The following is a 101,000-nucleotide window of genomic DNA, read 5'->3' as shown; positions in this document are numbered from 1 at the left end:
TATCACTCCTGTCAGCAAAGAACAGAAAACTGAGGCTACAATTCACTCAGTCTCACCAAATACTACGGAACCATAAATCTGGGTGCACGGGTGTCACAATGGGTGTCCCCCAGGGGTCAGTATTGGGTCCACTTCTCTTCACCATCTACCTCCTACCCCTAGGTTCAATTCTCCGTCACCATAGGGTCCATTTTCACACTTACGCCGATGACACTCAGATATATATCTCCTCCAACCCCACCGCTGCCATTCCTCCCACTTCCCTCACCACCTGCCTACACGACATCAATACCTGGATGAGCAATAACTTTTTAAAACTCAACGGCAATAAAACTGAGGCTCTTCTCATCGGCTCCAAATCCACCCTCACCAAGTCACAACCCTCTCCCGCCCTTCCCATCATCATCGACGGCTTTCCGGTACCCTTTTCCCCCCACGTCAAGAGCCTCGGCGTCATTTTGGACAGCACACTTTCATTTGCACCTCACATTTACAACATCACCCGGACTGCATTCTTTTACCTCCGCAACATCTCCAGACTCCGTCCAGCACTGTCCCAATCCAGCACAGAAATCCTGGTCCACTCATTCATCACATCCCGTATTGATTACTGCAACGCCCTCCTTACTGGCCTCCCAACCAAACTCACCGACAAACTGCAACTCATACAGAACTCGGCCGCCCGGATCATCACCCGCACCAAGTCATCTGATCACATCACCCCCGTCCTCATCCAACTCCACTGGCTCCCAGTCCAATACCGTATCATTTACAAAAACCTCCTCCTCACCCACAAAGCCCTTCACAACCTAGCCCCCACTTACCTCTGTGACCTATTGCAAGATTACACCCCCTCCCGCACCCTCCGCTCAACCTCTGCTGGACTCCTTTACACTCCCACCTCACACCTTAGCACCATGGGTGCCCGAGCTTTCAGCTGCTCGGCACCCAGACTCTGGAACTCCCTCCCCCCACACATAAAACAAATAGACTCCATCACCACATTCAAAACACAACTCAAAACCCACCTGTTCAAACTTGCCCATTCACTATAACCGGACATCACGCACTACTTCCCACCAGTTTGTTTGTCTACTGTCATATTATTAGGGCCCGAGCGCCTTCAGTGCGAAGGCCCTATTGTATTTGCAGGAATTTTTATTAGGGCCCGAGCACTTGCAGTGCGAAAGGCCCTATTGTATCTGTAGGAATTTTTTTTCTTTCTTTCTTTCTTTCTTTCTTTCTTTATTTTTCTGACGAAAGGAGGGCCTTTTTGCCCCCCTAAACGTCCCCAAAAAGTCACCAAATTTTGCATGCAAGTCAGGCCTGGCGAAAAATTTGATATTTAATGGTTTGCATTAATGGGCGTGGCAAAATGGCTCAACAGCGCCCCCTTGAAAACTTTGTGCCTCAAGCCCCACGATACGGTTTGACATACATGCACGAAAATCGGTGCACACCTGTATCATGGGACAACTTAAACAAAAGTCTCTTGGCGTCATGCCCGAAACCGAACAGGAAGTCGGCCATTTTGAATTAATCGTGTCACTTTGGCGCAATTTATGCCATTCCTTCGGCAGTTAATACGGCCCGAACCGTAACGTGCCCCCAAGTGTGTTATACATCAAAATGTGCGTCTCCCTCCTGCGACCACACGCATTACTTTTCTCTTTCAAAAGCGTTACCGTGGAGACGCTAGACGCCAAAAAGCGCGCCCACCCTTCATCTGGTTGGTTCAGACAGAAAAAACTTTGTGCCTCAAGCCCCATAATACGGTTTGACGTACATGAACGAAAATCGGTACACTCCTGTATCATGTCGCATCTAAAAGAAAAGTCTCTTGGCGCCATGGCCGAAACCGAACAGGAAGTCGGCCATTTTGAACATTCTGAATTAATCGCGTAATTTTGGAGCAATATATGCCATTCCTTCGAGAGTTAATTCAGCCCGAACCGTATCGTGAACCCAAATGTGTTATACATCAAAATATGCGTCTCTATCCTGCGACTACACGCATTACTTTTCTCTTTCAAAAGTGTTACCGTGGCGACGCTAGACGCCAAAAGGCGCACCCCCCCTTCATCTGATTGTTCCATATTTGATAGTTCCCCAAAAGGCACCAAATTTGGCACGCAAGCCAGGCTTGGCAATAAATTTGATATTTCATGGTTTGCATTAATGGGCGTCAACAGCGCCCCCTAGAATACTTTTATCTGCCATAACTTTTGAATGGTTTGACATAGAGAGTTGTGGGTGGTGTCATGGGACTCTGTAATGAGTCCTTAAGCTTCGTTGGCCTTAATTAGCCCCGCCCCTTCTTCTGATTGGTTGTCCCGATTTTCTGCTATAACTTTGGAATGGTTTGACATAGAGAGTCGTGGGTGGTGTCATGGGAATTTGTACTGAGTTCTTAAGCTTCGTTGGCCTTAATTAGCCCCGCCCCTTCTTCTGATTGGTTGTCCCTTTTTTCTGCTATAACTTTTGAATGGTTTGACATAGGAAGTCGTGGGTGGTGTCATTTTTGATATGCTTATGGGGGGTGGTGGCCGTGAGTGCGAGGGCCCGTTCATCGCTGCTCGCAGCTTTAATTATTATTATTTTTCTTCTGACAAAGTGATGGCCTTTTTGCCCCCCTTAACATGCCCAAAAAGTCACCAAATTTTGCACCCAAGTCAGGCCTGGCGAAAAATTTGATATTTAATGGTTTGCATTAATGGGCGTGGCAAAATGGCTCAACAGCGCCCCCTTGAAAACTTTGTGCCTCAAGCCCCACGATACGGTTTGACGTACATGCACGAAAATCGCTACACACCTGTATCATGGGACAACTTAAAGAAAAGTCTCTTGCCGTCATGCCCGAAACCGAACAGGAAGTCGGCCATTTTGAATTAATCGTGTCACTTTGGCGCAATTTATGCCATTCCTTCGGCAGTTAATTCAGCCCGAACCGTAACGTGCACCCAGGTGTATTATACATCAAAATGTGCGTCTCCCTCCTGCGACCACACGCATTACTTTTCTCTTTCAAAAGCGTTACCGTGGCGACGCTAGACGCCAAAAAGCGCGCCCACCCGTCATCTGGTTGGTTCAGACAGAAATAACTTTGCGCCTCAAGCCCCATAATATGGTTTGACGTACATGAACGAAAATTGGTACACTCCTGTATCATGTCGCAACTAAAAGAAAAGTCTCTTGGCGCCATGGCCGAAACCGAACAGGAAGTCGGCCATTTTGAACATTCTGAATTAATTGCGTAATTTTGGAGCAATATATGCCATTCCTTCGACAGTTAATTCAGCCCGAACCGTATTGTGAACCCAGATGTGTTATACATCAAAATGTGCGTCTCTATCCTGCGACTACACGCATTACTTTTCTCTTTCAAAAGTGTTACCGTGGCGACGCTAGAAGCCAACAAGCGCACCCCCCCTTCATCTGATTGGTCCATATTTGATAGTTCCCCAAAAGGCACCAAATTTGGCATGCAAGCCAGGCCTGGCGATAAATTTGATATTTCATGGTTTGCATTAATGGGCGTGGCAAAATGGCTCAACAGCGCCCCCCGGAAAACTTTGTGCCTCAAGCCCCACAATACGGTTTGACGTACATGCACGAAAATCGCTACACACCTGTATCATGGCACAACTTAAAGAAAAGTCTCTTGGAGCCATGGCCGAAACCGAACAGGATGTCGGCCATTTTGAATAAATTGTGTCATTTTGGCGAAATTTATGCCATTCCTTCGGCAGTTAATTCAGCCCGAACCGTAACGTGCACGCAGGTGTGTTATACATCAAAATGTGCGTCTACATCCTGCGACTACACGCATTACTTTTCTCTTTCAAAAGTGTTACCGTGGCGACGCTAGACGCCAAAAGGCGCGCCCCCCCCTTCATGTGATTGGTCCATATTTGATAGTTCTCCGAAAGTCACAAAATTTTGCATGCAAGCCAGAATTGGCGATAAATTTGATATTTCATGGTTTGCATTAATGGGCGTGGCCTAACGGCTCAACAGCGCCCCCTAGAAAACTTTTATCTGCCATAACTTTTGAATGGTTTGACATAGGAAGTTGTGGGTGGTGTCATGGGACTCTGTAATGAGTCCTTAAGCTTCGTTGGCCTTAATTAGCCCCGCCCCTTCTTCTGATTGATTGTCCCGATTTTCTGCTATAACATTGGAATGGTTTGACATAGAGAGTCCTGGGTGGTGTCATCAGATTCTTTATGGAGTCCTTGACCTTCGTTGGCCTTAATTAGCCCCGCCCCTTCTTCTGATTGGTTGTCCCGATTTTCTGCTATAACTTTGGAATGGTTTGATATAGAGAGTCGTGGGTAGTGTCATCAGATTCTTTATGGAGTCCTTGACCTTCATTGGCCAGAATTAGCCCCGCCCCTTCTTCTGATTGGTTGTCCCTTTTTTCTGCTATAAATTTTGAATGGTTTGACATAGGAAGTCATGGGTGGTATCATGGGACCCTGTAATGAGTTCTTAAGCTTCGTTGGCCTTAATTAGCCCCGCCCCTTCTTCTGATTGGTTGTCCCGATTTTCTGCTATAACTTTGGAATGGTTTGACATAGAGAGTCGTGGGTGGTGTCATAAGATTCTGTATGGAGTCCTTGACCTTCATTGGCCTGAATTAGCCCCGCCCCTTCTTCTGATTGGTTGTCCCTATTTCCTGCTATAACTTTTGAATGTTTTGACATAGAGAGTAGTGGGTGGTGTCATCAGATTCTGTATAGAGTCCTTGATCTTCATTGGCCTGAACTAGCCCCGCCCCTTCTTCTGATTGGTTGTCCCTTTTTTCTGCTATAACTTTTGAATGGTTTGACATAGGAAGTCGTGGGTGCTGTCATTTCTGATATGCTTATGGGGGGCGGTGGACGTGAGTGCGAGGGCCCGTTCATCGCTGCTTGCAGCTTTAATTATTATTATTTTTCTTCTGACAAAGTGATGGCCTTTTTGCCCCCCTTAACATGCCCAAAAAGTCACCAAATTTTGCACCCAAGTCAGGCCTGGCGAAAAATTTTATATTTAATGGTTTGCATTAATGGGCGTGGCAAAATGGCTCAACAGCGCCCCCTTGAAAACTTTGTGCCTCAAGCCCCACGATACGGTTTGACGTACATGCACGAAAATCGGTACACACCTGTATCATGGGACAACTTAAAGAAAAGTCTCTTGGCGTCATGCCCGAAACCGAACAGGAAGTCGGCCATTTTGAATTAATCGTGTCACTTTGGCGCAATTTATGCCATTCCTTCGAGAGTTAATTCAGCCCGAACCGTATCGTGAACCCAGATGTGTTATACATCAAAATGTGCGTCTCCATCCTGCGACTACACGCATTACTTTTCTCTTTCAAAAGTGTTACCGTGGCGACGCTAGACGCCAACAAGCGCACCCCCCCTTCATCTGATTGGTCCATATTTGATAGTTCCCCAAAAGGCACCAAACTTGGCATGCAAGCCAGGCCTGGCGATAAATTTGATATTTCATGGTTTGCATTAATGGGCGTGGCAAAATGGCTCAACAGCGCCCCCCGGAAAACTTTGTGCCTCAAGCCCCACAATACGGTTTGACGTACATGCACGAAAATCGCTACACACCTGTATTATGGAAAAACTTAAAGAAAAGTCTCTTGGAGCCATGGCCGAAACCGAACAGGATGTCGGCCATTTTGAATAAATTGTGTCATTTTGGCGAAATTTATGCCATTCCTTCGGCAGTTAATTCAGCCCGAACCGTAACGTGCACCCAGGTGTGTTATACATCAAAATGTGCGTCTCCATCCTGCAACACCACGCATTACTTTTCTCTTTCAAAAGCGTTACCGTGGCGACGCTAGACGCCAACAAGTGCACCCCCCCTTCATCTGATTGGTCCATATTTGATAGTTCTCCAAAAGTCACCAAATTTTGCATGCAAGCCAGACTTGGCGATAAATTTGATATTTCATGGTTTGCATTAATGGGCGTGGCCTAACGGCTCAACAGCGCCCCCTAGAATACTTTTCTCTGCCATAACTTTTGAATGGTTTGACATAGGAAGTTGTGGGTGGTGTCATGGGACTCTGTAATGAGTCCTTAAGCTTCGTTGGCCTGAATTAGCCCCGCTCCTTCTTCTGATTGGTTGTCCCTTTTTTCTGCTATAACTTTTTAATTGTTTGACATAGGAAGTTGTGGGTGGTGTCATGGGACTCTGTAATGAGTCCTTAAGCTTCGTTGGCCTTAATTAGCCCCGCCCCTTTTTCTGATTGGTTGTCCCGATTTTCTGCTATAACTTTGGAATGGTTTGACATAGAGAGTCGTGGGTGGTGTCATCAGATTCTGTATGGAGTCCTTGACCTTCATTGGCCAGAATTAGCCACGCCCCTCCTTCTGATTGGTTGTCCCTATTTTCTGCTATAACTTTTGAATGGTTTGACATAGAGAGTCGTGGGTGGTGTCATTTCTGATACGCTTATGGGGGGCGGTGGCCGTGAGTGCGAGGGCCCGTTCATCGCTGCTTGCAGCTTTAATTTGTCTTGTTGCTTGTATGGATGTTTATTAGGGCCCGAGCACCTTCAGTGCGAAGGCCCTATTGTATCTGTAGGAATTCTTTGCGTTATTATTAGGGCCCGAGCACTTGCAGTGCGAAGGCCCTATTGTATTTGCAGGAATTTTTATTAGGGCCCGAGCACTTGCAGTGCGAAGGCCCTATTGTATTTGCAGGAATTTTTATTATTATTATTTTTTTTTTTTTTCTTCTGACAAAGTGATGGCCTTTTTCTCCCCCTTAACATGCCCAAAAAGTCACCAAATTTTGCACCCAAGTCAGGCCTGGCGAAAAATTTTATATTTAATGGTTTGCATTAATGGGCGTGGCAAAATGGCTCAACAGCGCCCCCTTGAAAACTTTGTGCCTCAAGCCCCACGATACGGTTTGACGTACATGCACGAAAATCGGTACACACCTGTATCATGGGACAACTTAAAGAAAAGTCTCTTGGCGTCATGCCCGAAACCGAACAGGAAGTCGGCCATTTTGAATTAATTGTGTCACTTTGGCGCAATTTATGCCATTCCTTCGAGAGTTAATTCAGCCCGAACCGTATCGTGAACCCAGATGTGTTATACATCAAAATGTGCGTCTCCATCCTGCGACTACACGCATTACTTTTCTCTTTCAAAAGTGTTACCGTGGCGACGCTAGACGCCAACAAGCGCACCCCCCCTTCATCTGATTGGTCCATATTTGATAGTTCTCCAAAAGTCACCAAATTTTGCATGCAAGCCAGACTTGGCGATAAATTTGATATTTCATGGTTTGCATTAATGGGCGTGGCAAAATGGCTCAACAGTGCCCCCTAGAATACTTTTCTCTGCCATAACTTTTGAATGGTTTGACATAGAGAGTTGTGGGTGATGTCATGGGACTCTGTAATGAGTCCTTAAGCTTCGTTGGCCTTAATTAACCCCGCCCCTTCTTCTGATTGGTTGTCCCGATTTTCTGCTATAACTTTGGAATGGTTTGACATAGAGAGTCGTGGGTGGTGCCATCAGATTCTTTATGGAGTCCTTGACCTCCATTGGCCTGAATTAGCCCCGCCCCTTCTTCTGATTGGTTGTCCCTTTTTTCTGCTATAACGTTTTAATGGTTTGACATAGGAAGTCGTGGGTGGTGTCATGGGACTCTGTAATGAGTTCTTAAGCTTCGTTGGACTTCATTAGCCCCGCCCCTTCTTCTGATTGGTTGTCCCGATTTTCTGCTATAACTTTTGAATGGTTTGACATAGAAAGTCGTGGGTGGTGTCATCAGATTCTGTATGGAGTCCTTGACCTTCATTGGCCTGAATTAGCCCCGCCCCTTCTTCTGATTGGTTGTCCCTTTTTTCTGCTATAACTTTTGAATGGTTTGACATAGGAAGTCGTGGGTGGTGTCATTTCTGATATGCTTATGGGGGGCGGTGGCCGTGAGTGCGAGGGCCCGTTCATCGCTGCTTGCAGCTTTAATTATTATTAGGGCCCGAGCACTTGCAGTGCGAAGGCCCTATTGTAATTGCAGGAATTATTCTTCTTCTTCTTCTTATTGTTCTGACAAAAGGAAGGCCTTTTTGCCCCCCTAAACGTGCCCAAAAAGTCACCAAATTTTGCATGCAAGTCAGGCCTGGCGAAAAATTTGATATTTAAGGGTTTGCATTAATGGGCGTGGTAAAATGGCTCAACAGCGCCCCCTTGAAAACTTTGTGCCTCAAGCCCCACAATGCGGTTTGTCGTACATGCACGAAAATCGGTACACACCTGTATCATGTCACAACTTAAAGAAAAGTCTCTGGGCGTCATGTCGAGAAATCGAACAGGAAGTCGGCCATTTTGAATTAATCGTGTCACTTTGGCGCAATTTATGCCATTCCTTCGGCAGTTAATACGGCCCGAACCATAACGTGCCCCCAAGTGTGTTATACATCAAAATGTGCGTCTTCATCCTGCGACAACACGCATTACTTTTCTCTTTCAAAAGCGTTACCGTGGCGACGCTAGACGCCAAAAAGCGCGCCCACCCTTCATCTGGTTGGTTCAGACCGAAAAAACTTTGCGCCTCAAGCCCCAGAATACGGTTAGACGTACATGAACGAAAATCGGTACACACCTGTATCATGTCGCAACTTAAAGAAAAGTCTCTTGGCGCCATGGCCGAAACCGTACAGGAAGTCGGCCATTTTGAACATTCTGAATTAATCACGTAATTTTGGAGCAATATATGCCATTCCTTCGAGAATTAATACGGCCCGAACCGTATCGTGAACCCAGATGTGTTATACATCAAAATGTGCGTCTCCATCCTGCGACTACACGCATTACTTTTCTCTTTCAAAAGTGTTACCGTGGCGACGCTAGACGCCAAAAAGCACGCCCCCCCTTCATCTGATTGGTCCATATTTGATAGTTCCCCAAAAGGCACCAAAATTGGCACGCAAGCCAGGCCTGGAGATAAATTTGATATTTCATGGTTTGCATTAATGGGCGTGGCAAAATGGCTCAACAGCGCCCCCCGGAAAACTTTGTGCCTCAAGCCCCACAATACGGTTTGACGTACATGCACAAAAATCGCTACACACCTGTATCGTGGCACAACTTAAAGAAAAGTCTCTTGGAGCCATGGCCGAAACCGAACAGGAAGTCGGCCATTTTGAAATCTGATTGGTCTATATTTGATAGTTCTCTAAAACTCACCAAATTTTGCATGCAAGACAGACTTGGCGATAAATTTGATATTTCATGGTTTGCATTAATGGGCGTGGCCTAACGGCTCAACAGCGCCCCCTAGAATACTTTTCTCTGCCATAACTTTTGAATGGTTTGACATAGAGAGTAGTGGGTGGTGTCATTTCTGATATGCTTATGGGGGCGGTGGCCGTGAGTGCGAGGGCCCGTTCATCGCTGCTTGCAGCTTTAATTATTTTTATTATTCTTATTATTCCGCACTTTTTTTCGTCCGTTAATACGGCCCGAACCGCAACGTGCACCCATACATGGCATACATCGTTGGATGCGTCTCCATCGTGATTCGATGGGTATTACTTTTCTCAGTAATAGGGGTTACCGTGGCAACGCTAGTTGCCAAAAAGCAAAAAAAAAGGCGAAAATTCCCGCGCTTATTGCTCGGCCGAACTTTATTGTAGAGACATCGTTCAAACTTTGAAACACTCGGCCCGATAGTCTTTAAAGGACCATACAACTACATCATTCTAGTTATTACGGTTTTTGCGATATTTAACTTTCAATTTAAAAAAAAAATCTCTTTTATTTTGGACGTTTGTTGCTAGGCAACGGTTTATCGTACAGACATCATTACAACATTGACAAACCCGGGACGCTTTGTACTGCAACATATTTTAGTCTCGTCAAACTAGCTATTACGGTTTTTGAGATATTCCACGTTGCTCATTTTGACGCTAACGGAATTTTGGACGCTTGTTGCGCGTCAACGCGATATCGTAGAGACTTTGATTCAACGTTAAAATACTCAGCTTGATGTGGACTACAACATACTGAGGTCTCATTACGCTGTCGTTTACAGCTTTTGAGATATTGAAGCCAAATTGTCCCATTCTATCCTATGGGGCTTGTTACTATGGCAACAAAAACCAATGCATTTGTATGGGGGACCATGTGAATAAACAATCTGTTAATGCTGCCCGAACCGGAACGTGCACCCATGCATGGCATACATCGTTGGATGCGTCTCCATCGTGCCTCGATGAGCATTACTTTTCTCAGTCAAAAGTGTTACCGTGGCAACGCTAGACGCCAAAAAGCAAAAAAAAAGGCGAAAATTCAGACGCTTATTGCTCGGTCGAACTTTATCGTAGAGACATCGTTCAAACTTTCAAACACTCGGCCCGATTGGCACTAACGGGCCGTACAAGCTCATTATGCCAATTATTAAAATTTTTGCGATATTGACCTTTCATTTTTCTTTTTTATTTCCATTTGACTTTGGACGCTTGTTGCTAGGCAACAGATTATCGTAGAGACATCGTACAAACGTCCCCTGACTCGGCACGCTGTGGACTTCAACATACTCAAATTTCATGAAGCTGGGATTTAAGGAAATTTTATGTCAAAATCCAGGCCAAATGGCCCCATTCATTCGGATGGGGTTTTGTACCACGGTGAAAAAAAAACCTATCCGTTAACGTAGCCTGAACCGGAACGTGCACTCATGCATGGCGTACATCGTTACATGCGTCTCCATCTTGCCTCGATGGGCATTACTATTCTCAGTCAAAAGCGTTACCGTGGCAACGCTAGATGCCAAAAAGCGCGCCCCATTAATAACTATTGGGAGCACAGGAATGAATGAAATACAAGCGTAAAAACACCTCAAACTGACATAGAACCACCCCGAACACAAACACTACAGCCCCAAACCAAAGCAGCGAGAGGGGACGAATGGGCGGTAGGGCATGCCCATATCAAAATTTCCAGAAATTTTCTAGTTTTTATTATTATTCTTATTATTTTTCTGACGAAAGGAGGGCCTTTTTGCCCCCCTAAACGTGCCCAAAAAGTCACCAAATTTTGCACCCAAGCCAGGCCTGGCGAAAAATTTAATGGTTTGCATTAATGGGCGTGGCAAAATGGCTCAACAGCGCCCCCTTGAAAACTTTGTGCCTCAAGCCCCACGATACGGTTTGACGTACATGCACGAAAATCGGTACACGCCTGTATCATGACGTAACTTAAAGAAAAGTCTCTTGGTGTCATGCCCGAAACCGAACAGGATGTCGGCCATTTTGAATTAATTGTGTCATTTTGGCGAAATTTATGCCATTCCTTCGGCAGTTAATACGGCCCGAACCGTAACGAGCACCCAGGTGTGTTATACATCAAAATGTGCGTCTCCATCCTCCGACACCACGCATTACTTTTCTCTCTCAAAAGCGTTACCGTGGCGACGCTAGACGCCAAAAAGCGCGCCCACCCTTCATCTGATTGGTTCAGACAGAAAAAACTTTGCGCCTCAAGCCCCATAATACGGTTTGACGTACATGAACGAAAGTCGGTACACACCTTTATCATGTTGCAACTTACAGAAAAGTCTCTTGGCACCATGGTCGAAACCGAACAGGAAGTCGGCCATTTTGAACATTCTGAATGAATCACGTAATTTTGGAGCAATATATGCCATTCCTTCGAGAATTAATACGGCCCGAACCGTAACATGAACCCAGATGTGTTATACATCAAAATGTGCGTCTCTATCCTGCGACTACACGCATTACTTTTCTCTTTCAAAAGTGTTACCGTGGCGACGCTAGACGCCAAAAAGCGTGCCACCCTTCATCTGATTGGTCCATATTTGATAGTTCTCCAAAAGTCACCAAATTTGGCATGCAAGCCAGGCCTGGCGATACATTTGATATTTCATGGTTTGCATTAATGGGCGTGGCCTAACGGCTCAACAGCGCCCCCTAGAATACTTTTCTCTGCCATAACTTTTGAATGGTTTCACATAGAGAGTCGTGGGTGGTGTCATGGGACTCTGTAATGAGTCCTTAAGCTTCGTTGGCCTTAATTAGCCCCGCCCCTTCTTCTGATTGGTTGTCCCGATTTTCTGCTATAACTTTTGAATGGTTTGACATAGAGAGTCGTGGGTGGTGTCATCAGATTCTTTATGGAGTCCTTTACCTTCATTGGCCTGAATTAGCCCCGCCCCTTCTTCTGATTGGTTGTCCTTTTTTTATAATAAAATCGCCGCGAGCCGCCAGTCGGTCTCGCGCTGACTCTCGCTTCCTGATTCAAACATCTGCCGGCCCCGCCCCCTGACCAATCAGTTGCGAGTAGGGTGATGACGGCCCCGCCCCCCGACCAATCAGTGGCGAGTATGGTGATGACGGCCCCGCCCCCCGACCAATCAGTGGCGAGTAGGGTGATGACGGCCCCGCCCCCCGACCAATCAGTGGCGAGTATGGTGATGACGGCCCCGCCCCTCGACCAATCAGTGGCGAGTAGGGTGATGACGGCCCCGCCCCCCGACCAATCAGTTCCCTGTAATGTGGTGACCTCAGAAATATTCCCGGCTCAGCCCGGTTACAACCTTGGCAGAATGGTTACAGAAAAAGTAATAATTAAAATAGTAGTGTTTTACTAATATTTATAACTTACAAATATTTAAAAAATTAGGAAAAAAAGGTTCCAGACATTTTATCGCTATGTTGGTCTGTCCTAACCCAGTAGGTCAAATGAAAGGAATAGCTGAGATTTAGCTCAGCCAGATTATTGCGGTCTTTGGTGCCAGAGGTTGGGAGTTCAAGCCTGGCAATATGCCGAAATTTTTGTCATCAATTTTCGTGTTTTTTTTTACATCAAGATGTTCGTCTCTGTCCTGTGACGACGCACATTACTTCTCTCTTTCAAAAGTGTTACCGTGGCGACGCTAGACGCGAAAATGCGCTCGTCCCCTTCATCTGATTGGCCATTTGATAGTTCTCCAAAAGTCACCAAATTTTGCATGCAAGCCAGGCCTGGCGATACATTTGATATTTCATGGTTTGCATTAATGGGCGTGGCCTAACGGCTCAACAGCGCCCCCTAGAATACTTTTCTCTGCCATAACTTTTGAATGGTTTGACATAAAGAGTCGTGGGTGGTGTCATGGGACTCGGTATGGAGTCCTTGACCTTCATTGGCCTGAATTAGCCCCGCCCCTTCTTCTGATTGGTTGTCCCTTTTTTCTGCTATAACTTTTGAATGGTTTGACATAGGAAGTCGTGGGTGGTGTCATTTCTGATACTTATGGGGGGCGGTGGCCGTGAGTGCGAGGGCCCGTTCATTGCTGCTTGCAGCTTTAATTATTAGGGCCCGAGCACTTACAGTGCGAAGGCCCTATTGTATCTGTAGGAATTCTTCGCGTTATTATTATTATTTTTCTGACAAAAGGAAGGCCTTTTTGCCCCCCTAAACGTGCCCAAAAAGTCACCAAATTTTGCATGCAAGTCAGGCCTGGCGAAAAATTTGATATTTAATGGTTTGCATTAATGGGCGTGGCAAAATGGCTCAACAGCGCCCCCTTGAAAACTTTTGGCCTCAAGCCCCACAATGTGGTTTGTCGTACATGCACGAAAATCGGTACACACCTGTATCATGGGACAACTTAAAGAAAAGTCTCTGGGCGTCATGTCGAGAAACCAAACAGGAAGTCGGCCATTTTGATTAATCGTGTCATTTTGACGAAATTTATGCCTTCCTTCGGCAGTTAATACGGCTCGAACCGTAACGTGCACCCAGGTGTGTTATACATCAAAATCTGCGTCTCCATCCTCCGACACCACGCATTACTTTTGTCTTTCAAAAGCGTTACCGTGGCGACGCTAGACGCCAAAAAGCGCGCCCCCCCTTCATCTGATTGGTTCGGACAGAAAAAACTTTGCGTGTCAAGCCCCATAATACGGTTTGACGTACATGAACCAAAATCGGTACACACCAGTATCATGTCGCAACTTAAAGAAAAGTCTCTTGGCGCCATGGCCGAAACCGAACAGGAAGTCGGCCATTTTGAACATTCTGAATTAATCGCGTAATTTTGGAGCAATATATGCCATTCCTTCGAGAATTAATACGGCCCGAACCGTATCGTGAACGCAGATGTGTTATACATCAAAATGTCCGTCTCCATCCTGCGACTACCCGCATTACTTTTCTCTTTCAAAAGTGTTACCGTGGCGACGCTGGATGCCAAAAACCGCGCCCCCCCTTCATCTGATTGGTCCATATTTGATAGTTCCCCAAAAGTCACCAAATTTTGCATGCAAGGCAGGCCTGGCGATACATTTGATATTTCATGGTTTGTATGAATGGGCGTGGCAAAATGGCTCAACAGCGCCCCCCGGAAAACTTTGTGCCTCAAGCCCCACAATACGGTTTGACCTATATGCACGAAAATCGGTACACACCTGTATCATGTCACAACTTAAAGAAAAGTCTCTTGGAGCCATGGTCGAAACCAAACAGGAAGTCAGCCATTTTGAATTAATTGTGTAATTTTGGCGCAATTTATGCCATTCCTTCGGCAATTAATACGGCTCGAACCGTAACGTGCACCCAGGTGTTATACATCAAAATGTGCGTCTACATCCTGCGACACCACGCATTACTTTTCTCTTTCAAAAGTGTTACCGTGGCGACGCTAGACGCCAAAAGGCGCGCCCCCCCTTCATGTGATTGGTCCATATTTGATAGTTCTCCAAAAGTCACCAAATTTGGCATGCAAGCCAGGCCTGGCGATAAATTTGATATTTCATGGTTTGCATTAATGGGCGTGGCCTAACGTCTCAACAGCGCCCCCTAGAATACTTTTATCTGCCATAACTTTTGAATGGTTTGACATAGAGAGTTGTGGGTGGTGTCATGGGACTCGATGTTGAGTCCTTAAGCTTCGTTGGCCTTAATTAGCCCCGCCCCTTCTTCTGATTGGTTGTCCCGATTTTCTGCTATAACTTTGGAATGGTTTAACATAGAGAGTCGTGGGTGGTGTCATCAGATTCTTTATGGAGTCCTTAACCTTCATTGACCTGAATTAGCCCCGCCCCTTCTTCTGATTGGTTGTCCCTTTTTTCTGCTATGACTTTTGAATGGTTTGACATAGGAAGTCGTGGGTGGTGTCATGGGACTCTGTAATGAGTTCTTAAGCTTTGTTGGCCTTAATTAGCCCCACCCCTTCTTCTGATTGGTTGTCCCGATTTTCTGCTATAAATTTTCAATGGTTTGACATAGGAAGTCGTGGGTGGTGTCTTTTCTGATATGCTTATGGGGGGCGGTGGCCGTGAGTGCGAGGGCCCGTTCATCGCTGCTTGCAGCTTTAATTATTATTATTATTTTTCTGACGAAAGGAGGGCCTTTTTGCCCCCCTAAACGTGCCCAAAAAGTCACCAAATTTTGCACGCAAACCAGGCCTGGCGAAAAATTTGATATTTTATGGTTTGCATTAATGTGCGGGGCAAAATGGCTCAACAGCGCCCCCCGGAAAACTTTGTGCCTCAAGCCCCACGATACGGTTTGACCTACATGCACGAAAATCAGTACACACCTGTATCATTGCACAACTTAAAGAAAAGTCTCTTGGAGTCATGCCCGAAACCGAACAGGAAGTCGGCCATTTTGAATTAATCGTGTCACTTTGGCGCAATTTATGCCATTCCTTCGAGAGTTAATTCAGCCCGAACCGTATCGTGAACCCAGGTGTGTTATACATCAAAATGTGCGTCTCCATCCTGCGACTACACGCATTACTTTTCTCTTTCAAAAGTGTTACCGTGGCGACGCTAGAAGCCAAAAAGCGCACCCCCCCTTCATCTGATTGGTCCATATTTGATAGTTCCCCAAAAGGCACCAAATTTGGCATGCAAGCCAGGCCTGGCGATAAATTTGATATTTCATGGTTTGCATTAATGGGCGTGGCAAAATGGCTCAACAGCGCCCCCCGGAAAACTTTGTGCCTCAAGCCCCACAATACGGTTTGACGTACATGCACGAAAATCGCTACACACCTGTATCATGGCACAACTTAAAGAAAAGTCTCTTGGAGCCATGGCCGAAACCGAACAGGATGTCGGCCATTTTGAATAAATTGTGTCATTTTGGCAAAATTTATGCCATTCCTTCGGCAGTTAATTCAGCCCGAACCGTAACGTGCACCCAGGTGTGTTATACATCAAAATGTGCGTCTACATCCTGCGACTACACGCATTACTTTTCTCTTTCAAAAGTGTTACCGTGGCGACGCTAGACGCCAAAAGGTGCGCCCCCCCCTTCATGTGATTGGTCCATATTTGATAGTTCTCCAAAAGTCACAAAATTTTGCATGCAAGCCAGACTTGGCGATAAATTTGATATTTCATGGTTTGCATTAATGGGCGTGGCCTAACGGCTCAACAGCGCCCCCTAGAATACTTTTATCTGCCATAACTTTTGAATGGTTTGACATAGGAAGTTGTGGGTGGTGTCATGGGACTCTGTAATGAGTCCTTAAGCTTCGTTGGCCTTAATTAGCCCCGCCCCTTCTTCTGATTGGTTGTCCCGATTTTCTGCTATAACATTGGAATGGTTTGACATAGAGAGTCCTGGGTGGTGTCATGGGACTCTGTAATGAATCATTGACCTTCATTGGCCAGAATTAGCCCCGCCCCTTCTTCTGATTGGTTGTCCCTTTTTTCTGCTATAACTTTGGAATGGTTTGACATAGGGAGTCGTGGGTGGTGTCATGGGAATCTGTAATGAGTTCTTAAGCTTCGTTGGCCTTAATTAGCCCCGCCCCTTCTTCTGATTGGTTGTCCCGATTTTCTGCTATAACTTTGGAATGGTTTGACATAGGGAGTCGTGGGTGGGGTCATGGGAATCTGTAATGAGTTCTTAAGCTTTGTTGGCCTTAATTAGCCCCGCCCCTTCTTCTGATTGGTTGTTCCGATTTTCTGCTATAACTTTGGAATGGTTTGACATAGAGAGTCGTGGGTGGTGTCATCAGATTCTGTATGGAGTCCTTGACCTTCATTGGCCTGAATTAGCCCCGCCCCTTCTTCTAATTGGTTGTTCCTTTTTTCTGCTATAACTTTTGAATGGTTTGACATAGGAAGTCGTGGGTGGTATCGTTTCTCATATGCTTATGGGGGGTGGTGGCCGTGAGTGCGAGGGCCCGTTCATCGCTGCTTGCAGCTTTAATTAGGGCCCGAGCACTTGCAGTGCGAAGGCCCTATTGTATTTGCAGGAATTTTTATTATTATTAGGGCCCGAGCACCTTCAGTGCGAAGGCCCTATTGTATTTGCAGGAATTTTTATTATTATTATTATTAGGGCCCGAGCGCCTTCAGTGCGAAGGCCCTATTGTATTTGCAGGAATTTTTAGGGCCCGAGCACCTTCAGTGCGAAGGCCCTATTGTATTTGCAGGAATTTTTATTATTATTATTATTATTAGGGCCCGAGCACTTGCAGTGCGAAGGCCCTATTGTATTTGCAGGAATTTTTATTATTATTATTATTATTATTATTATTATTTTCCTGACAAAGTGAAGGCCTTTTTGCCCCCCTTAACATGCCCAAAAAGTCACCAAATTTTGCACCCTAGTCAGGCCTGGCGAAAAATTTGATATTTAAAGGTTTGCATTAATGGGCGTGGCAAAATGGCTCAACAGCGCCCCCTTGAAAACTTTGTGCCTCAAGCCCCACGATACGGTTTGACGTACATGCACGAAAATTGGTACACACCTGTATCATGGGACAACTTAAACAAAAGTCTCTTGGGGTCATGCCCGAAAGCGAACAGGATGTCGGCCATTTTGAATTAGTCGTGTCATTTTGGCGAAATTTATGCCATTCCTTCGAAAGTTAATTCAGCCCGAACCGTAACGTGCCCCCAAGTGTGTTATACATCAAAATGTGCGTCTCCATCCTGCGACAACACGCATTACTTTTCTCTTTCAAAAGCGTTACCGTGTCGGCGCTAGACGCCAAAAAGCGCGCCCACCCTTCATCTGATTGGTTCGACAGAAAAAACTTTGTGCCTCAAGCCCCATAATACGGTTTGACGTACATGAACGAAAATCGGTACACACCTGTATCATGTTGCAACTAAAAGAAAAGTCTCTTGGCGCCATGGCCGAAACCGAACAGGAAGTTGGCCATTTTGAACATTCTGAATTAATTGCGTAATTTTGGAGCAATATATGCCATTCCTTCGAGAGTTAATTCAGCCCGAACCGTATCGTGAACCCAGATGTGTTATACATCAAAATATGTGTCTCTATACTGCGACTACACGCATTACTTTTCTCTTTCGAAAGTGTTACCGTGGCGACGCTAGACGCCAACAAGCGCACCCCCCCTTCATCTGATTGGTCCATATTTGATAGTTCCCCAAAAGGCACCAAATTTGGCATGCAAGCCATGCCTGGCGATAAATTTGATATTTCATGGTTTGCATTAATGGGCGTGGCAAAATGGCTCAACAGCGCCCCCCGGAAAACTTTGTGCCTCAAGCCCCACAATACGGTTTGACGTACATGCACGAAAATCGGTACACACCTGTATCATGGCACAACTTAAAGAAAAGTCTCTTGGAGCCATGGCCGAAACCGAACAGGATGTCGGCCATTTTGAATTAATTGTGTAATTTTGGTGCAATTTATGCCATTCCTTCGGCAGTTAATTCAGCCCGAACCGTAACGTGCACCCAGGTGTGTTATACACCAAAATGTGCGTCTCCATCGTGCGACACCACGCATTACTTTTCTCTTTCAAAAGTGTTACCGTGGCGACGCTAGACGCGAAAAAGCGCACCCACCCTTCATCTGATTGGTCCATATTTGATAGTTCTCCAAAAGTCACCAAAATTTGCATGCAAGCCAGGCCTGGCGATAAATGTGATATTTCATGGTTTGCATTAATGGGCGTGGCCTAACGGCTCAACAGCGCCCCCTAGAATACTTTTCTCTGCCATAACTTTTGAATGGTTTCACATAGAGAGTCGTGGGTGGTGTCATGGGACTCTGTAATGAGTCCTTAAGCTTCGTTGGCCTTAATTAGCCCCGCCCCTTCTTCTGATTGGCTGTCCCGATTTTCTGCTATAACTTTTGAATGGTTTGACATAGAGAGTCGTGGGTGGTGTCATCAGATTGTTTATGGAGTCCTTGACCTTCATTGGCCTGAATTAGCCCCGCCCCTTCTTTATGATTGGTTGTCCTTTTTTTATAATAAAATTGCCGCGAGCCGCCAGTCGCTCTCGCGCTGACTCCCGCTTCCTGATTCAAACGTCTGCCGGCCCCGCCCCCTGACCAATCAGTGGCGAGTAGGGTGATGGCGGCCCCGCCCCCCGACCAATCAGTGGCGAGTAGGGTGATGACGGCCCCGCCCCCCGACCAATCAGTGGCGAGTAGGGTGATGACGGCCCCGCCCCCCGACCAATCAGCTCCCTGTAATGTGGTGACTTCAGAAATATTCCCGGCTCAGCCCGGTTACAACCTTGGCAGAATGGTTACAGAAAAAGTAATAATTTAAATAGTAGGGTTTTACTAATATTTATAACTTACAAACATTTAAAAAATTAGGAAAAAAAAGTTCCAGACATTTTATCGCTATGTTGGTCTGTCCTAAGCCAGTAGGTCAAATAAAAGGAATAGCTGAGACTTAGCTCAGCCAGATTATTGCGGTCTTTGCTGCCAGAGGTCGAGAGTTCAAGCCTGGCTTGATATGCCAAAATTTTTGTCAGCAATTTTTGTGTTTTTTTTACATCAAAATGTTCGTCTCTGTCCTGTGACGGCGCACATTACTTTTCTCTTTCCCCTTCTTCTGATTGGTTGTCCCGATTTTCTGCCATAACTTTTGAATTTGAGTGGAGTTTGCGCGCGCAGCTCCCGCGGGGGGAGGGGCTGATGTTCAGCGCGGCCGCCATCTTGGTCGAGGCGCCGCATTGACTGCCTGAGAACGTCGGACGTGGCCGCCATCTTGGATCGGTATCGCTTTAACTCTAGAGCGTTCACTTCTATTGTGGAAGGAGGTGTCTGCATAAGTAAAATAACTATAACTCACTTGATTTTCAACCAATTTTCACGCGGTTTGTTTTGTTACAAACGGCAGACATGTAGCTATGATACAGGATGCTTGATGTACGTTAAATATGCAAGCTTTCATGCTAAAATACGTTCTGCAGGTAGTCACACTTCAGGTATACACACACACACACACACACATATATATATATATATATATATATATATATATATATATATATATATATATATATATATATATATATATACATATATATATATATATATATATACACACACACACACACACACACACACACACACACACACACACAATATACACAATACAAAGTACAGTATAGCATATTAATGAATGTATAAATATATTTGAATAACAGAGATAACAAGCTTAAAAACAAAAAACATAACGGATGACAGCATACAATTGTCATAATGGAGAAAAAAAAGAAACATTTGGAAGGAGTGTGTGTGTGAGGAATTGTATATTAGTGTTATAAATTGAAATTATATAATAATGCAATCGCTATGATATATAATTTTACAATATAATATAGTCAAAAATATATTAAATGAAGCAACATACAATGCAATAATACAATATGCTATATTACTGGGTACGCTAATATGAAATAACAACATGTAATATAATATGGTATAATAGATTAATATAATATACATTCTGGACCATGAGATACAGCTGTACTGTATGATCGTCGTTCATTTGAGTGATCTGATTTTTTTTTTCATGGTTTGCATTAATGGGCGTGTCCTCACGGCTCAACAGCGCCCCTTAGAATACTTTTTTCTGCCATAACTTTTGAAAGGTTTGACATAGAGAGTCGTGGGTGGTGTCATGGGACTCGGCATTGAGTCCTTGACCATAATTGGTGACAATTAGCCCAGTCCCTTTTTCTGATTGGTTGTCCCTATTTTCTGCTATAACTTTTGAATGTTTTGACATAGAGAGTCGTGGGTGGTGTCATGGGACTCTGTAATGAGTCCTTGATCTTCTTTGCCCTGAATAAGCCCCGCCCCTTCTTCTGACTGGTCGTCCCTTTTTTCTGCTATAACTTTTGAATGGTTTTACATAGGAAGTCGTGGGTGGTGTCATTTCTGATATGCTTATGGGGGGCGGTTGACGTGAGTGCGAGGGCCCGTTCATTGCTGCTTGCAGCTTTAATTATTATTATTATTATTTTCCTGACAAAGTGATGGCCTTTTTGCCCCCCTTAACATGCCCAAAAAGTCACCAAATTTTGCACCCAAGTCAGGCCTGGCGAAAAATTTGATATTTAATGGTTTGCATTAATGGGCGTGGCAAAATGGCTCAACAGCGCCACCTAGAAAACTTTGTGCCTCAAGCCCCACGATACGGTTTGACGTACATGCACGAAAATCGGTACACACCTGTATCATGGCGCAACTGAAAGAAAAGTCTCTTGGCGTCATGCCCGAAACCAAACAGGAAGTCGGCCATTTTGAATTAGTCGTGTCATTTTGGCGAAATTTATGCCATTCCTTCGAAAGTTAATTCAGCCCGAACCGTAACGTGCACCCAGGTGTGTTATACATCAAAATGTGCGTCTCCATCCTGCGACAACACGCATTACTTTTCTCTTTCAAAAGCGTTACCGTGGCGACGCTAGACGCCAAAAAGCGCGCCCACCCTTCATCTGATTGGTTTGACAGAAAAAACTTTGTGCCTCAAGCCCCATAATACGGTGTGACGTACATGAAGGAAAATCGGTACACACCTGTATCATGTCACAACTTAAAGAAAAGTCTCTTGGCGCCATGGCCTAAACCGAACAGGAAGTCGGCCATTTTGAACAATCTGAATTAATCGCGTAATTTTGGAGCAATATATGCCATTCCTTCGAGAGTTAATTCAGCCCGAACCGTATCATGAACCCAGATGTGTTATACATCAAAATGTGCGTCTCCATCCTGCGACTACACGCATTACTTTTCTCTTTCAAAAGTGTTACCGTGGCGACGCTAGACGCCAACAAGCGCACCCCCCCTTCATCTGATTGGTCCATATTTGATAGTTCCCCAAAAGGCACCAAATTTGGCATGCAAGCCAGGCCTGGCGATAAATTTGATATTTCATGGTTTGCATTAATGGGCGTGGCAAAATGGCTCAACAGCGCCCCCCGGAAAACTTTGTGCCTCAAGCCCCACAATACGGTTTGACGTACATGCACGAAAATCGCTACACACCTGTATCATGGCACAACTTAAAGAAAAGTCTCTTGGCGCCATGGCCGAAACCGAACAGGACGTCGGCCATTTTGAATAAATTGTGTCATTTTGGCGAAATTTATGCCATTCCTTCGGCAGTTAATTCAGCCCGAACCGTAACGTGCACCCAGGTGTGTTATACATCAAAATGTGCGTCTCCATCCTGCGACACCACGCATTACTTTTCTCTTTCAAAAGCGTTACCGTGGCGACGCTAGACGCCAAAAGGCGCGCCCCCCCTTCATGTGATTGGTCCATATTTGATAGTTCTCCAAAAGTCACCAAATTTTGCATGCAAGCCAGGCCTGGCGATACATTTGATATTTCATGGTTTGCAATTAATGGGCGTGGCTAACGGTTCAACAGCGCCCCCTAGAATACTTTTCTCTGCCATAACTTTTGAATGGTTTGACATAGAGAGTTGTGGGTGGTGTCATGGGACTCTGTAATGAGTCCTTAAGCTTCGTTGGCCTTAATTAGCCCCGCCCCTTCTTCTGATTGGTTGGCCCGATTTTCTGCTATAACATTGGAATGGTTTGACATAGAGAGTCCTGGGTGGTGTCATCAGATTCTTTATGGAGTCTTTGACCTTCATTGGCCAGAATTAGCCCCGCCTCTTCTTCTGATTGGTTGTCCCTTTTTTCTGCCATAACTTTTGAATGGTTTAACATAGAGAGTCCCGCTTCCTGATTCAAACATCTGCCGGCCCCGCCCCCCGACCAATCAGTGGCGAGTATGGTGATGACGGCCCCGCCCCCCGACCAATCAGTGGCGAGTAGGGTGATGACGGCCCCGCCCCCCGACCAATCAGTTCCCTGTAATGTGGTGACCTCAGAAATATTCCCGGCTCAGCCCGGTTACAACCTTGGCAGAATGGTTACAGAAAAAGTAATAATTAAAATAGTAGGGTTTTACTAATATTTATAACTTACAAATATTAAAAAAATTAGGAAAAAAAAGTTCCAGACATTTTATCGCTATGTTGGTCTGTCCTAACCCAGTAGGTCAAATGAAAGGAATAGCTGAGACTTAGCTCAGCCAGATTATTGCGGTCTTTGGTGCCAGAGGTTGGGAGTTCAAGCCTGGCAATATGCCCGAAACTTTTGTCAGCAATTTTTGTGTTTTTTTTACATCAAAATGTTCGTCTCTGTCCTGTGACGACGCACATTACTTCTCTCTTTCAAAAGTGTTACCGTGGCGACGCTAGACACGAAAAAGCGCTCGTCCCATTCATCTGATTGGTCCATATTTGATAGTTCTCCAAAAGTCACCAAATTTTGCATGCAAGCCAGGCCTGGCGATACATTTGATATTTCATGGTTTGCATTAATGGGCGTGGCCTAACGGCTCAACAGCGCCCCCTAGAATACTTTTCTCTGCCATAACTTTTGAATGGTTTGACATAAAGAGTCGTGGGTGGTGTCATGGGACTCGGTATTGAGTCCTTGACCTTCATTGGCCTGAATTAGCCCCGCCCCTTCTTCTGATTGGTTGTCCCGATTTTCTGCCATAACTTTTGAATGGTTTGACATAGAGAGTCGTGGGTGGTGTCATCAGACTCTGTATGGAGTCCTTGACCTTCATTGGCCTAAATTAGCCCCGCCCCTTCTTCTGATTGGTTGTTCCTTTTTTCTGCTATAACTTTTGAATGGTTTGACATAGAGAGTCGTGGGTGGTGTCATTTCTGATATGCTTATGGGGGGCGGTGGACGTGAGTGCGAGGGCCCGTTCATCGCTGCTTGCAGCTTTAATTATTATTATTATTTTTCTTCTGACAAAGTGATGGCCTTTTTGCCCCCCTTAACATGCCCAAAAAGTCACCAAATTTTGCACCCAAGTCAGGCCTGGCGAAAAATTTGATATTTAATGGTTTGCATTAATGGGCGTGGCAAAATGGCTCAACAGCGCCCCCTTGAAAACTTTGTGCCTCAAGCCCCACGATACGGTTTGACGTACATGCACGAAAATCGCTACACACCTGTATCATGGGACAACTTAAAGAAAAGTCTCTTGCCGTCATGCCCGAAACCGAACAGGAAGTCGGCCATTTTGAATTAATCGTGTCACTTTGGCGCAATTTATGCCATTCCTTCGGCAGTTAATTCAGCCCGAACCGTAACGTGCACCCAGGTGTATTATACATCAAAATGTGCGTCTCCCTCCTGCGACCACACGCATTACTTTTCTCTTTCAAAAGCGTTACCGTGGCGACGCTAGACGCCAAAAAGCGCGCCCACCCGTCATCTGGTTGGTTCAGACAGAAATAACTTTGCGCCTCAAGCCCCATAATATGGTTTGACGTACATGAACGAAAATTGGTACACTCCTGTATCATGTCGCAACTAAAAGAAAAGTCTCTTGGCGCCATGGCCGAAACCGAACAGGAAGTCGGCCATTTTGAACATTCTGAATTAATTGCGTAATTTTGGAGCAATATATGCCATTCCTTCGACAGTTAATTCAGCCCGAACCGTATTGTGAACCCAGATGTGTTATACATCAAAATGTGCGTCTCTATCCTGCGACTACACGCATTACTTTTCTCTTTCAAAAGTGTTACCGTGGCGACGCTAGAAGCCAACAAGCGCACCCCCCCTTCATCTGATTGGTCCATATTTGATAGTTCCCCAAAAGGCACCAAATTTGGCATGCAAGCCAGGCCTGGCGATAAATTTGATATTTCATGGTTTGCATTAATGGGCGTGGCAAAATGGCTCAACAGCGCCCCCCGGAAAACTTTGTGCCTCAAGCCCCACAATACGGTTTGACGTACATGCACGAAAATCGCTACACACCTGTATCATGGCACAACTTAAAGAAAAGTCTCTTGGAGCCATGGCCGAAACCGAACAGGATGTCGGCCATTTTGAATAAATTGTGTCATTTTGGCGAAATTTATGCCATTCCTTCGGCAGTTAATTCAGCCCGAACCGTAACGTGCACGCAGGTGTGTTATACATCAAAATGTGCGTCTACATCCTGCGACTACACGCATTACTTTTCTCTTTCAAAAGTGTTACCGTGGCGACGCTAGACGCCAAAAGGCGCGCCCCCCCCTTCATGTGATTGGTCCATATTTGATAGTTCTCCGAAAGTCACAAAATTTTGCATGCAAGCCAGAATTGGCGATAAATTTGATATTTCATGGTTTGCATTAATGGGCGTGGCCTAACGGCTCAACAGCGCCCCCTAGAAAACTTTTATCTGCCATAACTTTTGAATGGTTTGACATAGGAAGTTGTGGGTGGTGTCATGGGACTCTGTAATGAGTCCTTAAGCTTCGTTGGCCTTAATTAGCCCCGCCCCTTCTTCTGATTGATTGTCCCGATTTTCTGCTATAACATTGGAATGGTTTGACATAGAGAGTCCTGGGTGGTGTCATCAGATTCTTTATGGAGTCCTTGACCTTCGTTGGCCTTAATTAGCCCCGCCCCTTCTTCTGATTGGTTGTCCCGATTTTCTGCTATAACTTTGGAATGGTTTGATATAGAGAGTCGTGGGTAGTGTCATCAGATTCTTTATGGAGTCCTTGACCTTCATTGGCCAGAATTAGCCCCGCCCCTTCTTCTGATTGGTTGTCCCTTTTTTCTGCTATAAATTTTGAATGGTTTGACATAGGAAGTCATGGGTGGTATCATGGGACCCTGTAATGAGTTCTTAAGCTTCGTTGGCCTTAATTAGCCCCGCCCCTTCTTCTGATTGGTTGTCCCGATTTTCTGCTATAACTTTGGAATGGTTTGACATAGAGAGTCGTGGGTGGTGTCATAAGATTCTGTATGGAGTCCTTGACCTTCATTGGCCTGAATTAGCCCCGCCCCTTCTTCTGATTGGTTGTCCCTATTTCCTGCTATAACTTTTGAATGTTTTGACATAGAGAGTAGTGGGTGGTGTCATCAGATTCTGTATAGAGTCCTTGATCTTCATTGGCCTGAACTAGCCCCGCCCCTTCTTCTGATTGGTTGTCCCTTTTTTCTGCTATAACTTTTGAATGGTTTGACATAGGAAGTCGTGGGTGCTGTCATTTCTGATATGCTTATGGGGGGCGGTGGACGTGAGTGCGAGGGCCCGTTCATCGCTGCTTGCAGCTTTAATTATTATTATTATTATTTTCCTGACAAAGTGATGGCCTTTTTGCCCCCCTTAACATGCCCAAAAAGTCACCAAATTTTGCACCCAAGTCAGGCCTGGCGAAAAATTTGATATTTAATGGTTTGCATTATTGGGTGTGGCAAAATGGCTCAACAGCGCCCCCTTGAAAACTTTGTGCCTCAAGCCCCACAATACGGTTTGACGTACATGCACGAAAATCGGTACACACCTGTATCATGGGACAACTTAAAGAAAAGTCTCTTGCCGCCATGCCCGAAACCAAACAGGAAGTCGGCCATTTTGAATTAATCGTGTCATTTTGGCGAAATTTATGCCATTCCTTCGAAAGTTAATTCAGCCCGAACCGTAATGTGCACCCAGGTGTGTTATACATCAAAATGTGCGTCTCCCTCCTGCGACCACACGCATTACTTTTCTCTTTCAAAAGCGTTACCGTGGCGACGCTAGACGCCAAAAAGCGCGCCCACCCTTCATCTGGTTGGTTCAGACAGAAAAAACTTTGCGCCTCAAGCCCCATAATACGGTTTGACGTACATGAACGAAAATTGGTACACTCCTGTATCATGTCGCAACTAAAAGAAAAGTCCCTTGGCGCCATGGCCGAAACCGAACAGGAAGTCGGCCATTTTGAACATTCTGAATTAATTGCGTAATTTTGGAGCAATATATGCCATTCCTTCGAGAGTTAATTCAGCCCGAACCGTATCGTGAACCCAGATGTGTTATACATCAAAATGTGCGTCTCCATCCTGCGACGACACGCATTACTTTTCTCTTTCAAAAGTGTTACCGTGGCGACGCTAGACGCCAACAAGCGCACCCCCCCTTCATCTGATTGGTCCATATTTGATAGTTCCCCAAAAGGCACCAAATTTTGCATGCAAGCCAGGCCTGGCGATAAATTTGATATTTCATGGTTTGCATTAATGGGCGTGGCAAAATGGCTCAACAGCGCCCCCCGGAAAACTTTGTGCCTCAAGCCCCACAATACGGTTTGACGTACATGCACGAAAATCGCTACACACCTGTATCATGGGACAACTTAAAGAAAAGTCTCTTGGCGCCATGGCCGAAACCGAACAGGATGTCGGCCATTTTGAATTAATCGTGTCACTTTGGCGCAATTTATGCCATTCCTTCGGCAGTTAATTCAGCCCAAACCGTAACGTGCACCCAGGTGTGTTATACATCAAAATGTGCGTCTCCCTCCTGCGACCACACGCATTACTTTTCTCTTTCAAAAGCGTTACCGTGGCGACGCTAGACGCCAAAAGGCGCGCCCAACCTTCATCTGATTGGTCAATGTTTGATAGTTCTCCAAAAGTCACCAAATTTTGCATGCAAGCCAGACTTGGCGATACATTTGATATTTCATGGTTTGCATTAATGGGCGTGGCCTAACGGCTCAACAGCGCCCCCTAGAATACTTTTATCTGCCATAACTTTTGAATGGTTTGACATAGGAAGTTGCGGGTGGTGTCATGGGACTCTGTAATGAGTCCTTAAGCTTCGTTGGCCTTAATTAGCCCCGCCCCTTCTTCTGATTGGTTGTCCCGATTTTCTGCTATAACATTTTAATTGTTTGACATAGGAAGTCGTGGGTGGTGTCATCAGATTCTTTATGGAGTCCTTGACCTTCATTGGCCTGAATTAGCCCCGCCCCTTCTTCTGATTGGTTGTCCCTTTTTTCTGCTATAACATTTTAATTGTTTGACATAGGAAGTCGTGGGTGGTGTCATGGGACTCTGTAATGAGTCCTTAAGCTTAGTTGGCCTTAATTAGCCCCGCCCCTTCTTCTGATTGGTTGTCCCGATTTTCTGCTATAACTTTGGAATGGTTTGACATAGGGAGTCGTGGGTGGTGTCCTTTCTGATATGCTTATGGGGGGCGGTGGCCGTGAGTGCGAGGGCCCGTTCATCGCTGCTTGCAGCTTTAATTATTATTATTATTATTAGGGCCCGAGCACTTGCAGTGCGAAGGCCCTATTGTATTTGCAGGAATTTTTATTAGGGCCCGAGCACCTTCAGAGCGAAGGCCCTATTGTATTTGCAGGAATTTTTATTATTATTAGGGCCCGAGCACCTTCAGTGCGAAGGCCCTATTGTATTTGCAGGAATTTTTATTATTATTATTATTTTCCTGACAAAGTAAAGGCCTTTTTGCCCCCCTTAACATTCCCAAAAAGTCACCAAATTTTGCACCCTAGTCAGGCCTGGCGAAAAATTTGATATTTAAAGGTTTGCATTAATGGGCGTGGCAAAATGGCTCAACAGCGCCCCCTTGAAAACTTTGTGCCTCAAGCCCCACGATACGGTTTGACGTACATGCACGAAAATCAGTACACACCTGTATCATGTGACAACTTAAACAAAAGTCTCTTGGGGTCATGCCCGAAACCGAACAGGATGTCGGCCATTTTGAATTAATCGTGTCATTTTAGCGAAATTTATGCCATTCCTTCGGCAGTTAATTCAGCCCGAACCGTAACGTGCACCCAGGTGTGTTATACATAAAAATGTGCGTCTCCATCCTTCGACACCACGCATTACTTTTCTCTTTCAAAAGCGTTACCGTGGCGAGGCTAGACGCCAAAAAGCGCGCCCACCCTTCATCTGGTTGGTTCAGACAGAGAAAACTTTGCGCCTCAAGCCCCATAATACGGTTTGACGTACATGAACGTAAATTGGTACACTCCTGTATCATGTAGCACCTAAAAGAAAAGTCTCTTGGCGCCATGGCAGAAACCGAACAGGAAGTCGGTCATTTTGAACATTCTGAATTAATTGCGTAATTTTGGAGGAATATATGCCATTCCTTTGAGAGTTAATTCAGCCCGAACCGTATCGTGAACCCAGATGTGTTATACATCAAAATGTGCGTCTCCATCCTGCGACTACACGCATTACTTTTCTCTTTCAAAAGTGTTACCGTGGCGACGCTAGACGCCAACAAATGCACCCCCCCCTTCATCTGATTGGTCCATATTTGATAGTTCCCCAAAATGCACCAAATTTGGCATGCAAGCCAGGCCTGGCGATAAATTTGATATTTCATGGTTTGCATTAATGGGCGTGGCAAAATGGCTCAACAGCGCCCCCCGGAAAACTTTGGGCCTCAAGCCCCACAATACGGTTTGACGTACATGCACGAAAATCGCTACACACCTGTATCATGGCACAACTTAAAGAAAAGTCTCTTGGAGCCATGGCCGAAACCGAACAGGATGTCGGCCATTTTGAATAAATTGTGTCATTTTGGCGAAATTTATTCCATTCCTTCGGCAGTTAATTCAGCCCGAACCGTAACGTGCACCCAGGTGTGTTATACATCAAAATGTGCGTCTCCATCCTGCGACTACACGCATTACTTTTCTCTTTCAAAAGTGTTACCGTGGCGACGCTAGACACCAACAAGCGCACCCCCCTTCATCTGATTGGTCCATATTTGATAGTTCCCCAAAAGGCACCAAATTTGGCATGCAAGTCAGGCCTGGCGATAAATTTAATATTTCATGGTTTGCATTAATGGGCGTGGCAAAATGGCTCAACAGCGCCCCCCGGAAAACTTTGTGCCTCAAGCCCCACAATACGGTTTGACGTACATGCACGAAAATCGCTACACACCTGTATCATGGCACAACTTAAAGAAAAGTCTCTTGGAGCCATGGCCGAAACCGAACAGGATGTCGGCCATTTTGAATACATTGTGTCATTTTGGCGAAATTTATGCCATTCCTTCGGCAGTTAATTCAGCCCAAACCGTAACGTGCCCCCAGGTGTGTTATACATCAAAATGTGCGTCTCCATCCTGCGACTACACGCATTACTTTTCTGTTTCAAAAGTGTTACCGTGGCGACGCTAGACACCAACAAGCGCACCCCCCCTTCATCTGATTGGTCCATATTTGATAGTTCCCCAAAAGGCACCAAATTTGGCATGCAAGCCAGGCCTGGCGATAAATTTAATATTTCATGGTTTGCATTAATGGGCGTGGCAAAATGGCTCAACAGCGCCCCCCGGAAAACTTTGTGCCTCAAGCCCCACAATACGGTTTGACGTACATGCACGAAAATCGCTACACACCTGTATCATGGCACAACTTAAAGAAAAGTCTCTTGGAGCCATGGCCGAAACCGAACAGGATGTCGGCCATTTTGAATACATTGTGTCATTTTGGCGAAATTTATGCCATTCCTTCGGCAGTTAATTCAGCCCAAACCGTAACGTGCCCCCAGGTGTGTTATACATCAAAATGTGCGTCTACATCCTGCGACACCACGCATTACTTTTCTCTTTCAAAAGTGTTACCGTGGCGACGCTAGACGCCAAAAGGCGCCCCCCCCCTTCATGTGATTAGTCCATATTTGATAGTTCTCCAAAAGTCACCAAATTTTGCATGCAAGCCAGACTTGGCGATACATTTGATATTTCATGGTTTGCATTAATGGGCGTGGCCTAACGGCTCAACAGCACCCCCTAGAATACTTTTCTCTGCCATAACTTTTGAATGGTTTGACATAGAGAGTTGTGGGTGGTGTCATGGGACTCTGTAATAAGTCCTTAAGCTTCGTTGGCCTTAATTAGCCCCGCCCCTTCTTCTGATTGGTTGTCCCTTTTTTCTGCTATAACTTTTGAATGGTTTGACATAGGAAGTCATGGGTGGTATCATGGGACTCTGTAATGAGTTCTCAAGCTTCGTTGGCCTTAATTAGCCCCGCCCCTTCTTCTGATTGGTTGTCCCGATTTTCTGCTATAACTTTGGAATGGTTTGACATAGAGAGTCCTGGGTGGTGTCATAAGATTCTGTATGGAGTCCTTGACCTTCATTGGCCTGAATTAGCCCCGCCCCTTCTTGTCATTGGTTGTCCCTATTTTCTGCTATAACATTTTAATTGTTTGACATAGGAAGTCGTGGGTGGTGTCATGGGACTCTGTAATGAGTCCTTAACCTTCGTTAGCCTTAATTAGCCCCGCCCCTTCTTCTGATTGGTTGTCCCGATTTTCTGCTATAACTTTGGAATGGTTTGACATAGAGAGTCGTGGGTGGTCTCATCAGATTCTTTATGGAGCCCTTGACCTTCATTGGCTTAAATTAGCCCCGCCCCTTCTTCTGATTGGTTGTCCCTTTTTTCTGCTATAACTTTTGATTGGTTTGACATAGGAAGTCGTGGGTGGTGTCATGGGACTCTGTAATGAGTCCTTAAGCTTCGTTGGCCTTAATTAGCCCCGCCCCTTCTTCTGATTGGTTGTCCCGATTTTCTGCTATAACTTTGGAATGGTTTGACATAGAGAGTCGTGGGTGGTGTCATCAGATTCTGTATGGAGTCCTTGGCCTTCATTGGCCTGAATTAGCCCCGCCCCTTCTTCTGATTGGTTGTCCCTTTTTTCTGCTATAACTTTTCAATGGTTTGACATAGGAAGTCGTGGGTGGTGTCATTTCTGATACTTATGGGGGGCGGTGGCCGTGAGTGCGAGGGCCCGTTCATTGCTGCTTGCAGCTTTAATTATTATTATTATTTTCCTGACAAAGTGAAGGCTTTTTTGCCCCCCTTAACATGCCCAAAAAGTCACCAAATTTTGCACCCTAGTCAGGCCTGGCGAAAAATTTGATATTTAAAGGTTTGCATTAATGGGCGTGGCAAAATGGCTCAACAGCGCCCCCTTGAAAACTTTGTGCCTCAAGCCCCACGATACGGTTTGACGTACATGCACGAAAATCGGTACACACCTGTATCATGGGACAACTTAAACAAAAGTCTCTTGGGGTCATGCCCGAAAGCGAACAGGATGTCGGCCATTTTGAATTAGTCGTGTCATTTTGGTGAAATTTATGCCATTCCTTCGAAAGTTAATTCAGCCCGAACCGTAACGTGCCCCCAAGTGTGTTATACATCAAAATGTGCGTCTCCATCCTGCGACAACACGCATTACTTTTCTCTTTCAAAAGCGTTACCGTGGCGGCGCTAGACGCCAAAAAGCGCGCCCACCCTTCATCTGATTGGTTCGACAGAAAAAACTTTGTGCCTCAAGCCCCATAATACGGTTTGACGTACATGAACGAAAATCGGTACACACCTGTATCATGTTGCAACTAAAAGAAAAGTCTCTTGGCGCCATGGCCGAAACCGAACAGGAAGTCGGCCATTTTGAACATTCTGAATTAATTGCGTAATTTTGGAGCAATATATGCCATTCCTTCGAGAGTTAATTCAGCCCGAACCGTATCGTGAACCCAGATGTGTTATACATCAAAATGTGTGTCTCCATCCTGCGACTACACGCATTACTTTTCTCTTTCGAAAGTGTTACCGTGGCGACGCTAGACGCCAACAAGCGCACCCCCCCTTCATCTGATTGGTCCATATTTGATAGTTCCCCAAAAGGCACCAAATTTGGCATGCAAGCCATGTCTGGCGATAAATTTGATATTTCATGGTTTGCATTAATGGGCGTGGCAAAATGGCTCAACAGCGCCCCCCGGAAAATTTTGTGCCTCAAGCCCCACAATACGGTTTGACGTACATGCACGAAAATCGGTACACACGTGTATCATGGGACAACTTAAAGAAAAGTCTCTTGGCGTCATGCCTGAAACCGAACAGGAAGTCGGCCATTTTGAATTAATCGTGTCACTTTGGCGCAATTTATGCCATTCCTTCGAGAGTTAATTCAGCCCGAACCGTATCGTGAACCCAGGTGTGTTATACATCAAAATGTGCGTCTCCATCCTGCGACTACACGCATTACTTTTCTCTTTCAAAAGTGTTACCGTGGCGACGCTAGACGCCAACAAGCGCACCCCCCCTTCATCTGATTGGTCCATATTTGATAGTTCCCCAAAAGGCACCAAATTTGGCATGCATGCCAGGCCTGGCGATAAATTTGATATTTCATGGTTTGCATTAATGGGCGTGGCAAAATGGCTCAACAGCGCCCCCCGGAAAACTTTGTGCCTCAAGCCCCACGATACGGTTTGACGTACATGCACGAAAATCGCTACACACCTGTATCATGGCACAACTTAAAGAAAAGTCTCTTGGAGCCATGGCCGAAACCGAACAGGATGTCGGCCATTTTGAATAAATTGTGTCATTTTGGCGAAATTTATGCCATTCCTTCGGCAGTTAATTCAGCCCGAACCGTAACGTGCACCCAGGTGTGTTATACATCAAAATGTGCGTCTACATCCTGCGACACCTCGCATTACTTTTCTCTGTCAGAAGTGTTACCGTGGCGACGCTAGACGCCAAAAGGCGCGCCCGCCCTTCATGTGATTGGTCCATATTTGATAGTTCTCCAAAAGTCACCAAATTTTGCACGCAAGCCAGACTTGGCGATAAATTTGATATTTCATGGTTTGCATTAATGGGCGTGGCCTAACGGCTCAACAGCGCCCCCTAGAATACTTTTATCTGCCATAACTTTTGAATGGTTTGACATAGGAAGTTGTGGGTGGTGTCATGGGACTCTGTAATCAGTCCTTAAGCTTCGTTGGCCTTAATTAGCCCCGCCCCTTCTTCTGATTGGTTGTCCCGATTTTCTGCTATAACTTTGGAATGGTTTGACATAGGGAGTCGTGGGTGGGGTCATCAGATTCTTTATGGAGTCCTTGACCTTCATTGGCCTAAATTAGCCCCGCCCCTTCTTCTGATTGGTTGTCCCTTTTTTCTGCTATAACTTTTGAATAGTTTGACATAGGAAGTCTTGGGTGGTGTCATGGGACTCTGTAATGAGTTCTTAAGCTTCGTTGGCCTTAATTAGCCCCGCCCCTTCTTCTGATTGGTTGTCCCGATTTTCTGCTATAACTTTGGAATGGTTTGACATAGAGAGTCGTGGGTGGTGTCATCAGATTCTGTATGGAGTCCTTGACCTTCATTGGCCTGAATTAGCCCCGCCCCTTCTTCTGATTGGTTGTCCCTTTTTTCTGCTATAACTTTTGAATGGTTTGACATAGGAAGTCGTGGGTGGTGTCTTTTCTGATATGCTTATGGGGGGCGGTGGCCGTGAGTGCGAGGGCCCGTTCATCGCTGCTTGCAGCTTTAATTATTATTATTATTTTTCTTCTGACAAAGTGATGGCCTTTTTGCCCCCCTTAACATGCCCAAAAAGTCACCAAATTTTGCACCCAAGTCAGGCCTGGCGAAAAATTTTATATTTAATGGTTTGCATTAATGGGCGTGGCAAAATGGCTCAACAGCGCCCCCTTGAAAACTTTGTGCCTCAAGCCCCACGATACGGTTTGACGTACATGCACGAAAATCGGTACACACCTGTATCATGGGACAACTTAAAGAAAAGTCTCTTGGCGTCATGCCCGAAACCGAACAGGAAGTCGGCCATTTTGAATTAATCGTGTCACTTTGGCGCAATTTATGCCATTCCTTCGAGAGTTAATTCAGCCCGAACCGTATCGTGAACCCAGATGTGTTATACATCAAAATGTGCGTCTCCATCCTGCAACACCACGCATTACTTTTCTCTTTCAAAAGCGTTACCGTGGCGACGCTAGACGCCAACAAGTGCACCCCCCCTTCATCTGATTGGTCCATATTTGATAGTTCTCCAAAAGTCACCAAATTTTGCATGCAAGCCAGACTTGGCGATAAATTTGATATTTCATGGTTTGCATTAATGGGCGTGGCCTAACGGCTCAACAGCGCCCCCTAGAATACTTTTCTCTGCCATAACTTTTGAATGGTTTGACATAGGAAGTTGTGGGTGGTGTCATGGGACTCTGTAATGAGTCCTTAAGCTTCGTTGGCCTGAATTAGCCCCGCTCCTTCTTCTGATTGGTTGTCCCTTTTTTCTGCTATAACTTTTTAATTGTTTGACATAGGAAGTTGTGGGTGGTGTCATGGGACTCTGTAATGAGTCCTTAAGCTTCGTTGGCCTTAATTAGCCCCGCCCCTTTTTCTGATTGGTTGTCCCGATTTTCTGCTATAACTTTGGAATGGTTTGACATAGAGAGTCGTGGGTGGTGTCATCAGATTCTGTATGGAGTCCTTGACCTTCATTGGCCAGAATTAGCCACGCCCCTCCTTCTGATTGGTTGTCCCTATTTTCTGCTATAACTTTTGAATGGTTTGACATAGAGAGTCGTGGGTGGTGTCATTTCTGATACGCTTATGGGGGGCGGTGGCCGTGAGTGCGAGGGCCCGTTCATCGCTGCTTGCAGCTTTAATTAGGGCCCAAGCACCTTCAGTGCGAAGGCCCTATTGTATCTGTAGGAATTCTTTGTATTATTTTTCTGACAAAAGGAAGGCCTTTTTGCCCCCCTAAACGTGCCCAAAAAGTCACCAAATTTTGCATGCAAGTCAGGCCTGGCGAAAAATTTGATATTTAATGGTTTACATTAATGGGCGTGGCAAAATGGCTCAACAGCGCCCCCCGGAAAACTTTGTGCCTCAAGCCCCACAATGCGGTTTGTCGTACATGCACGAAAATCGGTACACACCTGTATCATGGCCCAACTTAAAGAAAAGTCTCTGGGCGTCATGTCGAGAAACCGAACAGGAAGTCGGCCATTTTGAATTAATCGTGTCATTTTGGCGAAATTTATGCCTTCCTTCGGCAGTTAATACGGCCCGAACCGTAACGTGCACCCAGGTGTGTTATACATCAAAATGTGCGTCTCCATCCTCCGACACCACGCATTACTTTTCTCTTTCAAAAGCGTTACCGTGGCGACGCTAGATGCCGAAAGGCGCGCCCACCCTTCATCTGATTGGTTCAGACAGAAAAAACTTTGCGCCTCAAGCCCCTCAATACGGTTTGACGTACATGAACGAAAATCGCTACACACCTGTATCATGTCGCAACTTAAAGAAAAGTCTCTTGGCGCCATGGCCGAAACCGTACAGGAAGTCGGCCATTTTGAACATTCTGAATTAATCGCGTAATTTTGGAGCAATATATGCCATTCCTTCGAGAATTAATACGGCCCGAACCGTATCGTGAACCCAGATGTGTTATACATCAAAATGTCCGTCTCCATCCTGCGACTACACGCATTACTTTTCTCTTTCAAAAGTGTTACCGTGGCGACGCTAGACGCCAACAAGCGCACCCCCCCTTCATCTGATTGGTCCATATTTGATAGTTCCCCAAAAGGCACCAAATTTGGCACGCAAGCCAGGACTGGCGATAAATGTGATATTTCATGGTTTGCATTAATGGGCGTGGCAAAATGGCTCAACAGCGCCCCCCGGAAAACTTTGTGCCTCAAGCCCCACAATACGGTTTGACGTACATGCACCAAAATCGCTATACACCTGTATCATGGCACAGCTTAAAGAAAAGTCTCTTGGAGCCATGGCCGAAACCGAACAGGAAGTCGGCCATTTTGAAATCTGATTGGTCCATATTTGATAGTTCTCCAAAAGTCACCAAATTTTGCATGCAAGACAGACTTGGCGATAAATTTGATATTTCACGGTTTGCATTAATGGGCATGGCCTAACGGCTCAACAGCGCCCCCTAGAATACTTTTCTCTGCCATAACTTTTGAATGGTTTGACATAGGAAGTTGTGGGTGGTGTCATGGGACTCTGTATGGAGTCCTTGACCTTCAATGGCCTGAATTAGCCCCACCCCTTCTTCTGATTGGTTGTCCCTTTTTTCTGCTATAACTTTTGAATGGTTTGACATAGGAAGTCGTGGGTGGTGTCATGGGACTCTGTAATGAGTTCTTAAGCTTCGTTGGCCTTAATTAGCCCCGCCCCTTCTTCTGATTGGTTGTCCCTTTTTTCTGCTATAACTTTTGAATGGTTTGACATAGGAAGTTGTCGGTGATGTCATGGGACTCTGTAATGAGTTCTTAAGTTTCGTTGGCCTTCATTAGCCCCGCCCCTTCTTCTGATTGGTTGTCCCGATTTTCTGCTATAACTTTGGAATGGTTTGACATAGAGAGTCGTGGGTGGTGTCATCAGATTCTGTATGGAGTCCTTGACCTTCATTGGCCTGAATTAGCCCCGCCCCTTCTTCTGATTGGTTGTCCTTTTTTTCTGCTATAACTTTTGAATGGTTTGACATAGGAAGTCGTGGGTGGTGTCATTTCTGATATGCTAATGGGGGGCGGTGGCCCTGAGTGCGAGGGCCCGTTCATCGCTGCTTGCAGCTTTAATTATTATTATTATTTTTCTTCTGACAAAGTGATGGCCTTTTTGGCCCCCTTAACATGCCCAAAAAGTCACCAAATTTTGCACCCAAGTCAGGCCTGGCGAAAAATTTGATATTTCATGGTTTGCATTAATGGGCGTGGCAAAATGGCTCAACAGCGCCCCCTTGAAAACTTTGTGCCTCAAGCCCCACGATACGGTTTGACGTACATGCACGAAAATCGGTACACACCTGTATCATGGGACAACTTAAAGAAAAGTCTCTTGCCGTCATGCCCGAAACCGAACAGGAAGTCGGCCATTTTGAATTAATCGTGTCATTTTGGCGAAATTTATGCCATTCCTTCGGCAGTTAATTCAGCCCGAACCGTAACGTGCACCCAGGTGTATTATACATCAAAATGTGCGTCTCCCTCCTGCGACCACACGCATTACTTTTCTCTTTCAAAAGCGTTACCGTGGCGACGCTAGACGCCAAAAAGCGCGCCCACCCTTCATCTGGTTGGTTCAGACAGAAAAAACTTTGCGCCTCAAGCCCCATAATACGGTTTAATGTACATGAACGAAAATTGGTACACTCCTGTATCATGTCGCAACTAAAAGAAAAGTCTCTTGGCGCCATGGCCGAAACCGAACAGGAAGTCGGCCATTTTGAACATTCTGAATTAATTGCGTAATTTTGGAGCAATATATGCCATTCCTTCGAGAGTTAATTCAGCCCGAACCGTATTGTGAACCCAGATGTGTTATACATTAAAATGTGCGTCTCCATCCTGCGACTACACGCATTACTTTTCTCTTTCAAAAGTGTTACCGTGGCGACGCTAGAAGCCAACAAGCGCACCCCCCCTTCATCTGATTGGTCCATATTTGATAGTTCCCCAAAAGGCACCAAATTTGGCATGCAAGCCAGGCCTGGCAATAAATTTGATATTTCATGGTTTGCATTAATGGGCGTGGCAAAATGGCTCAACAGCGCCCCCCGGAAAACTTTGTGCCTCAAGCCCCACAATACGGTTTGACGTACATGCACGAAAATCGCTACACACCTGTATCATGGCACAACTTAAAGAAAAGTCTCTTGGAGCCATGGCCGAAACCGAACAGGATGTCGGCCATTTTGAATAAATTGTGTCATTTTGGCGAAACTTATGCCATTCCTTTGGCAGTTAATTCAGCCCGAACCGTAACGTGCACCCAGGTGTGTTATACATCAAAATGTGCGTCTACATCCTGCAACACCACGCATTACTTTTCTCTTTCAAAAGTGTTACCGTGGCGACGCTAGACGCCAAAAGGCGCGCCCCCCCTTCATGTGATTGGTCCATATTTGATAGTTCTCCAAAAGTCACAAAATTTTGCATGCAAGCCAGACTTGGCGATAAATTTGATATTTCATGGTTTGCATTAATGGGCGTGGCCTAACGGCTCAACAGCGCCCCCTAGAATACTTTTATCTGCCATAACTTTTGAATGGTTTGACATAGGAAGTTGTGGGTGATGTCATGGGACTCTGTAATGAGTCCTCAAGCTTCGTTGGCCTTAATTAGCCCCGCCCCTTCTTCTGATTGGTTGTCCTTTTTTTAATAATAAAATCGCTGCGAGCCGCCAGTCGCTCTCGCGCTGACTCCCGCTGACTCCCGCTTCCTGATTCAAACGTCTGCAGGCCCCGCCCCCCGACCAATCAGTGGCGAGTAGGGTGATGACGGCCCCGCCCCCCGACCAATCAGTGGCGAGTAGGGTGCTGACGGCCCCGCCCCCGACCAATCGGTGGCGAGTAGGGTGATGACGGCCCCGCCCCCCGACCAATCAGCTGCCTGTAATGTGGTGACGTCAGAAATAGTCCCGTGCTCAGCCTCGGCAGAATGGATGCATAAAAAGTAATAATAAAATAGTAGTGTTATACTAATATTTATATCTTACAAATATTTAAAAAATTAGGAAAAAAAGCTCCTGACATTATATCGCTATGTTGGTCTCTAATAACCCAGTAAGTCAAGGTGAAAGTAATAGTTGATTCTTAGCTCAACCAGAGCATAACGGTCTATGGTGCCGGAGGTCGGGAGTTCGAGACCAGCTGTATGCCAAAGATTTTTTTTTTACATCAAAATTTTCGTCTCTGTCCTGCGACGACGCACATTACTTTTCTCTTTCAAAAGTGTTACCGTGGCGACGCTAGACGCGAAAAAGCGCTCGTCCCCTTCATCTGATTGGTCCATATTTGATAGTTCTCCAAAAGTCACCAAAATTTGCATGCAAGCCAGGCCTGCTGATAAATTTGATATTTAATGGTTTGCATTAATGGGCGTGGCCTAACGGCTCAACAGCGCCCCCTAGAATACTTTTCTCTGCCATAACTTTTGAATGGTTTGACATAAAGAGTCGTGGGTGGTGTCATGGGACTCGGTATTAAGTCCTTGACCTTCATTGGCCTGAATTAGCCCCGCCCCTTCTTCTGATTGGTTGTTCCTTTTTTCTGCTATAACTTTTGAATGGTTTGACATAGAGAGTCGTGGATGGTGTCATTTCTGATATGCTTATGGGGGCGGTGGACGTGAGTGCGAGGGCCCGTTCATCGCTGCTTGCAGCTTTAATTGTATTTTTAATTGTATTTCTTGTGTTTTTATTCTGTAAGGTGACCTTGGGTGTCATGAAAGGCGCCTCCAAATAAAATGAATTATTATTATTAAATAGCCGAAAAGCATTTCTGAATGCACAACGCGTCGAACCTTGAGGCGGATGGGCCACAGCAGCAGAACCACACTGGGTACCACTCCTCTCAGCTAAGAACAGGAAACTGAGGCTACAATTCACTCAGTCTCACCAAATAGCCGAAAAGCATCTCTGAATGCACAACGCGTCGAACCTTGAGGCGGATGGGCCACAGCAGCAGAACCACACTGGGTACCACTCCTCTCAGCTAAGAACAGGAAACTGAGGCTACAATTCACTCAGGCCCACCAAATTTGGACAACAGAAGTTTGGAAAAACGTTGTCTGGTATGATGAGTCTCAATGTCGGTTGCAACATTCGGATGGTATGGTCAGAATTTGGCATCAACAACATGCAGTGTGTTGCGGAAATTATGACGTTGATTTGCCAGAACTGAGCGATGGTGGTATAGTGGTGAGCATAGCTGCCTTCCAAGCAGTTGACCCGGGCTCGATTCCCGGCCATCGCAGCACTACTTTTGTGAGAAATCTGAATTTTCACACTTCAACAGACTGTTTTCCATGGAACCCGTAACTCTTAGGTCTTCCTGTCTTCCTGTCTTAAAGAGCACCCACCGAAGGGGATGTAGCTCAGTGGTAGAGCGCATGCTTTGCATGTATGAGGCCCCGGGTTCAATCCCCGGCATCTTCACTATTTGTGTTAATAAACCCAATGAAGTAAGAAAGGGTAATCAGCAACACTGATTGTTCCATAAAGGATGAATTATGTTCATAGTTAGACAAACTCACAAGATGAATTGAACTTAATGCTTTCTATTGAACATCAATCCCTTCGAAAAGCTTTAATGTTCATGAGGAGTATACATGGGACACACACATATGTATGCATTTACACTCACTGGCCACTTTATTAGGTAAAATACCTGCTCAAACTGCTCTTCGATGGAAATTTTTTAACCAGCCAATCACATGACCGCAAATCAATGCAATTAGGCACGTAGACATGGTCAAGAGAATCTCCTGTAGTTCAAACCAAGCATCAGAATGGGGAAGTACGGTGATTTCAGTGACTTTGAGCGTGGCATGGTTGTTGGTAACGGACGGGCTGGTCTGAGTATTTCAGAACCTGCCGATCTACTTGGATTTTCATGCAAAAACCTCTCTGGGGTTCACAGAGAGTCGTCGGAAAAAGAGAATATATCCAGTGGGCGGTAGTTTCTTGGGGGCAAATGGCTTGTGGATGCCAGAGGTCAGAAGAGAATGGCCAGACTGGATGTAGCGGATAGAAAGGCAACAGTAACTCAAATAACCACTCATTACACCCGAGGTATGCCGAAGAGCATCTCTGAATGCACAACGCGTGGAACCTTGAGGCGGATGGGCCACAACAGCAGAACCACACTGGGTACCACTCCTGTCAGCAAAGAAGAGGAAACTGAGACTACAATTCACTCAGGCTCACCAAATAGCCGAAAAGCATCTCTGAATGCACAACGCGTCGAACCTTGAGGCGGATGGGCCACAGCAGCAGAACCACACTGGTTACCACTCCTGTCAGCAAAGAACAGGAAACTGAGGCTACAATTCACTCAGGCTCACCAAATAGCCGAAAAGCATCTCTGAATGCACAACGCGTCGAACCTTGAGGCGGATGGGCCACAGCAGCAGAACCACACTGGTTACCACTCCTGTCAGCAAAGAACAGGAAACTGAGGCTACAATTCACTCAGGCCCACCAAATTTGGACAACAGAATTTTCGAAAAACGTTGTCTGGTATGATGAGTCTCAATGTCGGTTGCAACATTCGGATGGTATGGTCAGAATTTGGCATCAACAACATGCAGTGTGTTGCGGAAATTATGACGTTGATTTGCCAGAACTGAGCGATGGTGGTATAGTGGTGAGCATAGCTGCCTTCCAAGCAGTTGACCCGGGTTCGATTCCCGGCCATCGCAGCACTACTTTTGTGAGAAATCTGAATTTTCACACTTACTTGTTTCCATGGAACTCGTAACTCTTAGAACTTCCTGTTTTCCTGTCTTAAGAACCACCCACCGAAGGGGATGTAGCTCAGTGGTAGAGTGCATGCTTTGCATGTATGAGGCCCCGGGTTCAATCCCCGGCATCTCCATTATTTGTGTTAATAAACCCAATGAAGTAAGAAAGGGTAATCAGCAACACTGATTGTTCCAAAAAGGATGAAGTATGTTCATAGTTAGACAAGATGAATTGAACTTAATGCTTGCTATTGAACATAAATCCCTTCAAAAAGCTTTAATGTTCATGAGGAGTATACATGGGACACATACATATGTATGCATTTACGCTCACCGGCCACTTTTTTAGGTAAAATAACTGCTCCAACTGCTCTTCGGTGGAAATTTCTAACCAGCCAATCACATGACAGCAAATCAATGCAATTAGGCATATAGACATGGTCAAGACAATCTACTGTAGTTCAAACCAAGCATCAGAACGGGGAAGTACGGTGATTTCAGTGACTTTGAACATGGCATGGTTGTTGGTAACGGACGGGCTGATCTGAGTATTTCAGAACCTGCCGATCTACTGGGATTTTCATGCAAAAACCTCTCTGGGGTTGACAGAGAGTCGTCGGAAAAAGAGAAAATATCCAGTGGGCCGTAGTTTCTTGAGGGCAAATGCCTTGTGGATGCCAGAGGTCAGAAGAGAATGGCCAGACTGGATGTAGCTGATAGAAAGGCAACAGTAACTCAAATAACCACTCGTTACAACCGAGGTATGCCGAAGAGCATCTCTGAATGCACAACGCGTGGAACCTTGAGGCGGATGGGCACCAACAGCAGAACCACACTGGGTACCACTCCTGTCAGCAAAGAAGAGGAAACTGAGGCTACAATTCACTCAGGCTCACCAAATAGCCGAAAAGCATCTCTGAATGCACAACGCGTCGAACCTTGAGGCGGATGGGCCACAGCAGCAGAACCACACTGGTTACCACTCCTGTCAGCAAAGAACAGGAAACTGAGGCTACAATTCACTCAGTCTCACCAAATAGCCGAAAAGCATCTCTGAATGCACAACGCGTCGAACCTTGAGGCGGATGGGCCACAGCAGCAGAACCACACTGGTTACCACTCCTGTCAGCAAAGAACAGGAAACTGAGGCTACAATTCACTCAGTCTCACCAAATAGCCGAAAAGCATCTCTGAATGCACAACGCGTCGAACCTTGAGGCGGATGGGCCACAGCAGCAGAACCACACTGGGTACCACTCCTCTCAGCTAAGAACAGGAAACTGAGGCTACAATTCACTCAGGCCCACCAAATTTGGACAACAGAAGTTTGGAAAAACGTTGTCTGGTATGATGAGTCTCAATGTCGGTTGCAACATTCGGATGGTATGGTCAGAATTTGGCATCAACAACATGCAGTGTGTTGCGGAAATTATGACGTTGATTTGCCAGAACTGAGCGATGGTGGTATAGTGGTGAGCATAGCTGCCTTCCAAGCAGTTGACCCGGGTTCGATTCCCGGCCATCGCAGCACTACTTTTGTGAGAAATCTGAATTTTCACACTTCAACAGACTGTTTTCCATGGCACCCGTAACTGTTAGGTCTTCCTGTCTTCCTGTCTTAAGGAGCACCCACCGAAGGGGATGTAGCTCAGTGGTAGAGCGCATGCTTTGCATGTATGAGGCCCCGGGTTCAATCCCCGGCATCTCCATTATTTGTGTTAATAAACCCAATGAAGTAAGAAAGGGTAATCAGCAACACTGATTGTTCCATAAAGGATTAATTATGTTCATAGTTAGACAAACTCACAAGATGAATTGAACTTAATGCTTGCTATTGAACATCAATCCCTTCGAAAAGCTTTAATGTTCATGAGGAGTATACATGGGACACACACATATGTATGCATTTACACTCACTGGCCACTTTATTAGGTAAAATAACTGCTCAAACTGCTCTTCGATAGAAATTTCTAACCAGCCAATCACATGACCGCAAATCAATGCAATTAGGCACGTAGACATGGTCAAGAGAATCTCCTGTAGTTCAAACCAAGCATCAGAATGGGGAAGTACGGTGATTTCAGTGACTTTGAGCGTGGCATGGTTGTTGGTAACGGACGGGCTGGTCTGAGTATTTCAGAACCTGCCGATCTACTTGGATTTTCATGCAAAAACCTCTCTGGGGTTCACAGAGAGTCGTCGGAAAAAGAGAATATATCCAGTGGGCGGTAGTTTCTTGGGGGCAAATGGCTTGTGGATGCCAGAGGTCAGAAGAGAATGGCCAGACTGGATGTAGCTGATAGAAAGGCAACAGTAACTCAAATAACCACTCATTACACCCGAGGTATGCCGAAGAGCATCTCTGAATGCACAACGCGTGGAACCTTGAGGCGGATGGGCACCAACAGCAGAACCACACTGGGTACCACTCCTGTCAGCAAAGAAGAGGAAACTGAGGCTACAATTCACTCAGGCTCACTGTAGCACGGTGAGTGCCACGGGGGCCCGACCGACAGGATGGAGAGACACAGAGTTTAATGCAGACCCTCTTTATTTACCCACAAACACCACACACAGTGCAGAAGCACCTTCACAGCAGCTCCACAGCCCCTTTCTGCTGTGCAGCTATGCCTTATGAAGGCTGGCAGAGTGGAGAGGCTGATTGGGCCCACCTGTGCCCTAATCAGCCTGAGTGGCTGCAGCTCCTCCACCCTGCCACACACCCCCAACGCCAAACTCGCGCCGGGGTCTGTCCGGCCGAGCCTACTCCCCCCCCCCCGCCCTCTCGGAGCCGGAGAGGAAGCCCGGAACCCCCGGGCCTTCCTGGTCGGGGGGGTCGTCCCCGGCGTCGGCCCGCCCGCCGTGGAAGCTGCTCTCGGGGCCGGGCCCATGGTGGCCTCGGGCCACACGGTGCGTCCAGGACCACCTCCTCCTCCTCCTCCTCCTCCGTGACGCAGACCCGCGTCGGCCGCTGGTCCGCCTCCAGGACCGCCTCCTCCACGGCGCAGCCCTGGTCTGGAGCTGGCGTGTCCAGGACCGCCTCCTCCGTCACGCCGCCCTGCTGGTCAGCCTCCACCTCTGCCGCCGACTCCGCCATCGCATCCGACTCCGCCTCCGACTCTGCCTCCGACTCCGACTCCGACTCCATCCCAGGAGCCGTCGCCTGGCGGCCTGCAGCGACTGCCTCACGGCCGGTCGGCTGCAGCGCCGCCAGCGCTGCCGCAGCGAACCTCAGACGGGGTGCCGGGATGGGTCGCTCCGTTGGCCATGCCGCCTCGGGAGCCGTCGCCTGGCGGCCCGCAGCTTCTGCCTCACGGCCTCTCAGCTGCGGCGCCGCCAGCTCCTCCCGCGCTGCTGCGGCGAACCTCCGGCGTGGCGCAGGGGTGGGTCGGTCCGCGGGCATCAGCGCCGCCACCACAGCGAGCTGATGCCCGCCCTGGTCCCGGCGCAGGGCGGCCAGGTCCGCAATGGCCTGGGCGAGCGCGTCCAGGGCCCGCTCCATGCCTCTCCTCCCATCGGGCCCCACGTTGGGTGCCAGTGTAGCACGGTGAGTGCCACGGGGGCCCGACCGACAGGATGGAGAGACACAGAGTTTAATGCAGACCCTCTTTATTTACCCACAAACTCCACACACAGTGCAGAAGCACCTTCACAGCAGCTCCACAGCCCCTTTCTGCTGTGCAGCTATGCCTTATGAAGGCTGGCAGAGTGGAGAGGCTGATTGGGCCCACCTGTGCCCTAATCAGCCTGAGTGGCTGCAGCTCCTCCACCCTGCCACACTCACCAAATAGCCGAAAAGCATCTCTGAATGCACAACGCGTCGAACCTTGAGGCGGATGGGCCACAGCAGCAGAACCACACTGGTTACCACTCCTGTCAGCAAAGAACAGGAAACTGAGGCTACAATTCACTCAGTCTCACCAAATAGCCGAAAAGCATCTCTGAATGCACAACGCGTCGAACCTTGAGGCAGATGGGCCACAGCAGCAGAACCACACTGGTTACCACTCCTGTCAGCAAAGAACAGGAAACTGAGGCTACAATTCACTCAGTCTCACCAAATAGCCGAAAAGCATCTCTGAATGCACAACGCGTCGAACCTTGAGGCGGATGGGCCACAGCAGCAGAACCACACTGGGTACCACTCCTCTCAGCTAAGAACAGGAAACTGAGGCTACAATTCACTCAGGCCAACCAAATTTGGACAACAGAAGTTTGGAAAAACGTTGTCTGGTATGATGAGTCTCAATGTCGGTTGCAACATTCGGATGGTATGGTCAGAATTTGGCATCAACAACATGCAGTGTGTTGCGGAAATTATGACGTTGATTTGCCAGAACTGAGCGATGGTGGTATAGTGGTGAGCATAGCTGCCTTCCAAGCAGTTGACCCGGGTTCGATTCCCGGCCATCGCAGCACTACTTTTGTGAGAAATCTGAATTTTCACACTTCAACAGACTGTTTTCCATGGCACCCGTAACTGTTAGGTCTTCCTGTCTTCCTGTCTTAAGGAGCACCCACCGAAGGGGATGTAGCTCAGTGGTAGAGCGCATGCTTTGCATGTATGAGGCCCCGGGTTCAATCCCCGGCATCTCCATTATTTGTGTTAATAAACCCAATGAAGTAAGAAAGGGTAATCAGCAACACTGATTGTTCCATAAAGGATTAATTATGTTCATAGTTAGACAAACTCACAAGATGAATTGAACTTAATGCTTGCTATTGAACATCAATCCCTTCGAAAAGCTTTAATGTTCATGAGGAGTATACATGGGACACACACATATGTATGCATTTACACTCACTGGCCACTTTATTAGGTAAAATAACTGCTCAAACTGCTCTTCGATAGAAATTTCTAACCAGCCAATCACATGACCGCAAATCAATGCAATTAGGCACGTAGACATGGTCAAGAGAATCTCCTGTAGTTCAAACCAAGCATCAGAATGGGGAAGTACGGTGATTTCAGTGACTTTGAGCGTGGCATGGTTGTTGGTAACGGACGGGCTGGTCTGAGTATTTCAGAACCTGCCGATCTACTTGGATTTTCATGCAAAAACCTCTCTGGGGTTCACAGAGAGTCGTCGGAAAAAGAGAATATATCCAGTGGGCGGTAGTTTCTTGGGGGCAAATGGCTTGTGGATGCCAGAGGTCAGAAGAGAATGGCCAGACTGGATGTAGCTGATAGAAAGGCAACAGTAACTCAAATAACCACTCATTACACCCGAGGTATGCCGAAGAGCATCTCTGAATGCACAACGCGTGGAACCTTGAGGCGGATGGGCACCAACAGCAGAACCACACTGGGTACCACTCCTGTCAGCAAAGAAGAGGAAACTGAGGCTACAATTCACTCAGGCTCACCAAATAGCCGAAAAGCATCTCTGAATGCACAACGCGTCGAACCTTGAGGCGGATGGGCCACAGCAGCAGAACCACACTGGTTACCACTCCTGTCAGCAAAGAACAGGAAACTGAGGCTACAATTCACTCAGTCTCACCAAATAGCCGAAAAGCATCTCTGAATGCACAACGCGTCGAACCTTGAGGCGGATGGGCCACAGCAGCAGAACCACACTGGGTACCACTCCTCTCAGCTAAAAACAGGAAACTGAGGCTACAATTCACTCAGGCCCACCAAATTTGGACAACAGAAGTTTGGAAAAACGTTGTCTGGTATGATGAGTCTCAATGTCGGTTGCAACATTTGGATGGTATGGTCAGAATTTGGCATCAACAACATGCAGTGTGTTGCGGAAATTATGACGTTGATTTGCCAGAACTGAGCGATGGTGGTATAGTGGTGAGCATAGCTGCCTTCCAAGCAGTTTACCCGGGTTCGATTCCCGGCCATCGCAGCACTCCTTTTGTGAGAAATCTGAATTTTCACACTTCAACAGACTGTTTTCCATGGAACCCGTAACTCTTAGGTCTTCCTGTCTTCCTGTCTTAAGGAGCACCCACCGAAGGGGATGTAGCTCAGTGGTAGAGCGCATGCTTTGCATGTATGAGGCCCCGGGTTCAATCCCCGGCATCTCCATTATTTGTGTTAATAAACCCAATGAAGTAAGAAAGGGTAATCAGCAACACTGATTGTTCCATAAAGGATTAATTATGTTCATAGTTAGACAAACTCACAAGATGAATTGAACTTAATGCTTGCTATTGAACATCAATCCCTTCGAAAAGCTTTAATGTTCATGAGGAGTATACATGGGACACACACATATGTATGCATTTACACTCACTGGCCACTTTATTAGGTAAAATAACTGCTCAAACTGCTCTTCGATAGAAATTTCTAACCAGCCAATCACATGACCGCAAATCAATGCAATTAGGCACGTAGACATGGTCAAGAGAATCTCCTGTAGTTCAAACCAAGCATCAGAATGGGGAAGTACGGTGATTTCAGTGACTTTGAGCGTGGCATGGTTGTTGGTAACGGACGGGCTGGTCTGAGTATTTCAGAACCTGCCGATCTACTTGGATTTTCATGCAAAAACCTCTCTGGGGTTCACAGAGAGTCGTCGGAAAAAGAGAATATATCCAGTGGGCGGTAGTTTCTTGGGGGCAAATGGCTTGTGGATGCCAGAGGTCAGAAGAGAATGGCCAGACTGGATGTAGCTGATAGAAAGGCAACAGTAACTCAAATAACCACTCATTACACCCGAGGTATGCCGAAGAGCATCTCTGAATGCACAACGCGTGGAACCTTGAGGCGGATGGGCACCAACAGCAGAACCACACTGGGTACCACTCCTGTCAGCAAAGAAGAGGAAACTGAGGCTACAATTCACTCAGGCTCACCAAATAGCCGAAAAGCATCTCTGAATGCACAACGCGTCGAACCTTGAGGCGGATGGGCCACAGCAGCAGAACCACACTGGTTACCACTCCTGTCAGCAAAGAACAGGAAACTGAGGCTACAATTCACTCAGGCCCACCAAATTTGGACAACAGAATTTTCGAAAAACGTTGTCTGGTATGATGAGTCTCAATGTCGGTTGCAACATTCGGATGGTATGGTCAGAATTTGGCATCAACAACATGCAGTGTGTTGCGGAAATTATGACGTTGATTTGCCAGAACTGAGCGATGGTGGTATAGTGGTGAGCATAGCTGCCTTCCAAGCAGTTGACCCGGGTTCGATTCCCGGCCATCGCAGCACTACTTTTGTGAGAAATCTGAATTTTCACACTTACTTGTTTCCATGGAACTCGTAACTCTTAGAACTTCCTGTTTTCCTGTCTTAAGAACCACCCAACGAAGGGGATGTAGCTCAGTGGTAGAGCGCATGCTTTGCATGTATGAGGCCCCGGGTTCAATCCCCGGCATCTCCATTATTTGTGTTAATAAACCCAATGAAGTAAGAAAGGGTAATCAGCAACACTGATTGTTCCATAAAGGATGAATTATGTTCATAGTTAGACAAACTCACAAGATGAATTGAACTTAATGCTTTCTATTGAACATCAATCCCTTCGAAAAGCTTTAATGTTCATGAGGAGTATACATGGGACACACACATATGTATGCATTTACACTCACTGGCCACTTTATTAGGTAAAATAACTGCTCAAACTGCTCTTCGATGGAAATTTCTAACCAGCCAATCACATGACCGCAAATCAATGCAATTAGGCACGTAGACATGGTCAAGAGAATCTCCTGTAGTTCAAACCAAGCATCAGAATGGGGAAGTACGGTGATTTCAGTGACTTTGAGCGTGGCATGGTTGTTGGTAACGGACGGGCTGGTCTGAGTATTTCAGAACCTGCCGATCTACTTGGATTTTCATGCAAAAACCTCTCTGGGGTTCACAGAGAGTCGTCGGAAAAAGAGAATATATCCAGTGGGCGGTAGTTTCTTGGGGGCAAATGGCTTGTGGATGCCAGAGGTCAGAAGAGAATGGCCAGACTGGATGTAGCTGATAGAAAGGCAACAGTAACTCAAATAACCACTCATTACACCCGAGGTATGCCGAAGAGCATCTCTGAATGCACAACGCGTGGAACCTTGAGGCGGATGGGCACCAACAGCAGAACCACACTGGGTACCACTCCTGTCAGCAAAGAAGAGGAAACTGAGGCTACAATTCACTCAGGCTCACCAAATAGCCGAAAAGCATCTCTGAATGCACAACGCGTCGAACCTTGAGGCGGATGGGCCACAGCAGCAGAACCACACTGGTTACCACTCCTGTCAGCAAAGAACAGGAAACTGAGGCTACAATTCACTCAGGCCCACCAAATTTGGACAACAGAATTTTCGAAAAACGTTGTCTGGTATGATGAGTCTCAATGTCGGTTGCAACATTCGGATGGTATGGTCAGAATTTGGCATCAACAACATGCAGTGTGTTGCGGAAATTATGACGTTGATTTGCCAGAACTGAGCGATGGTGGTATAGTGGTGAGCATAGCTGCCTTCCAAGCAGTTGACCCGGGTTCGATTCCCGGCCATCGCAGCACTACTTTTGTGAGAAATCTGAATTTTCACACTTACTTGTTTCCATGGAACTCGTAACTCTTAGAACTTCCTGTTTTCCTGTCTTAAGAACCACCCAACGAAGGGGATGTAGCTCAGTGGTAGAGCGCATGCTTTGCATGTATGAGGCCCCGGGTTCAATCCCCGGCATCTCCATTATTTGTGTTAATAAACCCAATGAAGTAAGAAAGGGTAATCAGCAACACTGATTGTTCCAAAAAGGATGAAGTATGTTCATAGTTAGACAAGATGAATTGAACTTAATGCTTGCTATTGAACATAAATCCCTTCAAAAAGCTTTAATGTTCATGAGGAGTATACATGGGACACATACATATGTATGCATTTACGCTCACCGGCCACTTTTTTAGGTAAAATAACTGCTCCAACTGCTCTTCGGTGGAAATTTCTAACCAGCCAATCACATGACAGCAAATCAATGCAATTAGGCATATAGACATGGTCAAGACAATCTACTGTAGTTCAAACCAAGCATCAGAATGGGGAAGTACGGTGATTTCAGTGACTTTGAACATGGCATGGTTGTTGGTAACGGACGGGCTGATCTGAGTATTTCAGAACCTGCCGATCTACTGGGATTTTCATGCAAAAACCTCTCTGGGGTTGACAGAGAGTCGTCGGAAAAAGAGAAAATATCCAGTGGGCCGTAGTTTCTTGAGGGCAAATGCCTTGTGGATGCCAGAGGTCAGAAGAGAATGGCCAGACTGGATGTAGCTGATAGAAAGGCAACAGTAACTCAAATAACCACTCGTTACAACCGAGGTATGCCGAAGAGCATCTCTGAATGCACAACGCGTGGAACCTTGAGGCGGATGGGCACCAACAGCAGAACCACACTGGGTACCACTCCTGTCAGCAAAGAAGAGGAAACTGAGGCTACAATTCACTCAGGCTCACCAAATAGCCGAAAAGCATCTCTGAATGCACAACGCGTGGAACCTTGAGGCGGATGGGCACCAACAGCAGAACCACACTGGTTACCACTCCTGTCAGCAAAGAACAGGAAACTGAGGCTACAATTCACTCAGTCTCACCAAATAGCCGAAAAGCATCTCTGAATGCACAACGCGTCGAACCTTGAGGCGGATGGGCCACAGCAGCAGAACCACACTGGGTACCACTACTCTCAGCTAAGAACAGGAAACTGAGGCTACAATTCACTCAGGCCCACCAAATAGCCGAAAAGCATCTCTGAATGCACAACGCGTCGAACCTTGAGGCGGATGGGCCACAGCAGCAGAACCACACTGGGTACCACTCCTGTCAGCAAAGAACAGGAAACTGAGGCTACAATTCACTCAGTCTCACCAAATAGCCGAAAAGCATCTCTGAATGCACAACGCGTCGAACCTTGAGGCGGATGGGCCACAGCAGCAGAACCACACTGGTTACCACTCCTGTCAGCAAAGAACAGGAAACTGAGGCTACAATTCACTCAGTCTCACCAAATAGCCGAAAAGCATCTCTGAATGCACAACGCGTCGAACCTTGAGGCGGATGGGCCACAGCAGCAGAACCACACTGGTTACCACTCCTGTCAGCAAAGAACAGGAAACTGAGGCTACAATTCACTCAGTCTCACCAAATAGCCGAAAAGCATCTCTGAATGCACAACGCGTCGAACCTTGAGGCGGATGGGCCACAGCAGCAGAACCACACTGGTTACCACTCCTGTCAGCAAAGAACAGGAAACTGAGGCTACAATTCACTCAGGCCCACCAAATTTGGACAACAGAATTTTCGAAAAACGTTGTCTGGTATGATGAGTCTCAATGTCGGTTGCAACATTCGGATGGTATGGTCAGAATTTGGCATCAACAACATGCAGTGTGTTGCGGAAATTATGACGTTGATTTGCCAGAACTGAGCGATGGTGGTATAGTGGTGAGCATAGCTGCCTTCCAAGCAGTTGACCCGGGTTCGATTCCCGGCCATCGCAGCACTACTTTTGTGAGAAATCTGAATTTTCACACTTACTTGTTTCCATGGAACTCGTAACTCTTAGAACTTCCTGTTTTCCTGTCTTAAGAACCACCCAACGAAGGGGATGTAGCTCAGTGGTAGAGCGCATGCTTTGCATGTATGAGGCCCCGGGTTCAATCCCCGGCATCTCCATTATTTGTGTTAATAAACCCAATGAAGTAAGAAAGGGTAATCAGCAACACTGATTGTTCCAAAAAGGATGAAGTATGTTCATAGTTAGACAAGATGAATTGAACTTAATGCTTGCTATTGAACATAAATCCCTTCAAAAAGCTTTAATGTTCATGAGGAGTATACATGGGACACATACATATGTATGCATTTACGCTCACCGGCCACTTTTTTAGGTAAAATAACTGCTCAAACTGCTCTTCGATAGAAATTTCTAACCAGCCAATCACATGACCGCAAATCAATGCAATTAGGCACGTAGACATGGTCAAGAGAATCTCCTGTAGTTCAAACCAAGCATCAGAATGGGGAAGTACGGTGATTTCAGTGACTTTGAGCGTGGCATGGTTGTTGGTAACGGACGGGCTGGTCTGAGTATTTCAGAACCTGCCGATCTACTTGGATTTTCATGCAAAAACCTCTCTGGGGTTCACAGAGAGTCGTCGGAAAAAGAGAATATATCCAGTGGGCGGTAGTTTCTTGGGGGCAAATGGCTTGTGGATGCCAGAGGTCAGAAGAGAATGGCCAGACTGGATGTAGCTGATAGAAAGGCAACAGTAACTCAAATAACCACTCATTACACCCGAGGTATGCCGAAGAGCATCTCTGAATGCACAACGCGTGGAACCTTGAGGCGGATGGGCACCAACAGCAGAACCACACTGGGTACCACTCCTGTCAGCAAAGAAGAGGAAACTGAGGCTACAATTCACTCAGGCTCACCAAATAGCCGAAAAGCATCTCTGAATGCACAACGCGTCGAACCTTGAGGCGGATGGGCCACAGCAGCAGAACCACACTGGTTACCACTCCTGTCAGCAAAGAACAGGAAACTGAGGCTACAATTCACTCAGGCCCACCAAATTTGGACAACAGAATTTTCGAAAAACGTTGTCTGGTATGATGAGTCTCAATGTCGGTTGCAACATTCGGATGGTATGGTCAGAATTTGGCATCAACAACATGCAGTGTGTTGCGGAAATTATGACGTTGATTTGCCAGAACTGAGCGATGGTGGTATAGTGGTGAGCATAGCTGCCTTCCAAGCAGTTGACCCGGGTTCGATTCCCGGCCATCGCAGCACTACTTTTGTGAGAAATCTGAATTTTCACACTTACTTGTTTCCATGGAACTCGTAACTCTTAGAACTTCCTGTTTTCCTGTCTTAAAAACCACCCAACGAAGGGGATGTAGCTCAGTGGTAGAGCGCATGCTTTGCATGTATGAGGCCCCGGGTTCAATCCCCGGCATCTCCATTATTTGTGTTAATAAACCCAATGAAGTAAGAAAGGGTAATCAGCAACACTGATTGTTCCAAAAAGGATGAAGTATGTTCATAGTTAGACAAGATGAATTGAACTTAATGCTTGCTATTGAACATAAATCCCTTCAAAAAGCTTTAATGTTCATGAGGAGTATACATGGGACACATACATATGTATGCATTTACGCTCACCGGCCACTTTTTTAGGTAAAATAACTGCTCCAACTGCTCTTCGGTGGAAATTTCTAACCAGCCAATCACATGACAGCAAATCAATGCAATTAGGCATATAGACATGGTCAAGACAATCTACTGTAGTTCAAACCAAGCATCAGAATGGGGAAGTACGGTGATTTCAGTGACTTTGAACATGGCATGGTTGTTGGTAACGGACGGGCTGATCTGAGTATTTCAGAACCTGCCGATCTACTGGGATTTTCATGCAAAAACCTCTCTGGGGTTGACAGAGAGTCGTCGGAAAAAGAGAAAATATCCAGTGGGCCGTAGTTTCTTGAGGGCAAATGCCTTGTGGATGCCAGAGGTCAGAAGAGAATGGCCAGACTGGATGTAGCTGATAGAAAGGCAACAGTAACTCAAATAACCACTCGTTACAACCGAGGTATGCCGAAGAGCATCTCTGAATGCACAACGCGTGGAACCTTGAGGCGGATGGGCACCAACAGCAGAACCACACTGGGTACCACTCCTGTCAGCAAAGAAGAGGAAACTGAGGCTACAATTCACTCAGGCTCACCAAATAGCCGAAAAGCATCTCTGAATGCACAACGCGTCGAACCTTGAGGCGGATGGGCCACAGCAGCAGAACCACACTGGTTACCACTCCTGTCAGCAAAGAACAGGAAACTGAGGCTACAATTCACTCAGTCTCACCAAATAGCCGAAAAGCATCTCTGAATGCACAACGCGTCGAACCTTGAGGCGGATGGGCCACAGCAGCAGAACCACACTGGTTACCACTCCTGTCAGCAAAGAATAGGAAACTGAGGCTACAATTCACTCAGTCTCACCAAATAGCCGAAAAGCATCTCTGAATGCACAACGCGTCGAACCTTGAGGCGGATGGGCCACAGCAGCAGAACCACACTGGGTACCACTCCTCTCAGCTAATAGTCCATGAGCCAGACCACCAATTGCAATCAAACAGGTGGGCAATTTCTAATATGTTTTGTTGAGTTGCTACACATCCCTAGTTGACAGTTTGGCATGATAGCCCTTGCAGACTGGTAGCTTATTGGTGGTTATCATGCATTTAATATATGGACCCCTATAGTGAAAATACGAGAGCGGCGTATGGTGCTTGTTTGGTATTATGGGACTTGTTGACTACTTGTTGACTACTCAGACTGCCTAAATCAATCTAATATGTTCCTCAGATATTGGAGAACTGAAATAATGGTATTTTAGGTTTCCCAGATGAAATCTGAGGCTGTTCCAGCCTTCTTTTCAGAAAAACTTCATAGGCGGAAATCAAAATTTTAGTTTTCTGTTGTGTTCCTTTCCATAGCAGAGTAATTGAATAATATAAACATTAATTTGTGGACCATATTTGACACCCACCAGGCCCCACCTTTCAGCAGGTACCAGATTTATGCCTGTAGCCCTTATACTTTTTGAGATATACTCATTTTTGTGTATGCATGTTGTTTTAGGCAGAATCTCGCCTGGATTTCAGCTGAATAGGGTAAAAAATATATAATACAGATATCACTATGAAACCTTCCCAGTTTATTACCAACCTCAAAACAAAGAAAAAATGGATTGCACATTTTCTGAGATTTTATGTTTATGTAGGCTATGCAAATGATACTTTATCCATTTCACTATAGGGAATGTGTGAAGTTTCCGCAGTATTCAGAGCATACCACACTTATTTGCACAATGGCTGAAATGGAGGTTCAGTGTTGAGTAGTTGAGTAACAACATGCTGTCATTCGATCAGGTGAGAAAGATTAATTTCATATTTTTTCCATATTGAATGATTCACCCTACTTCAAAGGATAGCCCAGTGTTGATACAAGTATATTAAAAAGAATCCTCATCTGAATATAACCCTGTGCAGCATTCATGATCATATGGGTTAGCTAGCTGAGATGTCGACTGTCAATGAAGTCCTGACCCCAACACTGAACATCATGGAGAGTAGAGTTTGCACGTAAATGCTTGCAGATGCGTGAACAGGTTATCAGATATTTCCCAGGACTGCCCCAGCTCAAGGAAAACTTCTTGGAGATGTTCTGATCCTTTGATAAGCTTCAAAGCTCCAAGCTTCCCACGCCCTGCAAAAGCACTCACAGTATCGCATCCAGTGAATGCATGCATTCCAATGAGAGCATTGCAGACCCCATCTCCCAGCCCCTGACGTAGCTTGTTCCATCCATCCATCCATCGTCCGCCGCTTATCCGTTCCCGGGTCGCGGGGGCAGCAGCCTCAGCAGGGATGCCCAGACTTCCTTCACCCCAGACACTTCCTCCAGCTCTTCCGAGGGGAGTCTGAGGCGTTCCCAGGCCAGCTGAGAGACAGTCTCTCCAGCGTGTCCTGGGTCTTCCCCGGGGTCTCCTCCTGGTGGGACATGACTGGAACACCTCCCTAGGGAGGAGGGACATGACTGGAACACCTCCCTAGGGAGGAGGGACATGCCTGGAACACCTCCCTAGGGAGGTGTCCAGGAGGATCCGGTACAGATGTCCAAGCCACCTCAGCTGACTCCTCTCAATGTGAAGGAGCAGCGGCTCGACTCCGAGCTCCTCCCGGGTGACCGAACTCCTCCCCCTATCTCTAAGGGAGCGTCCATCCACCCTGCGGAGGAAACTCATCTCTAAGGGAGCGTCCAGCCACCCTGCGGAGGAAACTCATCTCTAAGGGAGCGTCCAGCCACCCCGCAGAGGAAACTCATCTCGGCCGCTTGTATCCACGATCTTGTCCTTTCGGTCACTACCCAAAGTTCATGACCATAGGTGAGGGTAGGTGCGTAGATTGACCGGTAAATCGAGAGCTTCGCCTTTCGACTCAGCTCCTTCTTCACCACGACGATCCGGTACATCGACCGCATAACTGCGGACGCTGCACCGATCCGTCTGTCAATCTCCCGCTCCATTGTTCCCTCACTCGGTAACAAGACCCCGAGATACTTGAACTCCTCCACCTGAGGCAGGACTTCTCCACCCACCCGGAGAAGGCACGCCACCCTTTCCCGGTGGAGAACCATGGCCTCGGATTTGGAGGTGCTGATTCTCATCCCTGCCGCGTCGCAACGTCCCGGTCTGTTGAAGCCGCGTCGCAAGGTCCCGGTCTGTTGAAGCCAACAGGACAATGTCATCTGCAAAAAGCAGAGATGAAATCCTGAGGTCCCCAAACCGGATCCCCTCCGGCCCCTGGCTACGCCTAGAAATCCTGTCCATAAAAATTATGAACAGGACCGGTGACAAAGGGCAGCCCTGCCGGAGTCCAACATGCACCGGGAACAAGTCTGATCTACTGCCGGCAATGCCGGCAGTAGATCAGACTTCAGACAATGCCGGCTTCATCTCTGTGGATTCTGGGCCTCTGTAGGTCTGGGTGGCTGATATGAGACTGGCCATTTCCCACCATAGCTCGGAGCTGCTTGAGGAACATGCTGCGGTACTCGGATGTTAGGTAATACCTCTCCACGGCAGCTCGTTTCAGGCTGAAGCCCTTTGCGCCACCTGCTGTCTGGGTATCCTTATTGACCATTTCCTCGATGGTTTGATCAACAGGGATCCGGCCGAAAGGATTCTGCCTACCAAGTTGGACACTGAAGCCACCCTGCATGAACTGGTGGTGCACCTCTGGATGATCAATGGGCAGACATGTCATTGTGGAGTAGTAATATGGGAGGAAACGTGAATAATTCAGCCTGTCATAAGCAAAGCACCATGGGATCATAGTGCGGATTGAGGCTAGGTGCAGCATCCAATCCCCTTCTCTTGAAGCACGGAGCAAGCCTAGCAAGATCTCAACTATGTCGAGGTAAGACATCCAGAAAGCTGCCAATGGTTCACCATTCCTGAGGGAATCAAGATACTCTTGGAACAACTGTAGGATGTGATTGCAGGATGGATCATCCATGAGCTCTGTGAAGGATGCCTGTGACACTTCATCATGAAAAGTGGAGATGCTTCCAAGGGCTTCTTCCAGACATTGAATCTCTGCTCTGTGGTTGTCTTGGATCCATGGGAGGAATCCCTTCCAGGCTAGCCTCATGATCGCCTCATACATGACCTTGTGAAGTCTGACAGCACGGTTGTACTTGCGCCCTTCCATCACTGCAGTGATAGATCCTTCTGCAATCACTCCGGACTCCACACACAAGTCACGCAGGCCAGCATCCTGAAACCTCTTCCCCAGGATTGATAACAGGTTGCAGATGGTATGGAAAGCTCCCATTCTCAGTATAATGTTCTGGAACTTCTCTTGCTTCCAAGTGATTTCTGCTGCCTTGGCGTAGAGTGCTTGGTCAAAGACACAAACAATCTCCTCCAATCCAAGGCTCTCCATGATGTTTAGTGTTTGGGTCAGGACTTCATTGACAGTCGACATCTCAGCTAGCTAACCCATATGATCATGAATGCTGCACAGGGTTATATTCAGATGAGGATTCTTTTTAATATACTTGTATCAACACTGGGCTATCCTTTGAAGTAGGGTAAATCATTCAATATGGAAAAAATATGAAATTAATCTTTCTCACCTGATCGAATGACAGCATGTTGACAGCACAGTTGATTGACAGCAAGTGAATCTCGCTGTGTGCGTGAGCATACTGGAAGCATACTTATAAGCAATATGGATCTATTGTTAGGATCTTCTTCCAAAATTACTCAACACTGAACCTCCATTTCAGCCATTGTGCAAATAAGTGTGGTATGCTCTGAACACTGCGGAAACTTCACACATTCCCTATAGTGAAATGGATAAAGTATCATTTGCATAGCCTACATAAACATAAAATCTCAGAAAATGTGCAATCCATTTTTTCTTTGTTTTGAGGTTGGTAATAAACTGGGAAGGTTTCATAGTGATATCTGTATTATATATTTTTTACCCTATTCAGCTGAAATCCAGGCGAGATTCTGCCTAAAACAACATGCATACACAAAAATGAGTATATCTCAAAAAGTATAAGGGCTACAGGCATAAATCTGGTACCTGCTGAAAGGTGGGGCCTGGTGGGTGTCAAATATGGTCCACAAATTAATGTTTATATTATTCAATTACTCTGCTATGGAAAGGAACACAACAGAAAACTAAAATTTTGATTTCCGCCTATGAAGTTTTTCTGAAAAGAAGGCTGGAACAGCCTCAGATTTCATCTGGGAAACCTAAAATACCATTATTTCAGTTCTCCAATATCTGAGGAACATATTAGATTGATTTAGGCAGTCTGAGTAGTCAACAAGTAGTCAACAAGTCCCATAATACCAAACAAGCACCATACGCCGCTCTCGTATTTTCACTATAGGGGTCCATATATTAAATGCATGATAACCACCAATAAGCTACCAGTCTGCAAGGGCTATCATGCCAAACTGTCAACTAGGGATGTGTAGCAACTCAAAAAAACATATTAAAAATTGCCCACCTGTTTGATTGCAATTGGTCAATTTTGGGCTCTTGGCTCATGGACTATAAGAACAGGAAACTGAGGCTACAATTCACTCAGGCCCACCAAATTTGGACAACAGAAGTTTGGAAAAACGTTGTCTGGTATGATGAGTCTCAATGTCGGTTGCAACATTCGGATGGTATGGTCAGAATTTGGCATCAACAACATGCAGTGTGTTGCGGAAATTATGACGTTGATTTGCCAGAACTGAGCGATGGTGGTATAGTGGTGAGCATAGCTGCCTTCCAAGCAGTTGACCCGGGTTCGATTCCCGGCCATCGCAGCACTACTTTTGTGAGAAATCTGAATTTTCACACTTCAACAGACTGTTTTCCATGGCACCCGTAACTGTTAGGTCTTCCTGTCTTCCTGTCTTAAGGAGCACCCACCGAAGGGGATGTAGCTCAGTGGTAGAGCGCATGCTTTGCATGTATGAGGCCCCGGGTTCAATCCCCGGCATCTCCATTATTTGTGTTAATAAACCCAATGAAGTAAGAAAGGGTAATCAGCAACACTGATTGTTCCATAAAGGATTAATTATGTTCATAGTTAGACAAACTCACAAGATGAATTGAACTTAATGCTTGCTATTGAACATCAATCCCTTCGAAAAGCTTTAATGTTCATGAGGAGTATACATGGGACACACACATATGTATGCATTTACACTCACTGGCCACTTTATTAGGTAAAATAACTGCTCAAACTGCTCTTCGATAGAAATTTCTAACCAGCCAATCACATGACCGCAAATCAATGCAATTAGGCACGTAGACATGGTCTGAGCATAGCTGCCTTCCAAGCAGTTGACCCGGGTTCGATTCCCGGCCATCGCAACGCGTGGAACCTTGAGGCGGATGGGCACCAACAGCAGAACCACACTGGGTACCACTCCTGTCAGCAAAGAAGAGGAAACTGAGGCTACAATTCACTCAGGCTCACCAAATAGCCGAAAAGCATCTCTGAATGCACAACGCGTCGAACCTTGAGGCGGATGGGCCACAGCAGCAGAACCACACTGGTTACCACTCCTGTCAGCAAAGAACAGGAAACTGAGGCTACAATTCACTCAGTCTCACCAAATAGCCGAAAAGCATCTCTGAATGCACAACGCGTCGAACCTTGAGGCGGATGGGCCACAGCAGCAGAACCACACTGGGTACCACTCCTCTCAGCTAAGAACAGGAAACTGAGGCTACAATTCACTCAGGCCCACCAAATTTGGACAACAGAAGTTTGGAAAAACGTTGTCTGGTATGATGAGTCTCAATGTCGGTTGCAACATTCGGATGGTATGGTCAGAATTTGGCATCAACAACATGCAGTGTGTTGCGGAAATTATGACGTTGATTTGCCAGAACTGAGCGATGGTGGTATAGTGGTGAGCATAGCTGCCTTCCAAGCAGTTGACCCGGGTTCGATTCCCGGCCATCGCAGCACTACTTTTGTGAGAAATCTGAATTTTCACACTTCAACAGACTGTTTTCCATGGCACCCGTAACTGTTAGGTCTTCCTGTCTTCCTGTCTTAAGGAGCACCCACCGAAGGGGATGTAGCTCAGTGGTAGAGCGCATGCTTTGCATGTATGAGGCCCCGGGTTCAATCCCCGGCATCTCCATTATTTGTGTTAATAAACCCAATGAAGTAAGAAAGGGTAATCAGCAACACTGATTGTTCCATAAAGGATTAATTATGTTCATAGTTAGACAAACTCACAAGATGAATTGAACTTAATGCTTGCTATTGAACATCAATCCCTTCGAAAAGCTTTAATGTTCATGAGGAGTATACATGGGACACACACATATGTATGCATTTACACTCACTGGCCACTTTATTAGGTAAAATAACTGCTCAAACTGCTCTTCGATAGAAATTTCTAACCAGCCAATCACATGACCGCAAATCAATGCAATTAGGCACGTAGACATGGTCAAGAGAATCTCCTGTAGTTCAAACCAAGCATCAGAATGGGGAAGTACGGTGATTTCAGTGACTTTGAGCGTGGCATGGTTGTTGGTAACGGACGGGCTGGTCTGAGTATTTCAGAACCTGCCGATCTACTTGGATTTTCATGCAAAAACCTCTCTGGGGTTCACAGAGAGTCGTCGGAAAAAGAGAATATATCCAGTGGGCGGTAGTTTCTTGGGGGCAAATGGCTTGTGGATGCCAGAGGTCAGAAGAGAATGGCCAGACTGGATGTAGCTGATAGAAAGGCAACAGTAACTCAAATAACCACTCATTACACCCGAGGTATGCCGAAGAGCATCTCTGAATGCACAACGCGTGGAACCTTGAGGCGGATGGGCACCAACAGCAGAACCACACTGGGTACCACTCCTGTCAGCAAAGAAGAGAAAACTGAGGCTACAATTCACTCAGGCTCACCAAATAGCCGAAAAGCATCTCTGAATGCACAACGCGTCGAACCTTGAGGCGGATGGGCCACAGCAGCAGAACCACACTGGTTACCACTCCTGTCAGCAAAGAACAGGAAACTGAGGCTACAATTCACTCAGGCCCACCAAATTTGGACAACAGAATTTTCGAAAATTGTTGTCTGGTATGATGAGTCTCAATGTCGGTTGCAACATTCGGATGGTATGGTCAGAATTTGGCATCAACAACATGCAGTGTGTTGCGGAAATTATGACGTTGATTTGCCAGAACTGAGCGATGGTGGTATAGTGGTGAGCATAGCTGCCTTCCAAGCAGTTGACCCGGGTTCGATTCCCGGCCATCGCAGCACTACTTTTGTGAGAAATCTGAATTTTCACACTTACTTGTTGCCATGGAACTCGTAACTCTTAGAACTTCCTGTTTTCCTGTCTTAAGAACCACCCAACGAAGGGGATGTAGCTCAGTGGTAGAGCGCATGCTTTGCATGTATGAGGCCCCGGGTTCAATCCCCGGCATCTCCATTATTTGTGTTAATAAACCCAATGAAGTAAGAAAGGGTAATCAGCAACACTGATTGTTCCAAAAAGGATGAAGTAGATAGATAGATAGATAGATAAAGCTTTATTTATGTGTCACCCCCCAGCGTACAATATCATTATACATTAATAAAATTGGCAATAATAAAAAGTTGAGGGCCACTCACTAAGAGTTGTGAGACACAATACATATTCATATCGATAAAAAGTAACATACATTAAAGTATTAAAATCATTTGACTGTTACAAAAATCACAGTCATATTACAATAAAAACTCAATGGCTTAATCAATTAGGTCTACAATAAAAGGAGGAAAAGGGGAAATTAAGGGCCAGTACATATAAAAGCTGCTCTACGCTTTAGGATGAGGTGGCAGGCTTTGGCTGATTCGTTAAAGAGATGTTTAGCTGCTAAAATGTCACATACTTTATTAACATCATCGAGGTCTTGAAAATGTTCCTGATTCTTTGAAAATGAGATAAAAAGGTCCTCGCGAATGTCTTTGTAAAGTTCACAGTGTAGAAGGACATGGGACTCAGATTCGATGGAACCGCTGTTACATAGTGTGCAAACACGCTCCTGTATTGGGATGTTGGTATATCTACCGGTTTCAAGAGCCAATGGAGCAACTCCACACCTAAACTTGGCAAGGGCACTTCTATGCTGCCTGGGCATAATACTTTGTACATACGGCTCTGTATCAAAGGCATTCTTAAAGGTACAGTAAGTGCGAAGCTTGTTTCCCTCTGCTCTATTTATCTGCAGGAGCCATTTCTCCTTCTCTGCCTCTGCAACTGCTTGGTCAAGCCTGTTTAGATCGTTACTTGAGAGGACTAGGTCAGTGCTGGCGAGGTGGGATAGATGCAGAGAGGAGAAATATGTCCGTACCGTATGGGGATAGTTTTTCACATTTCTCATCTGATTAGCCCACAAAAACACACGCTTACATAACCGGTTATCTGGCATACTGCATAGTCTCTTCCAGTTCTTAAAAATACATGACCACTGGTGTTGCCAGGTCGTTTTCCATCCCATGTCACCTTGTATGGCAGCATTTGGGGTATATTTACCAACACCCAGAAAGAAGCGGCATGCTCTATTAAAGACTGCATTGATACAGGAGTAACTTCTGTAACCCCATACTGCGGATGCATAAGTAAGGATGGGTAGGACCAAAGAGTCAAAAAGTTTGGTAAAACATTTAAAGGGGAAACCACCCAAAACTTTACTTTTAGCTATAATTGCTCCTAGAGCTCTGTTGGCATAGAGGGCTAGTTGCCTAGCGGTTACATTGTAGTCTAAGAACTCAGTGAGCAGTAATCCTAAATATTTATACTCTTTGGTGACCTCTAGTGGGAAAGACCCGCAAGAGAAGCTGAAGCAGGTCAGGGGCTTTGCTGGGTTTCTGAAGTGCACTACTTTGGTTTTATCCACATTTATATTTAAATTCCATTTTTGGCACCAACTATGAACCAATGAGAGCATCTCCTGTAGCTCCTCTTCTGATTCTGAGATCAGGACTATATCGTCCGCGTAAAGGAGTACAGAGATGTTTTCATTTTCCATAGGTACACCTTTTCCTAGGGCCTTAATTGCTAATGTTAGGTCATTTATGTACATTGAAAATAACACTGGTGACAAAATACAACCTTGTTTCACACCGATGTCAACTGGAAAGGGATCTGTAAGATTTCCATTTATACGGACACAGCATTTCACACCCTCATATAAAGAAATCAGACAGTTAAGGAAATTACCATTCAGACCTAAACTTCTCAGCTTTTCCCATAGCTTATCTCGATTAATATGGTCAAATGCTTTCGAAAAATCAATGAATGAGCAGAACGTAGACTTCTTCAGCTTTTTCCTTGAGTCAATTATAGTAGTTAGGGTGGAAATGTGATCTATACAACTCCGTTCCTTTCTGAACCCATTTTGCTCATCTGTTATGATGCTGTTGGACTCCGCCCACTCAGAAATCCTGTTATGCAACACACAGCAAAACAGTTTGTATACAGAAGAGGTCAAAGTAATCCCTCGATAATTTGCTGGTATTCTTTTATCCTTACCCCCGCCTTTATAAATAGGGTTGATAATACCAAATTTCCACATTTCTGGGATTGTTCCATAAAGAAAACATTGATTAAATAACTTGTGCAGTAAACCAAGTGCATTGCCATTTTTCAGTACATCAGCAGGTAACCCATCATAACCATATGCTTTCCGTTTCTTGACTGCTTGCAGAACTTTAATAATCTCCAGCTCACTAATGGGCTGGTTCAGAGTTGTGTCAGGGCTATATCGGGGGGGTTCTCCGACTCTGGATGGGGTGGGGTTACTAAGTTTATTAGACTGAAACAAGCTGGCAAACTCACTCCTCCAGGTCTCTAGCACTACTTCTTTATCAGTGTGTGGTGAACCATCAGGCCCCAGGACCTCCATAGGGATGTTATCATGCCGCTCGTTACCCACACCAAGCTGATTAACTTGGTTCCAGAAGGTCTTCGGGTCATTACTTTCTAGCTCCTGGATATTCTCCTGTTGTTGTCTCCAGTGTAGTCTTTTTGCCGATTGGACTGAGCGGTCAAACTGTCTCTGTCTGTCCTTCATCATCGCCCTAGCCCTCGTTCTTGTAGGACCGGGGGGGCAAGATGTCCATTCCTTTTCTGCTGCACAAAGAGAGTTCCATAGGGAGGAGTGCTCATCTGTCCACCAGGCCTTTTTTGTTCTCCTCTTTTTATTTGAGCGACCAGACAGGATGATAATGTCCTTGTGGGGTATCTGTGTTCGCATCTCCAATTTAACAATGTCGCAGAACTTGGCATACACAGAGTCAACAGTGTGCTGGTTGGCCATAGGGGACTCTAACTGGGCTATACAGTTCCTCAGTGCTGCCTGACAGCTGTCGCTTGACAGGAAGTGATCTGGGATTGTGGACAAATCAAAAGCAGTAAAAGAGACCCCATCCCCGTTCCTCTGTTTGGAGGACTGAGGGTGAGAATGTGCTGCTGGGAGGGTCATAACGCAGGTAAGGCAGGAGTGGTCTGGGATTACTCTGGCTGTGTCCATGATTGAAATACATCCAGCTTGAGTGAAAAGATCCCTGCTTCTGGTTACATTGAAGTCACTGAACCACTGCAGATTCTCATAGGGAACGATGAAATAATCAACAACTGACAGCCCCTTAGATGACACACAGGTGAAATCATTCATACAGTAATTTCGCCCATTAAGAATACAGCAGTTTGCACTAATACGAAATTGTGTGAGCAGTTCACCATAGGAGTTGGATGAAAAGTCCACTACATTCCGTTCTCCCACCAAATCAACGCCCTCAATATAATCCAAAGTATCTGCGCAACGACTGTTGAAATCTCCCATTATATAAAAGGGGCCAAGTTTCTGGAAGCTGTAGACATTAGTGAGGAGATTTTCATAGAAGTCTGCTGCATCCACCTGCCTGGTGGAGTTGGCTGGAGGTAAATAGCACACCGCCACACTGAATGTTTGGTTAATGTTGAGGTGGGGCTTAGCAGTCAGTTTTACCCACAATATGCCTTCCACAGAATTTTCTAGCATTTCACAGTGGTAGTCCTGGGATATATTGTCTCTTATGAATATGCCCACACCCCCTGATCCAGAGCGAGCCCGATGGTGAAGTCTAGTTCTGTTCTGCCCAAACCAACTATACCCAGTCATGGAGGCAACATTGGTCCCAGTCAAGTGTGTTTCAGCAACTCCTATTATATCTATGCCCATGTGGTTAATACACTGTGAACGAGTTTTATAGTTATCTGATGAGGTGTTGGTGTTCCAGCTCTGTACATTCCAAAACCCACAGACAACCTAGGCAGGTTCTTGAGAGGTGGTGTTGTTTGGATGGAGAGTCTTTTTCACAATCCGCCCACCTCTTACTGTAAGTTTATCTGTCCCCATCTCCTTTAGGATGGCATGGAAGTTGGACTCCATCGCACGCTGTTCATGGGGAATGTCATGATTTATGTACACAGACTTATACACAGGATGTTTCTTTAGTGATGCTTTTTTCTCCATTACAGTCTTTTTGTTCTCCTGAGAGCCGAGCTTGGCGATTATCACTCCCGGTTTGTTATTATAAGACTGTTTCCTTTCAGCTGACACACACTCCATGTCTCTGATCTTTAGTCCGTCTTTTATCAGACAATTCACAGAGTTGGTCACTACTTCATTGTCTCTATGTGGGAGATTTCTAATAACCACATTAAGGGAAATGTCTCTCTTACCGGGTGGGTCACTCTCCAGGTGTTTCAGCCGAGCATCAAGTTCACTGACATCGGCAATCAGCTGTGGTTCTGAGGCAGGGGAATCAATCACCTTTGCCTCCAGACAGGAGACCCGGCTGCATAGGTCCGCAATGTCCTCCTTAAATTCTCGGCGGATTTCTTCCATATTCTCCTTGACAGCCGCTGCCACTTTGTCTGCAATAGTATCCTCCAGACTTTGCATTTTGTTGCTGAGCCTGGATTCCATACTCTTTATTGCACTGAGAATCTCCCGGTTCCCTTTGGATTCCTCACATTCCTCTATGTTTAATTCGGTGTCCAGTTTCTTGTCTGAACGCAGACCCGACTTGCCTGTCTTTGCCGCCATCAGGAATCAACAGGGGCAAAAGGTTTGAATCTGGCAGGTAGCCTGGCCTAGGCTTGGGGAGGTCTGGCTGGGTTTGGCTGGATGTAAGTTAACTGTGTTTTAGGTTGAGTCAAACAAAACTATTTGCTCAACTTGACACAGTAGCCTTCAGCACCTTTTAAACATCAAACACCACTGGCTTTGAACAATATTTCCAAAGAATTATCTTACTTTTGATGAAATCCAACAAACAAACTTCTCAGTAGAGCATGGTGGCGGCCATCTTGGATGGATTACAGACGATAATCATAACATAATGAAGTATGTTCATAGTTAGACAAGATGAATTGAACTTAATGCTTGCTATTGAACATAAATCCCTTCAAAAAGCTTTAATGTTCATGAGGAGTATACATGGGACACATACATATGTATGCATTTACGCTCACCGGCCACTTTTTTAGGTAAAATAACTGCTCCAACTGCTCTTCGGTGGAAATTTCTAACCAGCCAATCACATGACAGCAAATCAATGCAATTAGGCATATAGACATGGTCAAGACAATCTACTGTAGTTCAAACCAAGCATCAGAATGGGGAAGTACGGTGATTTCAGTGACTTTGAACATGGCATGGTTGTTGGTAACGGACGGGCTGATCTGAGTATTTCAGAACCTGCCGATCTACTGGGATTTTCATGCAAAAACCTCTCTGGGGTTGACAGAGAGTCGTCGGAAAAAGAGAAAATATCCAGTGGGCCGTAGTTTCTTGAGGGCAAATGCCTTGTGGATGCCAGAGGTCAGAAGAGAATGGCCAGACTGGATGTAGCTGATAGAAAGGCAACAGTAACTCAAATAACCACTCGTTACAACCGAGGTATGCCGAAGAGCATCTCTGAATGCACAACGCGTGGATCCTTGAGGCGGATGGGCACCAACAGCAGAACCACACTGGGTACCACTCCTGTCAGCAAAGAAGAGGAAACTGAGGCTACAATTCACTCAGGCTCACCAAATAGCCGAAAAGCATCTCTGAATGCACAACGCGTCGAACCTTGAGGCGGATGGGCCACAGCAGCAGAACCACACTGGTTACCACTCCTGTCAGCAAAGAACAGGAAACTGAGGCTACAATTCACTCAGTCTCACCAAATAGCCGAAAAGCATCTCTGAATGCACAACGCGTCGAACCTTGAGGCGGATGGGCCACAGCAGCAGAACCACACTGGTTACCACTCCTGTCAGCAAAGAACAGGAAACTGAGGCTACAATTCACTCAGTCTCACCAAATAGCCGAAAAGCATCTCTGAATGCACAACGCGTCGAACCTTGAGGCGGATGGGCCACAGCAGCAGAACCACACTGGGTACCACTCCTCTCAGCTAAGAACAGGAAACTGAGGCTACAACTCACTCAGGCCCACCAAATTTGGACAACAGAAGTTTGGAAAAACGTTGTCTGGTATGATGAGTCTCAATGTCGGTTGCAACATTCGGATGGTATGGTCAGAATTTGGCATCAACAACATGCAGTGTGTTGCGGAAATTATGACGTTGATTTGCCAGAACTGAGCGATGGTGGTATAGTGGTGAGCATAGCTGCCTTCCAAGCAGTTGACCCGGGTTTGATTCCCGGCCATCGCAGCACTACTTTTGTGAGAAATCTGAATTTTCACACTTCAACAGACTGTTTTCCATGGCACCCGTAACTGTTATGTCTTCCTGTCTTCCTGTCTTAAGGAGCACCCACCGAAGGGGATGTAGCTCAGTGGTAGAGCGCATGCTTTGCATGTATGAGGCCCCGGGTTCAATCCCCGGCATCTCCATTATTTGTGTTAATAAACCCAATGAAGTAAGAAAGGGTAATCAGCAACACTGATTGTTCCATAAAGGATTAATTATGTTCATAGTTAGACAAACTCACAAGATGAATTGAACTTAATGCTTGCTATTGAACATCAATCCCTTCGAAAAGCTTTAATGTTCATGAGGAGTATACATGGGACACACACATATGTATGCATTTACACTCACTGGCCACTTTATTAGGTAAAATAACTGCTCAAACTGCTCTTCGATAGAAATTTCTAACCAGCCAATCACATGACCGCAAATCAATGCAATTAGGCACGTAGACATGGTCAAGAGAATCTCCTGTAGTTCAAACCAAGCATCAGAATGGGGAAGTACGGTGATTTCAGTGACTTTGAGCGTGGCATGGTTGTTGGTAACGGACGGGCTGGTCTGAGTATTTCAGAACCTGCCGATCTACTTGGATTTTCATGCAAAAACCTCTCTGGGGTTCACAGAGAGTCGTCGGAAAAAGAGAATATATCCAGTGGGCGGTAGTTTCTTGGGGGCAAATGGCTTGTGGATGCCAGAGGTCAGAAGAGAATGGCCAGACTGGATGTAGCTGATAGAAAGGCAACAGTAACTCAAATAACCACTCATTACACCCGAGGTATGCCGAAGAGCATCTCTGAATGCACAACGCGTGGAACCTTGAGGCGGATGGGCACCAACAGCAGAACCACACTGGGTACCACTCCTGTCAGCAAAGAAGAGGAAACTGAGGCTACAATTCACTCAGGCTCACCAAATAGCCGAAAAGCATCTCTGAATGCACAACGCGTCGAACCTTGAGGCGGATGGGCCACAGCAGCAGAACCACACTGGTTACCACTCCTGTCAGCAAAGAACAGGAAACTGAGGCTACAATTCACTCAGTCTCACCAAATAGCCGAAAAGCATCTCTGAATGCACAACGCGTCGAACCTTGAGGCGGATGGGCCACAGCAGCAGAACCACACTGGTTACCACTCCTGTCAGCAAAGAACAGGAAACTGAGGCTACAATTCACTCAGTCTCACCAAATAGCCGAAAAGCATCTCTGAATGCACAACGCGTCGAACCTTGAGGCGGATGGGCCACAGCAGCAGAACCACACTGGGTACCACTCCTCTCAGCTAAGAACAGGAAACTGAGGCTACAACTCACTCAGGCCCACCAAATTTGGACAACAGAAGTTTGGAAAAACGTTGTCTGGTATGATGAGTCTCAATGTCGGTTGCAACATTCGGATGGTATGGTCAGAATTTGGCATCAACAACATGCAGTGTGTTGCGGAAATTATGACGTTGATTTGCCAGAACTGAGCGATGGTGGTATAGTGGTGAGCATAGCTGCCTTCCAAGCAGTTGACCCGGGTTTGATTCCCGGCCATCGCAGCACTACTTTTGTGAGAAATCTGAATTTTCACACTTCAACAGACTCTTTTCCATGGCACCCGTAACTGTTAGGTCTTCCTGTCTTCCTGTCTTAAGGAGCACCCACCGAAGGGGATGTAGCTCAGTGGTAGAGCGCATGCTTTGCATGTATGAGGCCCCGGGTTCAATCCCCGGCATCTCCATTATTTGTGTTAATAAACCCAATGAAGTAAGAAAGGGTAATCAGCAACACTGATTGTTCCATAAAGGATTAATTATGTTCATAGTTAGACAAACTCACAAGATGAATTGAACTTAATGCTTGCTATTGAACATCAATCCCTTCGAAAAGCTTTAATGTTCATGAGGAGTATACATGGGACACACACATATGTATGCATTTACACTCACTGGCCACTTTATTAGGTAAAATAACTGCTCAAACTGCTCTTCGATAGAAATTTCTAACCAGCCAATCACATGACCGCAAATCAATGCAATTAGGCACGTAGACATGGTCAAGAGAATCTCCTGTAGTTCAAACCAAGCATCAGAATGGGGAAGTACGGTGATTTCAGTGACTTTGAGCGTGGCATGGTTGTTGGTAACGGACGGGCTGGTCTGAGTATTTCAGAACCTGCCGATCTACTTGGATTTTCATGCAAAAACCTCTCTGGGGTTCACAGAGAGTCGTCGGAAAAAGAGAATATATCCAGTGGGCGGTAGTTTCTTGGGGGCAAATGGCTTGTGGATGCCAGAGGTCAGAAGAGAATGGCCAGACTGGATGTAGCTGATAGAAAGGCAACAGTAACTCAAATAACCACTCATTACACCCGAGGTATGCCGAAGAGCATCTCTGAATGCACAACGCGTGGAACCTTGAGGCGGATGGGCACCAACAGCAGAACCACACTGGGTACCACTCCTGTCAGCAAAGAAGAGGAAACTGAGGCTACAATTCACTCAGGCTCACCAAATAGCCGAAAAGCATCTCTGAATGCACAACGCGTCGAACCTTGAGGCGGATGGGCCACAGCAGCAGAACCACACTGGTTACCACTCCTGTCAGCAAAGAACAGGAAACTGAGGCTACAATTCACTCAGTCTCACCAAATAGCCGAAAAGCATCTCTGAATGCACAACGCGTCGAACCTTGAGGCGGATGGGCCACAGCAGCAGAACCACACTGGGTACCACTCCTCTCAGCTAAAAACAGGAAACTGAGGCTACAATTCACTCAGGCCCACCAAATTTGGACAACAGAAGTTTGGAAAAACGTTGTCTGGTATGATGAGTCTCAATGTCGGTTGCAACATTCGGATGGTATGGTCAGAATTTGGCATCAACAACATGCAGTGTGTTGCGGAAATTATGACGTTGATTTGCCAGAACTGAGCGATGGTGGTATAGTGGTGAGCATAGCTGCCTTCCAAGCAGTTGACCCGGGTTCGATTCCCGGCCATCGCAGCACTACTTTTGTGAGAAATCTGAATTTTCACACTTCAACAGACTGTTTTCCATGGAACCCGTAACTCTTAGGTCTTCCTGTCTTCCTGTCTTAAGGAGCACCCACTGAAGGGGATGTAGCTCAGTGGTAGAGCGCATGCTTTGCATGTATGAGGCCCCGGGTTCAATCCCCGGCATCTCCATTATTTGTGTTAATAAACCCAATGAAGTAAGAAAGGGTAATCAGCAACACTGATTGTTCCATAAAGGATTAATTATGTTCATAGTTAGACAAACTCACAAGATGAATTGAACTTAATGCTTGCTATTGAACATCAATCCCTTCGAAAAGCTTTAATGTTCATGAGGAGTATACATGGGACACACACATATGTATGCATTTACACTCACTGGCCACTTTATTAGGTAAAATAACTGCTCAAACTGCTCTTCGATAGAAATTTCTAACCAGCCAATCACATGACCGCAAATCAATGCAATTAGGCACGTAGACATGGTCAAGAGAATCTCCTGTAGTTCAAACCAAGCATCAGAATGGGGAAGTACGGTGATTTCAGTGACTTTGAGCGTGGCATGGTTGTTGGTAACGGACGGGCTGGTCTGAGTATTTCAGAACCTGCCGATCTACTTGGATTTTCATGCAAAAACCTCTCTGGGGTTCACAGAGAGTCGTCGGAAAAAGAGAATATATCCAGTGGGCGGTAGTTTCTTGGGGGCAAATGGCTTGTGGATGCCAGAGGTCAGAAGAGAATGGCCAGACTGGATGTAGCTGATAGAAAGGCAACAGTAACTCAAATAACCACTCATTACACCCGAGGTATGCCGAAGAGCATCTCTGAATGCACAACGCGTGGAACCTTGAGGCGGATGGGCACCAACAGCAGAACCACACTGGGTACCACTCCTGTCAGCAAAGAAGAGGAAACTGAGGCTACAATTCACTCAGGCTCACCAAATAGCCGAAAAGCATCTCTGAATGCACAACGCGTCGAACCTTGAGGCGGATGGGCCACAGCAGCAGAACCACACTGGTTACCACTCCTGTCAGCAAAGAACAGGAAACTGAGGCTACAATTCACTCAGGCCCACCAAATTTGGACAACAGAAGTTTGGAAAAACGTTGTCTGGTATGATGAGTCTCAATGTCGGTTGCAACATTCGGATGGTATGGTCAGAATTTGGCATCAACAACATGCAGTGTGTTGCGGAAATTATGACGTTGATTTGCCAGAACTGAGCGATGGTGGTATAGTGGTGAGCATAGCTGCCTTCCAAGCAGTTGACCCGGGTTCGATTCCCGGCCATCGCAGCACTACTTTTGTGAGAAATCTGAATTTTCACACTTACTTGTTTCCATGGAACTCGTAACTCTTAGAACTTCCTGTTTTCCTGTCTTAAGAACCACCCAACGAAGGGGATGTAGCTCAGTGGTAGAGTGCATGCTTTGCATGTATGAGGCCCCGGGTTCAATCCCCGGCATCTCCATTATTTGTGTTAATAAACCCAATGAAGTAAGAAAGGGTAATCAGCAACACTGATTGTTCCAAAAAGGATGAAGTATGTTCATAGTTAGACAAGATGAATTGAACTTAATGCTTGCTATTGAACATAAATCCCTTCAAAAAGCTTTAATGTTCATGAGGAGTATACATGGGACACATACATATGTATGCATTTACGCTCACCGGCCACTTTTTTAGGTAAAATAACTGCTCCAACTGCTCTTCGGTGGAAATTTCTAACCAGCCAATCACATGACAGCAAATCAATGCAATTAGGCATATAGACATGGTCAAGACAATCTACTGTAGTTCAAACCAAGCATCAGAATGGGGAAGTACGGTGATTTCAGTGACTTTGAACATGGCATGGTTGTTGGTAACGGACGGGCTGATCTGAGTATTTCAGAACCTGCCGATCTACTGGGATTTTCATGCAAAAACCTCTCTGGGGTTGACAGAGAGTCGTCGGAAAAAGAGAAAATATCCAGTGGGCCGTAGTTTCTTGAGGGCAAATGCCTTGTGGATGCCAGAGGTCAGAAGAGAATGGCCAGACTGGATGTAGCTGATAGAAAGGCAACAGTAACTCAAATAACCACTCGTTACAACCGAGGTATGCCGAAGAGCATCTCTGAATGCACAACGCGTGGAACCTTGAGGCGGATGGGCACCAACAGCAGAACCACACTGGGTACCACTCCTGTCAGCAAAGAAGAGGAAACTGAGGCTACAATTCACTCAGGCTCACCAAATAGCCGAAAAGCATCTCTGAATGCACAACGCGTCGAACCTTGAGGCGGATGGGCCACAGCAGCAGAACCACACTGGTTACCACTCCTGTCAGCAAAGAACAGGAAACTGAGGCTACAATTCACTCAGTCTCACCAAATAGCCGAAAAGCATCTCTGAATGCACAACGCGTCGAACCTTGAGGCGGATGGGCCACAGCAGCAGAACCACACTGGGTACCACTCCTCTCAGCTAAGAACAGGAAACTGAGGCTACAATTCACTCAGGCCCACCAAATTTGGACAACAGAAGTTTGGAAAAACGTTGTCTGGTATGATGAGTCTCAATGTCGGTTGCAACATTCGGATGGTATGGTCAGAATTTGGCATCAACAACATGCAGTGTGTTGCGGAAATTATGACGTTGATTTGCCAGAACTGAGCGATGGTGGTATAGTGGTGAGCATAGCTGCCTTCCAAGCAGTTGACCCGGGTTCGATTCCCGGCCATCGCAGCACTACTTTTGTGAGAAATCTGAATTTTCACACTTCAACAGACTGTTTTCCATGGCACCCGTAACTGTTAGGTCTTCCTGTCTTCCTGTCTTAAGGAGCACCCACCGAAGGGGATGTAGCTCAGTGGTAGAGGGCATGCTTTGCATGTATGAGGCCCCGGGTTCAATCCCCGGCATCTCCATTATTTGTGTTAATAAACCCAATGAAGTAAGAAAGGGTAATCAGCAACACTGATTGTTCCATAAAGGATTAATTATGTTCATAGTTAGACAAACTCACAAGATGAATTGAACTTAATGCTTGCTATTGAACATCAATCCCTTCGAAAAGCTTTAATGTTCATGAGGAGTATACATGGGACACACACATATGTATGCATTTACACTCACTGGCCACTTTATTAGGTAAAATAACTGCTCAAACTGCTCTTCGATAGAAATTTCTAACCAGCCAATCACATGACCGCAAATCAATGCAATTAGGCACGTAGACATGGTCAAGAGAATCTCCTGTAGTTCAAACCAAGCATCAGAATGGGGAAGTACGGTGATTTCAGTGACTTTGAGCGTGGCATGGTTGTTGGTAACGGACGGGCTGGTCTGAGTATTTCAGAACCTGCCGATCTACTTGGATTTTCATGCAAAAACCTCTCTGGGGTTCACAGAGAGTCGTCGGAAAAAGAGAATATATCCAGTGGGCGGTAGTTTCTTGGGGGCAAATGGCTTGTGGATGCCAGAGGTCAGAAGAGAATGGCCAGACTGGATGTAGCTGATAGAAAGGCAACAGTAACTCAAATAACCACTCATTACACCCGAGGTATGCCGAAGAGCATCTCTGAATGCACAACGCGTGGAACCTTGAGGCGGATGGGCACCAACAGCAGAACCACACTGGGTACCACTCCTGTCAGCAAAGAAGAGAAAACTGAGGCTACAATTCACTCAGGCTCACCAAATAGCCGAAAAGCATCTCTGAATGCACAACGCGTCGAACCTTGAGGCGGATGGGCCACAGCAGCAGAACCACACTGGTTACCACTCCTGTCAGCAAAGAACAGGAAACTGAGGCTACAATTCACTCAGGCCCACCAAATTTGGACAACAGAATTTTCGAAAATTGTTGTCTGGTATGATGAGTCTCAATGTCGGTTGCAACATTCGGATGGTATGGTCAGAATTTGGCATCAACAACATGCAGTGTGTTGCGGAAATTATGACGTTGATTTGCCAGAACTGAGCGATGGTGGTATAGTGGTGAGCATAGCTGCCTTCCAAGCAGTTGACCCGGGTTCGATTCCCGGCCATCGCAGCACTACTTTTGTGAGAAATCTGAATTTTCACACTTACTTGTTGCCATGGAACTCGTAACTCTTAGAACTTCCTGTTTTCCTGTCTTAAGAACCACCCAACGAAGGGGATGTAGCTCAGTGGTAGAGCGCATGCTTTGCATGTATGAGGCCCCGGGTTCAATCCCCGGCATCTCCATTATTTGTGTTAATAAACCCAATGAAGTAAGAAAGGGTAATCAGCAACACTGATTGTTCCAAAAAGGATGAAGTATGTTCATAGTTAGACAAGATGAATTGAACTTAATGCTTGCTATTGAACATAAATCCCTTCAAAAAGCTTTAATGTTCATGAGGAGTATACATGGGACACATACATATGTATGCATTTACGCTCACCGGCCACTTTTTTAGGTAAAATAACTGCTCCAACTGCTCTTCGGTGGAAATTTCTAACCAGCCAATCACATGACAGCAAATCAATGCAATTAGGCATATAGACATGGTCAAGACAATCTACTGTAGTTCAAACCAAGCATCAGAATGGGGAAGTACGGTGATTTCAGTGACTTTGAACATGGCATGGTTGTTGGTAACGGACGGGCTGATATGAGTATTTCAGAACCTGCCGATCTACTGGGATTTTCATGCAAAAACCTCTCTGGGGTTGACAGAGAGTCGTCGGAAAAAGAGAAAATATCCAGTGGGCCGTAGTTTCTTGAGGGCAAATGCCTTGTGGATGCCAGAGGTCAGAAGAGAATGGCCAGACTGGATGTAGCTGATAGAAAGGCAACAGTAACTCAAATAACCACTCGTTACAACCGAGGTATGCCGAAGAGCATCTCTGAATGCACAACGCGTGGAACCTTGAGGCGGATGGGCACCAACAGCAGAACCACACTGGGTACCACTCCTGTCAGCAAAGAAGAGGAAACTGAGGCTACAATTCATTCAGGCTCACCAAATAGCCGAAAAGCATCTCTGAATGCACAACGCGTCGAACCTTGAGGCGGATGGGCCACAGCAGCAGAACCACACTGGTTACCACTCCTGTCAGCAAAGAACAGGAAACTGAGGCTACAATTCACTCAGGCCCACCAAATTTGGACAACAGAATTTTCGAAAAACGTTGTCTGGTATGATGAGTCTCAATGTCGGTTGCAACATTCGGATGGTATGGTCAGAATTTGGCATCAACAACATGCAGTGTGTTGCGGAAATTATGACGTTGATTTGCCAGAACTGAGCGATGGTGGTATAGTGGTGAGCATAGCTGCCTTCCAAGCAGTTGACCCGGGTTCGATTCCCGGCCATCGCAGCACTACTTTTGTGAGAAATCTGAATTTTCACACTTACTTGTTTCCATGGAACTCGTAACTCTTAGAACTTCCTGTTTTCCTGTCTTAAGAACCACCCAACGAAGGGGATGTAGCTCAGTGGTAGAGCGCATGCTTTGCATGTATGAGGCCCCGGGTTCAATCCCCGGCATCTCCATTATTTGTGTTAATAAACCCAATGAAGTAAGAAAGGGTAATCAGCAACACTGATTGTTCCAAAAAGGATGAAGTATGTTCATAGTTAGACAAGATGAATTGAACTTAATGCTTGCTATTGAACATAAATCCCTTCAAAAAGCTTTAATGTTCATGAGGAGTATACATGGGACACATACATATGTATGCATTTACGCTCACCGGCCACTTTTTTAGGTAAAATAACTGCTCCAACTGCTCTTCGGTGGAAATTTCTAACCAGCCAATCACATGACAGCAAATCAATGCAATTAGGCATATAGACATGGTCAAGACAATCTACTGTAGTTCAAACCAAGCATCAGAATGGGGAAGTACGGTGATTTCAGTGACTTTGAACATGGCATGGTTGTTGGTAACGGACGGGCTGATCTGAGTATTTCAGAACCTGCCGATCTACTGGGATTTTCATGCAAAAACCTCTCTGGGGTTGACAGAGAGTCGTCGGAAAAAGAGAAAATATCCAGTGGGCCGTAGTTTCTTGAGGGCAAATGCCTTGTGGATGCCAGAGGTCAGAAGAGAATGGCCAGACTGGATGTAGCTGATAGAAAGGCAACAGTAACTCAAATAACCACTCGTTACAACCGAAGTATGCCGAAGAGCATCTCTGAATGCACAACGCGTGGAACCTTGAGGCGGATGGGCACCAACAGCAGAACCACACTGGGTACCACTCCTGTCAGCAAAGAAGAGGAAACTGAGGCTACAATTCACTCAGGCTCACCAAATAGCCGAAAAGCATCTCTGAATGCACAACGCGTCGAACCTTGAGGCGGATGGGCCACAGCAGCAGAACCACACTGGTTACCACTCCTGTCAGCAAAGAACAGGAAACTGAGGCTACAATTCACTCAGTCTCACCAAATAGCCGAAAAGCATCTCTGAATGCACAACGCGTCGAACCTTGAGGCGGATGGGCCACAGCAGCAGAACCACACTGGGTACCACTCCTCTCAGCTAAGAACAGGAAACTGAGGCTACAATTCACTCAGGCCCACCAAATTTGGACAACAGAAGTTTGGAAAAACGTTGTCTGGTATGATGAGTCTCAATGTCGGTTGCAACATTCGGATGGTATGTTCAGAATTTGGCATCAACAACATGCAGTGTGTTGCGGAAATTATGACGTTGATTTGCCAGAACTGAGCGATGGTGGTATAGTGGTGAGCATAGCTGCCTTCCAAGCAGTTGACCCGGGTTCGATTCCCGGCCATCGCAGCGCTACTTTTGTGAGAAATCTGAATTTTCACACTTCAACAGACTGTTTTCCATGGCACCCGTAACTGTTAGGTCTTCCTGTCTTCCTGTCTTAAGGAGCACCCACCGAAGGGGATGTAGCTCAGTGGTAGAGCGCATGCTTTGCATGTATGAGGCCCCGGGTTCAATCCCCGGCATCTCCATTATTTGTGTTAATAAACCCAATGAAGTAAGAAAGGGTAATCAGCAACACTGATTGTTCCATAAAGGATTAATTATGTTCATAGTTAGACAAACTCACAAGATGAATTGAACTTAATGCTTGCTATTGAACATCAATCCCTTCGAAAAGCTTTAATGTTCATGAGGAGTATACATGGGACACACACATATGTATGCATTTACACTCACTGGCCACTTTATTAGGTAAAATAACTGCTCAAACTGCTCTTCGATAGAAATTTCTAACCAGCCAATCACATGACCGCAAATCAATGCAATTAGGCACGTAGACATGGTCAAGAGAATCTCCTGTAGTTCAAACCAAGCATCAGAATGGGGAAGTACGGTGATTTCAGTGACTTTGAGCGTGGCATGGTTGTTGGTAACGGACGGGCTGGTCTGAGTATTTCAGAACCTGCCGATCTACTTGGATTTTCATGCAAAAACCTCTCTGGGGTTCACAGAGAGTCGTCGGAAAAAGAGAATATATCCAGTGGGCGGTAGTTTCTTGGGGGCAAATGGCTTGTGGATGCCAGAGGTCAGAAGAGAATGGCCAGACTGGATGTAGCTGATAGAAAGGCAACAGTAACTCAAATAACCACTCATTACACCCGAGGTATGCCGAAGAGCATCTCTGAATGCACAACGCGTGGAACCTTGAGGCGGATGGGCACCAACAGCAGAACCACACTGGGTACCACTCCTGTCAGCAAAGAAGAGGAAACTGAGGCTACAATTCATTCAGGCTCACCAAATAGCCGAAAAGCATCTCTGAATGCACAACGCGTCGAACCTTGAGGCGGATGGGCCACAGCAGCAGAACCACACTGGTTACCACTCCTGTCAGCAAAGAACAGGAAACTGAGGCTACAATTCACTCAGGCCCACCAAATTTGGACAACAGAATTTTCGAAAAACGTTGTCTGGTATGATGAGTCTCAATGTCGGTTGCAACATTCGGATGGTATGGTCAGAATTTGGCATCAACAACATGCAGTGTGTTGCGGAAATTATGACGTTGATTTGCCAGAACTGAGCGATGGTGGTATAGTGGTGAGCATAGCTGCCTTCCAAGCAGTTGACCCGGGTTCGATTCCCGGCCATCGCAGCACTACTTTTGTGAGAAATCTGAATTTTCACACTTACTTGTTTCCATGGAACTCGTAACTCTTAGAACTTCCTGTTTTCCTGTCTTAAGAACCACCCAACGAAGGGGATGTAGCTCAGTGGTAGAGCGCATGCTTTGCATGTATGAGGCCCCGGGTTCAATCCCCGGCATCTCCATTATTTGTGTTAATAAACCCAATGAAGTAAGAAAGGGTAATCAGCAACACTGATTGTTCCAAAAAGGATGAAGTATGTTCATAGTTAGACAAGATGAATTGAACTTAATGCTTGCTATTGAACATAAATCCCTTCAAAAAGCTTTAATGTTCATGAGGAGTATACATGGGACACATACATATGTATGCATTTACGCTCACCGGCCACTTTTTTAGGTAAAATAACTGCTCCAACTGCTCTTCGGTGGAAATTTCTAACCAGCCAATCACATGACAGCAAATCAATGCAATTAGGCATATAGACATGGTCAAGACAATCTACTGTAGTTCAAACCAAGCATCAGAATGGGGAAGTACGGTGATTTCAGTGACTTTGAACATGGCATGGTTGTTGGTAACGGACGGGCTGATCTGAGTATTTCAGAACCTGCCGATCTACTGGGATTTTCATGCAAAAACCTCTCTGGGGTTGACAGAGAGTCGTCGGAAAAAGAGAAAATATCCAGTGGGCCGTAGTTTCTTGAGGGCAAATGCCTTGTGGATGCCAGAGGTCAGAAGAGAATGGCCAGACTGGATGTAGCTGATAGAAAGGCAACAGTAACTCAAATAACCACTCGTTACAACCGAGGTATGCCGAAGAGCATCTCTGAATGCACAACGCGTGGAACCTTGAGGCGGATGGGCACCAACAGCAGAACCACACTGGGTACCACTCCTGTCAGCAAAGAAGAGGAAACTGAGGCTACAATTCATTCAGGCTCACCAAATAGCCGAAAAGCATCTCTGAATGCACAACGCGTCGAACCTTGAGGCGGATGGGCCACAGCAGCAGAACCACACTGGTTACCACTCCTGTCAGCAAAGAACAGGAAACTGAGGCTACAATTCACTCAGGCCCACCAAATTTGGACAACAGAATTTTCGAAAAACGTTGTCTGGTATGATGAGTCTCAATGTCGGTTGCAACATTCGGATGGTATGGTCAGAATTTGGCATCAACAACATGCAGTGTGTTGCGGAAATTATGACGTTGATTTGCCAGAACTGAGCGATGGTGGTATAGTGGTGAGCATAGCTGCCTTCCAAGCAGTTGACCCGGGTTCGATTCCCGGCCATCGCAGCACTACTTTTGTGAGAAATCTGAATTTTCACACTTACTTGTTTCCATGGAACTCGTAACTCTTAGAACTTCCTGTTTTCCTGTCTTAAGAACCACCCAACGAAGGGGATGTAGCTCAGTGGTAGAGCGCATGCTTTGCATGTATGAGGCCCCGGGTTCAATCCCCGGCATCTCCATTATTTGTGTTAATAAACCCAATGAAGTAAGAAAGGGTAATCAGCAACACTGATTGTTCCAAAAAGGATGAAGTATGTTCATAGTTAGACAAGATGAATTGAACTTAATGCTTGCTATTGAACATAAATCCCTTCAAAAAGCTTTAATGTTCATGAGGAGTATACATGGGACACATACATATGTATGCATTTACGCTCACCGGCCACTTTTTTAGGTAAAATAACTGCTCCAACTGCTCTTCGGTGGAAATTTCTAACCAGCCAATCACATGACAGCAAATCAATGCAATTAGGCATATAGACATGGTCAAGACAATCTACTGTAGTTCAAACCAAGCATCAGAATGGGGAAGTACGGTGATTTCAGTGACTTTGAACATGGCATGGTTGTTGGTAACGGACGGGCTGATCTGAGTATTTCAGAACCTGCCGATCTACTGGGATTTTCATGCAAAAACCTCTCTGGGGTTGACAGAGAGTCGTCGGAAAAAGAGAAAATATCCAGTGGGCCGTAGTTTCTTGAGGGCAAATGCCTTGTGGATGCCAGAGGTCAGAAGAGAATGGCCAGACTGGATGTAGCTGATAGAAAGGCAACAGTAACTCAAATAACCACTCGTTACAACCGAAGTATGCCGAAGAGCATCTCTGAATGCACAACACGTGGAACCTTGAGGCGGATGGGCACCAACAGCAGAACCACACTGGGTACCACTCCTGTCAGCAAAGAAGAGGAAACTGAGGCTACAATTCACTCAGGCTCACCAAATAGCCGAAAAGCATCTCTGAATGCACAACGCGTCGAACCTTGAGGCGGATGGGCCACAGCAGCAGAACCACACTGGTTACCACTCCTGTCAGCAAAGAACAGGAAACTGAGGCTACAATTCACTCAGTCTCACCAAATAGCCGAAAAGCATCTCTGAATGCACAACGCGTCGAACCTTGAGGCGGATGGGCCACAGCAGCAGAACCACACTGGGTACCACTCCTCTCAGCTAAGAACAGGAAACTGAGGCTACAATTCACTCAGGCCCACCAAATTTGGACAACAGAAGTTTGGAAAAACGTTGTCTGGTATGATGAGTCTCAATGTCGGTTGCAACATTCGGATGGTATGGTCAGAATTTGGCATCAACAACATGCAGTGTGTTGCGGAAATTATGACGTTGATTTGCCAGAACTGAGCGATGGTGGTATAGTGGTGAGCATAGCTGCCTTCCAAGCAGTTGACCCGGGTTCGATTCCCGGCCATCGCAGCGCTACTTTTGTGAGAAATCTGAATTTTCACACTTCAACAGACTGTTTTCCATGGCACCCGTAACTGTTAGGTCTTCCTGTCTTCCTGTCTTAAGGAGCACCCACCGAAGGGGATGTAGCTCAGTGGTAGAGCGCATGCTTTGCATGTATGAGGCCCCGGGTTCAATCCCCGGCATCTCCATTATTTGTGTTAATAAACCCAATGAAGTAAGAAAGGGTAATCAGCAACACTGATTGTTCCATAAAGGATTAATTATGTTCATAGTTAGACAAACTCACAAGATGAATTGAACTTAATGCTTGCTATTGAACATCAATCCCTTCGAAAAGCTTTAATGTTCATGAGGAGTATACATGGGACACACACATATGTATGCATTTACACTCACTGGCCACTTTATTAGGTAAAATAACTGCTCAAACTGCTCTTTGATAGAAATTTCTAACCAGCCAATCACATGACCGCAAATCAATGCAATTAGGCACGTAGACATGGTCAAGAGAATCTCCTGTAGTTCAAACCAAGCATCAGAATGGGGAAGTACGGTGATTTCAGTGACTTTGAGCGTGGCATGGTTGTTGGTAACGGACGGGCTGGTCTGAGTATTTCAGAACCTGCCGATCTACTTGGATTTTCATGCAAAAACCTCTCTGGGGTTCACAGAGAGTCGTCGGAAAAAGAGAATATATCCAGTGGGCGGTAGTTTCTTGGGGGCAAATGGCTTGTGGATGCCAGAGGTCAGAAGAGAATGGCCAGACTGGATGTAGCTGATAGAAAGGCAACAGTAACTCAAATAACCACTCATTACACCCGAGGTATGCCGAAGAGCATCTCTGAATGCACAACGCGTGGAACCTTGAGGCGGATGGGCACCAACAGCAGAACCACACTGGGTACCACTCCTGTCAGCAAAGAAGAGGAAACTGAGGCTACAATTCACTCAGGCTCACCAAATAGCCGAAAAGCATCTCTGAATGCACAACGCGTCGAACCTTGAGGCGGATGGGCCACAGCAGCAGAACCACACTGGTTACCACTCCTGTCAGCAAAGAACAGGAAACTGAGGCTACAATTCACTCAGTCTCACCAAATAGCCGAAAAGCATCTCTGAATGCACAACGCGTCGAACCTTGAGGCGGATGGGCCACAGCAGCAGAACCACACTGGTTACCACTCCTGTCAGCAAAGAACAGGAAACTGAGGCTACAATTCACTCAGTCTCACCAAATAGCCGAAAAGCATCTCTGAATGCACAACGCGTCGAACCTTGAGGCGGATGGGCCACAGCAGCAGAACCACACTGGGTACCACTCCTCTCAGCTAAGAACAGGAAACTGAGGCTACAACTCACTCAGGCCCACCAAATTTGGACAACAGAAGTTTGGAAAAACGTTGTCTGGTATGATGAGTCTCAATGTCGGTTGCAACATTCGGATGGTATGGTCAGAATTTGGCATCAACAACATGCAGTGTGTTGCGGAAATTATGACGTTGATTTGCCAGAACTGAGCGATGGTGGTATAGTGGTGAGCATAGCTGCCTTCCAAGCAGTTGACCCGGGTTTGATTCCCGGCCATCGCAGCACTACTTTTGTGAGAAATCTGAATTTTCACACTTCAACAGACTGTTTTCCATGGCACCCGTAACTGTTAGGTCTTCCTGTCTTCCTGTCTTAAGGAGCACCCACCGAAGGGGATGTAGCTCAGTGGTAGAGCGCATGCTTTGCATGTATGAGGCCCCGGGTTCAATCCCCGGCATCTCCATTATTTGTGTTAATAAACCCAATGAAGTAAGAAAGGGTAATCAGCAACACTGATTGTTCCATAAAGGATTAATTATGTTCATAGTTAGACAAACTCACAAGATGAATTGAACTTAATGCTTGCTATTGAACATCAATCCCTTCGAAAAGCTTTAATGTTCATGAGGAGTATACATGGGACACACACATATGTATGCATTTACACTCACTGGCCACTTTATTAGGTAAAATAACTGCTCAAACTGCTCTTCGATAGATATTTCTAACCAGCCAATCACATGACCGCAAATCAATGCAATTAGGCACGTAGACATGGTCAAGAGAATCTCCTGTAGTTCAAACCAAGCATCAGAATGGGGAAGTACGGTGATTTCAGTGACTTTGAACATGGCATGGTTGTTGGTAACGGACGGGCTGATCTGAGTATTTCAGAACCTGCCGATCTACTGGGATTTTCATGCAAAAACCTCTCTGGGGTTGACAGAGAGTCGTCGGAAAAAGAGAAAATATCCAGTGGGCCGTAGTTTCTTGAGGGCAAATGCCTTGTGGATGCCAGAGGTCAGAAGAGAATGGCCAGACTGGATGTAGCTGATAGAAAGGCAACAGTAACTCAAATAACCACTCGTTACAACCGAGGTATGCCGAAGAGCATCTCTGAATGCACAACGCGTGGAACCTTGAGGCGGATGGGCACCAACAGCAGAACCACACTGGGTACCACTCCTGTCAGCAAAGAAGAGGAAACTGAGGCTACAATTCACTCAGGCTCACCAAATAGCCGAAAAGCATCTCTGAATGCACAACGCGTCGAACCTTGAGGCGGATGGGCCACAGCAGCAGAACCACACTGGTTACCACTCCTGTCAGCAAAGAACAGGAAACTGAGGCTACAATTCACTCAGTCTCACCAAATAGCCGAAAAGCATCTCTGAATGCACAACGCGTCGAACCTTGAGGCGGATGGGCCACAGCAGCAGAACCACACTGGGTACCACTCCTCTCAGCTAAAAACAGGAAACTGAGGCTACAATTCACTCAGGCCCACCAAATTTGGACAACAGAAGTTTGGAAAAACGTTGTCTGGTATGATGAGTCTCAATGTCGGTTGCAACATTCGGATGGTATGGTCAGAATTTGGCATCAACAACATGCAGTGTGTTGCGGAAATTATGACGTTGATTTGCCAGAACTGAGCGATGGTGGTATAGTGGTGAGCATAGCTGCCTTCCAAGCAGTTGACCCGGGTTCGATTCCCGGCCATCGCAGCACTACTTTTGTGAGAAATCTGAATTTTCACACTTCAACAGACTGTTTTCCATGGAACCCGTAACTCTTAGGTCTTCCTGTCTTCCTGTCTTAAGGAGCACCCACCGAAGGGGATGTAGCTCAGTGGTAGAGCGCATGCTTTGCATGTATGAGGCCCCGGGTTCAATCCCCGGCATCTCCATTATTTGTGTTAATAAACCCAATGAAGTAAGAAAGGGTAATCAGCAACACTGATTGTTCCATAAAGGATTAATTATGTTCATAGTTAGACAAACTCACAAGATGAATTGAACTTAATGCTTGCTATTGAACATCAATCCCTTCGAAAAGCTTTAATGTTCATGAGGAGTATACATGGGACACACACATATGTATGCATTTACACTCACTGGCCACTTTATTAGGTAAAATAACTGCTCAAACTGCTCTTCGATAGATATTTCTAACCAGCCAATCACATGACCGCAAATCAATGCAATTAGGCACGTAGACATGGTCAAGAGAATCTCCTGTAGTTCAAACCAAGCATCAGAATGGGGAAGTACGGTGATTTCAGTGACTTTGAGCGTGGCATGGTTGTTGGTAACGGACGGGCTGGTCTGAGTATTTCAGAACCTGCCGATCTACTTGGATTTTCATGCAAAAACCTCTCTGGGGTTCACAGAGAGTCGTCGGAAAAAGAGAATATATCCAGTGGGCGGTAGTTTCTTGGGGGCAAATGGCTTGTGGATGCCAGAGGTCAGAAGAGAATGGCCAGACTGGATGTAGCTGATAGAAAGGCAACAGTAACTCAAATAACCACTCATTACACCCGAGGTATGCCGAAGAGCATCTCTGAATGCACAACGCGTGGAACCTTGAGGCGGATGGGCACCAACAGCAGAACCACACTGGGTACCACTCCTGTCAGCAAAGAAGAGGAAACTGAGGCTACAATTCACTCAGGCTCACCAAATAGCCGAAAAGCATCTCTGAATGCACAACGCGTCGAACCTTGAGGCGGATGGGCCACAGCAGCAGAACCACACTGGTTACCACTCCTTTCAGCAAAGAACAGGAAACTGAGGCTACAATTCACTCAGGCCCACCAAATTTGGACAACAGAATTTTCGAAAAACGTTGTCTGGTATGATGAGTCTCAATGTCGGTTGCAACATTCGGATGGTATGGTCAGAATTTGGCATCAACAACATGCAGTGTGTTGCGGAAATTATGACGTTGATTTGCCAGAACTGAGCGATGGTGGTATAGTGGTGAGCATAGCTGCCTTCCAAGCAGTTGACCCGGGTTTGATTCCCGGCCATCGCAGCACTACTTTTGTGAGAAATCTTAATTTTCACACTTACTTGTTTCCATGGAACTCGTAACTCTTAGAACTTCCTGTTTTCCTGTCTTAAGAACCACCCAACGAAGGGGATGTAGCTCAGTGGTAGAGCGCATGCTTTGCATGTATGAGGCCCCGGGTTCAATCCCCGGCATCTCCATTATTTGTGTTAATAAACCCAATGAAGTAAGAAAGGGTAATCAGCAACACTGATTGTTCCAAAAAGGATGAAGTATGTTCGTAGTTAGACAAGATGAATTGAACTTAATGCTTGCTATTGAACATAAATCCCTTCAAAAAGCTTTAATGTTCATGAGGAGTATACATGGGACACATACATATGTATGCATTTACGCTCACCGGCCACTTTTTTAGGTAAAATAACTGCTCCAACTGCTCTTCGGTGGAAATTTCTAACCAGCCAATCACATGACAGCAAATCAATGCAATTAGGCATATAGACATGGTCAAGACAATCTACTGTAGTTCAAACCAAGCATCAGAATGGGGAAGTACGGTGATTTCAGTGACTTTGAACATGGCATGGTTGTTGGTAACGGACGGGCTGATCTGAGTATTTCAGAACCTGCCGATCTACTGGGATTTTCATGCAAAAACCTCTCTGGGGTTGACAGAGAGTCGTCGGAAAAAGAGAAAATATCCAGTGGGCCGTAGTTTCTTGAGGGCAAATGCCTTGTGGATGCCAGAGGTCAGAAGAGAATGGCCAGACTGGATGTAGCTGATAGAAAGGCAACAGTAACTCAAATAACCACTCGTTACAACCGAGGTATGCCGAAGAGCATCTCTGAATGCACAACGCGTGGAACCTTGAGGCGGATGGGCACCAACAGCAGAACCACACTGGGTACCACTCCTGTCAGCAAAGAAGAGGAAACTGAGGCTACAATTCACTCAGGCTCACCAAATAGCCGAAAAGCATCTCTGAATGCACAACGCGTCGAACCTTGAGGCGGATGGGCCACAGCAGCAGAACCACACTGGTTACCACTCCTGTCAGCAAAGAACAGGAAACTGAGGCTACAATTCACTCAGTCTCACCAAATAGCCGAAAAGCATCTCTGAATGCACAACGCGTCGAACCTTGAGGCGGATGGGCCACAGCAGCAGAACCACACTGGGTACCACTCCTCTCAGCTAAAAACAGGAAACTGAGGCTACAATTCACTCAGGCCCACCAAATTTGGACAACAGAAGTTTGGAAAAACGTTGTCTGGTATGATGAGTCTCAATGTCGGTTGCAACATTCGGATGGTATGGTCAGAATTTGGCATCAACAACATGCAGTGTGTTGCGGAAATTATGACGTTGATTTGCCAGAACTGAGCGATGGTGGTATAGTGGTGAGCATAGCTGCCTTCCAAGCAGTTGACCCGGGTTCTATTCCCGGCCATCGCAGCACTACTTTTGTGAGAAATCTGAATTTTCACACTTCAACAGACTGTTTTCCATGGAACCCGTAACTCTTAGGTCTTCCTGTCTTCCTGTCTTAAGGAGCACCCACCGAAGGGGATGTAGCTCAGTGGTAGAGCGCATGCTTTGCATGTATGAGGCCCCGGGTTCAATCCCCGGCATCTCCATTATTTGTGTTAATAAACCCAATGAAGTAAGAAAGGGTAATCAGCAACACTGATTGTTCCATAAAGGATTAATTATGTTCATAGTTAGACAAACTCACAAGATGAATTGAACTTAATGCTTGCTATTGAACATCAATCCCTTCGAAAAGCTGGCCACTTTATTAGGTAAAATAACTGCTCAAACTGCTCTTCGATAGAAATTTCTAACCAGCCAATCACATGACCGCAAATCAATGCAATTAGGCACGTAGACATGGTCAAGAGAATCTCCTGTAGTTCAAACCAAGCATCAGAATGGGGAAGTACGGTGATTTCAGTGACTTTGAGCGTGGCATGGTTGTTGGTAACGGACGGGCTGGTCTGAGTATTTCAGAACCTGCCGATCTACTTGGATTTTCATGCAAAAACCTCTCTGGGGTTCACAGAGAGTCGTCGGAAAAAGAGAATATATCCAGTGGGCGGTAGTTTCTTGGGGGCAAATGGCTTGTGGATGCCAGAGGTCAGAAGAGAATGGCCAGACTGGATGTAGCTGATAGAAAGGCAACAGTAACTCAAATAACCACTCATTACACCCGAGGTATGCCGAAGAGCATCTCTGAATGCACAACGCGTGGAACCTTGAGGCGGATGGGCACCAACAGCAGAACCACACTGGGTACCACTCCTGTCAGCAAAGAAGAGGAAACTGAGGCTACAATTCACTCAGGCTCACCAAATAGCCGAAAAGCATCTCTGAATGCACAACGCGTCGAACCTTGAGGCGGATGGGCCACAGCAGCAGAACCACACTGGTTACCACTCCTTTCAGCAAAGAACAGGAAACTGAGGCTACAATTCACTCAGGCCCACCAAATTTGGACAACAGAATTTTCGAAAAACGTTGTCTGGTATGATGAGTCTCAATGTCGGTTGCAACATTCGGATGGTATGGTCAGAATTTGGCATCAACAACATGCAGTGTGTTGCGGAAATTATGACGTTGATTTGCCAGAACTGAGCGATGGTGGTATAGTGGTGAGCATAGCTGCCTTCCAAGCAGTTGACCCGGGTTCGATTCCCGGCCATCGCAGCACTACTTTTGTGAGAAATCTGAATTTTCACACTTACTTGTTTCCATGGAACTCGTAACTCTTAGAACTTCCTGTTTTCCTGTCTTAAGAACCACCCAACGAAGGGGATGTAGCTCAGTGGTAGAGCGCATGCTTTGCATGTATGAGGCCCCGGGTTCAATCCCCGGCATCTCCATTATTTGTGTTAATAAACCCAATGAAGTAAGAAAGGGTAATCAGCAACACTGATTGTTCCAAAAAGGATGAAGTATGTTCGTAGTTAGACAAGATGAATTGAACTTAATGCTTGCTATTGAACATAAATCCCTTCAAAAAGCTTTAATGTTCATGAGGAGTATACATGGGACACATACATATGTATGCATTTACGCTCACCGGCCACTTTTTTAGGTAAAATAACTGCTCCAACTGCTCTTCGGTGGAAATTTCTAACCAGCCAATCACATGACAGCAAATCAATGCAATTAGGCATATAGACATGGTCAAGACAATCTACTGTAGTTCAAACCAAGCATCAGAATGGGGAAGTACGGTGATTTCAGTGACTTTGAACATGGCATGGTTGTTGGTAACGGACGGGCTGATCTGAGTATTTCAGAACCTGCTGATCTACTGGGATTTTCATGCAAAAACCTCTCTGGGGTTGACAGAGAGTCGTCGGAAAAAGAGAAAATATCCAGTGGGCCGTAGTTTCTTGAGGGCAAATGCCTTGTGGATGCCAGAGGTCAGAAGAGAATGGCCAGACTGGATGTAGCTGATAGAAAGGCAACAGTAACTCAAATAACCACTCGTTACAACCGAGGTATGCCGAAGAGCATCTCTGAATGCACAACGCGTGGAACCTTGAGGCGGATGGGCACCAACAGCAGAACCACACTGGGTACCACTCCTGTCAGCAAAGAAGAGGAAACTGAGGCTACAATTCACTCAGGCTCACCAAATAGCCGAAAAGCATCTCTGAATGCACAACGCGTCGAACCTTGAGGCGGATGGGCCACAGCAGCAGAACCACACTGGTTACCACTCCTGTCAGCAAAGAACAGGAAACTGAGGCTACAATTCACTCAGTCTCACCAAATAGCCGAAAAGCATCTCTGAATGCACAACGCGTCGAACCTTGAGGCGGATGGGCCACAGCAGCAGAACCACACTGGGTACCACTCCTCTCAGCTAAAAACAGGAAACTGAGGCTACAATTCACTCAGGCCCACCAAATTTGGACAACAGAAGTTTGGAAAAACGTTGTCTGGTATGATGAGTCTCAATGTCGGTTGCAACATTCGGATGGTATGGTCAGAATTTGGCATCAACAACATGCAGTGTGTTGCGGAAATTATGACGTTGATTTGCCAGAACTGAGCGATGGTGGTATAGTGGTGAGCATAGCTGCCTTCCAAGCAGTTGACCCGGGTTCGATTCCCGGCCATCGCAGCACTACTTTTGTGAGAAATCTGAATTTTCACACTTTAACAGACTGTTTTCCATGGAACCCGTAACTCTTAGGTCTTCCTGTCTTCCTGTCTTAAGGAGCACCCACCGAAGGGGATGTAGCTCAGTGGTAGAGCGCATGCTTTGCATGTATGAGGCCCCGGGTTCAATCCCCGGCATCTCCATTATTTGTGTTAATAAACCCAATGAAGTAAGAAAGGGTAATCAGCAACACTGATTGTTCCATAAAGGATTAATTATGTTCATAGTTAGACAAACTCACAAGATGAATTGAACTTAATGCTTGCTATTGAACATCAATCCCTTCGAAAAGCTGGCCACTTTATTAGGTAAAATAACTGCTCAAACTGCTCTTCGATAGAAATTTCTAACCAGCCAATCACATGACCGCAAATCAATGCAATTAGGCACGTAGACATGGTCAAGAGAATCTCCTGTAGTTCAAACCAAGCATCAGAATGGGGAAGTACGGTGATTTCAGTGACTTTGAGCGTGGCATGGTTGTTGGTAACGGACGGGCTGGTCTGAGTATTTCAGAACCTGCCGATCTACTTGGATTTTCATGCAAAAACCTCTCTGGGGTTCACAGAGAGTCGTCGGAAAAAGAGAATATATCCAGTGGGCGGTAGTTTCTTGGGGGCAAATGGCTTGTGGATGCCAGAGGTCAGAAGAGAATGGCCAGACTGGATGTAGCTGATAGAAAGGCAACAGTAACTCAAATAACCACTCATTACACCCGAGGTATGCCGAAGAGCATCTCTGAATGCACAACGCGTGGAACCTTGAGGCGGATGGGCACCAACAGCAGAACCACACTGGGTACCACTCCTGTCAGCAAAGAAGAGGAAACTGAGGCTACAATTCACTCAGGCTCACCAAATAGCCGAAAAGCATCTCTGAATGCACAACGCGTCGAACCTTGAGGCGGATGGGCCACAGCAGCAGAACCACACTGGTTACCACTCCTTTCAGCAAAGAACAGGAAACTGAGGCTACAATTCACTCAGGCCCACCAAATTTGGACAACAGAATTTTCGAAAAACGTTGTCTGGTATGATGAGTCTCAATGTCGGTTGCAACATTCGGATGGTATGGTCAGAATTTGGCATCAACAACATGCAGTGTGTTGCGGAAATTATGACGTTGATTTGCCAGAACTGAGCGATGGTGGTATAGTGGTGAGCATAGCTGCCTTCCAAGCAGTTGACCCGGGTTCGATTCCCGGCCATCGCAGCACTACTTTTGTGAGAAATCTGAATTTTCACACTTACTTGTTTCCATGGAACTCGTAACTCTTAGAACTTCCTGTTTTCCTGTGTTAAGAACCACCCAACGAAGGGGATGTAGCTCAGTGGTAGAGCGCATGCTTTGCATGTATGAGGCCCCGAGTTCAATCCCCGGCATCTCCATTATTTGTGTTAATAAACCCAATGAAGTAAGAAAGGGTAATCAGCAACACTGATTGTTCCATAAAGGATTAATTATGTTCATAGTTAGACAAACTCACAAGATGAATTGAACTTAATGCTTGCTATTGAACATCAATCCCTTCGAAATGCTTTAATGTTCATGAGGAGTATACATGGGACACACACATATGTATGCATTTACACTCACTGGCCACTTTATTAGGTAAAATAACTGCTCAAACTGCTCTTCGATAGAAATTTCTAACCAGCCAATCACATGACCGCAAATCAATGCAATTAGGCACGTAGACATGGTCAAGAGAATCTCCTGTAGTTCAAACCAAGCATCAGAATGGGGAAGTACGGTGATTTCAGTGACTTTGAGCGTGGCATGGTTGTTGGTAACGGACGGGCTGGTCTGAGTATTTCAGAACCTGCCGATCTACTTGGATTTTCATGCAAAAACCTCTCTGGGGTTCACAGAGAGTCGTCGGAAAAAGAGAATATATCCAGTGGGCGGTAGTTTCTTGGGGGCAAATGGCTTGTGGATGCCAGAGGTCAGAAGAGAATGGCCAGACTGGATGTAGCTGATAGAAAGGCAACAGTAACTCAAATAACCACTCATTACAACCGAGGTATGCCGAAGAGCATCTCTGAATGCACAACGCGTGGAACCTTGAGGCGGATGGGCACCAACAGCAGAACCACACTGGGTACCACTCCTGTCAGCAAAGAAGAGGAAACTGAGGCTACAATTCACTCAGGCTCACCAAATAGCCGAAAAGCATCTCTGAATGCACAACGCGTCGAACCTTGAGGCGGATGGGCCACAGCAGCAGAACCACACTGGTTACCACTCCTGTCAGCAAAGAACAGGAAACTGAGGCTACAATTCACTCAGTCTCACCAAATAGCCGAAAAGCATCTCTGAATGCACAACGCGTCGAACCTTGAGGCGGATGGGCCACAGCAGCAGAACCACACTGGGTACCACTCCTCTCAGCTAAGAACAGGAAACAGAGGCTACAATTCACTCAGGCCCACCAAATTTGGACAACAGAAGTTTGGAAAAACGTTGTCTGGTATGATGAGTCTCAATGTCGGTTGCAACATTCGGATGGTATGGTCAGAATTTGGCATCAACAACATGCAGTGTGTTGCGGAAATTATGACGTTGATTTGCCAGAATTGAGCGATGGTGGTATAGTGGTGAGCATAGCTGCCTTCCAAGCAGTTGACCCGGGTTCGATTCCCGGCCATCGCAGCACTACTTTTGTGAGAAATCTGAATTTTCACACTTACTTGTTTCCATGGAACTCGTAACTCTTAGAACTTCCTGTTTTCCTGTCTTAAGAACCACCCACCGAAGGGGATGTAGCTCAGTGGTAGAGCGCATGCTTTGCATGTATGAGGCCCCGGGTTCAATCCCCGGCTTCTCCATTATTTGTGTTAATAAGCCCAGTGAAGTAAGAAAGAGTAATCAGCAACACTGATTGTTCCATAAAGGATGAATTATGTTCACAGTTAGACAAACTCACAAGATGAAGTGGACTTACTGCTTGCTATTGAACATAAATCCCTTCAAAAAGCTTTAATGTTCATGAGGAGTATACATGGGACACATACATATGTATGCATTTACGCTCACCGGCCACTTTTTTAGGTAAAATAACTGCTCCAACTGCTCTTCGGTGGAAATTTCTAACCAGCCAATCACATGACAGCAAATCAATGCAATTAGGCATATAGACATGGTCAAGACAATCTACTGTAGTTCAAACCAAGCATCAGAATGGGGAAGTACGGTGATTTCAGTGACTTTGAGCGTGGCATGGTTGTTGGTAACGGACGGGCTGGTCTGAGTATTTCAGAACCTGCCGATCTACTTGGATTTTCATGCAAAAACCTCTCTGGGGTTCACAGAGAGTCGTCGGAAAAAGAGAATATATCCAGTGGGCGGTAGTTTCTTGGGGGCAAATGGCTTGTGGATGCCAGAGGTCAGAAGAGAATGGCCAGACTGGATGTAGCTGATAGAAAGGCAACAGTAACTCAAATAACCACTCATTACAACCGAGGTATGCCGAAGAGCATCTCTGAATGCACAACACGTGGAACCTTGAGGCGGATGGGCCACAGCAGCAGAACCACATTGAGAACAGGAAACTGAGGCTACAATTCACTCAGGCTCACCAAATTTGGACAACAGAAGTTTGGAAAAACGTTGCCTGGTATGATGAGTTTCAATGTCGGTTGCAACATTCGGATGGTATGGTCAGAATTTGGCATCAACAGCATGCAGTGTGTTGCGGAAATTATGACGTTGATGTGCCAGAACTGTGCGATGGTGTTATAGTAGTGAGCATAGCTGCCTTCCCAGCAGTTGACCCGGGTTCAATTTCCAGCCATCGCAGCACTACTTTTGTGAGAAATCTGAATTTCACACTTCAACAGAGTGTTTTCCATGGAACTCGTAACTCTTAGAACTTCCTGTCTTCCTGTATTAAGGAGCACCCACTGAAGGGGATGTAGCTCAGTGGTAGAGCGCATGCTTCGCATGTATGAGGCCCCGGGTTCAATCCCCGGCATCTCCATTATTTGCATTAATAAACCCAATGAAGTAAGAAAGGGTAATCAGCAACACTGCTTGTTCCAAAAAGGATGAAGTATGTTCATAGTTAGACAAGATGAATTGAACTTAATGCTTGCTATTGAACATCAATCCCTTTCGAAAAGCTTTAATGTTCATGAGGAGTATACATGGGACACACACATATGTATGCATTTACACTCACTGGCCACTTTATTAGGTAAAATAACTGCTCCAACTGCTCTTCGATGGAAATTTCTAACCAGCCAATCACATGACCGCAAATCAATGCAATTAGGCACGTAGACATGGTCAAGAGAATCTCCTGTAGTTCAAACCAAGCATCAGAATGGGGAAGTACGGTGATTTCAGTGACTTTGAGCGTGGCATGGTTGTTGGTAACGGACGGGCTGGTCTGAGTATTTCAGAACCTGCTGATCTACTTGGATTTTCATGCAAAAACCTCTCTGGGGTTCACAGAGATTCGTCGGAAAAAGAGAATATATCCAGTGGGCGGTAGTTTCTTGGGGGCAAATGGCTTGTGGATGCCAGAGGTCAGAAGAGAATGGCCAGACTGGATGTAGCTGATAGAAAGGCAACAGTAACTCAAATAACCACTCGTTACAACCGAGGTATGCCGAAGAGCATCTCTGAATGCACAACGCGTGGAACCTTGAGGCGGATGGGCACCAACAGCAGAACCACACTGGGTACCACTCCTGTCAGCAAAGAAGAGGAAACTGAGGCTACAATTCACTCAGGCTCACCAAATAGCCGAAAAGCATCTCTGAATGCACAACGCGTCGAACCTTGAGGCTGATGGGCCACAGCAGCAGAACCACACTGGTTACCACTCCTGTCAGCAAAGACCAGGAAACTGAGGCTACAATTCACTCAGTCTCACCAAATAGCCGAAAAGCATCTCTGAATGCACAACGCGTCGAACCTTGAGGCGGATGGGCCACAGCAGCAGAACCACACTGGGTACCACTCCTCTCAGCTAAGAACAGGAAACTGAGGCTACAATTCACTCAGGCCCACCAAATTTGGACAACAGAAGTTTGGAAAAACGTTGTCTGGTATGATGAGTCTCAATGTCGGTTGCAACATTCGGATGGTATGGTCAGAATTTGGCATCAACAACATGCAGTGTGTTGCGGAAATTATGACGTTGATTTGCCAGAACTGAGCGATGGTGGTATAGTGGTGAGCATAGCTGCCTTCCAAGCAGTTGACCCGGGTTCGATTCCCGGCCATCGCAGCACTACTTTTGTGAGAAATCTGAATTTTCACACTTACTTGTTTCCATGGAACTCGTAACTCTTAGAACTTCCTGTTTTCCTGTCTTAAGAACCACCCAACGAAGGGGATGTAGCTCAGTGGTAGAGCGCATGCTTTGCATGTATGAGGCCCCGAGTTCAATCCCCGGCATCTCCATTATTTGTGTTAATAAACCCAATGAAGTAAGAAAGGGTAATCAGCAACACTGATTGTTCCATAAAGGATGAATTATGTTCACAGTTAGACAAACTCACAAGATGAAGAGGACTTACTGCTTGCTATTGAACATAAAACCCTTCAAAAAGCTTTAATGTTCATGAGGAGTATACATGGGACACATACATATGTATGCATTTACGCTCACCGGCCACTTTTTTAGGTAAAATAACTGCTCCAACTGCTCTTCGGTGGAAATTTCTAACCAGCCAATCACATGACAGCAAATCAATGCAATTAGGCATATAGACATGGTCAAGACAATCTACTGTAGTTCAAACCAAGCATCAGAATGGGGAAGTACGGTGATTTCAGTGACTTTGAGCGTGGCATGGTTGTTGGTAACGGACGGGCTGGTCTGAGTATTTCAGAACCTGCCGATCTACTTGGATTTTCATGCAAAAACCTCTCTGGGGTTCACAGAGAGTCGTCGGAAAAAGAGAATATATCCAGTGGGCGGTAGTTTCTTGGGGGCAAATGGCTTGTGGATGCCAGAGGTCAGAAGAGAATGGCCAGACTGGATGTAGCTGATAGAAAGGCAACAGTAACTCAAATAACCACTCATTACAACCGAGGTATGCCGAAGAGCATCTCTGAATGCACAACACGTGGAACCTTGAGGCGGATGGGCCACAGCAGCAGAACCACATTGAGAACAGGAAACTGAGGCTACAATTCACTCAGGCTCACCAAATTTGGACAACAGAAGTTTGGAAAAACGTTGCCTGGTATGATGAGTTTCAATGTCGGTTGCAACATTCGGATGGTATGGTCAGAATTTGGCATCAACAGCATGCAGTGTGTTGCGGAAATTATGACGTTGATGTGCCAGAACTGTGCGATGGTGGTATAGTGGTGAGCATATCTGCCTTCCAAGCAGTTGACCTGGGTTTGATTCCCGGCCATCGCAGCACTTCTTTTGTGAAAAATCTTTTTTTCACACTTCCACAGAGTTGTTTCCATGGAACTCGTAACTCTTAGAACTTCCTGTCTTCCTGTCTTCAGGAGCACCCACCGAAGGGGATGTAGCTCAGTGGTAGAGCGCATGCTTCGCACGCGGGGGCCAGCCGTGAATAGCTGTCACGCGAAATAGCCAATAGGAGGGGAGCTTTTTCAATACCTATAACCGCGAAACAGCCAATAGGAAAGGAGCTTATTTTGTTTATTTTTTTCTTTGATTCCACACAGAACAGGGTTCGAATCCCGGTTGTGGTTTGTATCAAATGTGAAGTAAAATGACTAGAAAACACTGAAAATACTTGGGACTTGAATAATTAAGTGTGTAAATGTGTTATTAGTTTAATTATTAGATTAATTTTACTGGCTAGTGTAAATCCTGCATTTTGTAGAGATATTATTGCTGCCAAAGGAAGTAACTGCACATTAAGATAGACAAATAGACACTGATTAAGATAGTTTTATTATTTACAATATTGATTGGTTGACATTGTTTATCATAACACATCTGAAACAAATCTCCACCCACTTACTGTAACATAATGGCCTGTGCAGATTTATATTGAGGTGCCCTTATAGAACCCATCATTTTGTTTTATATGAGTCACTTAATTGGTTATCACTTAAAAATAGAAGATATTCCCATTGGCTGCAATTTATCTTTAAATGCATACACTTTAATTATCCTCACTATTTAAAGCAATATCTTTGTCCCTACAGTTCACGTTACACACTCAGTACGTGCACATGCAGCGATTCAAACTGGTTGGAGATCATTTGCACACATCGTACTGACTTTTAAACTGCATGTGAACACGTTAAGTCAGTCAAGTAATCTGATCAGACTGGATTCATCAACCCGCTTGCAGCACCTAGATAAGCCAGTCGCAACCGCCTTGTTAATGCCATGTGTACGGAGACATGGATATTACAGTCTGCGCATGCTCGAGATTTTCCCCCGGGTGGGGTTTTCCCCCGGGGGAGGGGATTCACCCAGAAGTGAAAGGAGACGACGCAACGCTGCTCAGTAGTAGCTCCCTGGGGTGTCGTGTGACTGCTTCAGGGGTGTCGTCAAAATATTTCCTATTCTGACATTTCATATATAAATACTGTATTTTCGCGACCATACGGGCGCCGTGTGAAAAGGCGTAGCCTCAGTCTTATGTGTCATATTTCTGTATTTAAAACACACACGGCGCACCGACCGAAACGGCACACACACAAGAACACACACAAGCACAGGAGTGTGCGTATTTAAAAATACAGCGGGAGCAAAACTTTGTTTGATTGTAGGCTACTTTATTTCAGTTTTTACATTAATCAAACCCATTAAGTCTCATCCCCTGTTTCTGCATTAAAGAGCTCCGCTAAATCAGCTGTGCCAGTCCGAATTCCTCGCTGTCAGAGTCACGTTCCGTGCCGTGCGGTGCCTCGGAAATGCACGCTTTTGCAAAAGCTCGCAAAATAATCCCAGCAGACACGTTAGCCCACGCATCAACAATCAATCTGCAAACTGTGGCATAAAAAAAACAAAATACGCCGTACCCTACGCCGTAGGCTGCGTCTATTTAACGCGGACCTAATGCCGCGTTCCATTTATCCTCGGAAGTGGGGATTTCCCAGTCCCCAGTCGGAATTTTCAACTGGAACGCCCCTCAAAGTGGGGTTTCCCACTGGGAAAGTGGGAGAGTCTTCACCACCCCCGAGTTACCATTCCAAGATGGCTGCCATTCCCAGTTCCCACTTCCGTTTTCCGAGGTAAATGGAACGCGGCATAAACTCCGGAGCCGGTAGACATAAATCTCTAAATTTCGGAGCAAATTTCTTAACAGGCGTAGCTACAACTGTTAGATTTCATCTATTAAACCAACATCTTCCTAAATGATTTATTTCAGCCGGCGTGATTCTCAACAGAGCAGCGTCCCAGAGAGAGTTTCTCTCCCGGGGCTGACGCAGCAGCTTGACCCGGCGGACACGTCTCTTCTCGGGCTGTGAGCTGAGGTTGCTCCCCGGGGGCGGCGGCTCTTCTCATCTCCGAAAACATCGGGTCAAATTTCTTAACAGGCGTTATTTGGATAAACTGAGCCCCGGTTGCGGATCTTAAGGTTACCTTTATACCTGAAAAAATATTAAAACTTAATAAAGTGCCATATTAACAGCGCTACAGCTGAAATTAAAACAGCTTTTGGCTCTCTGCTTCCTGATCAGGTTAGGGATGAAAACGAGGGGGAGTAGGAGAAATGGGACAGGCACCTGGGCCAAGTGCCCTATATCTCAAGTGCCCTAAAATCTCCCCCTTCTTTTTTAGGGGTTAGGGAAGAAAAGGTGTGCGAGTGGAGAAAAGAAGGGCGAGTGAAGGAGAATTGGGATTGGCCCTTAGAATGCACTTTTTCCTTTCCTCGTTGTTAAGCGGAGGTCAACCGGAAGTGGCTCTTTGTTGAAATGGTTACCATGGTTACCTCGGGTACAGCGCCACCTAGCGTCACGGAGTCAGCCATGCTCTGGTTACAGTGGTTTATTCAATCTGATTCAGTCTGATCTCAGAACAGCATGTGTAATCAGACAAGTTGATCCAATCTTCTGCATGTCATTATCTGATCAGATCTCCAACCACCTTGAATCGCTGCATGTGCACGTACTGACTGAGCATCTTTACCTCACCGTCCCGACTAATATTAATAAGGAAGTCGGTCGCTGTGCTTTCAAATCTAGAGCTCCAGCTGACTGGAATGAACTGCCCAGCTCCCTTAGATCTATTAACTCGTTTAATGTCTTTAAAAATGCTGATTTTTCCCACCTTCAAACACCCTGTTCATGTTTTAGTAGCTTTTTGCTCATGGGGATGTATTTACTGCATGTTAAGTCATGCAAGTGCATGGTTGTATTGTATCGTGCATGTAACGGATACTTAATGCATGAAGCATGTTCCGTGGGGTTTTTGGGTGGTAGTGGGGGGTTCCGGAGAGTTTTTTGTTCTTGTGCTTTGTTTTTTTTTCTGTTTTGTCATGTCAGGTTGTATGCATGTGTGACCGGTGGACTTTCCACTCTGCGTTGTGTAACCCGGTGTTAAAATGTGGTTGTGCAACTGCACTACTGCAAAAACTGTGTGGTTACTCTACTACACTCACCAGCTCACCAGCTCACTCACTCACTTAATCACTCACACCAGGTTCGAATCAGTGATCGCCACTACACCACACACATAGTTTAAAAGCCATCACTTTGCCACAGACAGTGAGGTGCACATCACTGGCTGTGGCAGGTCTGTATGCTTTCTCTATACAAAC

The 101,000-nt window shown here is 45.9% G+C and overlaps 66 non-coding genes across 66 annotated transcripts; all 66 read left to right on the top strand.

The window, feature by feature from the left end:
* The first annotated feature begins 40,625 nt into the window (after window positions 1-40,625).
* trnag-ucc (transfer RNA glycine (anticodon UCC)) lies at window positions 40,626-40,697 on the top strand. The gene has a single exon. It is a non-coding gene; the product is annotated as a tRNA-Gly (tRNA).
* Window positions 40,698-40,807: 110 nt separating this feature from the next.
* trnaa-ugc (transfer RNA alanine (anticodon UGC)) lies at window positions 40,808-40,879 on the top strand. The gene has a single exon. It is a non-coding gene; the product is annotated as a tRNA-Ala (tRNA).
* Window positions 40,880-42,072: 1,193 nt separating this feature from the next.
* trnag-ucc (transfer RNA glycine (anticodon UCC)) lies at window positions 42,073-42,144 on the top strand. The gene has a single exon. It is a non-coding gene; the product is annotated as a tRNA-Gly (tRNA).
* A 104-nt stretch (window positions 42,145-42,248) lies between these two features.
* On the top strand, window positions 42,249-42,320 carry trnaa-ugc (transfer RNA alanine (anticodon UGC)). The gene has a single exon. It is a non-coding gene; the product is annotated as a tRNA-Ala (tRNA).
* Window positions 42,321-43,641: 1,321 nt separating this feature from the next.
* On the top strand, window positions 43,642-43,713 carry trnag-ucc (transfer RNA glycine (anticodon UCC)). The gene has a single exon. It is a non-coding gene; the product is annotated as a tRNA-Gly (tRNA).
* Window positions 43,714-43,823: 110 nt separating this feature from the next.
* On the top strand, window positions 43,824-43,895 carry trnaa-ugc (transfer RNA alanine (anticodon UGC)). Its single transcript has one exon. It is a non-coding gene; the product is annotated as a tRNA-Ala (tRNA).
* A 2,634-nt stretch (window positions 43,896-46,529) lies between these two features.
* Window positions 46,530-46,601, top strand: trnag-ucc (transfer RNA glycine (anticodon UCC)). The gene has a single exon. It is a non-coding gene; the product is annotated as a tRNA-Gly (tRNA).
* A 110-nt stretch (window positions 46,602-46,711) lies between these two features.
* Window positions 46,712-46,783, top strand: trnaa-ugc (transfer RNA alanine (anticodon UGC)). Its single transcript has one exon. It is a non-coding gene; the product is annotated as a tRNA-Ala (tRNA).
* Window positions 46,784-47,975: 1,192 nt separating this feature from the next.
* trnag-ucc (transfer RNA glycine (anticodon UCC)) lies at window positions 47,976-48,047 on the top strand. Its single transcript has one exon. It is a non-coding gene; the product is annotated as a tRNA-Gly (tRNA).
* A 110-nt stretch (window positions 48,048-48,157) lies between these two features.
* trnaa-ugc (transfer RNA alanine (anticodon UGC)) lies at window positions 48,158-48,229 on the top strand. The gene has a single exon. It is a non-coding gene; the product is annotated as a tRNA-Ala (tRNA).
* Window positions 48,230-49,284: 1,055 nt separating this feature from the next.
* trnag-ucc (transfer RNA glycine (anticodon UCC)) lies at window positions 49,285-49,356 on the top strand. Its single transcript has one exon. It is a non-coding gene; the product is annotated as a tRNA-Gly (tRNA).
* Window positions 49,357-49,460: 104 nt separating this feature from the next.
* Window positions 49,461-49,532, top strand: trnaa-ugc (transfer RNA alanine (anticodon UGC)). The gene has a single exon. It is a non-coding gene; the product is annotated as a tRNA-Ala (tRNA).
* Window positions 49,533-50,587: 1,055 nt separating this feature from the next.
* trnag-ucc (transfer RNA glycine (anticodon UCC)) lies at window positions 50,588-50,659 on the top strand. The gene has a single exon. It is a non-coding gene; the product is annotated as a tRNA-Gly (tRNA).
* Window positions 50,660-50,763: 104 nt separating this feature from the next.
* trnaa-ugc (transfer RNA alanine (anticodon UGC)) lies at window positions 50,764-50,835 on the top strand. The gene has a single exon. It is a non-coding gene; the product is annotated as a tRNA-Ala (tRNA).
* A 1,732-nt stretch (window positions 50,836-52,567) lies between these two features.
* On the top strand, window positions 52,568-52,639 carry trnag-ucc (transfer RNA glycine (anticodon UCC)). The gene has a single exon. It is a non-coding gene; the product is annotated as a tRNA-Gly (tRNA).
* A 104-nt stretch (window positions 52,640-52,743) lies between these two features.
* On the top strand, window positions 52,744-52,815 carry trnaa-ugc (transfer RNA alanine (anticodon UGC)). The gene has a single exon. It is a non-coding gene; the product is annotated as a tRNA-Ala (tRNA).
* Window positions 52,816-53,862: 1,047 nt separating this feature from the next.
* Window positions 53,863-53,934, top strand: trnag-ucc (transfer RNA glycine (anticodon UCC)). Its single transcript has one exon. It is a non-coding gene; the product is annotated as a tRNA-Gly (tRNA).
* A 104-nt stretch (window positions 53,935-54,038) lies between these two features.
* On the top strand, window positions 54,039-54,110 carry trnaa-ugc (transfer RNA alanine (anticodon UGC)). Its single transcript has one exon. It is a non-coding gene; the product is annotated as a tRNA-Ala (tRNA).
* A 5,864-nt stretch (window positions 54,111-59,974) lies between these two features.
* trnag-ucc (transfer RNA glycine (anticodon UCC)) lies at window positions 59,975-60,046 on the top strand. The gene has a single exon. It is a non-coding gene; the product is annotated as a tRNA-Gly (tRNA).
* A 110-nt stretch (window positions 60,047-60,156) lies between these two features.
* trnaa-ugc (transfer RNA alanine (anticodon UGC)) lies at window positions 60,157-60,228 on the top strand. The gene has a single exon. It is a non-coding gene; the product is annotated as a tRNA-Ala (tRNA).
* An 899-nt stretch (window positions 60,229-61,127) lies between these two features.
* trnag-ucc (transfer RNA glycine (anticodon UCC)) lies at window positions 61,128-61,199 on the top strand. The gene has a single exon. It is a non-coding gene; the product is annotated as a tRNA-Gly (tRNA).
* Window positions 61,200-61,309: 110 nt separating this feature from the next.
* On the top strand, window positions 61,310-61,381 carry trnaa-ugc (transfer RNA alanine (anticodon UGC)). Its single transcript has one exon. It is a non-coding gene; the product is annotated as a tRNA-Ala (tRNA).
* Window positions 61,382-62,436: 1,055 nt separating this feature from the next.
* Window positions 62,437-62,508, top strand: trnag-ucc (transfer RNA glycine (anticodon UCC)). The gene has a single exon. It is a non-coding gene; the product is annotated as a tRNA-Gly (tRNA).
* A 104-nt stretch (window positions 62,509-62,612) lies between these two features.
* Window positions 62,613-62,684, top strand: trnaa-ugc (transfer RNA alanine (anticodon UGC)). Its single transcript has one exon. It is a non-coding gene; the product is annotated as a tRNA-Ala (tRNA).
* A 6,194-nt stretch (window positions 62,685-68,878) lies between these two features.
* Window positions 68,879-68,950, top strand: trnag-ucc (transfer RNA glycine (anticodon UCC)). The gene has a single exon. It is a non-coding gene; the product is annotated as a tRNA-Gly (tRNA).
* Window positions 68,951-69,060: 110 nt separating this feature from the next.
* On the top strand, window positions 69,061-69,132 carry trnaa-ugc (transfer RNA alanine (anticodon UGC)). The gene has a single exon. It is a non-coding gene; the product is annotated as a tRNA-Ala (tRNA).
* A 1,329-nt stretch (window positions 69,133-70,461) lies between these two features.
* trnag-ucc (transfer RNA glycine (anticodon UCC)) lies at window positions 70,462-70,533 on the top strand. The gene has a single exon. It is a non-coding gene; the product is annotated as a tRNA-Gly (tRNA).
* Window positions 70,534-70,643: 110 nt separating this feature from the next.
* On the top strand, window positions 70,644-70,715 carry trnaa-ugc (transfer RNA alanine (anticodon UGC)). The gene has a single exon. It is a non-coding gene; the product is annotated as a tRNA-Ala (tRNA).
* Window positions 70,716-71,907: 1,192 nt separating this feature from the next.
* Window positions 71,908-71,979, top strand: trnag-ucc (transfer RNA glycine (anticodon UCC)). Its single transcript has one exon. It is a non-coding gene; the product is annotated as a tRNA-Gly (tRNA).
* Window positions 71,980-72,089: 110 nt separating this feature from the next.
* trnaa-ugc (transfer RNA alanine (anticodon UGC)) lies at window positions 72,090-72,161 on the top strand. The gene has a single exon. It is a non-coding gene; the product is annotated as a tRNA-Ala (tRNA).
* A 1,055-nt stretch (window positions 72,162-73,216) lies between these two features.
* trnag-ucc (transfer RNA glycine (anticodon UCC)) lies at window positions 73,217-73,288 on the top strand. The gene has a single exon. It is a non-coding gene; the product is annotated as a tRNA-Gly (tRNA).
* A 104-nt stretch (window positions 73,289-73,392) lies between these two features.
* On the top strand, window positions 73,393-73,464 carry trnaa-ugc (transfer RNA alanine (anticodon UGC)). The gene has a single exon. It is a non-coding gene; the product is annotated as a tRNA-Ala (tRNA).
* Window positions 73,465-74,648: 1,184 nt separating this feature from the next.
* trnag-ucc (transfer RNA glycine (anticodon UCC)) lies at window positions 74,649-74,720 on the top strand. The gene has a single exon. It is a non-coding gene; the product is annotated as a tRNA-Gly (tRNA).
* A 110-nt stretch (window positions 74,721-74,830) lies between these two features.
* trnaa-ugc (transfer RNA alanine (anticodon UGC)) lies at window positions 74,831-74,902 on the top strand. The gene has a single exon. It is a non-coding gene; the product is annotated as a tRNA-Ala (tRNA).
* Window positions 74,903-75,957: 1,055 nt separating this feature from the next.
* Window positions 75,958-76,029, top strand: trnag-ucc (transfer RNA glycine (anticodon UCC)). The gene has a single exon. It is a non-coding gene; the product is annotated as a tRNA-Gly (tRNA).
* Window positions 76,030-76,133: 104 nt separating this feature from the next.
* trnaa-ugc (transfer RNA alanine (anticodon UGC)) lies at window positions 76,134-76,205 on the top strand. The gene has a single exon. It is a non-coding gene; the product is annotated as a tRNA-Ala (tRNA).
* Window positions 76,206-77,252: 1,047 nt separating this feature from the next.
* Window positions 77,253-77,324, top strand: trnag-ucc (transfer RNA glycine (anticodon UCC)). Its single transcript has one exon. It is a non-coding gene; the product is annotated as a tRNA-Gly (tRNA).
* Window positions 77,325-77,428: 104 nt separating this feature from the next.
* trnaa-ugc (transfer RNA alanine (anticodon UGC)) lies at window positions 77,429-77,500 on the top strand. The gene has a single exon. It is a non-coding gene; the product is annotated as a tRNA-Ala (tRNA).
* Window positions 77,501-78,684: 1,184 nt separating this feature from the next.
* Window positions 78,685-78,756, top strand: trnag-ucc (transfer RNA glycine (anticodon UCC)). The gene has a single exon. It is a non-coding gene; the product is annotated as a tRNA-Gly (tRNA).
* Window positions 78,757-78,866: 110 nt separating this feature from the next.
* Window positions 78,867-78,938, top strand: trnaa-ugc (transfer RNA alanine (anticodon UGC)). The gene has a single exon. It is a non-coding gene; the product is annotated as a tRNA-Ala (tRNA).
* A 1,055-nt stretch (window positions 78,939-79,993) lies between these two features.
* Window positions 79,994-80,065, top strand: trnag-ucc (transfer RNA glycine (anticodon UCC)). The gene has a single exon. It is a non-coding gene; the product is annotated as a tRNA-Gly (tRNA).
* Window positions 80,066-80,169: 104 nt separating this feature from the next.
* On the top strand, window positions 80,170-80,241 carry trnaa-ugc (transfer RNA alanine (anticodon UGC)). Its single transcript has one exon. It is a non-coding gene; the product is annotated as a tRNA-Ala (tRNA).
* A 1,047-nt stretch (window positions 80,242-81,288) lies between these two features.
* Window positions 81,289-81,360, top strand: trnag-ucc (transfer RNA glycine (anticodon UCC)). Its single transcript has one exon. It is a non-coding gene; the product is annotated as a tRNA-Gly (tRNA).
* A 104-nt stretch (window positions 81,361-81,464) lies between these two features.
* Window positions 81,465-81,536, top strand: trnaa-ugc (transfer RNA alanine (anticodon UGC)). Its single transcript has one exon. It is a non-coding gene; the product is annotated as a tRNA-Ala (tRNA).
* A 1,184-nt stretch (window positions 81,537-82,720) lies between these two features.
* trnag-ucc (transfer RNA glycine (anticodon UCC)) lies at window positions 82,721-82,792 on the top strand. The gene has a single exon. It is a non-coding gene; the product is annotated as a tRNA-Gly (tRNA).
* Window positions 82,793-82,902: 110 nt separating this feature from the next.
* trnaa-ugc (transfer RNA alanine (anticodon UGC)) lies at window positions 82,903-82,974 on the top strand. The gene has a single exon. It is a non-coding gene; the product is annotated as a tRNA-Ala (tRNA).
* A 1,329-nt stretch (window positions 82,975-84,303) lies between these two features.
* trnag-ucc (transfer RNA glycine (anticodon UCC)) lies at window positions 84,304-84,375 on the top strand. The gene has a single exon. It is a non-coding gene; the product is annotated as a tRNA-Gly (tRNA).
* Window positions 84,376-84,485: 110 nt separating this feature from the next.
* Window positions 84,486-84,557, top strand: trnaa-ugc (transfer RNA alanine (anticodon UGC)). The gene has a single exon. It is a non-coding gene; the product is annotated as a tRNA-Ala (tRNA).
* Window positions 84,558-85,749: 1,192 nt separating this feature from the next.
* Window positions 85,750-85,821, top strand: trnag-ucc (transfer RNA glycine (anticodon UCC)). The gene has a single exon. It is a non-coding gene; the product is annotated as a tRNA-Gly (tRNA).
* Window positions 85,822-85,931: 110 nt separating this feature from the next.
* trnaa-ugc (transfer RNA alanine (anticodon UGC)) lies at window positions 85,932-86,003 on the top strand. The gene has a single exon. It is a non-coding gene; the product is annotated as a tRNA-Ala (tRNA).
* A 1,055-nt stretch (window positions 86,004-87,058) lies between these two features.
* trnag-ucc (transfer RNA glycine (anticodon UCC)) lies at window positions 87,059-87,130 on the top strand. Its single transcript has one exon. It is a non-coding gene; the product is annotated as a tRNA-Gly (tRNA).
* Window positions 87,131-87,234: 104 nt separating this feature from the next.
* Window positions 87,235-87,306, top strand: trnaa-ugc (transfer RNA alanine (anticodon UGC)). The gene has a single exon. It is a non-coding gene; the product is annotated as a tRNA-Ala (tRNA).
* A 1,184-nt stretch (window positions 87,307-88,490) lies between these two features.
* On the top strand, window positions 88,491-88,562 carry trnag-ucc (transfer RNA glycine (anticodon UCC)). The gene has a single exon. It is a non-coding gene; the product is annotated as a tRNA-Gly (tRNA).
* Window positions 88,563-88,672: 110 nt separating this feature from the next.
* trnaa-ugc (transfer RNA alanine (anticodon UGC)) lies at window positions 88,673-88,744 on the top strand. The gene has a single exon. It is a non-coding gene; the product is annotated as a tRNA-Ala (tRNA).
* Window positions 88,745-89,741: 997 nt separating this feature from the next.
* Window positions 89,742-89,813, top strand: trnag-ucc (transfer RNA glycine (anticodon UCC)). The gene has a single exon. It is a non-coding gene; the product is annotated as a tRNA-Gly (tRNA).
* A 104-nt stretch (window positions 89,814-89,917) lies between these two features.
* Window positions 89,918-89,989, top strand: trnaa-ugc (transfer RNA alanine (anticodon UGC)). The gene has a single exon. It is a non-coding gene; the product is annotated as a tRNA-Ala (tRNA).
* A 1,184-nt stretch (window positions 89,990-91,173) lies between these two features.
* Window positions 91,174-91,245, top strand: trnag-ucc (transfer RNA glycine (anticodon UCC)). The gene has a single exon. It is a non-coding gene; the product is annotated as a tRNA-Gly (tRNA).
* Window positions 91,246-91,355: 110 nt separating this feature from the next.
* On the top strand, window positions 91,356-91,427 carry trnaa-ugc (transfer RNA alanine (anticodon UGC)). The gene has a single exon. It is a non-coding gene; the product is annotated as a tRNA-Ala (tRNA).
* Window positions 91,428-92,424: 997 nt separating this feature from the next.
* On the top strand, window positions 92,425-92,496 carry trnag-ucc (transfer RNA glycine (anticodon UCC)). Its single transcript has one exon. It is a non-coding gene; the product is annotated as a tRNA-Gly (tRNA).
* A 104-nt stretch (window positions 92,497-92,600) lies between these two features.
* On the top strand, window positions 92,601-92,672 carry trnaa-ugc (transfer RNA alanine (anticodon UGC)). The gene has a single exon. It is a non-coding gene; the product is annotated as a tRNA-Ala (tRNA).
* Window positions 92,673-93,864: 1,192 nt separating this feature from the next.
* trnag-ucc (transfer RNA glycine (anticodon UCC)) lies at window positions 93,865-93,936 on the top strand. Its single transcript has one exon. It is a non-coding gene; the product is annotated as a tRNA-Gly (tRNA).
* A 104-nt stretch (window positions 93,937-94,040) lies between these two features.
* On the top strand, window positions 94,041-94,112 carry trnaa-ugc (transfer RNA alanine (anticodon UGC)). Its single transcript has one exon. It is a non-coding gene; the product is annotated as a tRNA-Ala (tRNA).
* A 1,079-nt stretch (window positions 94,113-95,191) lies between these two features.
* Window positions 95,192-95,263, top strand: trnaa-cgc (transfer RNA alanine (anticodon CGC)). Its single transcript has one exon. It is a non-coding gene; the product is annotated as a tRNA-Ala (tRNA).
* A 1,185-nt stretch (window positions 95,264-96,448) lies between these two features.
* Window positions 96,449-96,520, top strand: trnag-ucc (transfer RNA glycine (anticodon UCC)). Its single transcript has one exon. It is a non-coding gene; the product is annotated as a tRNA-Gly (tRNA).
* A 104-nt stretch (window positions 96,521-96,624) lies between these two features.
* On the top strand, window positions 96,625-96,696 carry trnaa-ugc (transfer RNA alanine (anticodon UGC)). The gene has a single exon. It is a non-coding gene; the product is annotated as a tRNA-Ala (tRNA).
* Window positions 96,697-97,594: 898 nt separating this feature from the next.
* On the top strand, window positions 97,595-97,666 carry trnag-ucc (transfer RNA glycine (anticodon UCC)). Its single transcript has one exon. It is a non-coding gene; the product is annotated as a tRNA-Gly (tRNA).
* The last annotated feature ends 3,334 nt before the right edge of the window (window positions 97,667-101,000 follow it).

Source organism: Cololabis saira, unplaced genomic scaffold (assembly GCF_033807715.1).
Source record: "Cololabis saira isolate AMF1-May2022 unplaced genomic scaffold, fColSai1.1 scf108, whole genome shotgun sequence".
Lineage (NCBI taxonomy): Eukaryota > Metazoa > Chordata > Actinopteri > Beloniformes > Belonidae > Cololabis > Cololabis saira.
Note: the sequence above shows the minus strand (reverse complement) of the source record. Positions and strands in the feature narration are given on the sequence as shown.